Below are 144,179 nucleotides of genomic sequence, written 5' to 3' on the forward strand. Positions count from 1 at the left end.
TTTCATGAACAGGTGTGGGCAATCCCTTCATTATGTAATTCTCAAATAAGCAGATAAAAGGCCTGGAGTTGTTTTGAGGTGTGGTGCTTGCATTTGGAAGGTTTTACTGTTAAGTAAACATGCGGTCAAAGTAGCTCTCCATGCAGGTGAAACAAGCCATCCTTAAGCTGTGAAAACAGAAAAAACCTATCTGAGAAATTGCGGCCCTGCGCTTAGCAACCCGATGTTTACCCTGGTTACCCGGGGACCTCGGCATCGTTGGTCGCTGGAGAGCGGTCTGTGTGACAGCTCCCCAGCGATCAAACAGCGACGCTGCAGCGATCGGCATCGTTGTCGCTATCGCTGCAGCGTCGCTTCGTGTGAAGGTACCTTTAGTCTTAAACAAGATCAAAGGGGATACAAGTAGCGACTGACTCCACTGCCACCCCATAGCTTCTATCACTGTCCTCAAACAGGGGGCGGTGATAGAAGCAATGAGTGACATCACCAGTGCCACCCGATGACGATTTGTTTAAGGGCAGTGCTAGAAGCTGTGTGGTCCAGCGCTGGTGTCACTCACTGCTTTTATCTCCACTCCCATGCGACGTGTTGCTTCACAGTTAGACGAGACACCTCTCCCAAAGTGTCTTTCACCATGGATCCAGGACATTATTATTATCTTTAGAGGGCAGTGATGCATGAACCTGTAGTAAGTAACTGATACATCCACTTCCGGGGGGCGATAGACGCTGCAGGGAAGAGAGTGCAGCCCTAACCTCTTGCGACGTACTGTCTGATACTCCTCTCAAACCAAACTTCACAGGAAGTGCAGTAAAAAAGCACATTTCGGGATTAGATAAATAGGGAGAAGTGTAGGGTATTTTATAATAAAGCTAATTACAAATTGTTTAGGGTGTAAAAAGATATTTAAATAAGACATTTTAGGTACCAGACCACCTCTTTAATAACTATTCCAAAAGTCCTCGGCAATAACATTAGCACAAAAACTGTGCGCCAGGCGCTTCATGGCATGGGATTTCAAGGCTGTACATCCAAAGCACAATACTTGGTGGTATGGAGCGATGTATAGCACATGGACACTGGAGTATGGAGCAGTGTAAATGTGTTCTTTGAAGTGATGAATCACGTTTCCCTTTGTTGCAGTCTGCTGGACAAGCCTGGCTCTCATGAATGCCAGGAGAACATTACCTTTCTGACCACAATGTGCCAAGCTTGGTAAATGAAGGATAATGCCATGGGGTCTAGGGGTATATTTTTTAGGGGTTGTCCTACAGTATGCCTCTTAGTTACAGTGTAGGGAAATGGAGCACCCCCAAGGGCAGTGGGGTACTCGGTACCGGGTCCTTCTATGCGCAGGGGGATGTCACGGTGGCTGCCCCGGTCCGTGGCCCTAGAAACGTCCGTGTAGAAGGGAAAGGTCTTTAAAGGGAAAGTGTCCGTGACGCCACCTGTGGTATTCGGTCAGAGTGACTGACGCTGCTTTAAGGGGTCCGCTGGGGTGATGTTATGGCAGCTAGATGGTATACCTTTCCACAGGTGAAGTGTATCCCCAGGGCTTCCCAGTGTGTAGATGTTGGATGGTGAGAGGCGCAGTGAAGAACGAGGACACAAGGTTGCAGTCTCTTTACCTTTACTGGAGGCTTCAGCATCCACAGTCCAGAGCACCAGACCACAGGGCAGGCAGAGTCCAGCCAGTTTGGAAGCAAATCCAGAGTCCCCTTATCCAGGTGGAAATCAGTAGCCTTCCTCTAGCATCATGGTGTTGTAGTACCTTACTGCTAAGCGTCTCATAAGGTCCTAAAAGATGTTGTAGATGTTATGTCTCTCTCTCTGTCCCCCAGATGGATAGGACAAACCCGTATGACCGATGGCTTGAGGCGTTTTACAGGGACTCTATCATGCCCCAGCCTCTAGTGGGTGTCACCTTGCCTCCTGGGTATAGGGTGGGCAGGTAACGTGAAATTAGCTGTCCTGCCGGTCTTTGTAGCAAGGCATAAAGGACTGTTGCTCCCTCGGTGTTCCGGCTACCGGGATCCTGTGCCTCAGAAGGAGGCAGCGTGTGTAGGGCAGAACTCCTCCTGGTATCCACTCCTTTGCTATGACTTCTTCACCCTCTCTACAATACAATTTGCTTTAGTGTCTGTTCTTAGGAACTGCCGCACTTAGGGCAGGCGCAGTTCCATGTCCTTCTGTCTCGACCTCGGACAAGCTCCCACTCCTGTCAGGGACCAACTACCTGAGCAAAGCTCAGCCAGCAACTGCCTAACTTCCTCTCCAGGCCACCAGTTTTACCTAAGTGTGAAGAGTGCCCTAATAAATAGGAGCATAGCTCCCCCTGGTGGACTGGAGTATGAAATGTGTTGCATGTTTGTGAAACCTGGATTCTGTTGTCCTTCTTTGCCTCCAAACGTAACATCACTCCCCCCTAGAGGAGAATGATATTACTGCAACGACCAGGACCCTGGGGCGCTGCACTCCCCCCATCCCCCGTTAAATCCAGTACTCCGGGACTGAGAAAATAAAACAACAAGTTACAGGTTAGCAAAAAGACATAACAATTTTTGAATGCTATAAAACAAATTAATTTAACTGATGCTTCCCTTTATGGGAGGTGAGGTCACTTGAACATTGCAAACAAAACATATTTACATTGTATACATACTTTTGAAAATAGAACACTTTAGCAACAATATATTAATTATGAAATGCAAGTACCCTCTACGGGTATACTATCTCTTAAGTGCAAAGTTAAACATTCCTCTTTATTTAAGTGCAAATTGTCAACCAACCCCCACGGGTCTACTTTATTCAGCTGCAGAACAATCTATGAACCCCCACGGGCTCGCTGCATTTTTTTCTTCTTGTTTGTGAAACCTGGATTCTGTTGTCCTTCTTTGCCTCCAAACGTAACATCACTCCCCCCTAGAGGAGAATAATATTACTGCAACGACCAGGACCCTGCGGCGCTGCAGAAATATTAATGCTTTAGCATTCTATGTAATTAAAAGTATTTATTGTTCTTGTTTTTCATACTAGTTGGATCATATTTACAAGTAAAAGTGACAAGTAGGAAACTTGCAAACATAGTTCACAGCAATGTAACATTGGAGAAGATTTATTAGTTTTGTCTAATATTTACACAGCGTAACCAGCCAGTCTGCAGAAATGCTACATTTATAACATTTACTCACATTGTAGAATAAATTTTATGTAACTAGCTAAACATTTTTGTCTAACTTTACCCCACTTATTGTTTGACTTAGTTTGTGCCTATAGTTTACACAATTTGTTGTGTTTTAGGCCACAAGAGAGGAGCAAAAAATGTCTGAAACATAAGAGAAGTGCAGTTTAAGGAATGTATGCCATGTTTTGGGAGTACAAAATGAGACAGAATTTAGCCATATTTAGCTAGTACATTTTCCTCCAATTGCATGTCATTCTTCTATACTGAAATAACATACACATTCCCATCTGAGTTTATGTGTATGTCTCTTTACCAGCATTTAAAGGGATTTTGTCAGCAGGTTTTTTACTAGGTAACCCAAGAGCAGCATAATGTAGGGCAAGAGATTATGATTCCAACGATGTATCATTTACTAGACTGCTTGGTGTAGTTTTGATGAAATACCTTTTATTCCCGACCACACCTCTGACTGGCAGCATCTTGTGTACAGAGTACATTGTCAGCAAGCTGCTAATCACTGGTGGAGGCGGGGTTACACAGACTAGCCTGACTGCTGTGCATGTGAGACCTAGTCAGGCTGTGATAATCTCCTGCTGATAAATCACCGATTGTATTGAAAATACAGCACACTGCTTAATAATGGACACATCCTTGGAATCAGGCTCTCTTGTCCTATATTATGCTAATCTAAGATTAAATTGTCAAAACCTGCTGACAGATTCCCTTCATAGGAAATCTATGACCAGACTTTTGTTACCTATATGAGAGCAGCATGAAAAAGGGGCTGAGATCCTGATTTCAGTGATGTGTCATTTACTGGGCTGCTGATTACCACTGGTTAACAGCTTTTTGTGTATACTGTGCATAGGCAGAAAGCTGTCATTGGTTGTGGGGGTTATAAAGAGCTCAGAAATATGGAGGATTACATGGCGATAGGTTTACTAGTCCTCTACTGATAACCTTATGTTAATAAAATTGAGATTGTATCAAAAGGACAGCATGCAGCCAGTAAGAAACATAGCTGGGATCAGGATCTCGGTCTCTATATTTTTCTGCACATAAGGTGGCAAAATGTTAGCAATAAATTCTCTTTAAAGGTTTTAATGAGGTAGGATAAGGCACAAATGTCTAGTAATGCATTTAATAATATTGTCTCCCATTATGTTAATGAACTAAACACAGTAAACAGTTGAGTACATCAGTTCTGCATGTGTATTCCATATTTCATGTCTGCACTGATTAAAATTAATACCCAATGAAAATGGATGTAGTCTCTTGTTGACGACTGTACACAACTAAGTTCTGCAAATTAAATATAATCCTGTGACAGTGCAGTCTGATTGTAAAAGGAGGTAGTACTTGAATTGGTGACAATGGGGAAAACAATTGAATGATCAAGGCCGTCACATTAAAATAGAAGCAAGGAGTGCAGGTGCTTTATAGTAAGAGTCATTCTGGTGTGACTCACTTCCGCCTCAGGAGGTGAGTGGTGTCGATACTTTACAGATATCTGCGGGGTCAGATACATGTCTGAAGTATGCTACACCTGCCTTATAGTAATCACTAGAAAATGATAGGGGGCATGATACCTGCCAATATCAAATGGATCCCAGCACGTATCTGTAGATGTGATGTCTTCAGTGCTCTCATCTGTTGCACCAGAATTCCCCAGTAAGCAGCCTAGTATCTAGTGTTCTTGAATACATGTAATGTCTGATAAAGGCACAGGAATGTACAAGTCTATAATACTCAGTTCATTTTCAGTCTTCCGAATGAATGTAGTGCAGTTCCTTTTCAGAATGACGTGGAGCCAAAGGCATCTGATACCGGATATTTTTCCAGAACCTTGTGCTAGGTGAAAGAGCCGCTTCTGTTAGTCCTCCTTTCCATCGCACAACACCTTGCTTTTGCTTGATGTATTTTATAGATTCCGGCATGTTTGTGTAGTCTGTTATTTTCTCCATTTCAATCAATATTACTTTGACTTTATTCCGAATGAGAGCGTCATACATGGCTATTTTCTGTTCAAAGTCCTCACCATGCTTTTCACAGAACACGTTACCCAAGACAATAATTACTCTTCTGCTTTGTGAAATGGTCTCATCGACAAGGTCTGCCATAGCTGAAAGAACATTAAAATAGATTTACATTTTCAAAAGTAAAAATATATTCAAAGTTTGTTTTAGACATTTAGGTGGAAATTACACACACTTTTTACAACCTGCTGAACCTTTTTTTTTCCAAATTGCATTATGATTTTGTAATACATATACAGTAGAGACCAAACGTTTGGACACACCTTCTCATTTAAAGATTTTTCTGTATTTTCATGACTATGAAAATTGTACATTCACACTGAGGGCATCAAAACTATGAATTAACACATGTGGAAATATATACTTAACAAAAAAGTGTGAAACAAGTGAAAATATGTCTTATATTCTAGGTTCTTCAAAGTAGCCACCTTTTATTTGATGACTGCTTTGCACACTCTTGGCATTCTTTTGATCCCAACCCCATTTATAAGGCAAGAAATTCCACTTATTAAACCTGACAGGGCACACCTGTGAATTGAAAACCATTCCCGGTGACTACCTCTTGAAGCTCATCAAGAGAATGCCAAGAATGTAGATGGACTCTACAAGCCTGGTTCCCACTATGAAGCATGGAGGAGGAGGTGTGATAGTGTGGGGGTGCTTTGCTGGTGACACTGTTGGGGATTTATTCAAAACTGAAGGCATACTGAACCAGCATGGCTACCTGTCATGTCGGACGCTATTCACTCTAGGGCGTCCGACAGACAGCGGTAATTCCGCATTCGTCCACTATACGCTCAGTGGCGCCGGCTAGATGTTATCTGGGTTGTCCGGGGTTAATCTAGCTGGTACTCGGATTGGAGGCTGGGTCACGCCCACTGCCTTTAAATAGTTCTGCTGGACTTTGGGTGTCACCGATTATAGCTTGTGTCTTGTGCCTGGTGATCTCGGTCTGGAGTGGTGGTCTAGGAGAAGAAATATCGTATCTGGTGGTGTATTATCCTTTGTCATATTTCTCCTTCCTATATTTGTATTTGTTTTGCCCTGTGCACATTATAGTGTTTTTCTGTGTGTCTGCGGCGTGGTGCGTTTTCAGTTTTCCCTGTCTGTGCTTTCTGTGGGGGTTGGTGTGTGGTCTAATCACTGGGTGGCGGGTGAAGGTTTCAGCATAAGGCTGAAACAGGAGTCAGGGTCAGGCCTGGCGGCCCAGACAAGCACACCATCAGTGTAAATTCTGGGAGAGGGACAGACAGGGTTTTCCCTATTCTGAGGGATATCGCAGGGGCCCGGGTAATCAGCTGTAGTCTGTTATGAACTGGTGGCCTAGGAGCAGCATGGACGAGCTCTGGAGTAGGTGGCCTCTATACTGACCGCAGACCCTGAACTTAACACATCAACTAGAAGTAGCCGTGGGATGTTCCTGTCACTCCCTAGACACCTCGCCACGGCCGGAGGACTAATTACACCTAAAGAAAGAAACAGGAATCCTATCTTACCTCAGAGAAAATTCCCAAAGGAAAGGCAGTCCCCCACAAATATTGACTGTGAGAGGAGAGGGAAATTACAAACGCAGACTGAAAACAGAATTTAGCAAAGGAGGCCACGCTACCTAGAAAGAAAAGACAGGAAAGAGTACTCTGCGGTCAGTATAAAAAATACTACAAAATCCACCACAGAGAATACAAAATCTCCACACCTAACTAAAGGCATGGAGGGTAACTCTGTGACTCCAGAGCTTCCAACTTGGCTAAGTAAATCTTAACACAGACAAAGCTGGACAAGAAAAAACATAGCAATTCACAGAAATATTAAGTCCACCGCATGTGGACTGCAAAAACTGAGCCAGGACTTATCTTTGATGATTTGGACAATCCAGAAGGAGAAACCAAGCAGAGATGTGGATCCCTAGAAAACAATGGACAACTGGCACTCACTAAAGGAAGGAGCCAGACTAAATAGCCCCGTCCAAAGTGGAAGCAGCTGATGACTGTTGTGAAGGACAAACAGCAGCACTACCACTTATAACCACCGGAGGGAGCCCAAGAGCAGAACCCACAACAGAATTCACAACAGTAGTCTACCCAGTACCCCCGTGACAATATAATCGACCCCAAAATGTTGTATTCCATGGATCCCATGACTTCCATAACCAGCCAGTTGGAGGCGCTGTCCTTACAGGTCACTGAGTTGAAAGGGGCGGTTCATCAACAGGGTCTAGTAGTATCTAATGTGCAAGCTGAAACTGCAGGTAGAGTTGCAGAGCCAAAGATCTCTTTACGTGAGAGGTTTGCTGGGGAACGCAGCACATTTGTTGTCTTTCGTGAAGCTTGCCAATTATATTTTCGGATGCGCCCGATTTCCTCAGGTAATGAGGCTCAGCGTGTGGGCCAGGTATTGTCATTACTGAACGGAGACCCCCAAGCCTGGGCATTTTCTTTACCACCTGATTCAGCTGCATTTAACTCAGTGGAGAGTTTTTTTCTGCTCTTGGGCTTATTTATGATGATCCTGACAGATTGGCTCTAGCAGAATCTAAAATTCGCGCTCTCCGCCAGGGGGAGCGAATGGCGGAGGATTACTGTTCTGAATTTCGCCACTGGGCGGTGGACACGCAATGGAATGACCCGGCGCTGCGGAGTCAGTTTGTTCATGGGGTTTCGAGAAGGGTTAAACAAGCCCTCCTGATGTATGAGACTCCTGCTTCTCTAGAGTCTGCTATGAGTCTTGTTGTCCGCATTTATCGCCGTTTGCGTCAGGGGGTGCAAGAGACGCCGCCTATGGGGGAGGGCGTAGGTGCACGTGAGATTGCTGCAGGTGAGCCCACGGAGCCTATGCAAATCGCAGGGGTGTCACATCATCGAGCCCCCTCGCTCAGGAAGCAGGGAGCCTGTTTTTGCTGTGGTAAAAATGGGCATTATGTAAATGCTTGTCCTCTGTTACCTAAGAAGAGCGCAACGGCGGAAAACTACTAAGCTCAGAGGGTGTGGAAGAGGCTAATCTGTGCTTATGCATATCTTCCATTGTGGTCTCTCAATGTATGCTCCCTGCCAGAGTTATGGTCGCTGGCAGAGAGCTGCCAATCACTGTTTTTGTGGATAGTGGTTCGGCCACTAATCTCATTGATGAGGAGTTTGCGCGCACGGCCGGGTTTACGGTTGAAAAACTGCCTCATCCTATCCGGGTGGTCACCATCAATGCTGCTCCTCTCCCACAGGGGGAGATTACTGAGTTTGTGGCTGAGGTGAAACTCCACATTGGGGTCCTACATTTCGAGCAGGTTACATGTAGGGTACTCAGAAATCTTCCTGCACAAATGGTTTTGGGTTTTCCATGGTTATCTATGCACAACCCGGTGATTGACTGGAAAACTCAGGACATAATCCAGTGGAGCGGATTCTGCCAGGAGAATTGCCTGGCCACATGTGTGTCCGCTGTGACTCCTAGCATTCCTGAGTCACTGCTGGATTTCGCGGATGTGTTCTCTGAGAAGGGTTGCTCAGAATTGCCACCACATCGCCCCTATGACTGTACTATCAGGTTTAAACCAGGGGCCAAATTGCCGAAAGCAAGGATGTTTAACATATCTGGTCCTGAGAGGCAAGATTTAAAAGACTACATTGCTGAGAGTTTGAGAAAAGGGCACATCAGGCCTTCGTCCTCGCCTGTGGCAGCGGTGTTCTTCTTCGTTAAGAAGAAAGATGGCGGACTACGCCCGTGTCTGGATTTCAGGGAGTTAAACCAGATTACGGTTTGTGATCCATACCCTATGCCACTGATACCTGATTTGTTCAACCAGGTGGCTGGTGCTAAGTGGTTCTCCAAGCTTGACCTCAGGGGGGCGTACAACCTCATAAGAGTCCGTCAAGGTGATGAGTGGAAGACGGCTTTTAATACTCCTGAGGGTCATTTTGAAAATTTGGTGATGCCATTTGGGTTGACAAAAGCGCCTGCAGTATTTCAACATTTCATAAATGATGTGTTCTCGCATGTTCTGGGGAAATTCGTTATTCTGTACCTAGATGACATTCTCATTTATTCATGCGACTGTGATACTCATTTAGAGCATGTCAGGCAGGTGTTACAGCTTCTCAGAGAGAATAAGCTCTATGCAAAACTTGAGAAATGTGTATTTTCGGTTCAGAAGTTGCCTTTCTTGGGTTATATTGTGTCTGCTTCAGGGTTTAAAATGGACGCCGCTAAGGTGCAAGCGGTGCTGCGTTGGGAACAGCCTGATCACCTAAAAACCTAAAAGCGCTTCAGTGGTTCCTTGGGTTTTCTAACTATTATAGGAAGTTTATTAAGGATTTTTCTACCATTGCTAAACCGCTTACTGACATGACGAAAAAGGGTACCAATTTCTCCGCCTGGCCTGAGGCTGCTGTGCGCGCATTCGAATTTCTGAAGAACAGTTTTGCTTCGGCCCCCATTCTGGTGCAACCAGATGTATCAAAACCATTTACCGTGGAAGTCGATGCGTCTGAGGTTGGAGTGGGGGCGGTGCTGTCACAAGGCTCATCTTTGGGCGAGTTGTGTCCATGCGCCTACTTTTCCAAGAAGCTGTCGCCCGCCGAACGTAACTACGATATCGGCAACAGGGAACTGTTGGCTATCAAGTTGGCTTTTGAGGAATGGCGACACTTCTTGGAGGGGTCGGTCCACCAGGTTACAGTTATCACCGACCATAAAAATCTGCTTTATCTAGAGTCAGCCAAGCGTCTGTCCCCCAGGCAGGCTCGCTGGGCATTGTTTTTCATGCGGTTCAACTTTTTTGTTACTTACCGACCTGGGTCTATGAACACTAAGGCGGATGCTTTACCCAGGTGCTTTCCGGGGGGAGAACCTCGGGAAGATCCGGTACCCATCCTCCAAAAGGGTGTAGTGGTCTCGGCTTTCACGACCGAGGTTGAGGCTGAGATTGCCGAGGCTCAGGAGTAAGTACCACCAGAGCTTCCCATTAACAAATCGTTTGTACCGCTCCATCTTCGCCTAAAGGTGTTGGGTGAGCATCATGATGCTGTCCTGGCTGGCCATCCAGGGGTTAGGGGTACCTTGGAGTTGGTGTCGTGTCGGTTTTGGTGGCCGAAAATCCGACAGGACGTGGTCTCGTACGTGTCAGCATGTACCACGTGTGCTAGGGCTAAGACGCCCCGCTCCCGTACTGCTGGCACATTACATCCTCTAGGGGTACCCAGTAGGCCATGGACGGAGATCTCCATGGATTTTATTACAGATCTGCCCTCCTCAGCTGGGAACACGGTCATCTTGGTGGTTGTTGATCGGTTCTCAAAAATGTCACACTTTGTGTCCTTGCCTAATGCGAAGACTCTGGCTCAGGTATTTGTGCAAGAGGTGGTCAGACTTCACGGGGTTCCATCTGACATCGTGTCTGATAGGGGTACTCAGTTTGTGGCAAAATTTTGGAAAGCATTTTGCTCACGGCTGGGGATCAAGTTATCGCATTCTTTGGCGTTTCATCCTCAGTCAAATGGTCAGACCGAGGGTATGAACCAGAATTTGGAGCAGTATTTACGCTGCTTTGTCTCTGACTATCAGGAGGAGTGGTCAAAGTTCCTTCCTTTGGCGGAGTTTGCTATAAATAATCACCGCCAGGAATCGTCTGGGGCGTCCCCGTTCTTTTGTGTTTACGGGCATCATCCTCAATTTTGTACTCTGCGTCAGGGGGGCTCTGCTGGCGTCCCGGAGGAGGACCAGCTAGGAGCACAACTCTCATCTGTCTGGAGGAGAGTGAAACAGCGCTTGCTGAGTGTGGGTGCTAGGTACAAACGTGTGGCTGACAGTTGACGGGTGCCAGGTCCAGACCTGAGTGTGGGTGACTGGGTGTGGTTGTCCACAAAAAACATAAAAATCAAAATACCATCCCTGAAATTAGGTCCAAGGTTTATTGGTCCATTTAGGGTCGCCGCCATCATTAACCCAGTAGCCTACCGATTGGAGCTTCCTACGGTTTATAAGATACACCACGTGTTCCACAGATCATTATTAAAAAAGGTGGTGGGTTCTGTGGACGCCACGCCGACGCCTTCTCCAGTCTTGGTGGATGGCAGTTTGGAATTTGAAGTCTCCAAGGTGGTTGACTCTCGTGTAGTGCGCCGCACATTACAGTACCTGGTACACTGGCGTGGATATGGGCCGGAGGAGAGGTCTTGGGTACCAGCCTCGGACATTCATGCGGACCGGCTGGTCAGTATGTTTCACCGTCGCCATCCGGACAAGCCAAGTCCTATAAGTCGTGAGGGCCCTGGGGTCCCTCATAGAAGGCGGGGTACTGTCATGTCGGACGCTATTCACTCTAGGGCGTCCGACAGACAGCGGTAATTCCGCATTCGTCCACTATACGCTCAGTGGCGCCGGCTAGATGTTATCTAGGTTGTTCGGGGTTAATCTAGCTGGTACTCGGATTGGAGGCTGGGTCACGCCCACTGCCTTTAAATAGTTCTGCTGGACTTTGGGCGTCGCCGATTATAGCTTGTGTCTTGTGCCTGGTGATCTCGGTCTGGAGTGGTGGTCTAGGAGAAGAAATATCGTATCTGGTGGTGTATTATCCTTTGTCATATTTCTTCTTCCTATATTTGTATTTGTTTTGCCCTGTCCACATTATAGTGTTTTCCTGTGTGTCTGCGGCGTGGTGCGTTTTCAGTTTTCCCTGTCTGTGCTTTCTGTGGGGGTTGGTGTGTGGTCTAATCACTGGGTGGCGGGTGGAGGTTTCAGCATAGGGCTGAAACAGGAGTCAGGGTCAGGCTTGACGGCCCAGACAAGCACACCATCAGTGTAAATTCTGGGAGAGGGACAGACAGGGTTTTCCCTATTCTAAGGGATATCGCAGGGGCCCGGGTAATCAGCTGTAGTCTACCCAGTACCCCCGTGACACTACCATAGCATCTTGCAGCGGCATGCTATTCCATCCGGTTTGCGTTTAGTTGGACCATCATTTATTTTTCAACAGGACAATGACCCCAAACACACCTCCAGGCTGTGTAAGGGCTATTTGACCAAGAAGGGGAGTGATGGGGTGCTACGCCAGATGATCTGGCCTCCACAGTCGTCAGACCTGAACCCAATCCAGATGGTTTGGGGTGAGCTGGACCGCAGAGTGAAGGCAAAAGGGCCAAGAAGTGCTAAGCATCTCTGGGAACTCCTTCAAGATTGTTGGAAGACCATTTCCGGTGACTACCTCTTGAAGCTCATCAACAGAATGCCAAGAGTGTGCAAAGCAGTCATCAAAGCAAAAGGTGGCTACTTTGAAGAACCTAGAATATAAGACATATTTTCACTTGTTTCACACTTTTTTGTTAAGTATATAATTCCACATGTGTTAATTCATAGTTTTGATGCCTTCAGTGTGAATGTACAATTTTCATAGTCATGAAAATACAGAAAAATCTTTAAATGAGAAGGGGTGTCCAAACTTTTGGTCTCTACTGTAGATACTAGTTACTGTGCGATGTGCACAATGACAGTGCATTCTCTTGCCGGCGCTGATCATAAGTAGCGAGCCAGAAAGCACATTAAAATAGATTTACATTTTCAAAAGTAAAAATATATTAAAAGTTCATTTTAGACATTTACATTTCGGTGGAAATTACACCAAATTTTTACAACCTGCTTAACCTTTTTTTTTTTTTTTCAAATTTGCAATATGATTTTGTAATATATAGATTCTAGTTACTGTGCGATGTGCACAATGACAGTGCACTCTCTTGCTGGCGCTGATCATAAGTAACGAGCCAGAAACAAAGCGTACTGTCAGTGCTCATTGTAAGAGGATTACCAGGAGAGGAGAGACCAGCGCCGTCCCCGCAGGTGACAGAATTGCACAGTGATAAGGATCTACTGAACATCCATTGGAATTGAAAACCTACTAGACCAGCCCCTGAAACAGAGGTAACTGATGTTTTGTTTCAGGGAGGGGACACACATTAAGGCAGTGACCACAGCCCCTGCGCCTTAATGATGCTTTGTTTGAGTATCCCTGTGTCAGAAAACCAAAACCTCAAATGTTATAAAAATAAATTGATGGGTTTTATCCTAACATGACAAGATTACCGTATATGAAGAACATATGATGCATTGATTGTGTTTTATTTTTTTAAATAAACAGTTTTACTATTTAAGTCTGGCTTCCTATCCACAAGAGATTTACCCAGTGTATGTTAAAAGTTCCACATGATCTTTCATAATGATTAGTTTGAATCTTTATAGCCAATACTGCCAAATATCATATTGTCTTGTTCACTGTAGCATCAACAAACTTTGTAGAAATCATTGACACTGTAAAAGTGAAAATAAGAAACTTTCAAGTAGCTTCTTCACAGTGGAAGAGGACGTGAACTGCAGTGACACCTAGTGGCAGAGACAGTATAGACCCTTTATCGAGACTTTCCACGAGTTAAGGTAGAAAACCAAACCAGAACCTCCATTTGCAAATATGTGTATGTAGAAGGAGAAGAACTGATTGGCTTGGTGAGAGACACCTGACCGGGGATATAAGGGATAAAGTTCACCTTGTTGAAAGTACCAAGTTGGAACAATGAGACTTTGTAATATGTCTTATCAGAGAAATCTGCTTTATTCCCCCTACTTAATAATCACTTTGCCACTTTCCCCATGCCTCCTAAAAGTATTATTATTTATGAAAAACATATCAAATCCGTATTGGTCAAAGCAAGATGGACCGCCAGCTCTCTGAAAGTGGAGCAGCAGGGAGAGGTACTCATCAAGTTGAATCTTCTAGCAAATGATTTTCCTAATTTCTTTGCTGGATTCACAGCTACACTGCTGAGTGCTGCTATATAGTGTCTTCTACACTGATGTATAATGTCCTCCACAATTTGTTGCTTTTGTTGGTGTGCTACACATAGAAAGAGTAAACATGAATCCCTTATGTCTGTGTGTACAGTGTATGGTTGTGACATCATAGCAACTAGTCTCTATCCATTAGCACAGACGCAAAGAAAAATTAGAGAGAGACCATGTGGAGGGGGAAACTGTTGAAAAATGCATGATATAAACATATGATAGTGTTAATCCTCAAGTAGACACATGACAGCTTACTTGGAAAAGTTACCAGAGATAACAGGTACACTTTGAACATTAAATCAGAAATATGTATTTTTAAAGATGAATGTAGAATCACTGAATTATAGAATCATAGAATGGTAGAGTTGAAAGGGACCTCCTGGGTCATCTGGTCCAACTCCCTGCTCAATGCAGGAGTCACTAAACTATCTCAGATAGATGTCTGTCCAGCCTCTGTTTGAAGACTTCCATGGATGGAGAACTCACCACCTCTTGTGGCAGCCTGTTCCACTCATTGATCACCCTCACTGTCAAAAAGTTTTTTCTAATATCTAATCTGTGTCTCCTCCCATTCAGTTTCATCCCATTGCTTCTAGTCTTTCCTTGTGCAAATGAGAATAAAGATGATCCTTCTACAATGTGACAGCCCTTGAGATATTTGTGGACAGATATTAAGTCTCCTCTCGGTCTTCTTTTTTGCAAGCTAAGCATTCCCAAATCCTGTAACCGTTCCTCATAGTACATGGTTTGCAGACCGGTAACCATTCTGGTGAATATATTTATAGTCATACGTTTTTTCCCACTAAAGTTTTGACTACAATATTACTACATATTTTTCCTCTCGCGCAGGCTGCCACTTTTTCCTCCATAATTTTTTAAACTGATTTGATACCCATCAACCCATCTTCAGGGTTTATCTCCTATAGGATAGAGTACATGCACATAATTGTGACAGTTCTTATGCCTCTGTTTTTATCATGACTGCCCTTGTGTGACTTTCCAGAGAGAGACAGACAGACAGACAGACAGACAATCTGTGACGAGAAAGAGATTACAACTACTATATAATTGTCTAAGGGGTACTTCCGTCTTTCTGTCTGTCCTTCTGTCTGTCTGTCTGTCTTTCTGTCACAGATATTCATTGGTCGCGGCCTCTGTCTTTCATGGAATTTTTGCTTTTGTTGTACCTGTTCATGAGCATTATAGGCACATACGCTGTGGAAATACTTGCCTTGGCCTGGTAAATCATCCCGTCCAATTATGAACAAACGATAAGAACATTGTTTCTCCAGAACTTCCGGCAGCACTTTCAGTACAAATATGTCCATTTCACATGAGTTCGTTTTGGTGGAATTTTTGGGGTATATTATGTAAGCATCATACTGTTTCCCATCTGCATCTGTGTTAAGATTGATAGGAACAAAACTATTAGACTGGGATATAGGAGTCCTGTGCATTTCTGCAAGTCGAATATGACTGCAAAAACTGAGATAATTATCAATTGATTGTCTAAGCATCATAAATCTGAAACAGCTAAACAAAAAATATTAAGATGTATACATAATGTAGGGTCTACATAATTGCTAGACATTGCCATGCACCTTTGATTTGACTGCAAACATCTGACTGTAATTTCTAAGATATGTATTCCTTCGTTACAAAAATGATATTTGGCAATAAGACCTCAGCTAAAACACACCCAAGTCCAAAATGTCTCTTGACGCTGGGAACTTGAAAGGGTTTCAGTCACAAATATAATATAAAAAGGGTTTTTTATCAAGATTAATCTTCAGAAAAGCACCAATCCTGGCCCTGTGCCTCCTGCATTGCCGGTGGGCAGCGCACTCCTGTAGATTGACAATTCTGACCAGCAGCATTGTTGCACCACTGGTGCGAACTGCACACTCCCCCATGCTGCTAATAGAGGTCGCTTTGCCTTTGCAGCATGCAAGAAGCACAGTGGCATTGAAGCTGATCGGATCGAGCAATTAGGACATTTTCAGTGTGGCACGAGTAGGCACGCTTCTTGTCTAGGTAACCGGCCAGGCTGAGACTGCTGAGTGGCCGGTAACCTAGGCCTAGGTATCAAACCTTACACTACAAAATTAAAAATCGCTCCATTCTTGAGAACAGAGAACATTGTGAACCCTGCTGTTTTGTTCGCATTTACTATACACTTGTAGTGTTCCGGGTCACTATGACCCGGCTTATTAAACCTTGATTTTAGACACTCTAACTCCATTTTTTTATATACTTTTTGCTTACTAGACTGTTTGTGAACATGTTTGGTAGTAAAAAAAAAAAAAATGAACTAGAAATCTTTTTTTTTGTTTGTTTTTATTCTGAAAAAAACAGATCAATGAGCAAAACGGAAATAGAAAACTACACATATTTTATTACAAAAAAACAATGTCTTAGACAGCGCGTTCTGAGCAGTCCGTTCTGCGCATAATATACACGTGTAGTGCACACCTAGTGATCTCTCCGGATGCACTCTACATTTTAGAATAGACTGCGCACCAAAAATAATCAAAATAAAGCCATTTTTATGGTGCGCATATCTCAATGCATACCCCCGGTAGAGCGCGTGTACGACCCCATTGAAATAATTTAGGAAATAAATCAATTGATATACAATAGTAGATGCAATAAATAGACCCAACTGAGGTTATAACTCCTTTATTTCACTGAAAATATGGCCTCACAGCTGGAAAAAACGATGTCGGGTCACTATGACCCGAACACAACAAGTGTAACTTTTTGCGTGTAGCAAAAAGTAAACGAAAAAAAAAAAAAAAAAAATACTCATAGGTAGGTCCCCCCAAATGAGGAAAAGTCAAGGAGTCTCAAGTTTTATAGACTTACAGAAAAAAATCTACAGGGCCGCAAAAAGTCTGTTCGGGTCACTATGACCCGAACAGAACATTAGGGTTAATAAGAAGTAAATTGAAAAGTTTCTTGTTTTTACAAGCACTTTGCAAATTTACCTACAGTTGTGCTCAAAAGTTTTCATACCCCGGCAGAATTATTCCTTTCTTGGCCTTTTTCAGAGAATATGAATGATAACACCACAACTTTCTCTCCACTTCATGGTTAGTGGTTGGGTGAAGCCATTTATTGTCAAACTACTGTGTTTTCTCTTTTTAAATCATAATAACAACCCAAAACATCTAAATGACCCTGATCAGAAGTTCACATACCCCATTTCTTAATAACGTCTATTGCCCCCTCTAACATCAATGACAGCTTGAAGTCTTTTGTGGTAGTTGTGGATGAGGTTCTTTATTTTCTCAGATGGTAAAGCTGCCCACTGTTCTTGGCAAAAAGCCTCCAGTTCCTGTAAATTCATTGGCTGCCTAGCATGAACTGCGTGCTTGAGATCTCCCCAGAGTGGCTCAATGATATGGAGGTCAGGAGACTGAGATGGCCACTCCAGAACCTTCACTTTGTTCTGCTGTAGCCAATGACAGGTCGACTTGGCCTTGTGTTTTGGATCGTTGTCATTTTGGAATGTCCACATACGTCCCATATGCAGCTTCTGGGCTGATGAGTGCAAATTTGCCTCCAGTAAATACTGATAACGTACTGCATTCATCTTACCTTCAACTTTCAACAAGTTTCCTGTGCCTTTGTAGCTCACACATCCCAAAAACATCAGTGATCCACCACCATGCATTACAGTAGGAATGGTGTTACTTTCATCACAGGCCTTGTTGACCTCTCTCCAAATGTAACGTTTATGGTTGTGACCAAAAAGTTTAATTTTGGTCTCATCACTCCAAATTACCTTGTTCCAGAAGTTTTGAGGCTCGTCTCTGTGCTGTTTTGCGTATTGTAGGTGAGATACTTTGTGGCATTTGCGCAGTAATGTCTTCTTCTGGTGACTTGACCATGTAGCCCATTTTTCTTCAAGTGCATCCTTATTGTGCATCTTGAAACAGCCACACCTCTAGTTTTCAGAGAGTCCTGTATTTCAGCTGATGTTATTTGTGGGTTTTTCTTTGCATCCCGAACAATTTTCCTGGCAGTTATGGACAACATTTTTGTTGGTCTACCTGACCGTGGTTTTGGTTTTACAGAGCCCCTGATTTTCCATTTGTTAATCACAGTTTGAACGCTGCTGACTGGCATTATCAATTCCTTGGATATTTTTTTGCATCCCTTTCCTGTTTTATACAGTTCAACTACCTTTTCCCGTAGATTCGTTGACAATTCTTTCTGAAAAACGGTCAAGAAAGCAAAAATTCTGCCTGGGGACTGTAAACCTTTGAGCACAACTGTATAGATGAGCTTGATACAAATCCCTTCAAATACGTTGATATAACCTTTTGCTTGCTTTATAATCTGAATAGTCAGGAAGCAAAACAGTATCTTGTATAATGTTCTTTACATTGGCCTCAGATACCATAGCTACTGTATGTCCTTGAAGACAAAGCAAATACTAGATAATTGTAATATTAAATGTACTTGTGGCAAAGCTGATGAGTGGATGTTTGTACTTAAAGGGGTTTTCCTGGCTTTAACTATAATTTGTGTGTGTACCTAGGCTGCAGAATTCTGACCATTTTTAATATACTCTCTGTCAGCATTCTGGATGGTGTCCCAGGTACACACACAGTCATGTGAGCAGCTCTCTCATGATTCTAGAGGAGCTGCTCACTCACCAACTAGAGTTTTCCAGTCTGGCAGAGACTGGTCCTAACCACCTCCAGTCTGAGCCAGACCCTCCCCTTCCGGCTCCTGCCTCCCGCAGAGCACCCAGTGCAAGGAAGCAGGGGATTGTGTGCAGACAGAAGGGGAATGTGTGCAGGCAGCTGGGGATTGTGTGCAGGCAGCAGGGGAATGTGTACAGGCAGCTGGGGATTGTGTGCAGGCAGCTGGGGATTGTGTGCAGGCAGCAGGGGAATGTGTACAGGCAGCTGGGGATTGTGTGCAGGCAGCAGGGGAATGTGTGCAGGCAGCAGGGGAATGTGTGCAGGCAGCAGGGGAATGTGTGCAGGCAACAGAGGCTAATGTGTGCAGTCACAGCGTAATGTGTGCAGGCAGCAGGGGAATGTGTGCAGGCAGCAGGGGAATGTGTGCAGGCAGCAGGGGAATGTGTGAAGGCAGCAGGGAAATTTATGCAGGCAAGAGACGAATGTGTGCAGGCAGCAGGGGATTGTGTGCAGCCAGAATGAGAATTTTTGCAGGCAGCAGGGGATTGTGTGCAGCCAGAAGGAGAATGTGTGCAGGCAGCAGGGGAATGTGTGCAGACAGCAGGGGAATGTGTGCAGGCAGCAGGGGAATGTGTGCAGGCAGCAGAGGACTGTGTGCTGCCAAAAGCGGAATGTGTGCAGGCAGCAGGGGATTGTGTGCAGCCACGAGGGGAATGTGTGCAGGCAGCAGGGGATTGTGTGCAGCCACGAGGGGAATGTGTGCAGGCAGCAGGGGATTGTGTGTAGTCACAAGGGGAATGTGTGCAGCCAGAAGGGGAATGTGTGCAGGCAGCAGGGGATTGTGTGCAGCCACAAGGGGAATGTGTGCAGGCAGTAGGGGTTTGTGTGCACCCAGAAGGGGAATGTGTGCAGGCAGCAGGAGGTTGTTTGCAGCCACAAGGGGAATGTGTGCAGGCTGCAGGGGATTGTTTGCAGCCAGAAGGGGAATGTGTGCAGGCAGAAGGGGAATGTGGACAGGCAGCAGGGGAATGTGTGCAGGCAGCAGGGGAATGTGTGCAGCCAGCAGGGGATTGTTTGCAGCCAGAAGGGGAATGTGTGCAGGCAGAAGGGGAATGTGGACAGGCAGCAGGGGAATGTGTGCAGGCAGCAGGGGAATGTGTGCAGCCAGAAGGGGATTGTGTGCAGGCAGCAGGGGATTGTGTGCAGGCAGCACAGGAATGTGGGCAGGCAGCAGGGGATTGTGTGCAGGAAGTAGGGGAATGTGGACATGTTGAAGGGGAATGTGTGAAGGCAGCAGGGGAATGAGTGCAGCCAGAAGGGGAATGTGTGGAGGCAGCAGGGAAATGTGTGCAGCCAGAAGGGGAATATGGACAGGCAGAAGGGGAATGTGGACAGGCAGCAGGGGAATGTGGACAGGCAGCAGGGGAATGTGTGCAGGCAGCAGGGAAATGTATGAAGGCAGAAGGGGAATGTGTGCAGGCAGCAGGGGAATGTGTGCAGCCAGAAGGGGATTGTGTGCAGGCAGCAGGGGATTGTGGACAGGCAGAAGGGGAATGTGGACAGGCAGAAGAGGAATGTGTGCAGGCAGCACGGGAATGTTGTAGCTGTCCATGTGAGGGCTGTCCCACACGTCCAGATAATTCCGGTACCGGAATAAATCGGTACCGGAGTTATCCGTGTCCGTGTGCCTGGGAACTCACGGAGGCCATACCTGCGGCACACGTGTGCCGCCCGTATGGCGAGTGGGTACCACACGGAGCGTGTGGTACCCACTCTGCATGGTGCTGAAGCTGCGATTCATATCCTCTCTGCAGTAACGTTTGCTGCAGAGAAAATATGAAGAATAGTGTTAAAAATAAAGATTTAGGTGTCCGCCGCCCCCCCACCCCCTGTGCGCCCCCCCGCTGGTCAGAAAATACTTACCCGGGTCCCCCGTCGGCTGTCGCTCCTTCTTGGTCTTGCCGCGGCTTCTCCTTCATGCGGTCACGTGGGCCCGATCATTTACAGTCATGAATATGTGGCTCCACCTCCCATAGGGGCGGAGCCGACTATTCATGATTGTAATTGATCGGCCCCACGTGACCGCATACAGTAGGAGGCGCGGCCAGACCAGGAAGGAGCGACAGCCGACGGGGGACCCAGATAAGTATTTTCTGACCAGCGGGGGGGCGCACAAGGGGTGGGAGGGCGGCGGACACCTAAATCTTTATTTTTAACACTATTCTTCATATTTTCTCTATAGCAAACGCTGCTACAGGGAAGATATGAATACCGGCTTCAGCACCATGTGGGGGGGACAGCGCTTACTGTAGCGCTGTCTCCTGCACGCACACGGACCCCAGACGGAGAATGTCCGTGTGAGGTGCGTGTTTTACGCGGACCCATTGACTCTATTGGGTCCGTGTAAAACGTGCGCTCCCACGAACACTGACATGTCTCCGTGTTTGGCACACGGAGACACGGTCCGCAAAAAATCAATGACATCTGCACAGATGCATTGATTTTTATGGGTCTACGTGTGTCAGTGTCTCCGGTACGTGAGGAAACTGTCACCTCACGTACCGGAGCCACTGACGTGTGAAACCGGCCTAAGACACGCTGATCTCACCTTGTGTTCGACACTCTTGCATCCATATGCCCTAATGGGAAAATTAGACTGAGGACATTTTTAGAAGACAAAATCTGTTTCGTACGGATAAATAAAACATACCTTTTTGATCTGTTTTAGCAAAGCAGGAACCTCGATACCAAAGGACAATGTCAACCTTAAAGATTCTTATAGCAATAATAGCTATAACTATAACAAAGAACAGCGACACAAAAAATGCAATTAAGAATCCTTGGAAATTAGGATCTGCAATCAACAAAGAATACAGAAGGAAATTAGAAAAGTAAAAACATTTTGTTTGCATAAACATTATCAAACTAGCAATGGCTAAGTTATAGAGTGCATATATATATCTATATATATATATATATATATATATATATATATATATATATATATATATATATATATATATATATACACATATGCACGCTGTATATATTTCTATTTAATTAACCCATTATTGCCTAAGAACCTTCAGATTACATCCTAAACATGCACACTTTAAAGACCAATATCTTGGCTTTTAATATATATTGGTCTATTTATAAGCACTGTGCAATTATTATTATTATTATTATTATTATTATTAATCCTAACTACGTCAGAAAATCCTCTATACATATACAGTCCACCTTGGGAGTGGGTTTATGGAGAGAGATCAGAAGCTGAGCCTGCGCCATTCCTGGCAGATGATGGATGTATTATCTGCCTCTAATAGGTGGGGATAGTTTTTGATGCTGTATATTTTCAGTGTGCAAAACAAAAAAATGCAGAGTTTTAAAGTGAATGTGACTTTAGGAAATCTCAATGCCATAACATACTGCACTAAAAAGCGATCAAAGTGTTGGATCTATCCAAAAATGGTATCATTAATAACATATATAGCTCCATTGTTGTAAAAATGAATGTTATATTGAAAAATGGCAACAAAAAATATATATTTCCAACTTTTTTTCACCACTAAAATAAAAACAAAAAAATTAGAAATTTAGTATTGCCATAACCACACTGACCTGGAGAATTAGAATGTCAGGTACATTTTTATTATACAATGTATGTCGCTAAAAAAACAATGTCAAAATAGTAGGGGATGGAGGAGGATTTCACAGTTTTACCACACAAATAAGAAATGTTATGAAGAACAGTGTTAAACCACACCCCATCCTGCTAAGCCACATGTCATTTCAAAGCCATGACCCCTGTCAGTTATGGTGGAATGTGTGTAAACTACATAATAATATGGTGCAAGTCATGACCGTCCTGTTTTATATATTTTACTCACTTATATAGCGCCATCAATTCCACAGCGCTTTACATACATTATCATCACTGTCCCCATTGGGACTCACAATCTAGATTCCCTATCAGTAAGTCTTTGGAGTGTGGGAGGAAACCGGAGGAAACCCACGCAAACACAGGAAGCAAGTTTTAGTTATGTTTTTCAAAAATTTCCCCTTAAATTTATTTTTACAGAAACTTGGTACATCATCATCACATTTCCCTCACAACACTAGTATATTATAGTGGGGGACTTATCTTACTTTCTTTGATACAAGGATCATTTCCCCATTATAGTTGTCACGTGACTGCAGTTTCATATCCCATTGATAGGGGCTCCTTCCCTATCCATAAAGCTAGAGGAACCTAAGCTATCCCTGCTCCCCAAATTACTTCTAATGGTGAAGACACCGGGGCTGAAGGCCTGCTATGTGTAGCAGAAGCCATCAGAAGTTCACAGTTAAAAAGTCCATCTGAAATCACTTGTTAGCGGCTAGCCTGAAAAGAAAGAGCTGCCCTGGTGACGTGACGTCACTGGGAGCAGGGCAGTCCTGACCGGGAGAGATCGTCGCAGGTCAGAAGAGGCATAAAGTTAGCAACTATAATACCTGCCAGTAAGTTCTTAGCCCCGTATGAAAGAACAACAACCCAAAGTCCACGATAACCCCCTTAATAATGTAATATCATATTGTGAAATCTGGTGATTTCCAGCCCCTTATGCTGAGATTGCTTAACTCCTCCATATATTTTACTTGTGAAAAAAAAAGAGCTCAATGCATACCTGGTCTTTTGAACGTAACATAGAAAAAAATGTTGAGTTTTGAAGAAATGCCATGACAGTAAAATTGTCTGTTGTAGTCCTCTTCAACAACTTTTGTAAAGTTCATAGTTTTTATATATTGTGTCTCATTTTCTGTAGATATTTCACTAAAGGTAAAATAAAGTATTTTATCACTTTCTATACATGTGACAAACTGAAGATTCCAAACGTAAGAATAATTAAAGAATAAGATATCAAAGATGATAAAAGTTGTTGGCATGAAAGGAAACATGACGTGATAAGTAATCAATTATCCTTAAAATCCTGGCACAATACACAGTTGCCCTTGCTTAAAGGGTACCTGTCATCAGTAAAGTGCAGTCCAATCTGTAGGCATCATGTTATAGAGCAAGAGGAGTCGAGTAGATCGATAGTTAATTTTGCGACAAAAGATTCAGTATAACCTATGCATTAATCATTTAATCACCTTCTCTTTCTGGGATTTTTGGTTCAGTAGGCGGTCCTATCAGGTTTCTTGGTATAAGTGTGCATACAGAGATAGCTGTCAATCACTGATAGGACCGCCTACTGGACCGAAAAATAGAGGTATAACTGACTAAATCACAAATTATACTGAATCTTTACAAAACTATATATCAATCTACTCAACTACCTCTGCTCTGTAACATGGTGCCAGCAGATTGGACTGCGCTTTCATGTTGACAGGTTCTCCTTAAATAGGAGTCATCACCACAAAGCTTACTATTTTATAGTAGGGCGGTGGGAAATTTAACTGAAGATAGAATAAATTACACGTGGAATCACAATGACTATAAATGAAAAAAGTGTATTTCAATACTTTACAAAATAAGTCTCAATAACGATTACTAAAATACTATTTGCAGAATGGCAAGACATTTCCAGTGGCTGTTGGCAGCTGAGAGCTGTAGTTTAGTAATGGATGATGTTGCAAAAAAGCAGCACCCCTAGGTTCATCAGATTATTCCTGAAAACACCAATACGTTTTTATTAATTATTTTAATTTAAAGATTGTATTACTTTTTATTACCTTTCATTTTTACATTAATTTCAAGGCTACAATGCAAGGGAAAACATTTGGCAAGTTTTAGGAACTATAAGTGTACAAAACATATTTAAAATAACAAAAAAGTACTTACTCTGTTGTTCCTACTTTAACTCTGTCATTTTCAGCATAATAGTCCATAAAAGTCTCATTGAAAGCCCAGTACAGAAACAGGTTTTTATTATAGAGCACTTTACAGGTAAGTTCAATAGCAGCACCTGTTAAAATCTTATGTTAGAACATCTAGTAACAAGGACAAAATCCATTGAATATGGTCCTACAACAGTTAGGTATAGTTATAGACAATTCACAAATCTATGCACATGATGCAAAAACAACCCCCTCCACATGTATGTTATGGATTTTTCGTGGCAGAGACTTTTGTAACGCCTCTGCCACATATGAGCACAGCCCATAATAATGGTGGCAAATTAGATGTTGGAGGGCAAGAAATCCATATACAATACGTACACAGGGGCCACTAAAAGACATCTCTGGTATATAAATTATAAATGATATATTCAACTATGGCTCATATAAATATATACAGTACAGACCAAAAGTTTGGACACACCTTCTCATTTAAAGATTTTTCTGTATTTTCGTGACTATGAAAATTGTAAATTCACACTGAAGGCATCAAAACTATGAATTAACACATGTGGAATTATATACTTAACAAAAAAGTGTGAAACAACTGAAATTATGTCTTAGGGTATGTGTCCACGTTCAGGATTGCATCAGGATTTGGTCAGGATTTTTCATCAGTATTTGTAAGCCAAAACCAGGAGTGGAACAATTAGAGGAAAAGTATAATAAAAACATATGCACCACTTCTGCATTTATCACCCACTCCTGGTTTTGGCTTACAAATACTGATGGAAAATACTGACCAAATCCTGATGCAATCCTGAACGTGGACACATACCCTTATAGTCTAGGTTCCTCAAAGTAGCAACCTTTTGCTTTGATGACTGCTTTGCACAGTCTTGGCATTCTCTTGATGAGCTTCATGAGGTAGTCACCGAAAATGGTTTTCACTTCACAGGTGTGCCCTGTCAGGTTTAATAAGTGGGATTTCTTGCCTTATAAATGGGGCTGGGACCATCAATTGTGTTGAGCAGAAGTCTAGTGGATACACAGCTGATAGTCCTACTGAATAGACTGTTAGAATTTGTATTATGGCAAGAAAAACGCAGCTAAGTAAAGAAAAACGAGTGGCCATCATTACTTTAAGGGTACGTTCACACAGGACTTTTTTGCTGTGTATTTTTGCTGCGTTTTTTAATGCTAATTTTCAGCTGCTTTTTACAGTACCAGCAAAGCCTATGAGATTTCAGAAATCTCATGCACACACATTGGGTTTTTGTTTGATCAGTATTTTCTGCTTTGCTGCGTTTTTTGGACATAGGGCATAGGGCATGTCACTTCTTTCAGCGTTTTTGCAGCGTTTTTTCACCCATTGACTTGAATGGGTGATGCAAAAAAAACGCAGCAAAAACGCATGTAGCATTATTTGCTGTGTTTTTTGTGCAGAAAAATCATGGCCAGCAGGAAGTAAGGTAATCTCACAGCCAAGAGCTTAGGGGTGTGGTTAGTGAGGTGTGAAGAGCCATTGTGAGGTGTGAAGAGCCATTGTGAGGTGTCCTGTTTGTGATCTATTGTGAGGGAGTTCCTGGTAGTGAGGTGTGAAGAGCCATTGTGAGCCATTGTGAGGTGTGAAGAGCCATTGTGAGGTGTCCTGATTGTGATCTATTGTGAGGGAGTTCCTGGTAGTGAGGTGTGAAGAGCCATTGTGAGCCATTGTGAGGTGTGAAGAGCCATTGTGAGGTGTCCTGATTGTGATCTATTGTGAGGGAGTTTCTGGTAGTGAGGTGTTAGCCATGTCTTGGTATAGGAGGATGAGCATTAACCCCTTCCCGACCCATCACGCCACGTAGGCGTCATGAAAACCTGTGCCAATCCGACCCATGACGCCTATGTGGCGTCATGGAATGATCGCGTCCCTGCAGAGCGGGTGAAAGGGTTAACTCCAATTTCACCCGATCTGCAGGGACAGGGGGAGTGGTACTTCAGCCCAGGGGGGGTGGCTTCACCCCCCCATGGCTACGATCGCTCTGATTGGCTGTTGAAAGTGAAACTGCCAATCAGAGCGATTTGTAATATTTCACCTAAAAAACTGGTGAAATATTACAATCCAGCCATGGCCGATGCTGCAATATCATCGGCCATGGCTGGAAACACTGATGTGAAAAAATATGATAAAACCTATCACAGTGATCAAAATAAAAAAAATAGTAAATGACCCCCCCTTTATCACCCCCATAGGTAGGGACAATAATAAAAAAAAGAATTTTTTTTTTTTCTTTTTCCACTAGGGTTAGGGTTAGAACTAGGGTTAGAACTAGGGGTAGGGTTAGGGGTAGGGTTAGGGGTAGGGTTAGGGCATGTGCACACAGTGCGGATTTGGCTGCAGATCCGCAGCGGATTGGCCACGGATCCGCAGCGGATTGGCCACTGCAAATTCGTAGCAGTTTTCCATCAGGTTTACAGTACCATGTACACCTATGGAAAACCAAATCCGCTGTGCCCATGGTGCGGAAAATTCTGTGCGGAAACACTGCATTGTATTTTCCGCAGCATGTCAATTCTTTGTGCGGATTCCGCATCGTTTTACACCTGTTCCTCAATAGGAATCTGCAGGTGAAATCCGCACAAAAAAACACTGGAAATCCGCTGTAAATCTGCAGGTAAAACGCAGTGCCTTTTACCTGCAGATTTTTCAAAAATCGTGCGGAAAAATCTCACACGAATCCGCAACATGGGCACATAGCCTTAGGGTTAGGGTTGGAATTAGAGTTAGGGTTGGAATTAGGGCTAGGGTTGGAAATAGGGTTAAGATTAGGCTTGTGGTTAGGGTTACGGATAGGGTTAGGGGTGTGTTGGGGTTACAGTTGTGGTTAGGGTTGGGATTAGGGTTAGGGTTGGGATTAGGGTTAGGATTAGGGTTAGGGTTGGGATTAGGGTTACGGGTGTGTTGGGGTTAGGGTTGTGGTTAGGGGTGTGTTGGGGTTAGGGTTGTGATTAGGGTTAGGGCTACAGTTGGGATTAGGGTTAGGGGTGTGTTGGGGTTAGTGTTGAAGTTAGAATTGAGGGGTTTCCACTGTTTGGGCACACACCACCATTGATTCCAGCCAATCTTGCGTTCAAAAAGTCAAATGGTGCGCCCTCCCTTCCAAGCCCCGACGTGCGCCCAAACAGTGGTTTACCCCCACATATGGGGTACCAGCGTACTCCGGACAAACTGGGCAACAACTATTGGGGTCCAATTTCCCCTGTTACCCTAGCAAAAATAAAAAATTACTTGCTAAAACATAATTTATTAGGAAAGAACAATTATTTTTTATTTTCACGGCTCTGCGTTGTAAACTTCTGTGAAGCACTTGGGGGTTGAACGTGCTCACCACACATCTAGATAAGTTCCTTGGGGGGTCTAGTTTCCAAAATGGGGTCACTTGTGGGGTGTTTCTACTGTTTAGGCACATCAGGGGCTCTGCAAATGCAACGTGACGCCCGCAGACCATTCCATCAAAGTCTGCATTTCAAATGTCACTACTTCCCTTCCGAGCCCTGACGTGCGCCCAAACAGTGGTTTACCCCCACATATGGGGTATCAGCATACTCAGGAGAAACTGGTCAACAACTTTTGGGGTCAAATTTCTCCTGTTACCCTTGGGAAAATTAAAAAATTCTAGGCTAAAAAAATATTTTTGAGGAAAGGAAACACATTTATTATTTTCACGGCTCTGCGTTATAAACTTCTGTGAAGCACTTGGGGGTTCAAAGTGCTCACCACACATCTAGATAAGTTCCCTTGGGGGTCTAGTTTCCAAAATGGGGTCACTTGTGGGGAGTTCCTACTGTTTAGGCACATCAGGGGCTCTGCAAATGCAACCTGACGCCTGCAGAGCATTCCATCAAAGTCTGCATTTCAAAATGTCACTACTTCCCTTCCGAACCCCGAATTGTGCCAAAACAGTGGTTTACCCCCACATATGGGGTATCAGCGTACTCAGGAGAAACTGGACAACAACATTTGGGGTCCAATTTCTCCTGTTAGCCTTGGGAAAATAAAAAATTGTGGGCTAAAAAATCATTTTTGAGAAAAGAAAAATTATTTTTTATTTTCATGGCTCTGCGTTATAAACTTCTGTGAAGCACTTGGGGGTTCAAAGTGCTCACCACACATCTAGATTAGTTCCTTGGGAGGTCTCTGTTTCCAAAATGGGGTCACTTGTGGGGGAGCTCCAAAGTTTAGGCACACAGGGGCTCTCCAAACGCGACATGGTGTCCGCTAATGATTGGAGCTAATTTTCCATTCAAAAAGCCAAATGGCGTGCCTTCCCTTCCGAGCCCTGCCGTGCGCCCAAACAGTGGTTTACCCCCACATATGGGGTATCATCGTACTCAGGACAAACTGGACAACAACATTTGGGGTCCAATTTCTCCTATTACCCTTGGGAAAATAAAAAATTCCGGGCCAAAAATCATTTTTGAGGAAAGAAAAATTATTTTTTATTTTCACGGCTCTGCGTTGTAAACTTCTGTGAAGCACCTGGAGGTTTTAAGTGCTCACTATGCATCTAGATAAGTTCCTTGGGGGGTCTAGTTTCCAAAATGGGGTCACTTGTAGGGGAGCTCTAATGTTTAGGCACACAGGGGCTCTCCAAACGCGATATGGTGTCCGCTAACGATTGGAGCTAATTTTCCATTCAAAAAGTCAAATGGCGCGCCTCCCCTTCCGAGCCTCGCCGTGCACCCAAACAGTGGTTTACCCCCACATATGAGGTATCGGCGTACTCAGGAGAAATTGCCCAACAAATATTAGGATCCATTTTATCCTGTTGCCCATGTGAAAATGAAAAAATTGAGGCTAAAGGAAATTTTGTGTGAAAAAAAGTACTTTTTCATTTTTACGGATCAATTTGTGAAGCACCTGAGGGTTTAAAGTGCTCACTATGCTTCTAGATAAGTTCTTTGGGGGGTCTAGTTTCCAAACTGGGGTTACTTGTGGGGGAGCTCCAATGTTTAGGCACACAGGGGCTCTCCAAACGTGACATGGTGTCCGCTAGCGATGGAGATAATTTTTCATTCAAAAAGTCAAATGGCGCTCCTTCCCTTCCGAGCCTTACCATGTGCCCAAACAGTGGTTTGCCTCCACATATGAGGTATCGGCGTACTAAGGACAAATTGCACAACAACGTTCGTGGTCCAGTTTCTCCTTTTACCCTTGGGAAAATAAAAAAATTGTTGCTAAAAGATGATTTTTGTGACTAAAAAGTTAAATGTTTATTTTTTACTTCCATGTTGCTTCTGCTGCTGTGAAACACCTGAAGGGTTAATAAACTTCTTGAATGTGGTTTTGTGCACCTTGAGGGGTGCAGTTTTTAGAATGGTGTCACTTTTGGGTATTTTCAGCCATATAGAACCCTTAAAATGACTTCAAATGTGAGGTGGTCCCTAAAAAAAATGGTTTTGTAAATTTTGTTGTAAAAATGAGAAATCACTGGTCAAATTTTAACCCTTATAACTTCCTAGCAAAAAAAAAATTTGTTTCCAAAATTGTGCTGATGTAAAGTAGACATGTGGGAAATGTTATTTATTAACTATTTTGTGTCACATAACTCTCTGGTTTAACAGAATAAAAATTAAAAATGTGAAAATTGCGAAATTTTCAAAATTTTCGCCAAATTTCCGTTTTTTTCACAAATAAACTCAGAAATTATCGACCTAAATTTACCTCTAACATGAAGCCCAATATGTCACGAAAAAACATTCTCAGAATCGCTAAGATCCGTTGAAGCGTTCCTGAGTTATTACCTCATAAAGGGACACTGGTCAGAATTGCAAAAAACGGCCAGGTCATTAAGGCCAAAATAGGCTGGGTCATGAAGGGGTTAATGTTTCCCAACTAATCATGGAGGTAATATTTTTTTTAATTTGTGATATATCTATCTATCCGATTGTTTGCAATGGTACACTTTGCGATGCTCATGTGCTGTTATGTACATGTTCATGTGTTCTGCATGTGTATGTTTGTATCTTCCTTGTCATGAATGTTGGCTTCATTTCATCTTGCATTTGGTAATTACTTTTTCATTTATTTTTCCAAGGTGGAAGCAATGCCTGTAATTTGGGATGTAGCTTGCCCAAACTACAGTGATCGTCAAAAAAAGGCCGATGCATGGCATGTAATTCGCCGTAAATTGTTCCCCCGCTGGGATGAAGGCGATGCTAAGCTCCACTGGGGTCACTCAACTTTATTATCATGCACAAATAGACAAAAAAACGCACCAAAACCGCACAAAAAACGCATCTATAAGCAGCTGAAAATTGGCATAAAAAACGCAGCAAAAATACGCAGCAAAAATACGCAGCAAAAAAGTCCTGTGTGAACTTACCCAAAAAACGCACCAAATACGCACCAAAAAAAGCACCTAAATTAGCATAAAAAAACGGAGCAAAAATACACAGCAAAAAAGTCCTGTGTGAACTTACCCTAAGAAATGAAGGTCAGTCAGTCTGAAAAATTGGGAAAACTTTGAAAGTGTCCCCAAGTGCAGTGGCAAAAACCATCAGACGCTACAAAGAAACTGGCTCACATGAGGACCGCCCCAGGAAAGGAAGACCAAGAGTCACTTCTGCTTCTGAGGATAAGTTTATCCGAGTCACCAGCCTCAGAAATCGCAGGTTAACAGCAGCTCAGATTAGAGACCAGGTCATTGCCACACAGAGTTCTAGCAGCAGACACATCTCTACAGCAACTGCTAAGAGGAGGCTTTGTGCAGCAGGCCTTCATGGTAAAATAGCTGCTAGGAAACCCCTGCTAAGGACAGGCAACAAGCAGAAGAGACTTGTTTGGGCTAAAGAACACAAGGAATGGACATTAGACCAGTGGGGAGATATTTGATTCCAACCACCGTGTCTTTGTGCGGAGCAGAAAAGGTGACGGATGGACTTTACATGCCTGGTTCCCACCGTGAAGCATGGAGGAGGAGGTGTGATGGTGTAGGGGTGCTTTGCTGGTGACACTGTTGGGGATTTATTCAAAACTGAAGGCATACTGAACCAGGATGGCTACCACAGCATCTTGCAGCGACATGCTATTCCATCCGGTTTGCGTTTAGTTGGACCATCATTTATTTTTCAACAGGACAATGACCCCAAACACACCTCCAGGCTGTGTAAGGGCTATTTGACCAAGAAGGAGAGTGATGGGGTGCTACGCCAGATGACCTTGCCTCCACAGTCACCAGACCTGAACCCAATCGAGATGGTTTGGGGTGAGCTGGTCCGCAGAGTGAAGGCAAAAGGGCCAACAAGTGCTAAGCATCTCTGGGAACTCCTTCAAGATTGTTGGAAGACCATTTCCGGTGACTACCTCTTGAAGCTCATCAAGAGAATGCCAAAAGTGTGCAAAGTAGTCATGAAAGCAAAAGGTGGCTATTTTGAAGAACCTAGAATATAAGACATATTTTCAGTTGCTTCACACTTTTTTGTTAAGTATATAATTCCACATGTGTTAATTCATAGTTTTGATGCCTTCAGTGTGAATGTACAATTTTCATACTCATGAAAATACAGAAAAATCTTTAAATGAGAAGGTGTGTCCAAACTTGGTCTGTAATATATATATATATATATATATATATACACAGTATATATATATATATATATATACACATGGATCAAAATTGGAACAGCATCTTATATTACCAAATTGTAGTGCAGCGCCTTCCCAACCACTGTTGAATTGGTCTCCGGTAATAGATGAAAAAAAGGAAGACAGCACAAAAATATAGAAAAAAGGGGCTTTAATGCCTGAACGGCGTGGCGACGTTTCAAAAGAAAAAGGATAAAGATATCCGAAACGTCGCCACACCGTTCAGGCATTAAAGCCCCTTTTTTCTATATTTTTGTGCTGTCTTCCTTTTTTTCATCTATCTATATATATATATATATATATATATATATATATATATATATATATATATATATATATACACATACACATATATACAGTCATGGCCAAAAGTATTCACACCCCTGCAATTATGTCAGATAATACTCAGTTTCTTCCTGAAAATGATTGCAAACACAAATTCTTTGGTATTATTATCTTCATTTAATTTGTCTTAAATGAAAAAAAACACAAAAAGAATTGTCCTAAAGCCAAATTGGATATAATTCCACACCAAACATAAAAAAAGGGGGTGGACAAAAGTATTGGCACCGTTCAAAAAATCATGTGATGCTTCTCTAATTTGTGTAATTAACAGCACCTGTAACTTACCTGTGGCAGCTAACAGGTGTTGGCAATAACTAAATCACACTTGCAGCCAGTTAACATGGATTAAAGTTGATTCAACCTCTGTCCTGTGTCCTTGTGTGTACCACATTGAGCATGAAGAAAAGAAAGAAGACCAAAGAACTGTCTGAGGACTTGAGAAACCAAATTGTGAGGAAGCATGAGCAATCTCAAGGCTACAAGTCCATCTCCAAAGACCTGAATGTTCCCGTGTCTACCGTGCGCAGTGTCATCAAGAAGTTTAAAGCCCATGGCACTGTAGCTAACCTCCCTAGATGTGGACGGAAAAGAAAAATTGACAAGAGATTTCAATGCAAGATTGTGCGGATGTTGGATAAAGAACCTCGACTAACATCCAAACAAGTTCAAGCTGCCCTGCAGTCCGAGGGTACAACAGTGTCAACCCTTACTATCCGTCGGCGTCTGAATGAAAAGGGACTGTATGGTAGGAGACCCAGGAAGACCCCACTTCTTACCCCGAGACATAAAAAAGCCAGGCGGGAGTTTGCCAAAACTTACCGGAAAAAGCCTAAAACGTTTTGGAAGAATGTTCTCTGGTCAGATGAGACAAAAGTAGAGCTTTTTCGGCAAAGGCATCAACATAGAGGTTACAGGAGAAAAAAAAGAGGCATTCAAAGAAAAGAACACAGTCCCTACAGTCAAACATGGCGGAGGTTCCCTGATGTTTTGGGGTTGCTTTGCTGCCTCTGGCACTGGACTGCTTGACCGTGTGCATGGCATTATGAAGTCTGAAGACTACCAACAAATTTTGCAGCATAATGTAGGGCCCAGTGTGAGAAAGCTGGGTCTCCCTCACAGGTCATGGGTCTTCCAGCAGGACAATGACCCAAAACACACTTCAAAAAGCACTAGAAAATGGTTTGAGAGAAAGCACTGGAGACTTCTAAGGTGGCCAGCAATGAGTCCAGACCTGAATCCCATAGAACACCTGTGGAGAGATCTAAAAATGGCAGTTTGGAGAAGGCACCCTTCAAATATCAGGGACCTGGAGCAGTTTGCCAATGAATAATGGTCTAAAATTCCAGCAGAGCATTGTAAGAAACTCATTGATGGTTACCGGAAGCGGTTGGTAGCAGTTATTTTGGCTAAAGGTTGTGCAACCAAGTATTAGGCTGAGGGTGCCAATACTTTTGTCTGGCCCATTTTTTGGAGTTTTGTGCGAAATGATCAATGTTTTGCTTTTTGCTTCATTCTCTTTTGTGTTTTTTCATTTAAGACAAATTAAATGAAGATAATAATACCAAAGAATTTGTGTTTGCAATCATTTTCAGGAAGAAACTAAGTATTATCTGACAGAATTGCAGGGGTGTGAATACTTTTGGCCATGACTGTATATATATAATTTATTTATATAGCGCCATTAATTCCATAGTGCTGTACATGAGAGAGGGGTTACGTACAAAGTTATAGATATCGCTTACAGTAAACATATTTATAATAGACTGGTACAGAGGGGAGAGGACCCTGTCCTTTCGGACTTACATTATATATATATATATATATATATATATATATATATATATATACTGTATATATATAGACACATCTTCACACATATATATGGTCTGTACTGTACGTTATATTTTGCTTCCGCTTTTCTTTCTTCTTTTGCATTCAACATTTTCTGTTGCGCTTTTCGCACAATGGACTCAAAGCTCATTCATACTGAATATGATTAAAACAACCTTTCCATGATTTTATATGAACTAAGAGCTACATAAAAGCATAGAAGATGCCTCATGTACCTCAGAGGGAAACCTTTAAAGGGGTTCTCCAAGAATGTAATAAAATGGACTTATCAAGTATTTCAAACGGCAGCTCATTCAAGTCACACGTCAGGAGAAACTGCAGTCTACAGAAGCACAACTGAGAGAAGGTCAGTATCATAGGATCACATAGCTCCGAGAGCCAAGGAGAAGGGCTGCCACATCAAAATAAATAAATCTTCTCATCAGCTAGCTGTACATGGAGAAGTGGAACTAGAGGAAAAAATACACTTTGTGCTCAATCAGCTGAGGAGAAGATTTATTTCTTCTGATGTCACAGCCCTTCTCCTCTTACGATACAGCTCCCCTGACAGTTAACATGCAAGTCTTGAAAGCTGTGCTTCTTCAGACTGCAGGCCACACTGACATGTCATTAAGATGGGCTTCCAGTTTAATTACGTGACGGAGGCCACTTTATTACATTCTGGAACAACCTCTTTAATGGTTCCACACAATACATTGTTCATATAGCTATGAGGCAGATAATTCAATTTTATCTATAAAACTAGAGAATAACTCACCTAAATCCACATCAATGATGGTATTTGTCGGGAATAGCATGACAGGTTCTATTTCTTTTGGGGTATCTAAAGAATAAAATATGGAAAAATTATATCAGTGCTTGGCTTTCAACATAGCAGAGTCGTTTAAAATAAAAATAAAGGATAAATCTGTCGGGTTTCTATGAGCAACAAAGACTATTTTAGATTGTTTTGTTGTGCATATTTTTATTTTAACTACCGTACATAATCCCCTTGTATGGTTTCTTTTATTATATATACAATACAGAAGATTCTCATCTAGAATATTACATATATGGGTCTATGAAGAGATAAAAGAAATGAACTCTAATCAGATAAATAAATCCACAGCATAAATAATGCGTATAATACAATTTCCAATATTTATATTAGATATCCTAGCATTGACAACGTAAAAATTTAAAGAGGTTGTCTAAAAACAAAATATCACATATCCACAGGCGATCAGTGTGTGTCCCGCCCCTGAGATCTGCACCAAATTGAGAACTTTAATCTCTATTAAAAAATAGAATGGCAAACCGCCGCTCCATTGATTCTCTATGGGGATGCCACAGAAAGTCGAGTCAAACTTTAGTAACACTTACTCCTACTGTGCTGAGTGCTCGCACGCTTTGTGTTAGTCATGTTTTGTACTATACACCCTAAATAGAGTGACTGCAGACTTATAGTTTTAGACTAAACAACCCCTAGTAGGCACTGACCACCATTACATATAAGGGTTACCTAAATTTACATATTTCATGTGTCATTTTGTACTAGAGATACTGTAACACAGTAGTGCAGATTGCACAGTTTATTTGACATGTTGTCTATTTTTACTTGCATGCTAGACAGGTAGCCTGCCACTCACTGCAGCTCTGTGTGTGTATTAAGGTGGAGTCTAAGGGGTAACGTTTCTCCTTATGGAGAGTGACATACCATCTCTGGCTTGTCAAGGTAAGGAGGCTTATTCGCCGTGCAATGCTCCTCTGGGAATTTAAATATGCAAATTGCCTCTTCTGAGAAAAAGAGGACTTAACTCTATAGCGCCACCTGTTGGAAGTAGCGATCCTACAAGTCACAATCAACCCTTTAACGAGTCGTGCAATATGACTTAGGATTAAAGCCAAATCAGTATCTCAATTCGCAGACACGGTGTTTTGGGCTGTTGGCCCTCGTCAGTGCGAAGCATGAGAACTGATTTGGCTAGGTGAGAGGATCGCTACTTCCAACAGGTGGCGCTATAGAGTTAAGTCCTCTTTTTCTCAGAAGAGGCAATTTGCATATTAAGGTGGAAGCGCTGTATATTAAAAAATTACTAAGGAAAACCACTTGATAGTTTGGGTTGTGGTCATATTTACCTTCAATAGTGCAGGAAATGGCACGGGAGAGGTTATATGTTACACCTCTGTATGTAAATGGCACTTCACAAGTGTAATTCCCACTATCATGGACTGACAAATTTTCTATATTCAGGGTGTTTCCGAAAGCTGAGTAACGCTTACCATCCAGATGCAATGGCTGGCATTCCTGTAACCAAAGACACGACATTCATCAAAAATGGATGATCATTAATTGGATATCTTTCTGAATATTGTTCTCGGTAAATGGTAGCTGGAGGAAGGAAATATGTCCTAATACATGAACACTCAAGGTACAATGTCATTTGTTGTTCCCTGGTCACTTCCCCTGGGATGTGCAGGGAAGTCCTGAGAAAAATATTGCTTTAGTGTACAAAATAGCAGAACATAAAAAAAAACAAGTCTACCGACTAAAGCAGATCAACCTAAAGCTCCACATTTATTCTGTGCTCTACACAAAGTACTTGCACTAACTTGGAAAAGTATTCACACCTGGCTTTTTACCAATTTTGTTACATTACAACCTGTGTTTAAATATTTTTGTAATCCGATTTGTGAGTGATACATCAGCACTAAATAGTCATAAATTAAATTTATGGGATCAAATACGGTAACTAAAAATTAGTATGTGCATATTGTGAGGCAGTGAGAAGAATCGCATACGAAGGTCATTATGTGTCCCCCAGCATGTGCATAGAGGTATACTGAACCTGCTGGAGTGCATTGTAATCACAGAGATTGGACTAGGTCAAACTATTTGACTAAGTCACATTTAAGAAAACTTGACATGGGCTTTTATTTTTGGAGAGATCTGTAGGATTGGTAGCGGAATGGATCTCTGCCTCACATGTCCATGAAACCCATTTAAACTTTTAGCTGAGGTTTAGGTGTTTCAGTTCTTGGTTTTGCAAGTACATAACAGAAGCTCTGTGTATTATAGGTCTGTGTGAGTTTAAACACAGGCCAGAGCCAGAGAAGAAAAGCTACTGACGCACCAACAAAAGGAGGCTCTACAAAGTACTGACTTTAGGCGGTGAATATTTATGCACATAGAAGTTATTCTGTCCTATTTATTGTTTGCTTCACAAAAAAAAAAGAAAAACAAATATTCACAGTTGTAGGCTATTCTTTACATGAATTGATGCAAACTAACATAAAAAAGTGAAATTCCAGGTTGTGAGGTAGCAAAACACAAAAATGGCAAGGGGGTGAATACTTTTGCAACCACTGTACCTCAGGTTTCCATCTAAATGTAAAAAAATGATGCAATTCAGGAATCCCCCTCCAATGGAATCATTCACTATAATGACTGTCTAGCCTCTCATTCCCTGACAAAGGCTTGCACCGAAATGTGCTTAGAAGCTGAAGTTACTCGAGCTGAATGAGACAAATATGGGCAAACATTCCTATGATCCTTTATACAGAATATTCTTTATATACTCATCCAATTTCACAGTTTTGGGCAACTCCTGCTCCGATACTACGTAGATGCAACATATGTTGGTTGTTATCGATTGCTTGTTATTATGCTTATCATCTAATAACTTTGTTTTTGTGTATGTCATACTTTGCTTACATAGTGTTTATGCCATTTTTGTATCATACATAAATATGCTGTTATTTTGACTGGTATTATTGTACTCATACAATTTTACTTGGCTTATACTACATTGCATATATTTTAAGTCCTGTTTTTGTCTCCAGTTGCTGTGTTTGCTACCCATTTGTGTATGACTTACTGTTTTTTTTAATGATTTTTTGGTATATGTATTTGTCTATAAAAAAGTTATATTTTTATTGTTGGATATTATTTGCATGTGTCTTTTTGTCTAACTAGTTCAAGACAAGTCACTGGTGGCTTCACACTGCGGCAAACTCTTTGACAGATAGGTCTCTCCCTATAAACAGCCTATTCAGAGAGAAAAATGACAATAACTCTAGAGCCAATATCAAACCTTTTAGGGCCTTCACATATGACTTATGATAAGAAGCCAGACCAGAAACTCCATTTGCAGACGTGTTTTTCAAGGTTGCCCCTCATCAGTGTAAAGGAGGTAATCAAGTTGGCTGAAGTGAGAGGTCTCTGACAGCAGGTGTAAGGGATAAAGTTTCTTCTTTCAGATAGTACCAAGATGGCATAGTTAATAAGACCTGTTAGTCTAGGGTAGCAGGGCGGGGAAAAACCACTGCAAATCGGCCTCAAACTAATCATCCTTAACCCCTTCACAAGGTATTACTTATCAGTACGTCATAGGTCGTGTCTTGGCACTAGATGAGGGCTCCGGAGCTGAGATTGCACCTTTTACAGCACATGACACATGATTTGATCAGCTGTCATGTGCCCCAAACAGCCAAGGGTGGAATTGCGATCCTCCCACAGCTGTAAACTTGTTAAATTCCGCTGTTAATCCAAACAGTAAACAGCGAAACGAAAAAATATATAAAAACGTCAGAATTACGTTTTTTTTTGGTAGGCACAACATAATTGCAATAAAATGCAATAAGAAGCGATCAAAACATCTTATCTACCCCAAAATGGTATCAATAAAAACGTCAGCTCAGCATGCAAAAAATAAGCCCTCACACGGCCCCAGATGTAAAAAAATGGAGACGCTACGGGTTTCAGAAAATGGCACCATTTCGTTGTTAGAAACTTTGGATTTTTTTTCACCACTTAAACAAAAAAGAATCTGTTCATGTTTTGGTATCTGCAAACTGGTACTGACCTGGAGAATCATAATGGCCGGTCAGTTTTAGCATTCATTGAACAGGGCAAAAAAAGGCAAAAAAAATTGTGGAATTGCACATTTTTTGAAATTTCACCGCACTTGGAATTTTTTTCCTGTTTTTCAGTACACTACATGGTAAATCAATCAATGGTGTCGTTCATAAGTACAACGCGTCTCGAAAAAATAAGCCCTCATGTTGCCATATCAACGGAGGTAATGAAAAAGTTATGGCTCTGGGAAAAAGGGGAGCAAAAAACGAAAACGCAGGGGTTAACACATAGCACCTGGCCAGCTTTTCCAAGTAGGTTTTCTCTGCAAAACATATATTACTGCAATTACATGGCCAATCTTTTGTTCAAAGAAGAAAAGCAGCAGCAGCACTCCAAATATTGGTGAAAAAACAACCTTAGTCCTTTATCTAATATGTAAAGCTGAATGTGTGTATGTGTGTGTGTGTGTGTGTGTGTGTGTGTGTGTGTGTGTGTGTGTGTGTGTGTGTGTGTGTGTGTGTGTGTGTGTGTGTGTGTGTGTGTGTGTGTATGTCCGGGATTGGCATCTGAACCGTCGCAGCTACAGCCACAAAATTTTGCACAGTCACACGTCTGGACCCCGAGAGCGTCATAGGCTATGTTGTGAGGTGAAATTTTAACCCCGCGCTTTCCAATTCACCAAACAATTTTGCCCCTATCTACATAATGGGGAAAAAGTGAAAGGAAAAGTGTTGGAGGCGTCGCAGCTACAGGCACAAAATTTTGCACAGTCACACGTCTGGACCCCGAGAGCGTCATAGGCTATGTTGTGAGGTGAAATTTTAACCCCGTGCTTTCCAATTCACCAAACAATTTTGCCCCTATCTACATAATGGGGAAAAAGTGAAAGGAAAAGTGTTGGAGGTGTCGCAGCTACAGGCACAAAATTTTGCACAGTCACACGTCTGGACCCCGAGAGCGTCAAAGCTATGTTGTGAGGTGAAATTTTAACCCCGCGCTTTCCAATTCACCAAACAATTTTGCCCCTATCTGCATAATGGGGAAAAAATGAAAGGAAAAGTGTTGGAGGCAAATTAACAGCTGCCAGATGTGAACAAGGGGGACTTAAAGAGTGAGAGCGATGGCGCCAAAGAGTATATACTGTACAGTTGCTAAGGTGGGGCCCCGACATGGGATAATCACCACACCACCACGGGGATATGAACACACACACAAAATGCGCCACACACTACCACGTGCTCGAACACATATACCACCCTCAGCGCACATTTCACCACACATACACCAACCTCGCCACATAAAAGTCGAAACACAAAAGTCGCCGCTCAAAACTCGCCATGCGCAAAACTCTCCACATGCAAAACTCGCCACACGTGCAAAACTCACCTCATGGAAAACTCGCCACATGCAAAACTTGCACACGCGGAAAAATTGCCACATGCACAAAAGTTGCAACACATGCAAAAGTTGCCTCACACAAAACTTGCACATACTCAAAAGGCACCACACATAAAACTCGCCACGCGCAAAACTCGCCATGCGCAAAACTTGCTGCACACAACTTGCTACACTAACCTGTCACATGCAACTCGACACACAAAAAGTTGCTACACGCATGTCGCCACACAAAACTCATCTCACAAAAGTCGCTACATGCATGTCGCCACACGCAACTCAACACACACAACTTGACACACGAAACTCTCCCTAAAACACACACAAGTCTGGTATTATCCTTCAAAAATAAAAATCTGTTTAATAAGCAGACAAACTACAAGAGCAACAAATGTACCATATAGGAATCCGGCAGCTGTCAGTCACATGACCTGTCTATTATGTGTATGTGTGAGCTAATATATACTGCCAGGGGGTGGGCTTACTGTTGGCTGGGGATTTATCAGGCTGCCAATTTAGCTTACAAATACTGAGGTAAAAATACTGACCAAATAACGTGTGAACGAGGTCTAATACAGGAGGAGATGACATACAGATATATACTATATACAGGAGGAGATGACACACAGGTATATACTATTTACAGGGGAGATGACACACAGGTATATACTATATAGAGGAGGAGATGACATACAGGTACATACTACATACAGCAGGAGATGACATACAGGTATATACTATATACAGGAGGAGATGACACACAGGTATATACTATATACAGGAGCAGATTACCTACAGGTATATAGTATATACAGGAGGAGATGACATACAGGTATATGCTATGTATAGGAGGAGATGACATACAGGTATATACTATATACAGGAGGAGATGACACACAGATATATACTATATATAGGTGAGATGACACACAGGTATATACTATATACAGGAGGAGATTACATACAGGTATATACTATATATAGGAGATGACATACAGGTATATACTATATACAGGGGACATGACACACAGCAAGTATATACTATATACAGGGGAGATGACATACAGGTATATACTATATACAGAAGATGACATACAGGTGTATACTATATATAAGGGAGATGACAAACATGTATATACTGAGGTGAAAATGAGAGGTGTGAGGTGAAAATGAAAAGGTGTGAGTGCAACATGAGAGGAGTGAGGGAAAATAGTGGAGTGATCGGAAAATGACAGATGTGAGGTCGAAATGACAAGTGTTAGGGGGGAATGAGAGGAGTGAGGGGGAAAATAAGAGGAGTGAGGGGGAAAATGAGAGGTGTGAGGGAGAAAATGAGAGATGTGAGGGGGAAAATGAAAGATGTGATGGGGAAAATGAGAGGCGTGATGGGAAAATAAGAGAAGTGAGGTGCTATAACTAACCACAGATATTTACTATGCCCAGGCAACGCCGGGCTCTTCAGCTAATTGCATAATAAAAATCATGGACAAGGTATTGCGGGTAAACAAGTGCAGATTATGCAGGCAAATGAAACAGGACGACGGCCGTTTCGCACAATAAGCGCTTCCAAGGGTCCAGATTATTGCGCGAAACGGCCGTCGTCCTGTTTCATTTGCCTGCATAATCTGCACTTGTTTACCCGCAATACCTTGTCCATGATTTTTATTATGCAATAAAGGACTAAGGTTGTTTTTTCACCAATATTTGGAGTGCTGCTGCTGTTTTTCTTGCTTCTTTGAACAAAAGATTGGCCATGTAATTGCAGTAATATATGTTTTGCAATCTTTTGTTCAAAGAAGCAAGAAAAACAGCAGCAGCACTCCAAATATTGGTGAAAAAACAACCTTAGTCCTTTATTGCATAATAAAAATCATGGACAAGGTATTGCGGGTAAACAAGTGCAGATTATGCAGGCAAATGAAACAGGACGACGGCCGTTTCGCACAATAAGCGCTTCCACGGGTCCAGATTATTGCGCAAAACGGCCGTCGTCCTGTTTCATTTGCCTGCATAATCTGCACTTGTTTACCCGCAATACCTTGTCCATGATTTTTATTATGCAATAAAGGACTAAGGTAGTTTTTTCACCAATATTTGGAATGCTGCTGCTGTTTTTCTTGCTTCTTTGGACTTTTCATGCACTTTTTTTCACAGCAAGCACCTCCAGCAAGGTGAAGGTTTCTGGAAGGTGTCCGTGATTCAGAGTTTATTCATCCTTTAACAGTGAGTACTAAGAGTGGTTTTCTCAGTGCCATTCATATTTTTTCTTATTGACTTGTATGTGTTGGATTCTGCGAAATCTTTTGTTCATGCTGCCTGTGTTTTGGGGATGAATCCCTTTCATATGAATACAACTAAAACTATTACAGTACCTTAAACCATTTGACTTTTACGTTCTCGTAGTTGACATATATGTCTAGGTTAGGACATTCAATTGTATGTGATGGTGCTAAGATTATATCTTGTGGAAACATGACTGAATATTTATAGCAGAGACCATCATCATTGTTAAACACTTCTATTCTCCTTATCTTCTTCATGCAGTATGTTGAGTTCCTGTATGAAAAAGAAGAATTAAATCAGTACCAGCACAAAGTGAAGACAACAGATATGTAACCCTACTCACTCTAAAAATCATGTAGGTGATCATGATAAATGTATGTTAAAAAGAAACTCTTTGTGGGGGAGTTGCTGCCTGATCTATTCTGCTACTTTCCCACAGTAGAGTAAGTGAAGTGTTGCATCGTGCCATTCAAATAACTTTTCTCAGCTCTAGTTTAAAGGGAATCTGTCCATAGGATCAACCCTCTGAATCCGTCTACACAGGCATGTAGGTCACAGAAAATTGAATAACATGATGCCTAGATATTTGCGATATGATGTCTTATTCCAGAAAAGTCCACTTTACTCTTAATGTGTAAATGAGCTGTTAAGATTTCTGGGCCGGACATAGATCTCCCAGAGAATCTACTTCCAAATTTTATTTTAAATGAAAGCGGGAGATTTCAGTGTGAGACACATAATGACCAACAATCTGCTCTCCCGATCTCACTGCAGATCTGAGTGTGATTATTAGTAACACAGTACAGCAGTGGTGAATTTTGCCGCATTACAAACACATTTGTAGTTGTACTATAACTCTCTTCTCACAGTGCTGTCGGTTCAGCTATGCCTGGCTGATTACAACTAACACTTCTTCAGCTTCCATCTGACAGCCAGTCAGTGAGGATGGAGGAGCAATACAGCTCAGCTTCTAGCATTATGAGAGGAGAGCTACAACTGCAGATGTGTTTGTAATGAGACAAAGCTTAATTCTGCTGTAGTGTTGTGATCACTCACAGCTCTGCGGGGAAAATATAAAAGAAGGCTCAGTCACAATGTCTCACTTTTTTAAAGCTCATTTTCACTTAAGAAAATGAAAAAAAAAAGTTCTAATAATTAGTAGACATTAAAAGAAAACTGGAGACAAGAGGAGAAATGATCCAGCTGAAGGCGGAGGCTGTTCAAACCTTGTGAGACTTTATTGGACAACTAAAACAATATAGCATTCTTCAAAGAAATCTTTACATAGCAAACACCTAGGCACACCAGTACGGACGATCAACGCGTTTCAACTATAGAGTCTTATAGTCCAATAAAGTCTCACAAGGTTTGAACCGCCTCCGCCTTCAGCTGGATCATTTCTCCTCGTCTCCATTTGGTGTGGGTGCTCACCCCCCTCCGTGCTGGGCGTTGGCAGGTCTGGGGATTTCTCTGAAGACCGGTAAGCTGACTACATTCTTTTTTTCTATTAAAAGAAAACTCTCCATATTAATATTAGTTATGAGAACAAAATAAGAAAAAACGCTGCACTCACCGTTGTTAGTGGTCAAGTCTTCTTTATTGCGACATACAATTATGCATCTTCACGGCACGGGGGAGTTTAGTGAAAAAAGGACATGTGAGGCGGGACTTTTTTTCACTAAACTCCCCCGTGCCGTGAAGATGCATAATTGTATGTCGCAATAAAGAAGACTTGACCACTAACAACGGTGAGTGCAGCGTTTTTTCTTATTTTGTTCTCAGGACTTGAAACTATTTTCTTACGCTAGCACCGCCGTCTTGAATACGTTTATGGGTGTGTAATCTGCAAGAAACTCCGAAGCTGAGTTGTGCCACTTCACTTTTTTCTACTATTGTACTGAATTAATATTAGTTAGCTAGGACTAGTATACTTGCTAGCAGGGTTGTGGAGAGGGCTGCCTGACTCATGATATTCTGTATTAGCCTTACCATCTAAACATTCGTTTTTAACGCTTGATTGTTTGTGTGTAACAAACCATTGATATTTCTACATATTTCATAGAGTATAAATCTCCACCAATGTCTCAAGTTTTGAATAGGCAAGCGTTAACCCTTTATCACTTGGGAACACTCTCTCACCTGAAAATACATTGGTAGAAGCCATTATCCTGTAGATCCACGGGGATAAACTTTAGGTAATTGTCATCTTGGTGAACTCTTGCTTGTCTGTCTGTCGTGATTTCTGTTAGCGAGTCGTTTCTTATCCAGGTTACATTGAAGTTATTTTCTTCAAATAAGAAGTACAGTGGGCAGGCAGCATATAAAGGCTCACCGACACTTGCATATTCAATGTCAAACTCCACTCCATAATCGATACAGGACTCTGCAAAATAAATAAAGCAGGAATTTATCATTAAAAACACGAAAAGTCTGGTTTTAGTAAATGTAAAGCTTTGTTTTTAAACAACTTTTGCATAAATTTAAAATCACAAAAGTACCTGATATTCAGAAGTATGGCATTAACAACAAACAGAATAAGCTCAGTTACTTTCTGCCCACCATTCTCAGAAAACAAAGCTGTGAAGGCTATAAAATATAAAAGAATAAAAGTTTAACAGTAACTGGAGTTTACCGGGAGCTGCCGTTTTAATGCTGATGTCCAAGTGTCAGAGCATGCCAATTACACAGAGCAAATATGGCAGAAAAAGGCCATAGGGAGGTAGGGTCTTTCCCCTATGCTGTGGCTGTATGAGCTGTGAACTGTGTACGCTCCCTGTCATGCACAGTTCACAGCAGTGGGGGTACCCTGGTGCCATTTCATTGCATCCCAACACTATTTATTTTACTCTCTTTATACTGTGCCATTAATTTCCACAATGCTTTACAAAAATTATCATCCCCATTGGGGCTCACAATGTCTTTCGTAGTGTGGGAGGAAATCCAAAACACAGGTAAGGCCACATTCACACTATCAGTATTTGGTGAGTTTTTTACCTCAGTATTTTTAAGCCAAAACCAGGATTGGAACAATCAGAGGAAAAGTGTAATAGAAACACATCACCGCTTCTGTATTTATCACCAACTCTTGGTTTGGCTTAAAAATTCTGAGGTAAAAAAACTGACTAAATACTGAACATGTGCATGAGGCCTTACTGCTGAACTTTCAACTTTGCACCATTGTCTACGTGCACACGTTGAAAATTTAGTGATTTTTTTACCTCGGTATTTGTAAGCCAAAACCAGGAGTGCATGAAAAATTGTGGTGCTCGTGTTTCTATTTTACTTTTCCTCTGACTGTTCCCACTCCTGATTTGGGCTTGCAAATAATGAGGTAAAATACTGACCAAAAACTGAATGTGTGAACATGGCCAAACATAAATAAACTCCATGGGGAGATTGGAACCCAGGGACAAAGTGCTGCAAAGCAACAATGCTAACCACTGAGCCACCATACAATTTCCTTCTGTCACAGCTACTTACAGTATTCAGTGGTGAGTAATGACAGCACATCTGGGCACCAAAGCAGCGGTGGCAAGAATAGATCAGGCAACCTGGCACCATTGTACTTCTAATGCCAGACTACTGTAACCTGTACCCACTGCTGGAATAAGTCAATGCTGCAGCTCTGATACTCAACTTCGAAATCTTGTACTGGTGACAGGACCCACTGTCATTGCTGGCCGCTATAGTTTTCGGAGCAGCAATGAAATCATTACGACTGCTGTACTCTGCACACTGACCACTAGCTGAGCTCGGCTTTTCAGTGTAACTGAAGCAGACCTAGCCATTGTGTAGCAGCTGTTATGATTTGACTTCTGAAATCTGCATTAAAAAACTTAAGCAAAATAAAATAAATGTAAAGAATTTATATAAAAAACTAAAATTACAATCACCCCCTTTAAAAATACGGAAATTCCAAAAATAATTATAGCATCATTGCATATCATTAAACATATGAAAATATAAAAATAAATAAAATATTCATACTTAAAAAAAAAGTAAGACAATTTTAAAAATTGAATGATTAATTCCCAGGTCGTGCTTCAGGTGATCATGTTTTTGGTTATTGTGCACCAAACATGAAAAACTGACCAATATTAGCCTACGGCCATTTTACGACGAGGAAGTGCATGTAATGGCCGGCTGCTCCTGCACTCTAATGCCAAAAGGTGCACAGAGCTGCACACAGACCCAATCACTTCTGCAATGTGACTTGTCCGATAACTTCAATGTTCGTCCAACGTCGGCCTTTTTTGTTTTTTTCAAGTTAAGGTTAATCTGCAGGTAGATTGCATTTAAAACCTGTGTAGCTGGCTGACTGGAGGAGTGGTGAAATGGAGAAAATGATGCAGTGTCGGGAGCACATACAGTCACTATACTTAGAACAGCTATAATCACTTCCCGGCACTTTGATTGACAGCCTGCTCTACAGTGTGTGTGTGCACCATGTGTTTGCATAACAGGCTGTCAATCAAAGTGCTGGGGAGTGAGTATAGCCGTGCTAAATGTATAGTGACTGGTGACTGTAACCACTCCCTCACTTCCAGTCATCCAGGCAAAGTTTTGAGGGGCCAGTGATGAATTTTTAGTAATATAACACTGTATGTTATAAAATTATAAAAGTTATAATATACAGTTGAAATGAGAAGATTGACACACGGAGCGAGATTTGTTAATAGTGCTGAAGTGATCATGAGTGAAGGAGTTAGAGACAAATTTATCATGGCACATGTGGCATTTTGCAACAATTCTCTATATGCATGTTAGGCACATTCCTACTCTGTGGCTTCCCTTCTAATACTCTCGCACCCCTCAAATCTATCCTAAACTCTGCTGCCCAACTAATCCACCTATCCCCCCGCTATTCCCTGGCTTCTCCTCTTTGCCAATCCCTGCACTGGCTCCCCATTACCCAGAGACTCCAGTTCAAAACCCTAACCATGGCATACAAAGCCATCCACAACTTGTCTCCTCCATACATCTGTGACCTAGCCTCCCGGTACTTACCTGCACGCAACCTCCAATCCTCACAAGATCTCCTTCTCTACTCCCCTCTTATCTCCTCTTCCCACAATCGCATACAAGATTTCTCCCATGCATCCCCTCTGCTCTGGAACTCTCAACCCCAACATATCAGACTCTCGCCTACTATGGAAACCTTCAAAAGGAACCTGAAGAACCACCATTTCTGACAAGCCTATACCCTGAAGTAACCATCGTTCCACCATATCGCTGCACAACCAGCTCTGCCCTCACCTACTATATCCTCACCCATCCCTTGTAGATTGTGAGCCCTCACGGGCAGGGTCCTCTCTCCTCCTGTACCAGTTGGTGACTTATTTTGTTCAAAATTATTGTACTTGTTTTTATTATGCATGCCCCTTTCACATGTAAAGCACCATGGAATAAATGGCACTATAATAATGAATAATAATAATAATTCCTCCAAACAATATTTTTTTTACCTAAAGCATTAAAGTACTTCAGTCACAATATTGCCCTGTACTTTTTATGTGCATTGTTTGTGGTTTCACTTATGATGCAAATTGATTTTGCAAGTATTCCGAGGCGCTGACTGCTACTTTCACTCTCTTCACATCTAACTTTTATAATGGATGGATGACTTATTTCTCAAAAGTGTGACCTTTTGATATGACTCAATTTTTATATAAAATTTTTTATATAAAATTTCTTTTAAAAGTATAAACTTGAATCTTTGTAACAGATTTACATTTTTCTTTTTGGTATTTCAGGATTACTAAGTTGAGATAATAGTAGGACAAACAAATGAAAAGAAATGTGAGATGTTAAATCTGGCAAACTCAGCTATATGCAGCACCCTATGAACAAAGCCCTACTACCTCTACATGTCGGAAAACAAAATCCATTTCGGACTCTTATTCTGCATTACATTTCACTTACCAGTTTTACCAAATGGCAGATGTATCAAAGTCAGAATGCAAAGTGTGAACCCGATCAGGTATCCTGACATTTTATGGACCTGTACAAAATACAAAAGAATACAGTAGAAATAATAGTTTAATGTAAAGTACAAGAAATTACATCTATAACACTTTTTCTTTCAAATACTGTTCCAGCTTTAGAAAACATTATCCCATAAACTGAAAATGTATGAGTTCCTGTTCTTTTTGCCAGAAAATTAATTGTAAAAAAACTTGCTTTGTACAGTGGACAATAAAAGTTTTTCAATGTGGTGTTTATACATACAATGCAATGTCTACAGACAAAAAAGTCGTCTCCAGGATCTTTGCCTTCCAGTTTTACTTTGTGTAGCTCAAAAATCTATGCTTTAGAAACCACAGGGAAGAAAAAAATAACTACCTTATTTTTAGTTCCATCTCTTTTATAGAAAGTTCAAAAACGTTGTCAGTGCTCTGCATAGTAAGGCACGTTCACATGATGAGTATTTGGTGACTTTTTGATGTTGCAGATTTTCTGTGGCCATTAACTAAATTAGGTTACTTGTGTTTTTTTCATTGTGTTTTTTTTAATTCATTTCTATTACATGTATTTATCTCTTTTAAAAAGTCCTGTTTTAAAAATAAAGCTGCTTTGTTTTTTTATGCTTCCTTTGGCTTTGACAAAACTTTAATGAATCACTCTTGTTTTAAAAACATGCATTTTTAATGCGCTTCCAAACTGGAAACGCACATTTACTTTTTAACCTGTGGATTTTCCACATCCAGTGCAAGTGCAGCGCCCCAGAGTCCTGGTCGTTGCAGTACTGTGGCTCCGCCACTATGGGGAGCTACGGTGCGTCCGATGGCACTGAAGGAGTTCATCTGATCAGGTATCACAGACACCAATACATTTCACAGCTGGGCCTCCGGGGGGAGCTAAGGGTGCTATTCATTAGGCCACTCCCCACCATAGTGGGTAAACTGGGGGTCAGGCAGGAAGTTAGATCAGAAAGCTGACTGGATTGGACGAAGCAACACCTAGTGGCAGAGGGTGTTGTGGAGGAAGAGACAGTAGGGTCTCTGTCAGGGGTGGGATCCTGACAGAGGCTTGGCATTGGAAAGAACGTAACGGGTCCGCGCCAGCTCCGGGAAGCGGCGGGGCCCCAAGAAAGGACTAGAAGCGAGATAGATTGTGCTGAGTGAGAAACGAGATCAAGCGATAGGAGAATTCCAGTAGGGGTCGTGCTGTAAGACCGGAGCAACACCCTACTGAGGCGCACTACCGGTGGCCGGAACGCCGAGGGAGTATTATAACATTCAGCTTCAAGCAATACTCTAAACAGCGGCAGGACAGTCAGTTTAAGGCGGGCTGTCTAACACATATCACCTATGAAGTCTTGGGAGGCAATTGCGGGAGAGGGGCGTCTCTAGGGTCCCGGAAGAACTCCAGGCCTACCCGACAAACGGGTGCCGTTCTAACTGTAACATCAGGAAGGGACGGACGATTAGAAGAACATCATTTAATCGAGTTGTGAGGGAACTTAAGAAACAGACACAACAGTTGTGGGGTACTTTCCGTAAGCACAGCAGGGAAGGACTACAACACATAGCGCTAAGAAGGAAGGCACCGATTTCCACCTGTGAAGAGAACTCTGGAGGTGCCATTGGACCGGCCGGACTTGCGCAGCTTGGTGAACCGTATTCTGGACTGAGGACTCAGAGATCTCCAGTAAAGAGGTAAAGAGACTGCAACCTGGTGTCCTCGTTATTTACCGCGACCTGCACCCCACAACTGCACCGTTACAACACCACTTACTGCACCGGACGTCCCCCACTGACAGACAGGGCCACGGACCGGGTCTAGCCACCGTGACAACTCCAGGACTGAGACCCAGAGGCCCGGCTCCGGGTACCCCTAGGCCCTGCGGCGGTGTGGGGGCGCTCCAACTTGGCGTCATGAACAGGATCTACTTAAGCCTGAAGAATCAGGTCATGTGTGCCTTGGAACTGTGATTTGTTGTGCCTGGACTGTGCTTTGTTGCAAAGACTGTGCTGCGCCATTTACCGCCAAAAGTTCCCGCCAAAAACCGCCGCCATTGCTACGCCAGAGAAGCAGGAGGGCGTGCCATGGGAGGAGACTACCGAAGTGGCGCCAGAAACGGTGATCGCCCCCTGCGCCTCTTGTTGCAAAGCGATGACCTGCCTCAAAGCAGAGAACCGCCCCCTGACTTGCGATGGCGGGAACGCGGTGAAGGAGGAGCTCGACCTTGGAGAAATGGCAGAGTCAGATACATGCCTTGCCCTCGAATGCCGGACAGCGACGATGAACAGCGGGGGCCCGAACAACGGCGAGGTGAACCCGGCTTGTCCTCATCCATCAGAAGAGGACCCGCGTCCACCGCAGCGGGAGGACCTGAGTTCCTCGGAGCCGGTAGCGGAGCTGAGCCTACCTATCCCGATCTCGGAACTAGCCGAAGAAGAGCTATGGGGAGCGGAGCCGTATCCGGAGACTGCCGGGGAGGAGCCGCGGTCCGGGCTGCAGCCGACTCCAGCGTCCTCGTTAATGGAACGGACCGACATCGGTGGAATCACATCAGACGCAGGTATAGAAAGCGTCCCTGCTCCCCCGACCGATCCCGATCCTGCGATCGATCCCCGCCCCCACAATAACCGTTTCCTCTTGGCGGGGCTAGGGGTATTATCCCCCGGCGCAACGGGGAGGCTGATACCTCTGCCACCGACCCAGACGGGGGAGTTCGTAGATGTGAGCCCGGAGGGAGTTATCCTCCGGTGGGAGGCCCCCCGAATTGGGCTGGATGGAGTCCGGCGAGAAGGTCACACCATTGCCGTGCTGAATTGGGAACAATATAAGCGGTACTTGATCCTACAATGGAAAGACTGGAAAGAAAGGGAACAAACTACCGCTGCATCAGCCGTGGACCAAGGGCTGAAGCCTGCACGGTCGGGAGGTGTCCACCATCAGCTGATGTTTGGCAACCTACCAAGAGAATAAACCTCGATACCATGAATCTGTAAATAGTTACTGTTTTCCTGTGTTTTGCTAAACCCGTTCAGGGTAAACTCTTAAAGGGATCCCTTTGTTGACCCGGGATCCCTATTGTTTGTTTTTATTACCAAAAGTTTTGCACAAGTTTTGAAAACTGCTGAATCATGAACAGTGCATGATCCGAACTTTTTGTATATAGTTTGCACCTTATTAAAGGCGCTCCCTACTGGTTTTACTTAAAGAAAGACTCTTTGCGAAGATACCGCACTGGAACCTTTGTTGAGTATGGACTGGTAGCTTGAGAAGATACGCTACCTCATAGAGACTTGGTCCTCTCTTAAAGGGGATGTTCATTTGTCACGCTTCGATAGTAATATTGCTTAAGATGAGTAGCAATAATGTCTTGACCAAAGGAAATGATGATAATGTTTATATGAGAAAAGTTATATGTGTTTAACTGGTTAAATGTGAAGAAATATTGATAATGTGCTTTGAGAAGTAAAAGATAGAAGAAGGATGCAGTGGACCCGTAGAGATAGACGTGGTGTCCAGCATGCATAGTAGACAGAAAGATAATGAGAAGGCTAATGTTCGATAGAAAATGTTTTTGATAATGCTGATGGATAATTAATGGGGATAGAAGGTAAACCCTGAGTTCTCATAGGAGTCAAGAAGAGATGGCTCAGTGCTCTAAAACTGAAAGTAATGTTATGTTCTATACTGTGTATAGTAGTTGAAAAGGCAGTAGGCCCTGGCTGAACGGGGCGGTCCTGTAACTGAAAGGAGAGGCAGTAGGTCTGGTGCCGATAGGACAGGCGGTCCTGCAGATTTAAAGAAGGAGAATGAGAAAGTTAAAATGCCTTATAATGTGATTATAGGAAGGTCTTTAGTGGATTAAGAGTGTATGTCCTTAAAGGCAAAGTTAAATTATTGTTCAACAATCTTGCACTTAGTAGAATACCCGGTTGGGTAACGGGAGTTATTTATAACCTGTAATTTATAATGTTAACTATGTTTGTAACGTTCAAGTGTCCTCACCTCCCATAAAAGGAAGCTCTGTTCAAATATGCTTATTGTTATTGCACTCAACAAAATTGTATGTCTTTTTGCTAACTTGTATTGTTGTTTTCTTCCCAGTCCCGGAGTACTGTGTTTAATCAGGGGGGAGTGCAGCGCCCCAGAGTCCTGGTCGTTGCAGTACTGTGGCTCCGCCACTATGGGGAGCTACGGTGCGTCCGATGGCACTGAAGGAGTTCATCTGATCAGGTATCACAGACACCAATACATTTCACAGCTGGGCCTCCGGGGGGAGCTAAGGGTGCTATTCATTAGGCCACTCCCCACCATAGTGGGTAAACTGGGGGTCAGGCAGGAAGTTAGATCAGAAAGCTGACTGGATTGGACGAAGCAACACCTAGTGGCAGAGGGTGTTGTGGAGGAAGAGACAGTAGGGTCTCTGTCAGGGGTGGGATCCTGACAGAGGCTTGGCATTGGAAAGAACGTAACGGGTCCGCGCCAGCTCCGGGAAGCAGCGGGGCCCCAAGAAAGGACTAGAAGCGAGATAGATTGTGCTGAGTGAGAAACGAGATCAAGCGATAGGAGAATTCCAGTAGGGGTCGTGCTGTAAGACCGGAGCAACACCCTACTGAGGCGCACTACCGGTGGCCGGAACGCCGAGGGAGTATTATAACATTCAGCTTCAAGCAATACTCTAAACAGCGGCAGGACAGTCAGTTTAAGGCGGGCTGTCTAACACATATCACCTATGAAGTCTTGGGAGGCAATTGCGGGAGAGGGGCGTCTCTAGGGTCCCGGAAGAACTCCAGGCCTACCCGACAAACGGGTGCCGTTCTAACTGTAACATCAGGAAGGGACGGACGATTAGAAGAACATCATTTAATCGAGTTGTGAGGGAACTTAAGAAACAGACACAACAGTTGTGGGGTACTTTCCGTAAGCACAGCAGGGAAGGACTACAACACATAGCGCTAAGAAGGAAGGCACCGATTTCCACCTGTGAAGAGAACTCTGGAGGTGCCATTGGACTGGCCGGACTTGCGCAGCTTGGTGAACCGTATTCTGGACTGAGGACTCAGAGATCTCCAGTAAAGAGGTAAAGAGACTGCAACCTGGTGTCCTCGTTATTTACCGCGACCTGCACCCCACAACTGCACCGTTACAACACCACTTACTGCACCGGACGTCCCCCACTGACAGACAGGGCCACGGACCGGGTCTAGCCACCGTGACAACTCCAGGACTGAGACCCAGAGGCCCGGCTCCGGGTACCCCTAGGCCCTGCGGCGGTGTGGGGGCGCTCCACAACTATATGGGAAAATCCACATGTAAAAATCAGTGTATTCATAAGAGAAAAGTCTGGTCTTCAGTACTGGAGACATTGTGCAGCATCAGTCAATGCTACACAACAATATCTCTTGGTCAGTTCCTCCTTGGGGTAGGGGCCGGCATCTGTCTGTGCTGCATAGAAATGTTCAAAAATTAATTTTCAGCTTTCCTTCAAGTCTGGTCCTCCCCAGGATTGGAACTCACACTCTCCAGCATGGTAGGCAGCAGCCTAAAGGCCGGGGTCACACTTGCGAGTGCAATGCCAGAAACTCGCACGAGTCTCTCGCATCAATACTCAGCACCCCCGCCGGCACTCGGAACCGGAGTGTGTGGCTTAGGGTGCCAAGGAAATGCATGGTAAAAATTAAGTAGCAAGTTTTTGAAGGTCTTACCTCCTAATTTTGGTCCTTTTTGATCATAGATATTTTATAATTTTCTTTTTTTTAAGATTAGTTATCATTTACTGGTTGCTCAATGGCACATCATATTGCGGTTTTAAATGTTTATTTAGTATTTATCATCATGCATATCCCGCGTTATGTATGGTATGTTATGCTATTTACCGATCAGATTAATTATATTTACGCAAAAAACTGAACTGACTGCTACTAAGTACTGATACATGTACAATGTACATAATTGTGTAATGCATATTTTACTGTAATAGAATTCTTACTGCCATTCTATGTTTTTTGAATTATAAATAGTATATCCAGTTAAAGATATGATGACAAACTGAGCTATTGTGTGTCCAATATTGTGGAAAATGAGAAACATGGAATAATTCACATGCCTTGAGCAAGTGGTAAATCTAAATTTAATGTCAACATATTTTACATGGTGAATCCTTATGCCAAAAGGAACAAATTTAAGGGGTAAGACTTACCAATGTACAAAGTTCCTTTTTCCTTGGCACCCTAGTGTGGCTGCATGTATTTCTGTGCAGCTGAACGCTCCGGTCCCGAGTGCCGGCGGCAGTGCCAGGTATTGATGCGAGAGACTCATGCAAGTTTCTCGCATTGCACTCGCAAGTGTGACCCTGGACTAACTGTGAGCCACAGGCTGTATGTATTTATTACATAGTGGCGTACTGGTATATAGAGCTGTATCACTAAGTCCCAGTACAATTTGTTTACAAAGAAGAACAACATTTAGAGATGTAGCCACACAGAAAATGTTCATATTCTTGAGCAATACAGCCTTTGGCTCACATCTTAGCCTACATCTTCAAGCGATACATTATTTGTATATATAACTATTCTATATCATGGTTGCCATGGTTTGCATACTTGTGTTCACGTCCTGTCTAGACAAGTTTGGTTTCTCTCCAAAAAAGTTAATTTAGAGAAGCTGGATGGGTCTAGTTGGCATGTGACATATAAAATCACATATATGCCGTCATGTAGAACTGCCTACTCATATTGGCAATAGTGATGAGCGAGAATACTCGTTGCTCGAGATTTTCCAAGCACGCTCGGGTGTCCTCTGAGTATTTTTTAGTGCTCGGAGATTTATTTTTCTTCGCAGCAGCTGAATGATTTACATCTGTTAGCCAACATAAGTACATGTGGGGATTCCCTAGCAACCAGGCAACCCCCACATGTACTTATGCTGGCTAGTAGCTGTAAATCATTCAGCGATGAAAACTAAATCTCCGAGCACTAAGAAATACTCGGAGGACAACCGAGCGTGCTCGGGAAATCTCGAGCAATGAGTACACTCGCTCTTCACTAATTGGCAATACGGGGAATTGTGGCAGCATGCTCACTGCAGACGGCCACGATTCAGCAGTCTACAGTCACAGAGTGCCTACAGGCTTTTGTTCCAAGCATAGACAACCCCTTTAACCCATCACTTCCACATCCAATTTTCGTTTTTATGGTTTGCATTTTTCCATCCTCATAACTTTTTTTTTTTTTTAAATTGACATAGCAGTATTATGGCTTGTTTTTTTGCAAAATAAGTTGCATTTTTGAATGACATAATTCATTTTACTGTAGAGTGGAAGAAGTAGTGGAATTACAATTCGCCATTTTTTGTGTGTTTTATTTTTACGGTACTTCTTTTTACAGAATTTATTCAGGACTTTCTAACTTTAATTGTGTGGCCACTGTAGAATGAAACTGAAATTGGGTGAGGCAGGGGAGTGGTTAAAGGGAATCTGTCACCTACATTTTCGTATATAAGCTTCGGCTACCGCCATCAGGGCTTATCTACAGCATTCTGTAATGCTGTAGATAAACCCTCGATGTAACCTGAAAGATAAGAAAAACAAGTTATATTGTACACACCTGGGTGGGGCGGTCCGATGCGGTCAAGTCCGATGGTCATCACGGTCCGAGTCCGGCGCCTCCCATCTTCATGTGATGACGTCCTCTTCCTTGCATCCTGTCACGGCTCCTGCGCAGGAGTACTTTATCTGCTCTGTTGAGGGCAGAGCAAAGTACTGCAGTACGCAAGCGCCGGGAAAGGTCAGAGAAGCCCAGCGCCTGCGCACTTCAGTAATTTGCGCTGCCCTCAACAGAGCAGATAAAGTACGCCTGCGCAGGAGCGCGACAGGAAGCAAGGAAGAGGACGACATCATATGAAGATGGGAGGTGCTGGACCCGGACCACAACACCCATCAGACCGGACCGTACCCCTAGGTCAGTATAATCTAACTTGTTTTTCTTATCTTTCAGGTTACATCAGGGGCTTATCTACAGCATTACAGAATGCTGTAGATAAGCCCCTGATGGCGGTGGCCGAAGCTTATATATGAAAAAGTAGGTGACAGATTCCCTTTAAGAGCATGACCAAAATATGTGCCACAGTGTGCTGTGTGTTATGATCTGGTGGCCTAAGAGCAGCATGAGACGTACTCTGGAGAAGGTGGTACCTGTACTGACCGCAGACTCTGAACTTAACACCGCAACTAGAAGTAGCCGTGGAATGTACCTTTCACTCCCTAGACATCTCGACACAGCCGGAGGACTAATTACCCCTAGAGATAGAAAAGGGAAAACTATCTTGCCTCAGAGAAAATCCCCAAAGGATAGACAGCCCCCCACAAATATTGACTGTGAGAGGAGAGGGAAAAAACATACACAGACTGAAATCAGAATTTAGCAAAGGAGGCCACTTCTAGCTAAATAGAAAGGATAGGACAGAGTACTATGCGGTCAGTATTAAAACACTAGAAAATATCCACCACAGAAAATACAAAATCTCCTCATCTAACTAAAGATATGGAGGGTATATCTGCATCTCCAGAGATACCAGCTTGGCTAAACAAATCCTTATACAGACCAAGCTGGACAAGACAAAAACATGGAAAAGAACTGAACAATAAGGCCCACAGCATGTGGACTGCAAAAATCAAGGCCAGAACTTATCTTTGTTGAAATGAACAGCAAAGCAGGAGAGACCAGGCAGGGATGTGAATCCTCCAGGAACAATGGACAACTGGCACTGACTAAAGGGTCAAGCAAGACTAAATAGCCCAGTCAGATTTGCAAAAAGTGGACACACCTGATGAATGCTGCGATCCAGAGACAGCAGCGCTACCACTTATAACCACCGGAGGGAGCCCAAGAGCAGAATTCACAACAGCTGTGGGTGCTACATGATCTGCATCTATTTTACATCTTGAAAAGTTGTGAGATTTGATACTGCGAATTGTACAGTGTTATAAAAAAAAGGAAAGTGGGCATGAGATTTTTATAAATCCCATCTAGTTTTCTTTAGCTGTAAGTTTTTTATGAGCAGTGAAATTATGTAACATCAAAAAAATTAATACTCACTGTGGGAAACGCCTGACACGAAAAACATGAGGGATGAAAATCAATGTTTTGCTGAGCTTGTCTAGCTGTCTGGCTGCTTTCCAAATGAGGATAAATGGCCTACACTGTACATGGAGGTAAACACCTTGGTATTTATAACAAAATGTGAAACTACCAGCTTAGGAAGGGGATTCAAATTCCTTTGAAATTCTATACTGCCTACCAGAAATCAGGATTACATTAGTCTATGGTACAGAGTTTCCTAAAGTCTAGCATAACACTAAAAGCTGAAGCCAATCTACATCGTGCAGGGCAAATGCTATTTAAGCAATACAGTTAATAGATTTTTTATTGTTGAATTTTTAAAACTGTCACTGACGTTTCAACATACTTTGCAATGTTACAACAAACACAAGAAATGTTGTAATATAATTGTCACCAGACAGCTGTCGAGTGACTCGGGACCAAGGGCTTCTTCCCTGTCCCTAACACTAGGGGGCACCCTAGCTCTCCCAACTCCCCGGGATACTTCTGAAGGTGAAGATGCTGGGGCTTCCACCTTTGCCTTATCTCCTGAGTTAGCCCTCCATCTGTTCTCTTCCCCAAAACAAGGCAACACAAACAAGGATTAACAGAAAACTCCATGCATGCAAAATATTCACTCACATAGACCAAAATAGAGAAGGATAGGGAGTTACCACACATACAAACCAAACAATAGACACAGATAACTCCTCCAACTCTCCTGTTGTGAATTCCGTTCTCGGGCTCCCTCCTGTGGTCATGAGTGGTACTGTGTGAGTTTGTTCTTGGGCTCCCTCTGGTGGCCTTTAGCGATATGGCTGGTCTTGGCTGGGCTCAGCTGCTTCATTTCCTGCTATGCTGGGCCTATTTAATTCACCTGGACCTTCACTTGTCGCCTGCTGTCGGTGTATTCTGTCCTGATTCTGAGCTCTCCTGAATATTCCTTGTGACCAGTCTCCTGCTGGAGAAGCTAAGTTTGCTTGTTCATTTTGCTCATTATTTCCTTGTAAATGTTTCTCAGTATATGATGAGTTCAGTCCAGCTTGCTATTATGTGATTTTTCGTTTGCTGGTTAGTTCTGGGGTGCAGAGTGCGCCCCTCACATCGTGAGTCGGTGTGGGGGTTCTTGTATTCTCTGCGTGGTTTCTTTTTGATAGTTTTTGTACTGACCGCACAGACTCCTATCTATTTTCCACCTATCTAGTGTTAGCGGGCCTCATTTGCTAAACCTGTTTCATTTCTACGTTTGTATTTTCCCCTTAACTCACCGTTATTATTTGTGGGGGGCTATCTAAAACTTTGGGGATATTTCTCTGAGGCAAGTGAGGTCTTTGCTTTCTCTCTAGGGGAAGTCAGTTCTCAGGCTGTGAAGAGGCGTCTAGGTTTTTAGGTAACGCTCCACGGCTGCCTTTAGTGTGTGTGGATAGGATCAGGATTGCGGTCAGTATAGCTTCCACATCCCCAGAACTTGTCCTTATATTCAGGTTATATGTGTCAGGTCAGTTTTGAGATCCTACCACCGGATCATAACACTCTCCTTCTCATATGAACTCCTCTCCCTCCATTAGCCATGCAGCACATGCTTATTCTGACAAGGATCTGTAAAAGAGCCCAGATAATAAAGGGGAAAGGAGTGGCTGTTATGGTTCTCAATGGCAAGAGAACATAGCCCAGCAAACATAAGTACTAGCTCTTGGAAGGATGGAAACTAAACTGACCATGAACTAAACCTGCCGCACAACTAACAGTAGCCGGGTAGCGTTGCCTACGTTTTTTATCCCTAGACGCCCAGCGCCGGCCGGAGGACTAACTAATCCTGGCAGAGGAAAATATAGTCCTGGCTCACCTCTAGAGAAATTTCCCCGATAGGCAGACAGAGGCCCCCACATATATTGGCGGTGATTTTAGATGAAATGACAAACGTAGTATGAAAATAGGTTTAGCAAAATTGAGGTCCGCTTACTAGATAGCAGGAAGACAGAAAGGGCACTTTCATGGTCAGCTGAAAACCCTATCAAAATACCATCCTGAAATTACTTTAAGACTCTAGTATTAACTCATAACATCAGAGTGGCAATTTCAGATCACAAGAGCTTTCCAGACACAGAAACGAAACTACAGCTGTGAACTGGAACAAAATGCAAAAACAAACGAGGACTAAAGTCCAACTTAACTGGGAGTTGTCTAGCAGCAGGAACATGCACAGAAAGGCTTCTGATTACAATGTTGACCGGCATGGAAGTGACAGAGGAGCAAGGTTAAATAGCGACTCCCACATCCTGATGGAAACAGGTGAACAGAGGGGATGATGCACACCAGTTCAATTCCACCAGTGGCCACCGGGGGAGCCCAAAATCCAATTTCACAACAGTACCCCCCCCCTCAAGGAGGGGGCACCGAACCCTCACCAGAACCACCAGGGCGATCAGGATGAGCCCTATGAAAGGCACGGACCAGATCGGAGGCATGAACATCAGAGGCAGTCACCCAAGAATTATCCTCCTGACCGTATCCCTTCCATTTGACCAGATACTGGAGTTTCCGTCTGGAAACACGGGAGTCCAAGACTTTTTCCACAACGTACTCCAACTCGCCCTCAACCAACACCGGAGCAGGAGGCTCAACGGAAGGCACAACCGGTACCTCATACCTGCGCAACAATGACCGATGAAAAACATTATGAATAGAAAAAGATGCAGGGAGGTCCAAACGGAAGGACACAGGGTTAAGAATCTCCAATATCCTGTACGGGCCGATGAACCGAGGCTTAAACTTAGGAGAAGAAACCCTCATAGGGACAAAACGAGAAGACAACCACACCAAGTCCCCAACACAAAGCCGAGGACCAACCCGACGCCGGCGGTTGGCAAAAAGCTGAGCCCTCTCCTGGGACAACTTCAAACTGTCCACCACCTGCCCCCAAATCTGATGCAACCTCTCCACCACAGCATCCACTCCAGGACAATCCGAAGACTCCACCTGACCAGAAGAAAATCGAGGATGAAACCCCGAATTACAGAAAAAAGGAGACACCAAGGTGGCAGAGCTGGCCCGATTATTGAGGGCAAACTCCGCTAAAGGCAAAAAAGCAACCCAATCATCCTGATCTGCAGACACAAAACACCTCAAATATGTCTCCAAGGTCTGATTCGTCCGCTCGGTCTGGCCATTAGTCTGAGGATGGAAAGCAGACGAGAAAGACAAATCTATGCCCATCCTAGCACAGAATGCTCGCCAAAATCTAGACACGAATTGGGTTCCTCTGTCAGAAACGATATTCTCCGGAATACCATGCAAACGGACCACATTTTGAAAAAACAGAGGAACCAACTCGGAAGAAGAAGGCAACTTAGGCAGGGGAACCAAATGGACCATCTTAGAGAAACGGTCACACACCACCCAGATGACAGACATCTTCTGAGAAACAGGAAGATCCGAAATAAAATCCATCGAGATGTGCGTCCAGGGCCTCTTCGGGATAGGCAAGGGCAACAACAATCCACTAGCCCGAGAACAACAAGGCTTGGCCCGAGCACAAACGTCACAAGACTGCACAAAGCCTCGCACATCTCGAGACAGGGAAGGCCACCAGAAGGACCTTGCCACCAAATCCCTGGTACCAAAGATTCCAGGATGACCTGTCAACGCAGAAGAATGAACCTCAGAAATGACTTTACTGGTCCAATCATCAGGAACAAACAGTCTACCAGGTGGGCAACGATCAGGTCTATCCGCCTGAAACTCCTGCAAGGCCCGCCGCAGGTCTGGAGAAACGGCAGACAATATCACTCCATCCTTAAGGATACCTGTAGGTTCAGAGTTACCAGGGGAGTCAGGCTCAAAACTCCTAGAAAGGGCATCCGCCTTAACATTCTTAGAACCCGGCAGGTAGGACACCACAAAATTAAACCGAGAGAAAAACAACGACCAGCGCGCCTGTCTAGGATTCAGGCGTCTGGCGGACTCAAGATAAATTAGATTTTTGTGGTCAGTCAATACCACCACCTGATGTCTAGCCCCCTCAAGCCAATGACGCCACTCCTCAAAAGCCCACTTCATGGCCAAAAGCTCCCGATTCCCAACATCATAATTCCGCTCGGCGGGCGAAAATTTACGCGAGAAAAAGGCACAAGGTCTCATCACGGAACAATCGGAACTTCTCTGCGACAAAACTGCCCCAGCTCCGATTTCAGAAGCGTCGACCTCAACCTGAAAAGGAAGAGCAACATCAGGCTGACGCAACACAGGGGCGGAAGAAAAGCGGCGCTTAAGCTCCCGAAAGGCCTCCACAGCAGCAGGGGACCAATCAGCAACATCAGCACCCTTCTTAGTCAAATCAGTCAATGGTTTAACAACATCAGAAAAACCAGCAATAAATCGACGATAAAAGTTAGCAAAGCCCAAAAATTTCTGAAGACTCTTAAGAGAAGAGGGTTGCGTCCAATCACAAATAGCCTGAACCTTGACAGGATCCATCTCGATGGAAGAGGGGGAAAAAATATATCCCAAAAAGGAAATCTTTTGAACCCCAAAAACGCACTTAGAACCCTTCACACACAAGGAATTAGACCGCAAAACCTGAAAAACCCTCCTGACCTGCTGGACATGAGAGTCCCAGTCATCCGAAAAAATCAAAATATCATCCAGATACACAATCATAAATTTATCCAAATAATCACGGAAAATGTCATGCATAAAGGACTGAAAGACTGAAGGGGCATTTGAAAGACCAAAAGGCATCACCAAATACTCAAAGTGGCCCTCGGGCGTATTAAATGCGGTCTTCCACTCATCCCCCTGCTTAATTCGCACCAAATTATACGCCCCACGGAGATCTATCTTAGAGAACCACTTGGCCCCCTTTATGCGAGCAAACAAATCAGTCAGCAGTGGCAACGGATATTGATATTTAACCGTGATTTTATTCAAAAGCCGATAATCAATACACGGTCTCAAAGAGCCATCTTTCTTAGCCACAAAGAAAAAACCGGCTCCTAAGGGAGATGACGAAGGACGAATATGTCCCTTTTCCAAGGACTCCTTTATATATTCTCGCATAGCAGCATGTTCAGGCACAGACAGATTAAATAAACGACCCTTAGGGTATTTACTACCCGGAATCAAATCTATGGCACAATCGCACTCCCGGTGCGGAGGTAATGAACCAAGCTTAGGTTCTTCAAAAACGTCACGATATTCAGTCAAGAATTCAGGAATCTCAGAGGGAATAGATGATGAAATGGAAACCACAGGTACGTCCCCATGCGTCCCCTTACATCCCCAGCTTAACACAGACATAGCTTTCCAGTCAAGGACTGGGTTATGAGATTGCAGCCATGGCAATCCAAGCACCAACACATCATGTAGGTTATACAGCACAAGAAAGCGAATAATCTCCTGATGATCCGGATTAATCCGCATAGTTACTTGTGTCCAGTATTGTGGTTTATTACTAGCCAATGGGGTGGAGTCAATCCCCTTCAGGGGTATAGGAGTTTCAAGAGGCTCCAAATCATACCCACAGCGTTTGGCAAAGGACCAATCCATAAGACTCAAAGCGGCGCCAGAGTCGACATAGGCATCCGCGGTAATAGATGATAAAGAACAAATCAGGGTCACAGATAGAATAAACTTAGACTGTAAAGTGCCAATTGAAACAGACTTATCAAGCTTCTTAGTACGCTTAGAGCATGCTGATATAACATGAGTTGAATCACCGCAATAGAAGCACAACCCATTTTTTCGTCTTAAATTCTGCCGTTCACTTCTGGACAGAATTCTATCACATTGCATATTCTCTGGCGTCTTCTCAGTAGACACCGCCAAATGGTGCACAGGTTTGCGCTCCCGCAGACGCCTATCGATCTGGATAGCCATTGTCATGGACTCATTCAGACCCGCAGGCACAGGGAACCCCACCATAACATCCTTAATGGCATCAGAGAGACCCTCTCTGAAATTCGCCGCCAGGGCGCACTCATTCCACTGAGTAAGCACAGCCCATTTACGGAATTTCTGGCAGTACACTTCAGCTTCGTCTTGCCCCTGAGATAGGGACATCAAGGCCTTTTCCGCCTGAAGCTCTAACTGAGGTTCCTCATAAAGCAACCCCAAGGCCAAAAAAAACGCATCCACATTGAGCAACGCAGGATCCCCTGGAGCCAATGCAAAAGCCCAATCCTGAGGGTCGCCCCGGAGCAAGGAAATCACAATCCTGACCTGCTGAGCAGGATCTCCAGCAGAGCGAGATTTCAGGGACAAAAACAACTTGCAATTATTTTTGAAATTTTGAAAGCAAGATCTATTCCCCGAGAAAAATTCAGGCAAAGGAATTCTAGGTTCAGATATAGGAACATGAACAACAAAATCTTGTAAATTTTGAACTTTCGTGGTGAGATTATTCAAACCTGCAGCTAAACTCTGAATATCCATTTTAAACAGGTGAACACAGAGCCATTCCAGGATTAGAAGGAGAGAGAGAGAGAGAAAGGCTGCAATATAGGCAGACTTGTAAGAGATTCAATTACAAGCACACTCAGAACTGAAGGGAAGGGGAAAAAAAAAAAAAAAAATCTTCAGCAGACTTCTCTTTTCTCTCCTTTCTCTGTCAATTAATTTAACCCTTTTGTGGCCGGTCAAACTGTTATGGTTCTCAATGGCAAGAGAACATAGCCCAGCAAACATAAGTACTAGCTCTTGGAAGGATGGAAACTAAACTGACCATGAACTAAACCTGCCGCACAACTAACAGTAGCCGGGTAGCGTTGCCTACGTTTTTTATCCCTAGACGCCCAGCGCCGGCCGGAGGACTAACTAATCCTGGCAGAGGAAAATATAGTCCTGGCTCACCTCTAGAGAAATTTCCCCGATAGGCAGACAGAGGCCCCCACATATATTGGCGGTGATTTTAGATGAAATGACAAACGTAGTATGAAAATAGGTTTAGCAAAATTGAGGTCCGCTTACTAGATAGCAGGAAGACAGAAAGGGCACTTTCATGGTCAGCTGAAAACCCTATCAAAATACCATCCTGAAATTACTTTAAGACTCTAGTATTAACTCATAACATCAGAGTGGCAATTTCAGATCACAAGAGCTTTCCAGACACAGAAACGAAACTACAGCTGTGAACTGGAACAAAATGCAAAAACAAACGAGGACTAAAGTCCAACTTAACTGGAAGTTGTCTAGCAGCAGGAACATGCACAGAAAGGCTTCTGATTACAATGTTGACCGGCATGGAAGTGACAGAGGAGCAAGGTTAAATAGCGACTCCCACATCCTGATGGAAACAGGTGAACAGAGGGGATGATGCACACCAGTTCAATTCCACCAGTGGCCACCGGGGGAGCCCAAAATCCAATTTCACAACAAGTGGCTAACCGAATTCAGCTGTGAACACAGGGATTTCCAACATGGCCGATTAACCCCTGTTCTGCCAGAAGAAATAAACACAATTAAGGTGAAGGAGAAGTGATTTTTCTCAGTGCCGGAGTAAGAGCAATCAGACAATGCGGTCTTCTGGCTCCACACTGTTGCAGTAACCCCGTGACAATATCTTATGAAAAGAAAGCTGCGTCTTTCTCCACTTAGGAACCACTTCTCCTCTACTCACCTATGAACTCCTTACTCAAAACATGATAAAATCCAACATAAAGTGGCAACTCACTGAGGGATCACATTACAACTGCTTTAAGTCCATGGAGAGCGAAGGAGGGTATAGCACTGTAAGAGTTAAGTTATATGCTGCATCAATAGCAGAATTCCCATCTTAAGCATTTATGTCATACAGAATATGCCATAAATGCTTAATAGATGTGAGTTTTGGAATCCTCACCCATTCGAAAAATGTTGGTCTGGTGCAGGGCCGGTTTTAGACAAAGTAGGGCAACAGTTTAAAGTGAGAGCCCATGTGCTAACAAACAGTACCATGTATGTAGAGATGTGGTTTGAGCACCCATGGTCAAAATAAATTACTGTTATTGTGAACAGTTAGGCAAGCTTAAGATGAAATGATCTCTAAAAGGCCTAAAGTTAAAGATGACACGTTTCCTTTGTATCTTAGACAAAAAAAATATATTGTCTTTTTTTTTTTCATTTTAAAAATTACGAAAAGGAAAATGGTCCAATGCAAAAGTTTGAAGATTTGTGTTCTCAGATAACTTTGACCAACATTTCTGACTTTAAGTAGCCTGCACCCCGTTGTGTTACTCTTGTTCACTAACATCATTAAGCAAAGGTCAGGTGATAAAAATTTCCCAGCTGTACAAACACCCAGCCTCCTCTAACCTTGTGCAAAAAACAGCAGCCATGGGTTATTCTAAGCAGCTGCATAGCACTCTGAATGTGAAAATGGTGGAGGCCCACAAAGCAGTTGTGGTACATTGATCTACTGTTCAGAGACACCTGCATAAATATGGTCTTCATAAAAGAGTCATCAGAAGAAAACCTCTCCTGCATCCTCACCATAACATTCAGCACCAAAGGTATGCAAAAGAACATGTAAACATGATGCCTGATGCATTTTGGAAAAAAAGGCACAGAATTTCAGGAAAAGAACATCTCAACAACATTAAGCCTTGGTGTGGATCAATCATGCATTGGGGTTGTGTTGCAGCCAATGGCACGGGTAACATTTCACGGTTGAGGGAAGCATGGATTCAATGAAATCTCAACAAATTCTTGATGCAAACATAACACCATCTTACAAAAACCTGAAGTTGAAAAGAGGATGGCTTCTACAAATGGATAATAATAATTCTAAACACACGTCAAAATCCACAATAGACTACCTTAAAAGGCGCAAGCTGAGGGTTTTACAATGGCCCTCACAGTACACTAATCTGAATATCATTGAAAATCTGTGACTAGACCTCAAAATAGCAGTGTATGCAAGACAACCTAGCAATCTCACAGAACTGGAAGAATTTTAGAAAGAAGAATGGATGAATATTCCTCAAACAAGAATTGAAAGACTCTCGTCTGGCTACAAAAAGCATTTACAAGCTGTGATACTTTCAAAAGGGGGTGATACTAGTTACTAACCATGCACCAAACTTTTGCATCAGCCCATTTTCCTTTTTTAATTTTTAAAATGCAAAAGATGAAAATATGTATATATATTTTTTGCCTAAAATACAAAGCAAATATGTCATCTTTATATTTACGCCTTTTAGAAATTATTTCATTTTCAACTTGCTTAACTGTTCACAATAAGGTCCCCTTCATACATTTGTTTTTCATGTCCGTATACAGTCAGTTTTTAAAGGACCGCAAATACGAACATAAGCACACGCGCCTTGTATTCAATGGTGGTGTGCACATGACAAATTTTTCACACGGACCTTGCGTCTGTTTGAAAAACCCGCTGATATGTCCGTTTTTTATATCAGCAGCACAGGCTGCAAAACATCTTGCACACATGCACGCTGATGACATCCGTGTGTCATCATTGTAACACACACCAGCACCTGGGAAAAAGCAGTACAGTTTGCGCTGTTCCCAGGCACCAGGTGTTGAAGACATCTCTGATCATTGTCGCCTGCTCTCCCTGAGTTCAGCATGACCAGACGACAATGATGGGAGTTGTATTCAACATCTGCTGTGTATATCGTGTGTAAAATTAAGAATTAAGTAAAAAAAATTGGTGTGGGCTCCCGTGTAATTTTGATAACCATCAGAAGGAAAGCCCACATCTAGTGGCTGATGTTACTAATCTGGGAAAGGGGACAATATCCTAAAAGATTCCAAGGTTATTAACCCCTTTACCTCCAAGGGTGGTTTGCACGTTAATGACCAGGCCAATTTTTAGAATTCTGACCACTGTGCCTTTATGAGGTTATAACTCTGGAACGCTTCAACGGATCCCGATGATTCTGAAACTGTTTTCTCGTGATATATTGTACTTCATGATAGTGGTAAAATTTCTTTGATATTACCTGCGTTCATTAGTGAAAAAAATGGAAATTTGGCGAAAATTTAGAAAATTTCGCAATTTTCCAACTTTGAAATTTTATGCAATTAAATCACAGAGATATGTCACACAAAATACTTAATAAGTAACATTTCCCACATGTTTACTATATATAAGCACAATTTTGGAACCAACATTTTTTTTTGTTAGGGAGTTATAAGGGTTAAAAGTTGACCAGCAATTTCTCATTTTTACAACACCATTTTTTTTTAGGGACCACATCTCATTTGAAGTCATTTTGAGGGGTCTATATGATAGAAAATAACCAAGTGTGACACCATTCTAAAAACTGCACCCCTCAAGGTGCTCAAAACCATATTCAAGAAGTTTATTAACCCTTCAGGTGTTTCACAGGAATTTTTGGAATGTTTAAATAAAAATGAACATTTAACTTTTTTTTCACAAAAAATTTACTTCAGCTCCAATTTGTTTTATTTTACCAAGGGTAACAGGAGAAAATGGACCCCAAAAGTTGTTGTAAAATTTGTCCTGAGTATGTCGATACCCCATACGTGGGGGTAAACCACTGTTTGGGCGCAAGACAGAGCTCGGAAGGGAAGGAGCCATTTGACTTTTCAATGCAAAATTGACAGGAGTTGAGATGGGACGCCATGTTGCGTTTGGAGAGCCACTGATGTGCCTAAAAATTGAAACCCCCCACAAGTGACACCATTTGGAAAGTAGACCCCCTAAGGAACTTATCTAGATGTGTGGTGAGCACTTTGACCCATTAAATGATTCACAGAAGTTTATAATGCAGAGCCGTAAAAATATAAAATCATATTTTTTCACAAAAATTATCTTTTCGCCCCAATTGTTTATTTTCCCAAAGGTAAGAGAAGAAATTGGAACCCAAAAGTTGTTGTACAATTTGTCCTGAGGACGCTGATACCCCATATGTGGGGGTAAACCACTGTTTGGGCGCATGGGAGAGCTTGGAAGGGAAGGAGCGCCGTTTGACTTTTCAATGCAAAATTTACAGGAATTGAGATGGGACGCCATGTTGCGTTTGGAGAGCCACTGATGTGCCTAAACATTGAAACCCCCCACAAGTGACACCATTTTGGAAAGTAAACCCCCTAAGGAACTTATCTAGATGTGTGGTGAGCACTTTGACCCATTAAGTGATTCACAGAAATTTATAATGCAGAGCTGTAAAAATAAAAAATCATATCTTTTCACAAAAATGATGTTTTCGCCCCCAATTTTTTATTTTCCCAAGGGTAAGAGAAGAAATTGGACCCCAAAAGTTGTTGTACAATTTGTCCTGAGTACGCTGATACCCCATATGTGGGGGTAAACCACTGTTTGGGCGCATGGGAGAGCTCGGAAGGGAAGGAGCGCCATTTGACTTTTAAATGCAAAATTGACAGGAATTGAGATGGGATGCCATGTTGCGTTTGGAGAGCCACTGATGTGCCTAAACATTGAAACCCCCCACAAGTGACACCATTTTGGAAAGTAGACCCCCTAAGGAACTCATCTAGATGTGTTGTGAGAGCTTTGAACCCCCAAGTGTTTCACTACAGTCTATAACGCAGAGCCGTGAAAATAAAAATTCCTTTTTTTTCCACAAAAATTCTTTTTTAGCCCCCAGTTTTGTATTTTTCCAAGGGTAACAGTTGAAATTGGACCCCAAACGTTGTTGTCCAATTTGTCCTGAGTACGCTGATACCACATATGTGGGGGGGAACCACCGATTGAGCGCATGGCAGAGCTCGGAAGGGAAGGAGCGTCATTTGGAATGCAGACTTAGATGGATTTGTCTGCAGGCGTCACATTGCGTTTGCAGAGCCCCTAATGTACCTAAACAGTAGAAACCCCCCACAAGTGACCCCATATTGGAAACAAGACCCCCCAAGGAACTTATCTAGATGTATTGTGAGAACTTTGAACCCCCAAGTGTTTCACTACAGTTTATAACGCAAAGCCATGAAAATAAAAAATCCTTTTTTTTCCCACAAAATTATTTTTTAGCCCCCAGTTTTGTATTTTCCCAAGGGTAACAGGAGAAATTGGACCCCAAAAGTTGTTGTCCAATGTGTCCTGAGTACGCTGATACCCTATATGTTTGGGTAAACCCCTGTTTGGGCGCACGGGAGAGCTCAGAAGGGAAGGAGCACTGTTTTACTTTTTCAACGCAGAATTGGCTGGAATTGAGATTGGACGCCATGTCGCGTTTGGAGAGCCCCTGATGTGCCTAAACAGTGGAAACCCCCCAATTATAACTTAAACCCTAATCCAAACACATCCCTAACCCTAATCCCAACAGTAACCCTAACCACACCCCTAACCCTGACACACCCCTAACCCTAATCCCAACCCTATTCCCAACCGTAAATGAAATCCAAAACCTAACCCTAACTTTAGCCCCAACCCTAACTCTAACTTTAGCCCCAACCCTAACTGTAGCCTTAACTCTAACCCTTGCCCTAACCCTAAGGGGGTGATGAAGGGGGGTTTGATTTACTTTTATAGCGGGTTTTTTAGCAGATTTTTATGATTGGCAGCCATCACACACTGAAAGACGCTTTTTATTGCAAAAAATATTTTTTGCGTTACCACATTTTGAGAGCTATAATTTTTCCAGATTTTGGTCCACAGGGTCATGTGAGGTCTTGTTTTTTGCGGGACGAGTTGACGTTTTTATTTGTACCATTTTCGGGCACGTGGTGTTTTTTGATCGCTTTTTATTCTGATTTTTGTGAGGCAGAATGACCAAAAACCAGCTATTCATGAATTTCTTTTGGGGGAGGCGTTTATACCGTTCCACGTTTGGTAAAATGTATAAAGCAGTTTCATTCTTTGGGTCAGTACGATTACAGCGATACCTCATTTATATCATTTTTTTATGTTTTGGCGCTTTTATACGATAAAAACTATTTTATAGAAAAAATAATTATTTTTGCATCGCTTTATTCTGAGGACTATAACTTTTTTCTTTTTTCTTTGATGATGCTGTATAGCGGCTCATTTTTTGCGGGACAAGATGATGTTTTCAGCAGTAAAATGGTTATTTATATCCGTCTTTTTGATCGCGTGTTATTCCACTTTTTGTTTGGCGGTATGATAGTAAAGCGTTGTTTTTTGCCTCTTTTTTTTTTTTTTTTTTTTACGGTGTTCACTGAAGGGATTAACTAGTGGGACAGTTTTATAGGTCGGGTCGTTACGGACGCGGCGATACTAAATATGTGTACTTTTATTGTTTTTTTAATTTAGATGAAGAAATGTATTTATAGGGACAATATTTTATTTTTTTTTAATTTTGGGGGGGATTTTTTTGAAATTTTTTTTACACATGTGAATATATATATTTTTTTACACTATAACATTGCCCGGGGGGGGGGGGGGGGGGGGGGGGTCGGGGGGGGCGCATCATGTTATAGTGTAAGATCGCTGATCTGACAGTTTGCACAGCACTCTGTCAGATCGACGATCTGACGTGCACAGCTCCTCCAGGCTTCCCTGCGCCTGCTCTCAGCAGGCGCTGTGAATCCACCTTCCTGCAGGACCCGGATGCTGCGGCCATTTTGGATCCGGGCCTGCTGCAGGGAGGAGGAGGTAAGAGACCCTTGGAGCAACGTGATCACATCGTGTTGCTCCGGGGGTCTCAGGGAAGCACGCAGGGAGCCTCCTCCCTGCGCGATGCTTCCCTATACCACCGGAACACTGCGATCATGTTTGATCGCAGTGTGCCGGGGATTAATGTGCCGGGGGCGGTCCGTGACCACTTCTGGCACATAGTGCCGGATGTCAGCTGCGATAGTCAGCTGACACCCGGCCGCGATCGGCCGCGCCCGATCGCATATGATGTACTATCCCGTCAGTGGTCATATGGGCCCACCCCACCTCTATGGGATTGTACGTCTAATGTCAGAAAGGGGTTAATAACAGCTCACAGCGGTTTGCTTAACCTTTACTGGTTAGTTTACGAGGGAGCCCAGAAAAAAAAATAACGTAGGGTCCCACTATAAATTCTAACCAACAGAGGCTAAACAGACGGCTGTGGGCTGGTATTAATACCAAGGGAAGGTGCCATGGATATTGGCCCCCCTCCCAGGCTACCAACATCAGCCCTCAGCTGCCCCAGAAATGAGGCATCCATAAGATATGCTAAATCTGGTGATTAGACTCGCTCTTCCCACTTGTCCACGCCATTTTTAAAGTTGTTTTATTTATTTAAAAATAAAGAACAAGTATAGCAGAAAAATAACACACAAAGCAATGATTATATAGCACACTGACCTATATCTATCTATCTATCTATATATAAAAGTAAAAATGGAACAGCACACTATTTGGTCAGTGGGTGCCCAGGCCTCCCCAGCAAATCATCCAATGCTTGCCAAAACATAGAAGTGAAAAAGGAAAGCAGCACTCCAGTACCCATCAAAAAAGTGAGGTGGACTTTATTGGACCCACATGGCATAACAACGTGCAGGCTCACATGAGCCTTTCTCAAGGCTTCAGAAAGGCTCATTCGAGCCAGGACGTCACCACGCCATGTGGGTCCAATAAATTCCACGTCACTTTTTTTGATGGGTACTGGAGTGCTGCCTTCCTTTTTTACTTCACTCTATCGATCATGTTCCTCATCACTATCTCTATCTTTGTACATCTTTAATACATAACACTCTTTAATTTCTATGCATTTCATGCCATACATGTCACACTGACAGCACTTGGACACATGGACACGAACAGTACACGGACAAATGGACAGCATATGGATCATGGATGTCACAGACGTACAAACAGATGGCACACGGGAACGGATCTCTCCAGTACTAGTTTTTCCAGTACCAAAATAACCAGGATGTATGAAGGAGGCTTTAAAGTAATTTTGACTAGGGGTGCCCAAACATTTACATGCCATTGTATTGTACTGCAACAAACACATTTATGCTAGGATGTACATTTAGCTGAAGAGTATTGCAGCAGAGATCCATGGCTCCATATGTGGCAATACACACTGCTGGTCAATCAGAGGCCAGCAGCTGACGTCAGTGTGGCAGTGATGTCATGCGCTCCTGACACTTGCACACTGAAGTCAGCTGCCAGCTTCAGAAGAGGATGCCGTGCGGTGGGGGAGCAGATGGGAGGTGAGTATAATTGTTCTATGCATTAAAAAACAACAGCAGAACTGGTGACATATATACCAAGATGGGGGATATAGTATTATTTATTGTAAACCAGAATGAGGTCCAGGATAAGGGACATATATGCCAGTAATGGAGATATATATACCTGGATGGGGCACAGCATAAGGGAAACATATACATACCAGGATGATGAACATATACACCTGGATGGAGAACATACATATTTGTATATATAAACCATGATGGTTTGCGGGGCAGGTGTCTCGGTCCAAATCTTGCACCAGCGCCCATCATACTCTAGTTATGCTACTAGGCACATACATACATAGACATACATAGACATTTTTTTCAATAGGAAGAGGGTCATGTGCACATATCAAACATATTGACAATTTCACAAGAAAAACAATGGTGTGCTTGGTTTTAACAAATCTTTATTCTTTCATGAGTTATTTACAAGTTTATGACCACTTATAAAATGTGTTCAAAGTGCTGCCCATTGTGTTGGATTGTCAATGCAACCCTCTTCTCCCACTCTTGACACACTGATAGCAACACCGCAGAAGAAATGCTATCACAGGCTTCCAGTATCCGTTGTTTCAGATGCAGCACATCTCGTATCTTCACAGCATAGACAATTGCCTTCAGATGACCCCAAAGATAAAAGTCTAAGGTGATCAGATCGGGAGACCATGGTGGCCATTTAACTGGCCCACGATGACAAATCCACTTTCCAGGAAACTGTTCATGGAGGAATGCTTGGACCTGACACCCATAATGTGGTGGTGCACCATCTTGGGGTCCTGGGTTCACATCTACATTTTCTTCCTGTGTTTGTGTAGGTTTCCTGCAGGTACTCCTCTGTTTTTTCCACATTCTAAATACATGGAACTGACCGCATTGAGTAAAGGAAGATGAATGTCTAGATGACAGCCATTGATGACACCCCCGCACCCACCTATTCCACAACTATCCACATTACATGTTTCCAAGCTGCGCTTTGATTCTTTGTTACAACTTTCATTATCCACTGATATAACAAACTGAGGTTCTACCCCCCCTCCCTTGTGTCCAGTGACACCTCTTCGCGCCTATGCTACAGTCTGTGTTGGATTGGCTGCAGTCAATAACTGGGCTCAGCAGGTTGTGCCATCTATAATAGACAGTACGGCTGACCCCACCGATTGTCTAAAGTGGTTATGACATCATGGCTCCATCCTATCAACTATGACCTGAGAAGCGTTTGAAAGACAGAACTGGACCTGAACAGTGGCCAGAGCTTATAGGCAGAGGCTTCTCAGTCATTGTCAACAAGCGGGTAGAACCCGTCGTGGACCCACCTGTATGACTAGTCAATAGCGCAGCTTGGTCCTCGGCCGGCTATTAAAAGTATGTTTTTCCCTGAAATGCTGCAGTATTTCAGAGACAAACATACATGGTGGAGATCATACAGCCAATGCCTGACACATGCATCCCACGGTTTGAGCAGCATGTTTCAGATGACAGGTTTCCTTTAATTCCAATCCTATCAGTTACAGTAAGAACCTGGCTGTGGAATAAAGGTACAATCCTGACAAAATCTTGCAAGTACAGTGGACTGTAACCACAAGTTATTATGACATTCTCATGACAATATGCTGTATGTATCATCAATATTTAAGAGGTTAAAGCTAAGGCAACACGACAATGTATGCACGTGACAGCAATTCTCAGACAAGTTGGGCAACAAAACCATTTGTGGCTCCCGTCTGCAACTTGTTATTGAGTGACTATTTTAGAACTGTTGTATATAAAACCTGCCACTCAAAACGCTGCATTGATGTAATTTATAAGTGCAAACAATCCAAAACATAAATGTACATGTTTTTGGTCAACACATGACCTTCATCAGTTATCTGGATTACAGCAGCGAAAGATAAAGAGAGGATTGGCAGCACGTGCTGCAGCATATTCTTCTGAGTATAGTAAACTATTAAAAACATTTTTTTTCTATAAAAGAGAGAAAAATATGCCTATTGCAGGTTAGTCAGCCATTTATAAATGTCAAGACTGTTAGATTAATGGTAAGACCTCACTTCCTTACTGACTTAAATCCCACAATGTCTGTCTGCTATTTCATCCTTCTTTTCTGCTCATTTTCTAAAACTGAACATGGAGAAAACAGAATTCATCATCTTTCCCCCACCTCACTCTACCCCTCCACCCGACCTATCCATCAATGTCAATGGCTGCTCACTTTCCCCGATCCCGCACGCTCGGTGCCTCGGGGTGATCCTTGACTCTACCCTCTCTTTCAAGCCACATATCCAAGCCCTTGCCTCCTCTTGCCGATTCCAACTCAAAAACATTTCCCGGATCCGTGCATTCCTTGACCATGAAACCACAAAAACCCTAGTACATGCCCTTATCATCTCCCGTCTCGACTACTGCAACCTCCTACTCTCTGGCCTCCCTTCTAGCACTCTGGCACCACTCCAATCCATCCTAAACTGTGCTGCCCGACTAATCCACCAGTCTCCCCGTTACTCCCCAGCCTCTCCTCTCTGCCAGGCCCTTCACTGGCTTCATATTGCCCAGAGGCTACAGTTCAAAACACTAACTATGACATACAAAAGCCATTCACAATCTGACTCCTCCATACATCTGTGACATGGTCTCCCGTTACCTACCTGCACGCAACCTTCGATCATCTCATGATCTCCTTCTCTACTCCTCTCTCATCTCTTCCTCCCATAACCGCATCCAAGACTTCTCCCGTGCTTCGGCTATACTCTGGAACTCTCTACCCCAACACATCAGACTCTCACCTACCACAAAAACCTTCAAAAGGAACCTGAAGACTCACCTCTTCCGACAAGCCTACAATCTGCAGTGATCCCCAGTCTACTGAACCGCCACATGACCAGCTCTACCCTCACCTAGTGTATCCTCACCCATCCCCTGTAGACTGTGAGCCCTCGCGGGCAGGGTCCTCTCTCCTCCTGTAATTGTGTGTGCCTTGTTTTACTCATGTTTATTGTACTTGTCTATATTTGCCCCGTTCACATTTAAAGCGCCATGGAATAAATGGCGCTATAAAAATGAATAATAATAATAATAATAATAATAATAATAAAAAGACGCCTATGATGACAACTTCTCCTTTCCAAAAATGAGAAAGTCCAGGATCTGATTTTATAGCACATTTTTATAGAAATTTATAAGTGTCTGTAACACCTATTCATTCCATTGAAAAGGAACGCTTACGACCATTAACATATGTTTGACTAACGTGTTTTTAAAGGGAATATGTCACCAGGTTTTTGCCACCTAATCTCAGAGCAGCATAATGTATAAGCCAAGATGCTAATTCTATTGATGTATCACTTACTGGGCTGCTTAGTGTTGATTTTATTAAGTCACTGTTTTATCAGCAGCAGATTATCACTAGAGGACTAGTAAACCTGTTGCCAAGTAGTCCTTCATATTCATTAGCTCTATATAGCCCCGCCCCCACCATTGACAGCTTCCTGTGTACAAATAGCTGCCAATCAGTGTACACAGGTAGCTATCAATCAATGGTATGGGCAGGGTTATGTCATGCAAGCCTTAGGACAGCCAGTGCCAACAACACTAGAACAGCACCTGCAGCAAAGGCGAGTATAGCTGTTATCATTTCATAAGAAGGTAAAATAGTGATTGAAAAGTAGTTGTCCTAGTATTGTACAACTCCCTCAAATTTTCCTATCCTCAGATTAAGTGATATTTGTGTATTTTAACCAAGAATTGACCTTAGCCTGAACAGGTATAGGAGCCTCTCCACTTCTTTTCGTCTGTAGGACCCGTGGAAGCGCAGTAGCGCAAAACAGCCGTCGTCTGTCACAATTCACATTCTCCCCTGCTGAAGATTCTTCCATTTCAATAAAGGACTGATTTTTAGGACGGTAAGTGCTCTCAGTTTTCTTATTTCATTGGAATTTTTTTTATTCTTAGGAACGGAGGCAGACGCTTGCAGCGGTGACAGCCAGGGTTCGTCGGAGGGGTGAGTATATCCATATTTTTTATTTTTATTCTTTATTTTTTACATGAATATGGATCCCAGGGCCTGAAGGAGAGTTTCCTCTCCTCCAGACCCTGGGAACCACACGCCGTATAAGATGACTGGGCGTATAAGATGACCCCCGTCTTATACGGCGGGCATATCCCAAATTCCATATTTTATATGGAAAAGTTGGGGGTCGTCTTATACGCCCAGTCATCTTATACACCAGAAAATACGGTATATTTATGCACACACTGACCAAAGCTAATAGTGAATAGCAAGAAAACAGATTTCTAATAAGCTGGCTGTGGTAACACATTTTTAATTACAGCTTTTTGAAATCTCAGGGTATTCCGTAAAACCCTAAAGTACCCGCATTTTATGTGGACACTGAACCCAGTTACCAAGCGTTATGCAAATAAATGACCATCACTATCTTTCTGTTACTACAGGTAAACCAAAAGATAAATGTTACACAAATACTTTATGCCAATTTACAGATCCAACAAACCAACTATATGTGGGAGACAGTATAATTAGTATATAGACCCTTTAACTGAGGCACTGAAATAATGTATGATGCCCAGTGATCAGCCTTTGGTAATGTTATATATTGATACACAGGGGAGTCAAATGGTTCTATTTTGTTATAAAGAGGGTTAAATTGTGCCATAAAGTTTTGTATATTTTGAATTAAAGGGTTTATATGATGAAAATAAGTTATCACCATTTTGAAGAATAGGTGCTAACTTTCTAATCAGTGGAGGTCCGATTGCTGGGAACTGCACCGCTTGGCAGAACAGGGAACTTTTATCCCAGTTACAAAACAGAACAGCTGGTCAGATGCCCAACTGTTACTCCTTTCAATCCTTATTATATTATTATATGGGCTGTCAGGAAAACCTGAGCACATGCGCATTGCCACTCTATTCTAACTGGGATAAAAGTGGCAATTGGTAGGCATCCAAATCGTGGGACCCTTACCAATCAATAAGTTAGTCACTTATCCAATGGTTAGGGGACAACTTGTTTTCACTGATCAACCCCTGTAAGTCAAGAATACACCATTCTTATCCTATTCTAAACTGACAGTTCAGCTATTTTCCAGTTGCAACAATGCACAGTTTTTGTACTCACCCTGGGTGGGACGAAAATTTTCAGTAGCTCTTCATCTCCAGCTCTAAAGCACTGAGAAGCCCAGTCTGATACCTGTAATACAAATGCAAGTCATTTAGAATAGAAAGAAAGGGATTACCCTCAGCAATTACATGGTTTCCAATGAAAATGAGACTGAAACATCAGCAACCTTCTTAAGTGACCTATGACTAATATCTGAAATACATGAACTGTACTGTAAAAAAATACGTGGGAATAAAATAGATTGAAGAAAATAGTTTGAACAGTAATTGTCATTTTAATTTTTATTTAATAAATCAATAGCACATAAGATATATCACAAAGTTGCTTTATTTCATAACAGAGAAATCTGCTTTCCCTTGCTGGATTGTTATTTCACGCTCAGTAAAATCTCTAATATCTGTATTCCGTGAAGACATATTTTTACATTACTGACATAGGAGATGGCAGTTGGCGCTTTTGAAATTCTATGAGGCGGGAGTAGCTGGATGCAGACAGACATTTTAAGGTAAGATCTGCTGAAACACTAGCTATCGTTCTCCATAAAACTTTGGCACCAACTGCCATCTCCTCTTTCAGTGATGGGAAAATTCGGTCTTCACTGAAGACAGATTTTACCCGAGAATTGAGAATTTTGAAAATGAAAGAACAATCCAGGAGCAGAACGCAATTTTATATAATCTAATCTATTACAAAGTTTCTTATTTTCATAGTTCCAAAAATTAAAATGTGTTACTCTTTAAAGAGGCACTACCAGGAATTTTTTAAAACTAAATCTGTGTATATATGTGTATGTAGAAGGGTTGAGCGAAACAGATCGGCATTTTTCAAAAGTCGCCGACTATTAGCAAAGTCGGGTTTCGTGAAACCCAACCCGATCCCACTCTGGGATCGGGTCGGCGGTACACGATCTGTAATCCAAAGTCGGGTTTCGTTTTTTATATATATATATATATATATATATATATATATATATATATATATATATATATATATATATATATATATATCATAGAGACACATATATATATATATATATTTATATTTACTTCAGCGCGATAATGTTGAAAAGCCGGTAATTCAATTGCCGGCTTTTCATTTCTCCTGCCTAAACCCGACATGATATGAGACATGGTTTACATACAGTAAACCATGTCATATCCCCCTTTTTTTGCATATTCCACACTACTAATGTTAGTAGTGTGTATGTGCAAAATTTCGGCGCTGTAGCTATTAAATTTAAGGGTTAAATCGCGGAAAAATTTGGCGTGGGCTCCCGCGCAATTTTCTCCGCCAGAGTGGTAAAGCCAGTGACTGAGGGCAGATATTAATAGCCTAGAGAGGGACCATGGTTATTAGCCCCCCCTGGCTACAAACATCTGCCCCCAGCCACCCCAGAAAAGGCACATCTGGAAGATGCGCCTATTCTGGCACTTGGCCACTCTCTTCCCACTCCCGTGTAGCGGTGGGATATGGGGTAATGAAGGGTTAATGCCACCTTGCTATTGTAAGGTGACATTAAGCCAGATTAATAATGGAGAGGCGTCAATTATGACACCTATCCAATATTAATCCAATTGTATGAAAGGGTTAAAAAACACACACACACACATTATTAAAAAGTATTTTAATGAAATAAACACACAGGTTGTTGTAATATTTTATTGCTCTCTCAATCCACCTGAAGACCCTTGCTTGGAAAAATAATAAACCAACAATATACATACCCTCTGATGAACTGTCACGTCCCACGAGGTAAATCCATCTGAAGGGGTTAAAATAGTTTACAGGCAGGAGCTGTGCTAATGCAGCTGTGCGCATGCCTGTAAACCCCGGCGAATGAAGGAAATGTAGGTCAATGACCTATAGTTACCTTCAGTCGCGGTGATGCGCCCTCTGCTGGATGTCCTCATGAACTGCAGCCTGGGAACTTTTTCCCACGCTCCAGGTCTATTGAGAAAACTCGATCTCAAAAAATGAAAAGTCGCTCAACCCTAGTATGTAGTATAGTGTGTGCGTGTTTATATACTCACCTACCACCACCTTCTCGGGTATACAGCGCAGTTCTGCTCCTTTTCTCACTGACGTCACCAGTCTTCAGACTCTCAGGGTCACACTGCATGCTGCATGACCCAGAAGTGGTTTTTGCCATGTAAGCCTATGGAGCGTGAGAATGAGGTTCTATAGACTTAAGGCCCCGTCACACACAGCGACGCTGCAGCGATACAGACAACGATGCTGATCGCTGCAGCGTCGCTGTTTAGTCGCTGTGTGGTCGCTGGGGAGCTGTCACACAGACCGCTCTCCAGCGACCAACGATGCCGAGGTCCCCGGGTAGCCAGGGTAAACATCGGGTTGCTAAGCGCAGGGCCGCGCTTAGTAACCCGATGTTTACCCTGGTTACCAGTGTAAAATGTAAAAAAAACAAACAGTACATACTTACATTCGCGTCCCCCGGCGTCCGCTTCCTGCACTGACTGAGCGCCGGCCCTAACAGCAGAGCGGTGACATCACCGCTGTGCTGTGCTTTCACTTTACGGCCGGCAGTCAGTCAGTGTGGGAAGCAGACGGCAAGGGACCTGACGGACACCGGAATGTGAGTATGTACTGTTTGTTTTTTTTACATTTACGATGGTAACCAGGGTAAACATCGGGTTACTAAGTGCGGCCCTGCGCTTAGTAACCCGATGTTTACCCTGGTTACCAGTGAAGACATCGCTGAATCCGTGTCACACACACCGATTCAGCGATGTCAGCGGGACCTCAACGACCAAAAAAAGGTCCAGGCCATTCCGACATGACCAGCGATCTCACAGCAGGGGCCTGATCGCTGGTACGTGTCAAACATAGCGAGATCGCTACTGAGGTCGCTGTTGCGTCACAAAACTTGTGACTCAGCAGCGATCTCGCTAGCGATCTCGCTATGTGAGACGGGGCCTTTACATTGCAAAAGAGACTTCTCGCTCATGCATAGGACATAGTGTGAGCTGGCTGAAGTGCGATGATGCCACAGCTTGCATCCCGGAGAAGACGGTATTAGGTGAGTATATTAGCACAAATGCTACACTACATGTCCATATAAACAAATTAACAAACGAAAAATCGTCATGGGAGTGCTTCTTTAAAGGGAATCTGTCAACAGGATTGACCCTCCTAGGCTGTATACAAGTGCTTCTCACAAAATCAGAATGTCATCAAAAAGTTAATTTATTTCAGTTCATCAATACAAAAAGGGAAACTCATATATAGAGTCATTACAAACAGAGTGATCAATTTCAAGAGTTTATATTTATTAATATTGAGGATTATGGCTTACAGCCAATGAAAACCCAAAAGCCATTATCTCAGTAAATTAGAATAATTAACAAAAGACAACTCTAAAGGCTTCTTAAGGGTACCGTCACACAGTGCAATTTTGATCGCTATGACGGCACGATCCGTGACGTCGCAGCGATCGCATGATTATCGCTCCAGCGTCGTAGACTGCGGTCACACGTTGCAATCACGGCGCTGGAGCGATGCCGAAGTCCCCGGGTAACCAGGGTAAACATCGGGTAACTAAGCGCTGGGCCGCGCTTAGTAACCCGATGTTTACCGTGGTTACCAGCGTAAAAGTAAAAAAAAACAAACCGTACATGCTCACCATCTGATGTCCGTCCGGTCCCTTGCCGTCCGCTTCCTGCTCTGACAGATCCGGCCGTATAGTGAGAGCAGAGTGCAGCGGTGACGTCACCGCTGTGATCTGCTCTCACTTTCCGGCCGGCAGACAGTCAGAGCGGGAAGCGGACGGCAAGGGACCGGACGGACATCAGATGGTGAGCATGTACGTTTTTTTTTTTTTTACTTTTACGCTGGTAACCACGGGAAACATCGGGTTACTAAGCGCGGCTCTGCGCTTAGTTACCCGATGTTTACCCTGGTTACCAGCGAACGCATCGCTGGATCGCTGTCACACACAACGATCCAGCGATGTCAGCGGGTGATCAAGCGACGAAAGAAAGTTCCAAACGATCTGCTACGACGTACGATTCTCAGCAGGATCCCTGATCGCTGCTGCGTGTCAGACACTGCGATATCGTAACGATATCGCTAGAACGTCACGAATCGTACCGTCGTAGCGATCAAAATTGCACTGTGTGACGGTACCCTAAGAGTTTAAAAAGTTCCCTTAGTCTGTTTCAGTAGGCTCCACAATCATGGGGAAGACTGCTGATTTGACAGATGTCCAGAAGGCAGTCATTGACACACGCCACAAGGAGGGTAAGCCACAAAAGGTCATTGCTAAAGAAGTTGGCTGTTCACAGAGTGCTGTATCCAAGCATATTAATGGAAAGTTGAGTGGAAGCAAAAAGTGTGGTAGAAAAAGCTACACAAGCAACCGCGATAACCGCAGCCTTGAAAGGATTGTTAAGAAGGATCGCATTCCTTGTGTCAAGCCACTCATGACCAATAGACAATGCCAGATGCGTCTTACCTGGGCAAAGAAGAAAAAGAACTGGACTGTTGCTCAGTATTTTCAGATGAAAGTAAATTTTGCATTTCATTTGGAAATCAAGGTCCCAGAGTCTGGAGGAAGAGTGGAAAGGCACACAATCCAAGCTGCTTGAGGTCTAGTGTGAAGTTTCTACAATCAGTGATGGTTTGTGGAGCTATGTCATCTACTGGTGTAGGTCCACTACGTTTTATCAAGACAAAAGTCAGTTCAGCTGTCTACCAGGAAATTTTTAGAGCACTTCATGCTTCCCTCTGCCGGCAAGCGTTTTGGAGATGGAAATTTCATTCTCCGGCAGGACTTGGCATCTGTCCACACTGCCAAAAGTACCAATACCTTTAAAAACAACATTATCACTGTGCTTGATTGGCCAGCAAGCTCGCCTGACCTTAACCCTATAAAGAATCTATGGGGTATCATCAAGAGGGAAATGAGAGACACCAGACCCAACAATGCAGACGAGCTGAAGGCTGTATCAAAGCAACTTGGGCTTCTATAACACCTCAGCGGTGCCACAGGCTGATCGCCTCCATGACACGCTGCAATGATGCAGTAATTGATGCAAAAGGAGCCCCGACCAAGTACTGAGTGCGTTTACTGAACATACATTTCAGTAGGCCAACATTTTGGATTTTAAAATAATTTTTCAAGCTGGTGTTATAAAGTATTCTAATTTACTGAGATAATGACTTTTGGGTTTTCATTCGCTGTAAGCCATAATCATCAACATTAACATAAATAAACACTTGAAGTAAATCACACTGTTTGTAATGACTCTATATAATACATGAGATTCAATTTTTTATATTGAAGAAGTGAAATAAATTAACTTTTTGATCATATTCTAATTTAGTGAGAAGCACTTGTACATGGGCATACAAATCATAGAAAGTTGAATAAAATGATGCCTTGATATCTGCAATCCAATGTCTTATTCTAGAGAAACCCACGTTTTTCCTAATATGTAAATGAGGTGTCAAAGGGGTTGTCCGGTCTAAAATGAAAAGTCTGCAGTCACGCTGTGTGGCTGCAGAATTGTGAATCCCCCCAGTGCACTGTGCCCTGTGAGGAATCGCCATTGTCTGCACCGGGAACGGCAGTCAAGTATGGGATATGCATACTCCCGGGCGGAACCCGTCTAGTGGGCGCAGCCTCACTCAATACAAGTGGTCTGCGAGAATTCACAAGTCTGCAGCCACACAGTGACTGCAGACTTTTCAATTTAGACAGGACAACCTATTTAAGATCTATGGATCGGATACAGATCTTCCTTAGAATCTGCCTCCAGAGCTAATAGAGCTAACGTTATATGAAAGGAGAAATTCCCACTTGAGACGTGTAGAACAGGCTGTCAGTCATTACATATCACACTGGTATCGCCCCCTTTCATTTAAAATAAGCTCTGGAAGCAGATTTTCAGGGAGATCTATATTAATTTGTTCAGAGTGGCCTATATCACGTTCCCTAATCAAAGTCATTTTATGTGAAAGTTTGCGTGTGTATCTCCACCGATCCCCCACCCCCTGAAGATGGGTGGACCTTCACTGTAAAAACATCATTGTAAATACACATCTGTACTTTGTATCTCCCCCACCTCATTGTTGACTGTAAGCTCTCACGAGCAGGGTTGTTTTATTTTGCGTTAATCATCATATTATTGTTAACGCTGTTACTTATGACTGTTGTGTTTGAAACTGTTTAGCTGTAAAGTGCTGTGGAATATGTTGGCGCTATATAAATAAAGATTATTATTATTATTATCCAGCCCATAGATCTTAACCGCATATTTATATGCTAAAAAACATACTGACAGAATCTCTACAATGTGATTTCTAACTCATATTGATAAGTTTATACACATCTATGTATGTCTACAATCGGTATGAGGAACAATAAAATATACAGTGCAGCTGCAATTAGAATTAATCGTCTGGTTCTTATCGTATTTTCCAAAATTGTTGTTTTAGCAATGACCATGCCTGGTATAGTATACATTTTTATAAATCAGTAATCTGCACAGGATTTGAAATTATCTAAGAAAAAAAATTGTAGAGGGTCAGCTTGTTTGCATGTGGTGTGCAATATCCATTTACTCAGCAATTGTGGAGGAGATCCAGAAAATCTAATGCAAAGAAGAGGTAGAACAGTTGCTAATAGCTACCAATGACATAAGTGCATTTGTATTTAATACATCTTGGAAACATTAAAGCTGTAGTCTGATTAGTTTCCATATATTCTTGCAAAGGACCTACTAGTGATAACGTTTAGAGATGTGCGAACCCAAACAGTAAAGTTCGGCGTCCGTACCGAACACCTACTGTTCTTCACCAGGAAGTCCGTGTTACTGTTCCGGTTCGGCTGCCCGAACATTGGGTGTTTGTCGCGCTGTCATGTGCACGACAGCACGGCAAACACCGCTTCTGATCGGTGGTGAAATCATCCCCATCGGTCAGAGAGCCGCAGTTCCCATGCTTTCAAAAGACAGCGCGAGCACTTAGCTGTGATAGGAGGTATGGGCGCCACTGTTCATGGTTGTGGCATGACATTGTTTTGTCACGTATGTCAAGTACTGGCTAGAGTGAATCAGCTGCGGTCTTTTGTCAAATAGAAGTGGTTTGTTGTCTGCATCTGGCAAGTAACACAATGTCACACCAGCACCAGGAACAGCGGTTCTGTCATCGCTGTGTGTGGGGGGTAGGGTTGAGCGGGGCATTGATTGACAGTTTGGATCAGTGGTCCAAACTGTGCACTCCCAAAGTTGCTAATATGAGACAGCCTTGTCTCAACCTCAGCCAGCTTCAGTGTAATCTTTACAAGCTCGGCAGAAAAGAGCTTGTAGGCACTGCACATGTTCTAGCAGACTAACAGCGGTGGCCAGTCTGTTCTACAATGAGCTATAAACAACAAAGTAAAAAAATTAACTATATCTGCTGACCAGGGAGCCAAGTTATAATAAGTAGTAAATGGGAAAGTTGCTTGTTTTTACCAGTATTTTCCAATTACTCCCATCTTTAAAGATGGGAATAACCTTTTAATGACCAATCATTCGAAGATGGCAGTATAGACCCATAAATATAAATGGCAGTATAGACCCACAAAGTCACCCTTCTGTATGAAGCATCTAAGTATGCTCCCTTATTCTTCTAAATTGGCAGGGCCAATGTTTCTGTAACAGTCTCTAACTTGTTAATTCACTCATGTAGTAAATGTAGATTTTGCTTTATGTGATTTAGACCTTCCATGTGGGCACCATTGATTTTTGTGCTGTCTATACTCTATGGGTGCTTTCAATTTAACTTTAATTTCTCCGCGTTTGTAATGAAAAAAAACAATTCATGTCAACAGATACCAATCGATTCACTCACCAAGTGTTACAGATGTTGCAGAAACATTGCGTCTATTTGCTGCAATCGTGGTATAACGGCAATGCTTGTGCCACAATTTGGGGAACTAAAGGCAAAACCATGCCTTTTTGCCACCACTTTAAAAGAAAAAGTAACAATATTGATCAGAGCACATTTGGTAGAAATCTGCACGTGTATAATTACTTTGAGTCCATAAGCTCAATTTATTTATTGCATTTGCTTGTCAGGCCACGGTCGCACTTGAGAGTTTAATGCGAGAAACCTGCGCAAGTCTCTTGCATCAATACCCGGCACTGACGCCACCACTCGGGACCGGAGTGTGCGGCTGCATAGAAATACATGCATAGAAATACATGCAGCCGCACTCTCCAATCCCCAGTGCCGGCGGCCGTGCCGGGTATTGATGTAAGAGATTTGCGGGAGTTTCTTGCATTACATTCGCAAGTGTGACCCCGGCCTTATTATTGTGCTTGTTATGTGAACCCTTCCGTAGTGAATGGCGGTATAAAATGCATACGCAAATAATAATGTTCTGTGCATTTGGTATCAAATCTGACAGTTACACAATGCTTCACTGTCTTTAACAAAAGACGGGAAAGGATAATATAAAAAAAATGGAAACAAATTACAAAATAAATACCAAACTGTTAGGCTGTGTGCACATGTTGCTGATTTTGTGCGTTTTTTCCTTGTAGATTTTCTAGATAAACCTGAAGCAATCCTGATGTCAGCAAAGTGAATGAGAAGCCTCACGTGTCATGCAGATGTTGAGTATTTTTGACTTGCACGTTTGGTGAAAAAAACAATCTGCAGCATGTAAATTCTCTGTGCGCTTTTGCCGTGTTTTTCTCCATTGACTTCACTCAAATCAGTAAAAAACGCAGGGGAAAAAGCGCATCAAAAATGCTGAAAAAACGCTCGTTTTTTCAGCTGCATTTCTTGCCTAGAGATGCAGAAATTTTATGCAACGTGTGCACATAGCCTTAAAGCTCATGACATGACAAGTCCAAGAAAAAGAAAATGTCTTTCACCTGTTACATGAATGCCCCTTCCATTTAGGCCGGGATCACACATACGCGAGATAAAGCCGAGTCTTGCAGGTGAAAACCCAGCTCTGGCGCCGGCACTCCAGAGCGGAGCGTGCAGCTCCATGTATTGCTGTGCGGCTGCACGCTCTGCTCCGGAGTGCCGGCGCCAGAGCTGGGTTTTCACCTGCGAGACTCGGCCGTATCTCGCGTATGTGTGATCCCGGCCTCAAGGAGAGCTTTCCTCTCACTTAAACATCCAAATTATGGGTGATTAATCGTCCCATCTGCTAGGAAATACGAAAGCTGCAGCTTTTATTTCATCCATGACTCACCTCAAACCAGATCTGTGACGTTGCAGTGCACACACTTTGCTATTTTTGAAGATGAGACGGCACTTTTGGGGGGAGAGAGGCGGGGATGTTTCTGGGAATCAAAATATGCTCCAGGTTTTACAGTAATGATGTAGAAAAATGTATGTATGTACGTGGCATCCTAGGTCGTATCAATAGCGTCTTTATTACTCCCATGAATGTGTCTAACTAACCAATTGCTGATGTCTACCTCTGAGGGACAAACTACAACGTAGGCTCTGTTTACATCAGGTTTAGGCCTCCACTTGAAGGGAATCTGTCACCCGCTGGGACTTATATGACCTATTAATATGGGCATACAGGTAATAGAAATGTTACACTAGTCCTACCTGTATGTCTCATATTAATGGTCTTGTTGTTGAGAAATGTTATATTTTTTTCATATGCTAATGATTTCTTCCAGGCTCCAGGGCGTGCGGTGCCTGGAAGAAATCCCTGCCTCCTGTCCTCATTGTAAGGGCTCCTTCTCACTTGCGTAAAATACGTCCGAGTCTCGCAGGTTAAAACCCTGCTCTGGCGCCGGCACTCCAGAGCGCAGCGTGCAGCTCTATGTATTGCTGTGCGGCCGCACGCTCCGCTCTGGAGTGCCGGCGCCAGAGCAGGGTTTTATCCTGCGAGACTCGCACGTATTTCTTGCAAGTGAGAAGGAGCCCTAACACTCTCCCATGCACGTCAGTTATGGAGCCAGAATCCTGCGTCTGCTCCCCGCACTCCCTCAGATATGCATACCTGATCCTCTCTTATATGGGCACTGCATTCAGGGATCTTCTGTGCATGCGCTGGCCAGTCAATGTGACCTCCGATGTGCGATGCGCCTGTGCAGAAGATCCCTGAATGCGGTGCCCATATAAGGGAGGATCAGGTATGCATATCTGAGGGAGTGCAGGGCGCAGGATTCTGGCACCATAACTGACTTGCATGGGAGAGAGTCAGTGCTGTAATGAGGTCAGGGGGCAGGGATTTCTTCCAGGCACCGCACGCCCCGGAGCCTGGAAGAAATCATAAGGAAAGAATATAACATTTCTCAGCAACAAGACCATTAATATGAGGCATACAGGTAGGACTAGTGTAACATTTCTGTTACCTGTATGCCCATATTAATAGGTCATATACATCCCGGGGCGTGACAGATTCCCTTTAACACACATGTAAGGGTGCTTTCACAGTGCGCTTTGTCCTATGTTTGTTGGGTCTCGTTGGGGCTTACATCCAAACAACCTACATCTGAGTGTCTGCCTGCACTAGGCGTACACTCCCAAAAATGATGCAAGTCAGAGCACACGTAGATTCCATCGGCACTATTATAGTCAATTGCCCTATCCGCGTATATGCCTGAATCCTGTTTTGTGAGGGGTACGGATATAAGTTCACACAGGGCCGGCCTTTGCCCTGTGCGACCTGTGCGGCCGCACAGGGCGCCAAGGCTCGTTAGCATACAAGGGGCGCATTTGAGCTCAGCAGATTAATGTCACATTACATCACAATGTAGACGCTTAATGGCCTGAGGGCGCCCGCACCTCTTGTGGCGCCCCCCGCCGCGCCATTTGCGCTATCTGTATCTGCTGCTCGCCTGCTCCTGCCCAGTGCCGCCCGCCCGGCGCCCGCCCTGTCGCTCGGCTCTCTGCGTGTGACGTAATGTCACACGCGCAAGCCGTTCTCCCTGCTGGGCAGGGACAGCACGCAGAGGAACTTTAGTTCCGCCTTCTGCTGTCCCCGGCGGGAGAGAACGGCTGCACAGCGTGTGACATGATTACGCCACACGTCCCCGCTCGTGCCCCGCCGCTCTCTTCCCGGCACTGAAGAGCAGAGCAGAGGTGGACCTGAGGAGCCAACTGTTACTCAGCCAAGCAAAGCGTGAGTAATAACCACCTCACATGGCCTCCACTATGCTGGCGGTCGCCCCGGGGGGGTTGGGGTGCAGCTTGCTTTTTTGCAGTGTGCGTGTGGGGGGGGGGGGGGTTGGGGTGCAGCCTTATTTTTTGGTGTGTGTGGAGGGTGGGGTGGGGTTGGGGTGCAGCTTGCTTTATTTTTTGCAGAGTGTGTGGGGGGGTGGGGTTGGGGTGCAGCTTGCTTTATTTTTTGCAGTGTGTGTGTGTGGGGGGTGGGGTTGGGGTGCCGCTTGCTTTACTTTTTGCAGTGTGCGTGTGTGGGGGGGGGTGGGGTTGGGGTGCAGCTTTATTTTTTGGTGTGTGTGGGGGGGGGGGTTGGGGTGCAGCCTTATTTTTTGCAGTGTGTGTGTGTGGGGGGGGGGCGGGGGGGGGGGTTGGGGTGCTGCTTTATTTTGCAAACGTATTATGTGTGTGGGGGGGGGGCGGGGGGTTGGGGTGCAGCTTTATTTTGGAAACGTATTATGTGTGTGGGGGGGGGCGGGGTGGGGTTGGGGTGCAGCTTTATTTTGTATTATGTATTATGTGTTGCCGCAAGCAAGGGGCCCATCCGCAAGCATGGTCGCTGTGACTGGGTCCGGACACTGTGGCTGGGCACCATTGCTGTGACCCTTTTGCTGTGGGGCCCATTGTGTGGCTGGGCCCTGTTGCTGTGGCTGGGCACTGTGCTTGTGGTGGGGCCTAGCCACAGCAATGGGGCCCAGCAGCAAGCACGGGGCCCAACAGCAGCAATGGGGCCCAGCCACAAAAAAAGGGGACCAGCCGCAAGAAAAGGGCCCAGCGACAGCAATGGGGCCCAGCCACAAGCACGGTCACTGTGACTGGGTCCGGACACTGTGGCTGGGCACCATTGCTGTGACCCTTTTGCTGTGGGGCCCATTGTGTGGCTGGGCACTGTGCTTGTGGCAAAAATAAAAAAAAAGGACACACCATGGATGCGGGCGGGCGGCACTGGGCCCCCCCAAGCCACGGGCCTGGGTGCTTCCGCATCCGTCGCATCTATGGTGTGTACGCCACTGCATATGGCTCTAGGAACACAAAAGGGTGTTTAGCCTGATTTTCAGGCGTCCTATGGGTCTACCATGTAACATACTACTATGTCCAGGGCAGAAGGGGCTAAAATAGCCCTATGGTGCCTAACCTAACCATGGCAACCGGGGGGGCAATTGGGGGTTAGGTGCATTGCTCAGGAGCCACCCTACTCTCACTTCCTCCCGCTCCTCTCTGCTAAATGTATTCATCCATCCTTCTCCTTCTCCTTCTCCCCCTCCCACTCTTCCCAGACTTTGTGCAGTGTACAGTGGCTTACTTGTTTCTAGTTACTTATCACCTGCTCACCTCTGCCACCTTAGGTTTAAATGAGCAGATAGATGGTTATAGTAGCATGTGGACTGCACTAATAAGACTTTTGGTCCACACCTAACCTTTTCAGGGAAGAATAACATTTGTCAGGCAAGATGAGCCCTAAGAAAGCATCTGGTGCACAGAACAGAAAGCGAAAGGTCTTAGCAGAACAGGCAAATCAAAAGCAAGCAGGGTCTTTAAAAAGACTGTTCGAAAAATCTTCTGAACATGGTGGCACCAATGTACCGAGCACTGCTGAGGAATCAACATCAGATATTCCACAGCAAGAATGTGAAATAAGGAGTGGTATGGATACAATCCCATTGGAGCCAGGGGAACCATCAACGTCATTGAAAATTAGGATCAGCGAAGTTGACCAAGAGTCTACCATAGCAGACGTTTATGAGGTTGCAGTAGAACAAGATCAGTCTACCACACCAGCCCTCACATCAGAAGGGGATAACACATGCCAGCATGTGGAGGGCATTGATGAGGCTGAAAGCAGTGAAATTTCTGCAATCATTGACTCAGATCCTGCACTTTGGCCTACATTAAATTCTTCATCAATTGATCTAATCGTAGAAGCAGGCCCTGTGCAACTTAAAAATATAGAATTTAAGAGAGATGAGAGGAATCGACATTTTTCAGAGGACTAGACTCTAGAATTTTGGACAATGGCGTGAAACGAGCAAGAAAGTGGTTGGTGTACTCCAAAAGTTTGAACAAAGTATTTTGCTTTTGTTGCAAACTGTTTGATAGAAGATCCCGTACGGCACTTGCATTGGATGGATCACAGGATTGGAGCCATATGAGTCAGATGTTAAAGGCCCATGAAACTTCCATTAACCATTACTCAGCAGAAACAAAGTGGATAGAAGTTCAGCTTCGCATGAAAAACAAAAAAACAATTGACCATCAGTTACAGAGCAGAATACAGAAAGAGCAGCAGCACTGGAGAAACGTACTGGAAAGACTCATGCGTATTACTCAGTTGTTAGCTGAACGGAACTTGGCATTTCGAGGATCTTCTGATCGTCTATACACCGCAAATAATGGAAATTTTCTTGCTATAGTACAGTTATTAGGAAATTATGACTTTGTAATGGCAGAACATCTGCGACGAGTCAAGTCAAAGGAGACATCTGACCACTACTGTAGTAAAACTATTCAAAATGAAATAATTAATTTGATGGCCAAAAAGGTTATTAGTGAAATTCTTGAAAGACGCAAAAAGGCAAAGTATTATTCCTTAATTCTTGATTGTACAACTGATCTAGCCCATCAAGAGCAGATGTCTTTTACCATCCGTTTTATTGATGTTAAACTTGGGTTATGCCAGATCAGGGAACATTTTCTTGGATATGTTGCTGTAACAGACACAACTGGTAGAGGATTATCAGATATTATTCTTAATTTCCTAATTAGCAAAGAGCTAGATATTGATGACTGTCGTGGCCAGGGCTATGACAATGGTGCCAATATGGCAGGCAAAAATAATGATGTTCAAGCCAACATACTAAAAAAAAATCCAAGGGCGTTTTTTGTACCATGTGGATGCCACAGCCTCAATTTAGTGGTTGGAGATGCAGCAGAATCTAACATAGATTCTATAACCCTGTTTGGAATTATTCAGCGTGTATATACTATTTTTGCTGGGTCAGCCAAGAGATGGAAGGTTTTGACAGACCATGAATCAGGTCTTACTGTAAAACCTCTATGTACCACAAGATGGGAATGCCGGATAAACTGCCTCAAACCACTGATCCAAAATCTAGCAGGTATACAGGAGGCATTATTTGCCCTTTCTGAAGACAGCAGTACAGAGCCAAAAACAAAACATGATGCTCTAGAGTTGTCCCAACATATCCTTAATTTTAAATTCATGGTGTCCTTAATTGTGTGGTATGACATATTATTTCAAATCAATATTGTGAGCAAAGCTTTGCAAAACCAGACCGCCAACCTCATCACAGCAGCAGACATGATTGAAAAAACCCATGATTTTCTTAAGAAATTCAGGGAGAATGGTTTTGAAGGCTCTTTCCAAAGAGCAAAGAATATAGCAGAGGAAAATGGTGTGGACCCCATATTTAAGAGTACCTCACGTGTTAGAATTAAAAAACCCACTTTTAGCTATGAAGGACGGGATGAACCAATTGTGGATGCAAAGCAGAAATTTAAGGTTGAGTTCTTCAATGTGTTGGTGGATACTGCTTTAAATTCAATGGAGGAGCGTTTCCAGCAACTCAGTATTCATAATAAAAAATGGGGCTTTTTGTACGATATAAAGAGCCATGAATCACAGGAAGACTTGTTGGCACATAGTGTAGAACTGCAGAAGTCTCTGACTTATGGCAATAAGTCTGACATAAATGGTGCTGAACTTTCTGATGAACTCTGGCACATTCGGAATGTGCTCCCTGATGATGTTGAGACTCCGCTGCAGATACTTGGTTTCCTCACCAAAAATGAGTTTACAGAGCACTTTCCACAAACCTGGACTGCACTTCAGATTCTGTGCACCATCCCGATTTCTGTGGCCTCAGGAGAGCGCAGTTTTTCAAAACTTAAGCTCATTAAGACATATTTAAGGTCCACTATGACAGAGAGCAGGTTATCCTCACTTGCAGTCTTGTCAATTGAAAATGATGTGTTGGCATCTCTAGACTTAAATGAAACTATTGATGAGTTTGCCAAAGTAAAAGCACGGAAAGTTGCTTTTTAAATCAGTTTATGTAGCACGTTATTATGTTCTTGTTGTTGCTGGATTACAGTATAGTGCACTTTATTTTTATTTTTTTGTCTTGAAGGTTGAAAATTGTGCACATATTTAATGACAGTTTTTCTCATGTATGTTGCATATTTATTATATTATTTATATTTGATATTTTAAGATATTTTATTTAGTATTAAGGTGGATCAAAAGTCATAGAATGACTCTTGGTCCGCACGGCACCCGACCTGCTGCCACCCGTCCGGAACTCTTCTCCATGCTGGCCATCATCTCTGCACTCCGATTGGCTGTCAGCGTTGGGCTGACAGCCAATCAGAGTGCAGGGCGGTGTTTGGCCTTGCAGGCCGCCGCTCTGCACTCTGATTGGCTGTCAGCCCATATGGCTTTGGACCAAGCGTCATTTTTTCCTTTTGGTCCGCTTTAAAGCACTTTATAATTCCCGTTATTGCAATATTAGTGTTTCTTCAAGTGTTTTGCAGGGAAACACAAGTTTTCTAAGTAAACGTGTTGTTGTGAATATTAAAGAGTTATTGTTTTCTTTCAAAGTTTGGAGGGGGGGGGGCGCCGTCCTGCAGTCTCGCACAGGGTGCCTTTTGGGCTAAGTCCGGCCCTGAGTCCACACAGGACCAACGAATGTGACAAAAACGCAGTGTGAAAGGACCCTAAGACATGTCCTGGGACCATCTGGAGCAAGTTGCTACGTTTTTGCACAATTATGTCAAATGAAAAAACATTCCAAATTTTGTTTCCTGTTTTGACTTTTATGTGTTTTTATTGTCCATTCTATTTTTTCGGGGCCTGGGCTAGTCCCTGCTCTATTGAGCATGCGCCGTTGTCAATGCTGACGTATGCACAGTAGGATATTGTCACTGTGCAATATTCTTTTTAAGGACGTAATACACAGCCGACTGCTTTGCGATGTCTTATCACATAGCATTCGAGTGTTATTCTTTGGCCCAGCTCAGATCCGCAATTTTTTTCTCATGCCGATTCAGCATGAGTAATCAATTCTGCAAGTTGCTCTGAGACTCGGCTGACATGCACCCATACAAGTCTGTGGGTGTGTGTGAAACAGACTGCACTGAGATGAACATTATTATTTACTTATGCATTTTATACCACCATTCACTACAGAGAAAAGATATTAGATTATTACCGTACTTTAAATAGACAGAAATTCTGGATTAAAATAAATGGTAGTTTCGGACTAACCCTTTAAGCAAACTTTTACCCGGTACAAAATACTGTACATTCATACTGTATACATGTATTTTTTACCAACTTTAATGAGTAAAAGTAGCTTGGACTTTTTATTTATTTATTTTGATATATGAGAAAGTAACTAATTGTAAAAACACAAGAAATAAATAGAGGTGTGAATAAGCTATCTGTTTCATAGTTCAGAGCTGCAGTTGCATTATTAATTTAGATTGTCTCTTCAGAAGAGACAATTTGCATATTTCCCAGAGGAGCATTTTAAAGTCTCTTCACCTTGGCATGTCAGGCTTGACATGTCACTCTCCGTGAGGAGAACTGTTACCCCTTGGATCCTAGTCAGATGTTTCTCACGCACCAAACCAGATCTCACACTTTGCACTGATGAGGGGCAGTATCCCGAAACACAGTGTCTGCAAATTGAGATTTTGGTTTTGACTTTTATCCTAAGTTATGTAGCAAGGCTCATTAGTGGGTCAATACTGACTTTTAGGATTGATACTTTCAATAGGTGGCGCTAGAGTTCTAGTCCTCTTCTCCTCTGAAGAGACAATTAGCACATTTCATTTCTCAGAGGAGCATTGAAAGGTTTAAAAGTCTCCTCATCTTCTTGGCATGCCAACCTTGACATGTCACTCTCCCTTGGATCCCAGTTTTACTTTAGTCACTGGAACTCAGAAAGCCTGTAGACAGTCACCCAGCAGTTTTGCAAATCTATAGAGTCAGATAGTGTTCCGTACATCAAATGACTGTGTAGTATATGGTGTATTATAAGGGTTTGTACATTATAGCATATAAATCAACAAAGAAAGCTCGGTGCAGATGCTGAATATACTGAGAAATTTAGGGAACTTGGAACACTGCTGAAAAAGCTCTCAATGCATGTTAAAATAATGAACATGTGCACAGCAATGTCAAAATGACAATTTTATATACAGTTTAAATTTTAAAAAATGCAGCAAAGACAATAAAAATAACAACAAGAAGATGCTTAAAAAATAACAAACATCACCGGCATTTTTCTAAAGACGAGTCACTTCAAAAATTCTGCAGTTATGTCGGTGTCTTAAAGGTGTCTTGTGCACATACCCTTAATAAGATATGTTCCCTAGTGCCGTAAATATCTCTGTGGATTTCAATTTGCAAAGGTGTGAATTTTACACATATTTTACTTTTGCAATAGAAATATGCCAAGACATCCACAGTATTCCACAGTGTTGGGTATTTCAGTTTTGGAAAACTCCCACATCCAACGCTGAGTCTCCATCGCTGCTCCTAGTGTCTGTTATTTTTTGCAGCACTGACATCATGTTGATAGAGCTACAGCCAATGACTGAGCTCAGCGGCGCTGCACAAGTTGATGGCGAAAGCTGCTAAGCTCAGCAATTGCTGCAGCTCTAAGGAAGTGATGTCAGCATTGCAAACAGACTTAGCACTGGACCCGGGGAGAGTGAGTAAAGCAAGTTTGTTTTTTTAGATAAACTGTAGCTGGGGATAAAAAGGTTTTATAAAATCGAAAAACCTCTGTAAGGCCACGTGCACACGTTCAGTATTTGCTGAGTTTTTTACCTCAGTATTTTTAAACCAAAACCAGGAGAGGAACAATCAGAGGGAAAGTATAATAGAAACACGTCACCACTTCTGTATTTATCACCCACTCCTGGTTTTGGCTTACAAATACTGAGGTAAAATGCTGACCAAATACTGAGCGTGTGAACATGGCCTAAATGACATGCTGTGAATTTCACATCCACAGCCCTGGTTGATGTATGCCACAGATTTTGGCCCCAATTCAAAGAATTTTTCATCACAATTCTGGTATAAATCTGATAGGAATTTTTGTACAACTCATAACTGCACACACATTTCGTAACTTTTGACGTTTTTCTTTTTTGTTTGTCTGGTTTTTTTTAAAACAGCAAGCTTTACCAGAAGGAAGTGTGGTCACTCGTATTAATCAGCATGTACGCCATAAAAAATGGCATACATTATGACATAAATTTACTGATTTCTTATTCTGGAGCTGAAAGATGCACCAAAGTCATTAAGAGATTCACCTCTTAAAGGGAACCTGTCAGTTTTCCCAAACCCCACAAGGGTCCACAATGTCTTTCTTGAACCTTTTATGCACTTCTAAACAAGCAACTTTTGTAGCTTATACATATTATTTTTAAATATTCAAAAAACCAAAACTATTTTATACCTGGGCTCAAAATGTGATCATTTGTGGGTGATTAGCCCGAGGGCTGTTGTTTTCCCTAGACTAATCTGTCCACCAATGGCTCTTTGCAAATCTCTGCCTCCTTATTTATGCACAGTAGGCCAAGTGTAAGTTCCTCAGCTTCACCGCTGCATTGCACATGGAGGCGGCAGGCATACAGGATTTAGTCAGCCACTACCATTGGCTCTTCATATCTCGCGACTGGCTGCACATTACCGCTGCCATTCTAGGCATGTGCATAGGCAGCATGAATAGTAAAAAGTTGGTCACACAGGGTTAATAGAAGCGGTAACGGAGTGCATTACACCGCGGCATAACGCGGTCCGTTACCGCTGCCATTAACCCTGTGTGGGCGCTGACTGGAGGGGAGTACGGAGCGGGCACTGACTGCGGGGAGGAAGGAGCGGCCATTTTTCCGCCTGACTGTACCCGTCGCTGATTGGTCGTGGCTGTTTTGCCACGACCAATCAGCGACTTGGATTACATGACAGACAGAGGCCGCGACCAATGAATATCCGTGAGAGACAGACAGACAGAAGGACGGAAGTGACCCTTAGACAATTATAGGTTTCCTCCCACATTCCAAATACATACTGATAGGGAATTTAGATTGTGAGCTCCATCGGGGACAGCGATGATAATGTGTACAAACTGGAAAGCGCTGCGTAATATGTTAGCGCTATATAAAAATAAAGATTATTATTATTATATAGTAGATGATACCCGTAGCCTGCTGGGGTAAGTAACGGAGTCAGAGACTTCGTGCTTCGTCACAACTTTTAACAGTATGAGTATTTTGAGAACACCGATTCTGTTAACAACGTAGCAGACAAGGCGGCCCGCGAGCAGACAGGCCCTTCTGGCATTTGCCATAATTGCCAAATGGCCAGTCCGGCCCTGTCTATAAGCCATAACAAAGTGCACAGAGTGTTTAATAAAGACACACTGGTGGTTTGGGGTGACTGGAAAGGCTGAAAGGGTCCCTTTAATGTGTTTGACACATCTCACTCCAGCCTCCAGCCCATTGCTCAACAAAAGTAGAGTGCAAAATACCAGATTGATGAATATATGCCTTTCTCCTTACTAAGCAGCAGATATTCCGCAAGCAAATCTGCAGGGCAAGAATCCACTGTGTATTTGCAATGTGGGAATATACAGTATCCTAAAACTATAAAGCCAGAAAATTGTGACTGGCAGGAATAATATAAATATCACTTACATCTTTTCCGGCACATGACAGCTGATTTAATCAGCCGATATGTGCCCCTAACAGCCGCGGATGGAATCGTTATCCACCCACAGCTGCTAACATGTTAAATGCCGATGTCAATCTCAGACAGCGGCATTTAACATGATTGTGTCGGAAGCCCGTCATAAGTTCTGCCCATCAGCACCCCTGTCCCATGACTGCGGGGTGCCGATAGGTTGGCATGACAATCCAGGGTCTGCAGGAGACCCTTGTGGTTGTCATTGCCAATCTGCTGAAGCCCTGCTCTGTGGAGCACAAGCAGTTAGAAGATGGCAGCTTCAAGTCTCCCAAGGAGACTATTGAAGCAAGTATAAAGTAGAAAAAAAGTTTTAAAAAAATATTTAAAAAATTAAATATAAAAGTTCTGATCATCCCCCTTTTGCCCCATTCAAAATAAAATAAAAAATACACAAATTTGGTATTGCCGAGTTCGGGAACTCTCGATCTATAAAATATAAAAAAAATAATCCTATCAGCAAACGGCGTAATGAGAAAAAAATTCAGAATTACATAGTTACATAGTTACATAGTTATTGAGGTTGAAGGAAGACTTTAAGTCCATCTAGTTCAACCCATAGCCTAACCTAACATGCCCTAACATGTTGATCCAGAGGAAGGCAAAAAAAACCCATGTGGCAAAGAGTAACTCCACCATGGGGAAAAAAATTCCTTCCCGACTCCACATACGGCAATCAGACTAGTTCCCTGGATCAACGCCTTATCAAGGAATCTAGTGTATATACCCTGTAATATTATACTTTTCCAGAAAGGTATCCAGTCCCCTCTTAAATTTAATTAATGAATCACTCATTACAACATCATACGGCAGAGAGTTCCATAGTCTCACTGCTCTTACAGTAAAGAATCCGCGTCTGTTATTATGCTTAAACCTTCTTTCCTCCAGACGTAGAGGATGCCCCCTTGTCCCTGTCTCAGGTCTATGATTAAAAAGATCATCAGAAAGGTCTTTGTACTGTCCCCTCATATATTTATACATTAAAATAAGATCACCCCTTAGTCTTCGTTTTTCCAAACTAAATAGCCCCAAGTGTAATAACCTATCTTGGTATTGCAGACCCCCAAGTCCTCTAATAACCTTGGTCGCTCTTCTCTGCACCCGCTCTAGTTCAGCTATGTCTTTCTTATACACCGGAGACCAGAACTGTGCACAGTATTCTAAGTGTGGTCGAACTAGTGACTTGTATAGAGGTAAAATTATGTTCTCCTCATGAGCATCAATGCCTCTTTTAATACATCCCATTATTTTATTTGCCTTTGTAGCAGCTGCCTGACACTGGCCACTGAATATGAGTCTGTCATCCACCCATACACCCAGGTCTTTTTCATTGATGGTTTTGCCCAGAGTTTTAGAATTAAGCACATAGTTATACATCTTATTACTTCTACCCAAGTGCATGACCTTACATTTATCCCCATTAAAGCTCATTTGCCATTTATCAGCCCAAGCTTCTAGTTTACATAAATCATCCTGTAATATAAAATTGTCCTCCCCTGTATTGATTACCCTACAGAGTTTAGTGTCATCTGCAAATATTGAAATTCTACTCTGAATGCCCCCTACAAGGTCATTAATAAATATGTTAAAAAGAAGAGGGCCCAATACTGACCCCTGTGGTACCCCACTGCTAACCGCGACCCAGTCCGAGTGTGCTCCATTAATAACCACCCTTTGTTTCCTATCCCTGAGCCAGCTCTCAACCCACTTACACATATTTTCCCCTATCCCCATTACTCTCATTTTATGTATCAACCTTTTGTGTGGCACCGTATCAAAAGCTTTGGAAAAGTCCATATACACTACGTCCACTGGGTTCCCTTGGTCCAGTCCGGAACTTACCTCTTCATAGAAGCTGATCAAATTAGTCTGACATGAGCGGTCCCTAGTAAACCCGTGCTGATACTGGGTCATGAGGTTATTCCTCTTCAGATACTCCAGTATATCATCCCTTAGAATGCCCTCCAGGATTTTACCCACAGTAGAGGTTAAACTTACTGGCCTATAATTACCGAGTTCAGTTTTTGCTCCTTTTTTGAATATTGGCACCACATTTGCTATACGCCAGTCCTGTGGTACAGACCCTGTTATTATGGACTCTTTAAAGATTAAAAATAATGGTCTATCAATGACTGTACTTAGTTCCTGCAGCACTCGGGGGTGTATCCCATCCGGGCCCGGAGATTTGTCAATTTTAGTGATTTTTAGACGCCGCTGTACTTCCTGCTGGGTTAAGCAGGTGACATTTAATGGGGAATTTTTATCACTAGTCATATTGGCTGCCATGGGATTTTCTTTTGTAAATACTGATGAAAAAAAGTCATTTAGCAGATTGGCTTTTTCCTCATCCTCATCCACCATTTCACCCAGACTATTTTTAAGGGGGCCAACACTGTCATTTTTTAGTTTCTTACTATTTATGTAGTTAAAGAATATTTTGGGGTTATTTTTGCTCTCTCTAGCAATGAGTCTCTCTGTCTCAATCTTTGCTGCCTTGATTTGCTTTTTACAGAATTTATTTAATTTTCTGTATTTATTTAATGCCTCATCACTACCTACTTCCTTTAATTCTCTAAATGCTTTCTTTTTGTTCCTTATTGCGCCCCTAACAGCTCTATTTAGCCATATTGGTTTCCTCCTATTTCTAGTATGTTTATTCCCATACGGTATATACTGTGCACAGGTCCTATCCAGGATGCTAATAAACGTCTCCCATTTTCTTTGTGTATTTTTGTGTCTCAGGATATCGTCCCAGTTAATTGCACCAAGATCCTCTCTCATCCGTTGGAAATTTGCCCTCCTGAAGTTTAGTGTCCTTGTCACCCCCCTACTACCCATCTTATTAAAGGTTACATGAAAACTTATTATTTTATGATCACTATTCCCCAAGTGACCCCCAACCCTTATATTTGATATGCGGTCTGGCCTGTTGGTTAATATTAGATCTAGCAGTGCCCCCCTCCTTGTTGGGTCCTGAACCAGCTGTGAAAGGTAATTGTCTCTCATAGTTGTCAAAAACCGATTACCTTTGCTGGAATTAGGTTTTTTTAGTCATCGCAACATTACAATAAAACGCAATAACAGGCCATCCAGACATCTTAACTAACGCTGTCATGTTGGACGCTATTCACACGAGGGCGTCCGACAGACAGCGGTAATTCCCACATTCGTCCACTATACTTTCTGTGGCGCCGGCTAGACTTTATCCAGGTTGTCCGGGGTTAATCTAGCTGGTAATCGGGTTGGAGGCTGGGTCACGCCGTGGCCTTTAAATAGTCATTCTGGACTTTGGGCATCGCCGATTATAGCTTGTGTCTTGTGCCTGGTGATCTCGGTCTGGAGTGGTGGTCTAGGAGAAGAAATATTGTATCTGGTGGTCTATTATCCTTTGTCATATTTCTCCTTCCTAAATTTGTATTTGTTTTGCCCTGTGCACATTTTAGTGTTTTCCTGTGTGTCTGCGGCGTGGTGCGTTTTTAGTTTTCCCTGTCTGTGCTTTCTGTAGGGGTTGGTGTGTGGTCTAATCACTGGGTGGCGGGTGGAGGTTTCAGCATAGGACTGAAACAGGAGTCAGGGTCAGGCCTGGCGGCCCAGACAAGCACGCCATCAGTGTAAATTCTGGGAGAGGGACAGACAGGGTTTTCCCTAGTCTGAGGGATATCGCAGGGGTCCGGGTAATCAGCTGTAATCTACCCAGTACCCGCATCACAAACGCAAAATGGTATCGTTAAAAATGTCAGCTCGGTGCACAAAAAATAAGCCTTCACCCAGCTCCAGATCCCGAAAAATACAGACGCTACGGGCCTCGGAAAATGGCATCTTTTTTTTATCAAGCTTTGGAATTTTGTTTTCACCACTTACCGTAAATAAAAAACCTACACTTGTTTGGTATCTTCAAACTGACCTGGAGAATCATAATGGCAGGTCAGTTATAGCATTTACTGAACATGGTTAAAAAAAAACTATTGTGGAATTAATTTCACCACACTAGGATTTTTTTTCTGGTTTTCCAGTACATTATATGTTAAAATTAATGATGTCGTTTAAAAGTACAACTCCTCTCGCAAGCAACAAGCCCTCACATGGTCAAATTGACGGACAAATAAAAAAAATTATGGCTCTGGGAAGAAGGGGAGCGAAAAACGAAAATGAAAAAATGGAAAATGGCCCAGGAGTAAAGGGGCTAAAAATTACAAAAATAAAAATAGGCTGATGCAACAGTTTGGGCACCCTGCATGGTTAGTACATAGTAGCACCTTTTGAAAGTATTACAACTTGTAAACAAGTGTCTTTCAATTCTTGTTTGAGGGATTTTCATCCATTCTTTCTTGGAAAATTCCAGTTCTGTGAGATTACTGTGTCGTCTTGCATGCACTGCTATTTGAAGTCTATCCACATATTTTCAATGATGTTCAGATCAGGGGACTGTGAGGGCCATGGTAAAACCTTCAGCTTGTGTCTTTTGAGGTAGTCTATTGTGGATTTTGATGTGTGTTTATTATCATTATCCATTTGTAGAATCCATCTTCTTTTCAACTTCAGTTTTTTACAGATGGTGTTATATTTGCATCAAGAATTTGCTGAATTTTCATTGAATCCATTCTTCCCTCTACCCGTGAAATGTTCCTGTGCCATTGTTTGCAATACAACCCCAAAGCATGATTGATCCACCCCATGCTTAATGATTGGCAAGATGTTCTTTTCAAAGAGTTCTATTTCATCAGTCCACAGAACTTGTTTCTAAAATGCATCAGGCTTGTTCAGATGTTCTTTTGAATACTTCTGATGCTGAATTTTATGGTGAGTGGGCAAGGGAGGTTTTCTTCTAATGACTTTTTCATGAAGACCATATTTGTGCAGGTGTCTCTGAACAGTAGAACAATCTACCATAACTCCCGAGTCTGCTAAATCTTTCTGAAGGACTTTTGCCGTCAAGCGGGGGTTCTGATTTGCTTCTGTAACAAGCCTTACGAGCAGCTCTCACTGAAATTTTGCTTGGTCTTCTAGACCTTATCTTGACCTCCACTGTTCCTGTTAACTGCCATTTCTTAATTACATTTTGAACTGAGGAAAGGGCAACTTGAAAATGAAAACGCTTTGCTACCTTCTCCTGCTTTGTGGGCCTCCACCATTTTCATTTTCAGAGTGCTAGGCAGCTGCTTAGAAGATCCCATGACTAGTGTTTTTAGGCACAAGGTTAGAGGAGGCTGGGTTTTATAAACATGGGAAATTTGCATTACCTGGCCTTTACTAACGATGATAGTCAACAAGTATAACACAACGGAGGGCAGGCTACTTAAAGCGAACCTGTCACCCCCAAAATCGATGGTGAGGGAAGCTCACCGGCATCAGGGGCTTATCTACAGCATTCTGTAATGCTGTAGATAAGCCGCTGATGTTACCTGAAAGAGGAGAAAAAGACGTTAGATTATACTCACCCAGGGGCGCTTCCGCTCCGATGGGCGTCTCAGGTCCGGTACAGCGCCTCCCATCTTCATTCCATGACGCCCTCTTCTGGTCTTCACGCCGCTGCTTCGGCGCAAGCGTACATTGTCTGCCCTGTTGAGGGCAGAGCAAAGTACTGCAGTGCGCAGGCGCCAGTTAGGTCAGAGAGGCCCAGTGCCTGCGCACTGCAGTACTTTGCTCTGCCCTCAACAGGGCAGACAAAGTACGCCTGCGCCGAAGTCGCGGCGTGGAGACCAGAAGAGGATGTCATGGAATGAAGATAGGAGGCGCCGGAGCAGACCTGAGACACCCATTTGACCACGGACCGCAGCGGGACCGCCCAGGTGAGTATATTATAACCTCTTTTTCTCCTCTTTCAGGTAACATCGGCGGCTTATCTACAGCATTACAGAATGCTGTAGATAAGCCCCTGATGACGGTGAGCTTACCTCACCATCGATTTTGGGGGTGACAGGTTCCCTTTAAGTTCTGAAACCTTGGTCAAAATAATCTGAGCACACAAATCTCCAAGTGTGCCCAAACTTTTGCATTGTCCCATTTTCCTTTTTGCAACCTTTAAAATGAAAAAATGTCAATATATATGTTTTTGCCTAAAATACAAATGGGACATATATAACTTATTATATATTATACATACAGTTTGTGTGTGTTATGTATATGTATATGTATATATATATATATATATATATATATATATATATATATATATATATATATATATATATACACACACTATACAGACACACACAGTGGCAAGGAAAAGTTTGGGTACCCCTGGACAAGATTACTGTTATTGTGAACAATTAACCCCTTTATGACCTCGAACGGGATGGTAAATCCAAGGTCAGAACCCCCGCTTTGATGCGGGCTCCGGCGGTGAGCCCGCATCAAAGCCGGGACATGTCAGCTGTTTTGTACAGCTGACATGTGCCCGCAATAGCGACGGGTGGAATCGCGATCGACCCGCCGCTATTAACTAGTTAAATGCCGCTGTCAAACGCTGACGGCTTTTAACCGGTGCTTCCGGGCATCGGGGCCGGAAATCAGCGCATCGCCGACCCCTGTCACATGATCGGGGGTCAGCGATGCTTCTGCACAGTAACCATAGAGGTCCTTGAGACCTCTATGGTTACTGATGCCTGATTGCTATGAGCGCCACCCTGTGGTCGGCGCTCATAGCAATGCAGGAATTCAGCTACATAGGAGCAATCTGATGATCGCTCCCATGTGGCTGGGCTGATCGAGTTGTGCCAGCTTCTAGCCCCCCATGGAGGCTATTGAAGCATGGCAAAAGTAAAAAAAAAAAAGTTAAAAAAGATGTGAAAAAAATTAAAAAAATATAAAAGTTTAAATCACCCCCCTTTCGCCCCATTCAAAATAAATCAATTAAAAAAAAAAATCAAACCTACACATATTTAGTATCGCCGAGTTTAGAATCGCCTGATCTATCAAAAAAAAGGATTAACCTGATCGCTAAATGGCGTAGAGAGAAAAAAAATTCAAAATGCCAGAATAACGGGTTTTTTTGGTCACCGCAACATTGCAATAAAATGCAATAACGGGAGATCAAAAGAACGTATCTGCACAATAGTGGTATCAATGAAAAAGTCAGCTCGACACACAAAAAATAGCCCTCAACCGACCCCAGATCACGAAAAATTGAGACGCTACGGGTATCAGAAAATGGCACAATTTTTTTTGGGCAAAGTTTGGAATGTTTTTTCACCACTTAGTTAAAAGAGAACCTAGACATGTTTGGTGTCTATAAACTTGTAATGACCTGGAGAATCATAATGGCAGGTCAGTTTTAGCATTTCCTGAACCTAGTGAAAAAGCCAAACAAAAAACTAGTGTGGGATTGCACTTTTTTGCAATTTCACCACACTTGGAATTTTTTTCCCGTTTTCTAGTACACGACATGGTAAAACCAATGATGTCGTTCAAAAGTACAACTCGTTTTGCAAAAAATAAGCCCTCACATGGCCATATTGACGGAAAAATAAAAAAGTTATGGCTCTGGGAAGGAGGGGAGCGAAAAACGAACACAGAAAAATGGAAAATCACAAGGTCGTGAAGGGGTTAAGGGGAATCTGTCACCCCCTGCGATGCTTTTCAGCTATTAAAAGGTGACAGAATTGTTAAACTAGTCTTACCTGTATGCCTGGTAGCTGCTGTCTTGTTGCTGAGAAATAGACTTTTAATCTTTTATGTTAATTAGTTCTTCCAGGCATACAGGTAAGACTAGTTTAACAATAATAACAGTAACATTGACAAGGGGTGCCCAAAAGTTTACATGCCACTGTGTATACATACATACATACACAAACTGTATATATTTTGCATTAACTATACATATACACACACACACGTATAGCTCTGCATCTAGAGTACTGAATGTGGACACAAAACTATGGGCCAAACTCATTAATTCATTTGCACTTTTTTTTTCTCTAGTTTTTGGTATTTTTAACCTGTGTTTCATTTGCACCTAATTCCTTTCATTTGTATCTTTTTAAAATATATCTTATATATATTTGCCTGTATTTTTTTAAATGTTTACCACTGCGGGAAGGGTTAGGATATCCAGATGTTTTCATCTGATTCATCAATTATGATGACTTTTTCATAAGTTGCTAAATTCTGTACACATATACCCCACTTTCCACACCAACATTCCCCCTTCAACTCCCGGAATGATTTTATGCACGGTTGGAAATTTTGCCCAATTTTTGTAAAATTTTTTGTGGAAATTGCAACTTTTTTCTTTACATAGCCGCGATAATGCATGTTAGTCAAAAATAACAAGAATGCTTGATTTAGCACAAAATTCATAAAACACGTGCTCTATTTAAAACTTGACACACACAAAAAATCTACGAATATCACAGGTAAAAAAAAGTGATTTTGCCCAATGTGCATACTCCTCACTGTTGTAATTTGCACAGTACACCCACCTGCATATTGAGCTCACCATGTTTTAGTGGAAATACTCAAATTTGCCAAATTTATGAAGATCCGTTTTATTTTGATCTGTCCATGTATGGGATAATCATAAAGCATATATCAAGAAGAACTACAGTCGACGCTCAATCACATTAGCTAAGCGCTTTCTATAGACAGAAGAATAAAGCGCAAAGCTGTAAACAGTATATATTGTCATGTAGATATAACTGTGTCATATATTACATGGCTCCAACACTTGACGGTCGCTGTTCCATGGGTGTCACATCCTATAGTTGCCAGCTGGGATGATCCCACAGTGCCCAGTGTGCCAGGCATACCCTACACCATGACCTCCATAGGAAAGACTGGAAAAGTGACTTCTGATCCCAGACTGAGCCTGTGTCCTGCTCACAGCGAGAGGCAGCATTGCACAACCATTGACAGACACTGGTGTTTTATGACAGCTATGGAAAGAAGAAGAAAGGTACCTGCTGTATATGTGGGTGATGTGTGCCCTGTGTGGGCAGCAGCCAGCCCTGGCACTGCTAGAAGTCCCAGCCAGGGTGTCTCAATGCCCCTTCCCATCTAGCACGTTGTCTGTACGGTGGGCAGAGATCCTTTCCTTCCTGCAGGGGAGGAGGAGACATTGCAGATTTCGACATCCCAGAACAAGTTTGTACAGTTTATTTCCCAGCAGTTCAGCTCTTGAAGTCTGTGCAGCTGCCAATAGTTTCCCTGAGTTCTTTAACTCTTTCCTTTCCTTTAAATTCCACAGTTCATATCCTGACGAATGAAAATTAACTACAAGAATTATAGCAGAATCTGAAGGAAATTGCAGAAATTGTATATATATATATATTTAGTTATTTATTTTTATTTTTTTTTAAATATATATACTTTATCACAGCATGCCAATGTTTGCACTATACATTACAGTTAGGCAAAGTTCACACTAGGCGTTTTTGCTGCGTTTTTTTAATGATTTTTTTCATGCTAATTTTTAGCTGCAGTTTACAGTACCAGCTATGTGTGAGATTTCAGAAATCTCATGCACACAGCTTTTTTTTTTTTTAGTCATCAGTATTTTGTGCTTTGCATGGTTTTTTGACATCGAGCATGTCACTTCTTTCAGCATTTTTTCTGAGTTTATTTAGCGTTTTTCACCCATTGACTTGAATGGGTGGTGAAAAAACCCACCAAAAAAGCAGGTATCATTTTTTGTAGCGTGCCAAAACCTCATTCTTTGGAATAAGACTTTTTTTTTTCAATACTGAACTTTATCAGCATGCACAAGAGGCAAATCTAGCATGCCAAAACCACCGCACAAAATGCATCGAAAACGCAATGAAAAGCACAAGAAAAAACAACGAAAACATGCAATATTTCTGCAGCTTCTTTCCTGCTAAGAGATCAGGTTTTGCTGCAGAAAAAAACCCAGTGTGACCTTAGCCTAATATAGTAACTACACCATGTGGGCAAACGTATTGGGACGCCCTTTTTTTAAGGTGCTTCTTTCAAGATTTTATGTAGTTAAAATTGCAAGTGTTTGTAAAAGCAATCGACTTAGCAATTTACTTCTTATTGAAAAATGTTTCAGTTTTAGGCCGGCGTCACACTGGCGAGTTTTACGGACGTATGAGCACAGAAAATACACCCGTAAAATACGCATAACACACGGCCCAATGATTCTCTATGGCCCAGCTCCTATCAGCCGTATTTTACTGATCCGTATTATACGGTCTTCTACGGCCGTACAAAATCGCAGCATGCTGCGTTTGTCACCGTAATGCGCAAAAAAATCGCCAATGAAAGTCTATGGGGGCGAGAAAAATATGGATTACACACGGACCAGCAGTGTGACTTGCGAGAAATACGCAGCGGTGTTCTATAGAAAAGCCGGCAATTCAATTGCCAGCTTTTCATTTCTCCTTCACAAACCCGACATTATATGAGACATGGTTTACATACAGTAAACCATCTCATATCCCTTTTTTTTTGCATATTCCACACTACTAATGTTAGTAGTGTGTATGTGCAAAATTTGGGCGCTGTAGCTTGTAAAATAAAGGGTTAAATGGCGGAAAAAATTGGCGTGGGCTCCCGCGCAATTTTCTCCGCCAGAGTGGTAAAGCCAGTGACTGAGGGCAGATATTAATAGCCTAGAGAGGGTCCATGGTTATTGGCCCCCCCCTGGCTAAAAATATCTTCCCCCAGCCACCCCAGAAAGGCACATCTGGAAGATGCACCTATTCTGGCACTTGGCCTCTCTCTTCCCACTCCCGTGTAGTGGTGGGATATGGGGTAATGAAGGGTTAATGTCACCTTGCTATTGTAAGGTGACATTAAGCCAGATTAATAATGGAGAGGCGTCAATTATGACACCTATCCATTATTAATCAAATAGTACGAAATAGTTAATAAAACACACACACATAATTACAAAGTCCTTTAATGAAATAAAGACACATGTTGTTGTAATATTTTATTAGACTCTTAATCCACCTGAAGACCCTTGTCACCTGAAACAAAGTTTCAAAAAAACAAACAACAATATTCCATACCTTCCGTCGTTCTGTCCCACGTTGTAAATCCATCTGAAAGGGTTAACTAATTTTACAAGCAGAAGCCTGTTAATGCAGCCGCTTCTGCCTGTAAAAACCCGGGGAATGAATGGGAAGCAGGGTAACCTGTAGTTACCTTGAGTTGCGGTGATGCGCCCTCTGCTGGATGTCCTCATGAACTGGAGCCTTGGAATTTTTCCCACGCTCGAGTTCCGCCGTTCTTCGAGAGAAGGAAAAAAACCAGACCAATGACTAGCAAGTCCAGTGGGGGGGAGATTGTTACACTTTACTGCAGAGTGGTTGGAAATTACAAATAGTGTTTGCATACAAAACACTATAACCCAGGTACTTAAACTCGAGTTTATTCATACCCCACGGGATAAATTTAAGCTAACCCCCTTACGGTCTTCTCCCTCTGAACAATCTGCTTTAGAAGACGAAGTGACGACTCTTTGTTCTAAAAATGTTCTGATAGAGGTCCCACACTCTGAAAGAGGAAAGGGGTTTTACTCTCCCCTATTCTTGATTCAAAAACCTGACAAAACTTATAGGACTATTATAAATCTTAGAGGTCTTAATAGATTTTTGGTCAAGCATACTTTCAAAATGGAGTCCATCAACTCAACAATAAAAATGCTTTTTCACAACTGTTTCATGGTAGTAGTGGACTTAAAAGATGCCTATTATCATGTACCCATTCATGCGGATTTCCAACAATACCTAAGGGTAGCGGTATTAATGGGGGGAACGATTAGACATTTTCAGTACAGAGTACTTCCCTTTGGCATAACTTCGGCCCCTAGAGTATTTACAAAAATAATTGCTGAAGTCATGACACATTTAAGGGAATCAAATATCCTTATAATTCCCTATTGTATATACTCGAGTATAAGCCGACCCGAGTATAAGCCGACCCCCCTAATTTTGCCTAAAAAAACTGGGAAAACTTATTGACTCGAGTATAAGCCTAGGATGGAAAATGCAGCAGCTACCGGTGAATTTCAAAAATAAAAATAAATGCACCATACCGTTCATTATGGCCCCATAGCTGTGCCATATAGTGCTCTGCACGGTTCATTATTGCCCCATAGCTGTACCATATAGTGCTCTGCACCGTTCATTATTGCCCCATAGCTGTACAATAGAAAGCTGTGCCATATAGTGCTCTGCACCGTTCATTATTGCCCCATAGCTGTGCCATATAGTGCTCTGCACCGTTCATTATTGCCCCATAGCTGTGCCATATAGTGCTCTGCACCGTTCATAATTGCCCCATAGCTGTGCCATATAGTGCTCTGCACCATTCATTATTGCCCCATAGCTGTACAATAGAAAGCTGTGCCATATAGTGCTCTGCACCGTTCATTATTGCCCCATAGCTGTGCCATATAGTGCTCTGCACCGTTCATAATTGCCCCATAGCTGTACCATATAGTGCTCTGCACCGTTCATAATTGCCCCATAGCTGTGCCATATAGTGCTCTGCACCTTTCATTATTGCCCCATAGCTGTACAATAGAAAGCTGTGCCATATAGTGCTCTGCACCGTTCATTATTGCCCCATAGCTGTGCCATATAGTGCTCTGCACCGTTCATAATTGCCCCATAGCTGTGCCATATAGTGCTCTGCACCGTTCATAATTGCCCCATAGCTGTGCCATATAGTGCTCTGCAGCATTCATTATTGCCCCATAGCTGTGCCATAGAGTGCTCTGCACCGTTTATTATTGCCCCATAGCTGTGCCATATAGAGCTCTGCACCGTTCATTATTGCCCCATAGCTGTGCCATATAGTACTCTGCACCGTTCATAATTGCCCCATAGCTGTGCCATATAGTGCTCTACACCATTCATTATTGCCCCATAGCTGTCCCATATAGTGCTCTGCACCGTTCATAATTGCCCCATAGCTGTGCCATATAGTGCTCTACACCATTCATTATTGCCCCATAGCTGTCCCATATAGTGCTCTGCACCGTTCATTATTGCCCCATAGCTGTGCCATATAGTGCTCTGCACCGTTCATTATTGCCCCAAAGCTGTCCCATATAGTGCTCTGCACCGTTCATTATTGCCCCATAGCTGTGCCATATAGTGCTCTGCACCGTTCCTAATTGCCCCATAGCTGTGCCATATAGTGCTCTGCACCGTTCATAATTGCCCCATAGCTGTGCCATATAGTGCTCTACACCATTCATTATTGCCCCATAGCTGTACAATAGAAAGCTGTGCCATATAGTGCTCTGCACCATTCATTATTGCCCCATAGCTAGTGTTGAGCGATACCGTCCGATACTTGAAAGTATCGGTATCGGAAAGTATCGGCCGATACCGGCAAAGTATCGGATCTAATCCGATACCGATACCCGATACCAATACAAGTCAATGGGACTCAAGTATCGGACGGTATCCCTCATGGTTCCCAGGGTCTGAAGGAGAGGAAACTCTCCTTCAGGCCCTGGGATCCATATTAATGTGTAAAAGAAAGAATTAAAATAAAAAATATTGCTATACTCACCTCTCCGACGCAGCCTGGACCTCACCGAGGGAACCGGCAGCGTTGTTTGCTTAAAATGCGCGCTTTTCCTTCCTCCCGTGACGTCACGGCTTGTGATTGGTCGCGTGCCGCCCATGTGGCCGCGACGCGACCAATCACAGCAAGCCGTGACGTAATTTTCAGGTCCTGAATGCCGAATTCTAGGCATTCGAGATTTTAAAATTACGTTCCGGCTTGTGATTGGTCGCGTCGCGGTCACATGGGCGACGCGACCAATCACAAGCCGTGACGTCACGGGAGGCAGGAAACGCGCGCATTTTAAAATTACGGCCCGGCTTGTGATTGGTCGCGTGCCGCCCATGTGGCCGCGATGCGACCAATCACAGCAAGCCGTGACGTAATTTCATGTCCTGAATGCAGAATTCTGCATTCAGGACCTGAAATTACGTCACGGCTTGCTGTGATTGGTCGCGTCGCGGTCACATGGGCGGCACGCGACCAATCACAAGCCGGGCCGTAATTTTAAAATGCGCGCGTTTCCTGCCTCCCGTGACGTCACGGCTTGTGATTGGTCGCGTCGCCCATGTGACCGCGACGCGACCAATCACAAGCCGGAACGTAATTTTAAAATCCTGAATGCCTAGAATTCGGCATTCAGGACCTGAAAATTACATCACGGCTTGCTGTGATTGGTCGCGTCGCGGCCACATGGGCGGCACGCGACCAATCACAAGCCGTGACGTCACGGGAGGAAGGAAAAGCGCGCATTTTAAGCAAACAACGCTGCCGGTTCCCTCGGTGAGGTCCAGGCTGCGTCGGAGAGGTGAGTATAGCAATATTTTTTATTTTAATTCTTTCTTTTACACATTAATGTTGTTTCGATACCGACACCCGATACCACAAAAGTATCGGATCTCGGTATCGGAATTCCGATACCCGCAAGTATCGGCCGATACCCGATACTTGCGGTATCGGAATGCTCAACACTACCCATAGCTGTACAATAGAAAGCTGTGCCATATAGTGCTCTGCACCGTTCATAATTGCCCCATAGCTGTGCCATATAGTGCTCTGCACCGTTCATAATTGCCCCATAGCTGTGCCATATAGTACTCTGCACCGCTCCTTATTGCCCCATAGCTGTGCCATATAGTGCTCTGCACCGCTCCTTATTGCCCCATAGCTGTGCCATATAGTGCTCTGCACCGCTCCTTATTGCCCCATAGCTGTGCCATATAGTGCTCTGCACCGTTCATTACTGCCCCATAGATGCTCCATAGAAAGCTGTGCTGCTGCAATAAAAATAATAAAACACATACTCACCTCTCTTGCTTGCAGCTCCTCAGCGTCCCGTCCCGGCGTCTCTCTGCACTGACTGATCAGGCAGAGGGCGGCGCTCACACTATATGCGTCATCGCGCCCTCTGACCTGCACAGTCAGTGCGGAGAGAGAGACGCTGGGAACACAGAGCGGCGCCCGGCTATGGAACGCGGACAGGTAAATATGACATACTTACCTGCTCCCGGCGTCCCGCTCCTTCCCCCGGACAGCTGGTCTTCGGTGCCGCAGCCTCTTCCTCTGTCAGCGGTCACCAGCACCGCTGATTAGAGAAATGAATAGGCGGCTCCACCCCTATGGGAGGTGGAGCAGCCTATTCATTTCTCTAATGAGCGGTCCCACGTGACCGCTGAACAGGGGAAGAGCTGCGGCACCCGGAGACCGTGGGACGGGCAGGGACAGCGCCAGGAGCCCCGGAAGCAGGTAAGCATGCCTCAGCGCCCTCTCCCCCTCACCCGCCGACCGTGACTCGAGTATAAGCCGAGAGGGGCACGATCAGCCCAAAAATTTGGGCTGAAAATCTCGGCTTATACTCAAGTATATACGGTAGATGATTTCCTCGTTGTTGGAAATTCAGTACATCACTGCCTGTCACAATTGGAAATTATTAAGACTAAATTGGAACGCCTAGGATGGGTCATAAACTACGAAAAATCTACGTTACAGCCCCTAAACATTCAAAAATTTGGGGGGTTAATATTGAATTCAAAAACACAACAGTGTCTTCTCCCTATAGAGAAATTAGAACAAATTCAAAGTCATGTCTTAAAAGCAATTAATACACCCTCTATGACGCTTCGCCAAGCCATGTCCCTACCCGGGTCCCTTACGTCATGCATTCCAGCAGTTAGATAAGCTCAGTTTCATACTAGATCCCTGCAAAAAGAAGTCTTGTTCCATGACAGAGTTTTGGGGGGCGCGTTAAATAAAAAACTAACGTTGAGATCAATAACACTAGAGTCCCTTAGATGGTGGCTAAATAAAGAAAATTTATCAGCGGGGGTTCCCTGGATAGCAGATATTACTCGGGTAATAACCACAGATGCTAGCTCTTCAGGGTGTGGAGCCTACATGGAGGACATGGTGGTCCAGGGGCAATGGGAACGCTTCACAACATCCTCATCCAATCAAAGGGAATTATTGGCAGTTGAATTAGCTGTTAAAAAATTCCTCATATATCTGCAGGGCCAGCACATCAGAATCCTATCGGACAACCGAGTTGCAGTCACTTATATAAACCGTCAAGGGGGAACACGTTCCGAGGCCCTAATGTAGATCACGGATCGCCTGTTTCAGACGACAGAGGCAAATTTTCGATCTTTGACGGCTCTTCACATCAAAGGGAAAGAAAATGTAACAGCAGATTTCCTCAGCCGCAATACACTAAAACAAGGAGAATGGTCTCTCAACAAGGACGTTTTTAATCGTATCGTCCGCAGATGGGGTCAGCCAGTGATGGATCTGTTTGCCACCAGAGGCAACAAAAAAGTGGAAAGTTTCTGCTCACTGAACCCCAGAGAGAATCCCCTGGCGGTGGACGCATTTCTAATAAAGTGGGATTTTCCGCTGGCCTATGCTTTCCCACCATTGAACCTGTTACCTCTAGTAGTGAGGAAAATCAGGGAAGACCGAGCAAAAGTCATTCTTATCGCCCCTTTCTGGCCCAGAAGAACCTGGTTCGCCTGGATCAGGACATTGTCGGTGTCGGCTCCCTGGGTATTATCGGAGATTCCGGACTTGCTTTCTCAAGGACCGATCTGCCATCCACAAGTGGCAGCACTCCATTTAACGGCTTGGAGTTTGAGCGGTCATTATTAGAAGATAGAGGCTTCTCTCCAAAACTGGTAGATACGCTTCTAAAGAGTAGGAAGCAGATAACAGTGAGAATTTACTCCAGAACCTGGAGGAAGTTCTTGTCCGGTTCAGATTTTGATATCCAAGAAGGGGTGCCGATTAGTGTTAAGCATTCCGATACCGCAAGTATCGGGTATCGGCCGATCCTTGCGGTATCGGAATCCCGATACCGAGATCCGATATTTTTGTGGTATCGGGTATCGGGTATCGGAATCGGAAGTCCCCACAGTGCTAAAATCACTATAATGTAAAGTGGGCGGTGCGTGGGCGGAGACTGCGTGTCTCTGTGCGGGCGGGGTCTGTGCGGGCCTGCCAGGGATCTCATTCTATGCGGCCGGCGCTGTATGCCCAGGCTTGATGCGGCGTGGGAGGGCTCTGCGGCGTGCTGGGGGGGTCTATGCGGCGTGAGGGGGGGGTCTATGCGGCGTGAGGGGCTCTCTGCGGCGTCTATGCGGCGTGCTGGGGGATCTATGCGGCGTGAGGGGCTCTCTGCGGCGTTCTGGGGCGTCTATGCGGCGTGCTGGGGGGTCTATGCGGCGTGCTGGGGGGTCTATGCGGCGTGCTGGGGGGTCTATGCGGCGTGCTGGGGGGTCTATGCGGCGTGCGGGGGTCTCAGCGGCGTGCGGGGGTCTCTGCGGCGTGCTGGGGGGTCTCTGCGGCGTGGGGGGGGGTCTCTGCGGCGTGGGGGGGGGTCTCTGTGGCGTGGGGGGGGTCTCTGCGGCATGCGGGGGTCTCAGTGCGGGCATCGTCCGATGGGACTACAAGTCCCATCGGGCTATGCCTGCTACACTGACAGTGATTGACACATTAGCCAATGATGGGACAGTAGTAGTCCCATCATCCGGCTAATGTGTTGAATGAAAAAAAAAAAAATACTCCATACATACATTCTACATACATAAATACATATAGACATACAGTACATTCATACATTACATACATGACATACATTACATTAAACATAGATTACATACTCACCATTACTTGTCATTTTGATCCCCGAAGCCAGTGTCATCTATAAAAAATGTGAAAAAAACAAACAACCAATATACTCCCTGTCCGCAGAAATCCACGAGTGTCCCACGACGATCTCCCGTGGAGAGCAGCAGCATCAAATAATGCGACCGCTCTCTAGGGGCTCAGAAACACAATGATGGGAGGAAGGTATCCTTCCGCCACTGTATTCCTCCGCCGCTGTAAAAAAAAAAGTCCCTAGTCTCACTTTATGGCATTGCTGTATGAGACATTTTCCCATGCAGCAATTATATAAAGTGACACTTTGAACTCAGGTAACCTCAGTGATGCACTGCAGGAGCCATTGTCTCCTGTCAGTGTGTCACTGAGGGTCCTATAGAGCAGTGACGTCACCCGATGTCACTGTTCTATAGGGGAGATCGTCGTGGGACACTCGTTATTAATTGGACTATGGCGGACAGGTAGTATGCGGTTTATTATTTTACGTTTTTTGCAGGCGCTGAAGTATGGTAAGTATGGTGAAATGAAGAATATTAAAATACTTTTTCCTAATGTGTGCGTGTTTTATTAACCCTTTTCTTACTATTGGATTAATAACGGATAGGCGTCTTATTGACGCCTCTCCGTTATTAACCCGGCTTAATGTCACCTTACGATAGCAAGGTGACATTAACCCCTTATTACCCCATATCCCACCGCTACACGGGAGTGGGAAGAGAGGGGCTAAGTGCCGGAATTGGCGCATCTTACGGATGCGCCATTTTCGGGGTGGCTGCGGACTGGTATTTGTAGCCGGGGGGGGGGGCCAATATCCATGGCCCCTCTCTAGGCTATGAATATCAGCCCGCAGCTGTCTGCGTAGCCTTTCTGGCTATAAAATATAGGGGGACCCCACGTCATTTTTTTGGGGGGTCCCCCTATTTTAATAGCCAGTAAAGGCTACGCAGACAGCTGCGAGCTGATATTCATAGCAGGCTACAAATATTGGCCCCCGGCCGTCGGCTTTCCCACTCTGGCGCAGAAAATTGCGCGGGAGCCCACGCCGTTTTTTTCCATTTTTTTTTTTTTTAAATTCAACGCTCATAAAGGCCTCTTTCACCCTTGCGTCAGTACGGGTCCGTCGCTATGCGTCGAGCCGACGTACCGACGCACGTTGTGAAATTTGTACACGACGTGGGCAGCGGATGCAGTTTTTCAACGCATCCACTGCCCATTCTGAAGTGCGGGGAGGAGGGGGCAGAGTTTCTGCTGCGCATGCGCAGTAGAAAATGGCAGACGCGACGGACAAAAAAACGTTCACTTGAACGTTTTTTCGTGCCGACGGTCCGCCAAAACTCGACGGATCCGTTGCAGAACGGACACGACGTGTGGCCATTCGTCGCGATCCGTCGCTAATACAAGTCTATGGGGAAAAAAAATGCATCCTGCGAGCACATTTGCAGGATCCGTTTTTTTCCGCCAGATCCGTTTTTTCAGTCGGATCCGTTGTTTTCCGCCAGATCGGTTTTCTTCCACCGGATCCGTTTTTTTCCGCTAGATCCGTTTTTTTCCGCCGGATCCGTTTTTTCCTGCCGGATCCATTTTTTTCCGCCAGATCCGTTTTTTCTCATAGAGTTGTAATAGCGCCGGATTGCGCCTGATGGCCACACATTTCATCCGTTTTTTGCAGGATTCGTAAAAAAAAACTTTCCGCCGGACGGAAAACTCATAGGAACGTTTTTTGTCCGTTATTTTTCATGCATGTTTCCATTCAAATCATGCACATTTTCCGTTTATTTATTTTCCAAAAACCTCATCAAAACCTGCATCAAAACTAAACTGCATGAAAAACCGCACCAAAAACCTGCATCAAAAACAGCATCAAAAACCGCACCAAAAACCTGCAGCAAAAAAAGCACCAAAAACTGCATCAAAAACTGAACCAAAAACTACATCAAAAACAGCACCAAAAACATGCAGCAAAAAAGCACCAAAAACTGCATCAAAAACCGCATCAAAAACCGCACCAAAAACCGCACCAAAAACCTGCAGCAAAAAGCACCAAAAACTGCATCAAAAACCGCATCAAAAACTGCACCAAAAACTGCATCAAAAACCGCACCAAAAACCTGCATCAAAAAAAGCACCAAAAACTGCATCAAAAACTGAACCAAAAACTACATCAAAAACCGCACCAAAAACATGCGGTTTTTGATGCAGTTTTTGGTGCTTTTTTGCTGCATGTTTTTGGTGCGGTTTTTGATGTAGTTTTTGGTTCAGTTTTTGATGCAGTTTTTGGTGCAGTTTTTGATGCAGTTTTTGGTGCTTTTTGCTGCAGGTTTTTGGTGCGGTTTTTGATGTAGTTTTTGGTTCAGTTTTTGATGCAGTTTTTGGTGCTTTTTTTGCTGCAGGTTTTTGGTGCGGTTTTTGATGCAGTTTTTGGTGCAGTTTTTGATGCGTTTTTTGATGCAGTTTTTGGTGCTTTTTGCTGCAGGTTTTTGGTGCGGTTTTTGATGCAGTTTTTGGTGCAGTTTTTGATGCGGTTTTTGATGCAGTTTTTGGTGCTTTTTTGCTGCACCAAAAACCGCGCCAAAAACCTGCAGCAAAAAACACCAAAAACTGCATCAAATACTGCACCAAAAACTGCATCAAAAACCTGCAGCAAAAAAGCACCAAAAACTGCATCAAAAACGGCATCAAAAACCTGCAGCAAAAAAAGCACCAAAAACCTGCAGCAAAAAAAGCACCAAAAACTGCATCAAAAAGCTACATCAAAAACAGCACCAAAAACTGCATCAAAAACCGCATCAAAAACTGCACCAAAAGCCTGCAGCAAAAAAGCACCAAAAACTGCATCAAAAACGGCATCAAAAACCTGCAGCAAAAAAGCACCAAAAACTGCATCAAAAACCTCAACAAAAAGCTACATAAAAAAACAGCACCAAAAACTGCATCAAAAACCGCACCAAAAACCTGCAGCAAAAAAAGCACCAAAAACTGCATCAAAAACTGAACCAAAAACTACATCAAAAACCGCACCAAAAACATGCAGCAAAAAAGCACCAAAAACTGCATCAAAAAACGCATCAAAAACTACACCAAAAACTGCATCAAAAACCGCACCAAAAACCTGCAGCAAAAAGCACCAAAAACTGCATCAAAAACCGCATCAAAAATTGCACCAAAAACTGCATCAAAAACCGCACCAAAAACCTGCAGCAAAAAAGCACCAAAAACTGCATCAAAAACTGCATCAAAAACAGCACCAAAAACCTGCAGCAAAAAAAGCACCAAAAACTGCATCAAAAACCGCATCAAAAAGCTACATCAAAAACAGCACCAAAACCTGCATAAAAAACCGCATCAAAAACTGCACCAAAAACTGCATCAAAACCTGCATAAAAAACTGGTGCAGTTTTGATGCGGTTTTTTATGCAGTTTTTGCTGCAGGTTTTTGGTGCGGTTTTTGATGCAGTTTTTGGTGCAGTATTTGATGCAGTTTTTGGTGCTTTTTTTGCTCCAGCTTTTTGATGCGGTTTTTGATGCAGTTTTTGGTGCAGTTTTTGATGCGGTTTTTGATGCAGTTTTTGGTGCTTTTTTGCTGCAGGTTTTTGGTGCGGTTTTTGATGCAGTTTTTGGTGCTGTTTTTGATGTAGCTTTTTGATGCGGTTTTTGATGCAGTTTTTGGTGCTTTTTTTGCTGCAGTTTTTTGGTGCTGTTTTTGATGCAGTTTTTGGTGCAGTTTTTGGTGCTGTTTTTGATGTAGCTTTTTGATGCGGTTTTTGATGCAGTTTTTGGTGCTTTTTTTGCTGCAGTTTTTTGCTGCAGTTTTTTGGTGCGGTTTTTGATGCAGTTTTTGATGCAGTTTTTGGTGCTTTTTTGCTGCAGGTTTTTGGTGCGGTTTTTGATGCAGTTTTTGGTGCGGTTTTTGATGCAGTTTTTGGTGCGGTTTTTGATGCAGGTTTTTGGTGCGGTTTTTGATGCTGTTTTTGATGCAGGTTTTTGGTGCGGTTTTTCATGCAGTTTTGATGCAGGTTTTGATGAGGTTTTTGGAAAATAAATAAACGGAAAATGTGCATGATTTGAATGGAAACATGCATGAAAAATAACGGACAAAAAACGTTCCTATGAGTTTTCCGTCCGGCGGAAACAGTTTTTTTTAACGAATCCTGCAAAAAACGGATGAAATGTGTGGCCATCAGGCGCAATCCGGCGCTATTACAACTCTATGAGAAAAAACGGATCTGGCGGAAAAAAATGGATCCGGCAGGAAAAAACGGATCTGGCGGAAAAAAAACGGATCTGGTGGAAAAAAAACGGATCCGGTGGAAAAAAACAGATCTGGCAGAAAAAAACGGATCCAATGTAAAAAAAACTGATCTGGCGGAAAAAAACGGATCCGGTGGAAAAAAAACGATCTGGCGGAAAACAACGGATCCGACTGAAAAAACGGATCTGGCGGAAAAAAACGGATCCTGCAAATGTGCTCGCAGGATGCATTTTTTTTCCCCATAGACTTGTATTAGCGACGGATCGCGACGAATGGCCACACGTCGCGTCCGTTCTGCAACGCATCCGTCGAGTTTTGGCGGACCGCCGGCACGAAAAAACGTTCAAGTGAACGTTTTTTTGTCCGTCGCGTCTGCCATTTTCTACTGCGCATGCGCAGCAGAAACTCTGCCCCCTCCTCCCCGCACTTCAGAATGGGCAGTGGATGCGTTGAAAAACTGCATCCGCTGCCCATGTCGTGTACAAATTTCACAACGTGCGTCGGTACGTCGGCTCGACGCATAGCGACGGACCCGTACTGACGCAAGGGTGAAAGAGGCCTTTATGAGCGTTGAATTTAAAAAAAAAAATGGAAAAAAACGGCGTGGGCTCCCGCGCAATTTTCTGCGCCAGAGGGGGAAAGCCGACGGCCGGGGGCCAATATTTGTAGCCTGCTATGAATATCAGCTCGCAGCTGTCTGCGTAGCCTTTACTGGCTATTAAAATAGGGGGACCCCCCAAAAAAATGACGTGGGGTCCCCCTATATTTTATAGCCAGAAAGGCTACGCAGACAGCTGCGGGCTGATATTCATAGCCTAGAGAGGGGCCATGGATATTGCCCCCCCCCCCCCCGGCTACAAATACCAGTCCGCAGCCGCCCCGAAAATGGCGCATCCGTAAGATGCGCCAATTCCGGCACTTAGCCCCTCTCTTCCCACTCCCGTGTAGCGGTGGGATATGGGGTAATAAGGGGTTAATGTCACCTTGCTATCGTAAGGTGACATTAAGCCGGGTTAATAACGGAGAGGCGTCAATAAGACGCCTATCCGTTATTAATCCAATAGTAAGAAAAGGGTTAATAAAACACGCACACATTAGGAAAAAGTATTTTAATATTCTTCATTTCACCATACTTACCATACTTCAGCGCCTGCAAAAAACGTAAAATAATAAACCGCATACTACCTGTCCGCCGTAGTCCAATTAATAACGAGTGTCCCACGACGATCTCCCCTATAGAACAGTGACATCGGGTGACGTCACTGCTCTATAGGACCCTCAGTGACACACTGACAGGAGACAATGGCTCCTGCAGTGCATCACTGAGGTTACCTGAGTTCAAAGTGTCACTTTATATAATTGCTGCATGGGAAAATGTCTCATACAGCAATGCCATAAAGTGAGACTAGGGACTTTTTTTTTTACAGCGGCGGAGGAATACAGTGGCGGAAGGATACCTGTTATGGTTCTCAATGGCAAGAGAACATAGCCCAGCAAACATAAGAACTAGCTCTTGGAAGGATGGAAACTAAACTGACCATGAACTAAACCTGCCGCACAACTAACAGTAGCCGGGTAGCGTAGCCTGCGTTTTATCCCTAGACGCCCAGCGCCGGCCGGAGGACTAACTAATCCTGGCAGAGGAAAATATAGTCCTGGCTCACCTCTAGAGAAATTTCCCCGAAAGGCAGACAGAGGCCCCCACAAATATTGGCGGTGATTTTAGATGAAATGACAAACGTAGTATGAAAATAGGTTTAGCAAAATTGAGGTCCGCTTACTAGATAGCAGGAAGACAGAAAGGGCACTTTCATGGTCAGCTGAAAACCCTATCAAAATACCATCCTGAAATTACTTTAAGACTCTAGTATTAACTCATAACATCAGAGTGGCAATTTCAGATCACAAGAGCTTTCCAGACACAGAAACGAAACTACAGCTGTGAACTGGAACAAAATGCAAAAACAAACAAGGACTAAGTCCAACTTAGCTGGGAGTTGTCTAGCAGCAGGAACATGCACAGAAAGGCTTCTGATTACAATGTTGACCGGCATGGAAGTGACAGAGGAGCAAGGCTAAATAGCGACTCCCACATCCTAATGGAAACAGGTGAACAGAGAGGATGATGCACACCAGTTCAATTCCACCAGTGGCCACCGGGGGAGCCCAAAATCCAATTTCACAACAGATACATTCCTCCCGTCATTGTGTTTCTGAGCCCCTAGAGAGCGGTCGCATTATTTGATGCTGCTGCTCTCCACGGGAGATCGTCGTGGGACACTCGTGGATTTCTGCGGACAGGGAGTATATTGGTTGTTTGTTTTTTTCACATTTTTTATAGATGACACTGGCTTCGGGGATCAAAATGACAAGTAATGGTGAGTATGTAATCTATGTTTAATGTAATGTATGTCATGTATGTAATGTATGAATGTACTGTATGTCTATATGTATGTATGTATGTAGAATGTATGTATGGAGTATTTTTATTTTTTTTCATTCAACACATTAGCCGGATGATGGGACTACTACTGTCCCATCATTGGCTAATGTGTCAATCACTGTCAGTGTAGCAGGCATAGCCCGATGGGACTTGTAGTCCCATCGGACGATGCCCGCACTGAGACCCCCGCACGCCGCAGAGACCCCCCCCACGCCGCAGAGACCCACGCCGCAGAGACCCCCCCCCACGCCGCAGAGACCCCCCAGCACGCCGCAGAGACCCCCGCACGCCGCTGAGACCCCCGCACGCCGCATAGACCCCCCAGCACGCTGCATAGACCCCCCAGCACGCCGCATAGACCCCCCAGCACGCCGCATAGACGCCCCAGAACGCCGCAGAGAGCCCCTCACGCCGCATAGACCCCCCAGCACGCCGCATAGACGCCCCAGAACGCCGCAGAGAGCCCCTCACGCCGCATAGACCCCCCAGCACGCCGCTAAGACCCCCTCACGCCGCATAGACCCCCCCAGCACGCCGCAGAGCCCTCCCACGCCGCATCAAGCCCCGGCACGCCGCATAGACACCGCAGAGAGTCCCTCACGCCGCATAGACCCCCCCTCACGCCGCATAGACCCCCCCTCACGCTGCATAGACCCTCCCACGCCGCATCAAGCCTGGGCATACAGCGCCGGCCGCATAGAATGAGATCTGTTGTGAATTTGGATTCTGGGCTCCCCCGGTGGCTACTGGTGGAATTGAACTGGTGTCTTCATCTTCTCTGTTTCACCTGTTCCCATCAAGAGGTGGGAGTCGCTATATAACCTTGCTTCTCTGTTAGTTGCTTGCCGGTCAACAATGTTATCAGAAGCCTCTCTGTGCTTGTTCCTGCTCCTAGACAACTACTAGATAAGTTGGACTTTTGTCCATGTTTGTTTGTGCATTTTTGTTCCAGTTCACAGCTGTAGTTTTGTTACTGTGTCTGGAAAGCTCTTGTGAACAGTAATTGCCACTCTGGTGTTATGAGTTAATGCCAGAGTCTTAAAGTAATTTCTGGATGGTGTTTTGATAGGGTTTTCAGCTGACCATGAAAGTGTCCTTTCTGTCTTCTGCTATCTAGTAAGTGGACCTCAAATTTGCTAAACCTACTTTCATACTACGTTTGTTATTTCATCTTAATTCACCGCCAATACATGTGGGGGGCCTCTGTCTCCTTTCTGGGTATTTCTCTAGAGGTGAGCTAGGACTAATTTTCCCTCTGCTAGCATTATTTAGTCCTCCGGCTGGCGCTGGGCATCTAGGGATAAAACGTAGGAATGCTACCCGGCCACTGCTAGTTGTGCGGTAGGTTTAGTTCATGGTCAGCTCAGTTCCCATCTTCCAAGAGCTAGTTTCTATATATGCTGATGCTATGTTCTCTTGCCATTGAGATCATGACAGTTTGACCGGCCCACTAAAGGGTTAAAATCCTTGGCTGAGAAAGGAGAGAAATAAGAAGTCTGCTGAGATTTTTTTTTTTTTTTTTTTTTTTTTTTTCCTCTTGAGTGTGCTCTTAATTGGACCTCTTGCCAGTCTGTTTATGCTGCAGCCTTTTTTTTTTTTTTTTTTTCTCTCTCTCTCCTTCTAATCTTTGAATGGCTCTGTGTCCACCTGTTTGTAATGGATCTTCAGAGTGTAACTGCAGGTTTGAATAATCTCGCCACGAAGGTACAACATTTGCAAGATTTTGTTTGTCATGCACCCGTATCTGAGCCGAGAATTCCTTTGCCGGAATTATTCTCGGGGAATAGATCTGGGTTTCAGAATTTTCGAAATAATTGCAAATTATTTTTGTCCCTGAAATCTCGCTCTGCCGGAGACCCTGCACAGCAGGTCAGGATTGTGATTTCCTTGCTCCGGGGCGACCCTCAAGACTGGGCTTTTTCATTGACACCAGGGGATCCTGCGTTGCTCAATGTGGATGCGTTTTTTCTGGCCTTGGGGTTGCTTTATGACGAACCTCATTTGGAGCTTCAGGCAGAAAAAACTTTGATGTCCCTTTCTCAGGGGCAAGAGGAAGCTGAAATTTACTGCCAAAGATTCCGTAAATGGTCTGTGCTTACTCAGTGGAATGAGTGCGCCCTGGCGGCGACTTTCAGAGAGGGTCTCTCTGATGCCATTAAGGATGTTATGGTGGGGTTCCCTGTGCCTGCGGGTCTGAATGAGTCCATGACAATGGCTATTCAGATCGATAGGCGTTTGCGGGAGCGCAAACCAGTGCACCATCTGGCGGTGTCCACTGAGAAGACGCCAGAGAGTATGCAGTGTGATAGAATTCTGTCCAGAAGCGAGCGGCAGAATTTTAGACGGAAAAACGGGTTGTGTTTCTATTGTGGTGATTCTACTCATGTTATATCAGCATGCTCTAAGCGCACTAAAAAGCTTGATAAATCTGTTTCCGTTTGCACTTTACAGTCTAAGTTTATTCTATCTGTGACCCTGATTTGCTCTTTGTCATCTATTACCACGGACGCCTATGTCGACTCTGGCGCCGCTTTGAGTCTTATGGATTGGTCCTTTGCCAAACGTTGTGGGTATGATTTAGAGCCTTTGGAGACTCCTATTCCTCTGAAGGGGATTGACTCCACCCCATTGGCTAATAATAAACCACAATACTGGACACAAGTAACTATGCGTATTAATCCAGATCACCAGGAGATTGTTCGCTTTCTGGTGCTGTATAATCTGCATGATGATTTGGTGCTAGGATTGCCATGGCTGCAATCTCACAACCCAGTCCTTGACTGGAGAGCTATGTCTGTGTTGAGCTGGGGATGTAAGGGGGTTCATGGGGATGTACCTTTGGTTTCCATTTCATCATCTATTCCCTCTGAAATTCCTGAGTTCCTGTCTGACTATCGTGACGTCTTTGAAGAACCCAAGCTTGGTTCGTTACCTCCGCACCGAGAGTGCGATTGTGCCATAGATTTAATCCCGGGTAGTAAATACCCAAAGGGTCGTTTATTTAATCTGTCTGTGCCTGAACATGCTGCTATGCGAGAATATATAAAGGAGTCCTTGGAAAAGGGACATATTCGTCCATCGTCATCTCCCTTAGGAGCCGGTTTTTTCTTTGTGTCAAAAAAAGACGGCTCTTTGAGACCATGTATTGATTATCGACTTTTGAATAAAATCACTGTTAAATATCAATACCCATTGCCGTTGCTGACTGATTTGTTTGCTCGCATAAAGGGGGCCAAGTGGTTCTCTAAGATTGACCTTCGTGGGGCGTATAATTTGGTGCGAATCAGGCAGGGGGATGAGTGGAAAACCGCATTTAATACGCCCGAGGGCCACTTTGAGTATTTGGTGATGCCTTTTGGTCTTTCAAATGCTCCGTCAGTTTTCCAGTCCTTTATGCATGATATTTTTCGCGATTATTTGGATAAATTTATGATTGTGTATCTGGATGATATTCTGATTTTTTCGGATGACTGGGACTCTCATGTCCAGCAAGTCAGGAGGGTTTTTCAGGTTTTGCGGTCTAATTCTTTGTGTGTGAAGGGTTCTAAGTGTGTTTTTGGGGTACAGAGGATTTCCTTTTTGGGATATATTTTTTCTCCCTCTTCCATTGAAATGGATCCTGTCAAGGTTCAAGCTATTTGTGATTGGACGCAGCCCTCTTCTCTTAAGAGTCTTCAGAAATTTTTGGGCTTTGCTAACTTTTATCGTCGATTTATTGCTGGTTTTTCGGATATTGTTAAGCCATTGACCGATTTGACTAAGAAGGGTGCTGATGTTGCTGATTGGTCCCCTGATGCTGTGGAGGCCTTTCGGGAGCTTAAGCGCCGTTTTTCCTCTGCCCCTGTGTTGCGTCAGCCTGATGTTGCTCTTCCTTTTCAGGTTGAGGTCGACGCTTCTGAGATCGGAGCTGGGGCAGTGTTGTCGCAGAAAAGTTCCGACTGCTCCGTGATGAGGCCTTGTGCCTTCTTTTCCCGTAAATTTTCGCCCGCTGAGCGGAATTATGATGTTGGGAATCGGGAGCTTTTGGCCATGAAGTGGGCTTTTGAGGAGTGGCGCCATTGGCTTGAGGGGGCCAGACATCAGGTGGTGGTATTGACTGACCACAAAAATTTGATTTATCTTGAGACCGCCAGGCGCCTGAATCCTAGACAGGCGCGCTGGTCATTATTTTTCTCTCGGTTTAATTTTGTGGTGTCATACCTACCGGGTTCTAAGAATGTTAAGGCGGATGCCCTTTCTAGGAGTTTTGAACCTGACTCGCCTGGTAACTCTGAGCCCACAGGTATCCTTAAGGATGGAGTGATATTGTCAACCGTTTCTCCAGACCTGCGGCGGGCCTTGCAGGAGTTTCAGGCGGATAGACCGGATCGTTGCCCACCTGATAAACTGTTTGTTCCTGATGATTGGACCAGTAGAGTCATCTCTGAGGTTCATTCTTCTGCGTTGGCAGGTCATCCTGGAATTTTTGGTACCAGGGATTTGGTGGCAAGGTCCTTCTGGTGGCCTTCCCTGTCACGAGATGTGCGAGGCTTTGTGCAGTCTTGTGACGTTTGTGCTCGGGCCAAGCCTTGTTGTTCTCGGGCTAGTGGATTATTGTTGCCCTTGCCTATTCCTAAGAGGCCTTGGACGCACATCTCGATGGATTTTATTTCAGATCTGCCTGTTTCTCAGAAGATGTCTGTCATCTGGGTGGTGTGTGACCGTTTCTCTAAGATGGTCCATTTGGTTCCCCTGCCCAAGTTGCCTTCTTCTTCCGAGTTGGTTCCTCTGTTTTTTCAAAATGTTGTTCGTTTGCATGGTATTCCTGAGAATATCGTTTCTGACAGAGGAACCCAATTTGTGTCTAGATTTTGGCGGGCATTCTGTGCTAGGATGGGCATAGATTTGTCTTTTTCGTCCGCTTTCCATCCTCAGACTAATGGCCAGACCGAACGGACTAATCAGACCCTGGAGACATATCTGAGGTGTTTTGTGTCTGCTGACCAGGATGATTGGGTTGCTTTTTTGCCATTGGCGGAGTTCGCTCTCAATAATCGGGCCAGCTCTGCCACTTTGGTGTCCCCGTTTTTCTGTAATTCGGGGTTTCATCCTCGATTTTCCTCTGGTCAGGTGGAATCTTCGGATTGTCCTGGAGTGGATGCTGTGGTGGAGAGATTGCATCAGATCTGGGGGCAGGTGGTGGACAATTTGAAGTTGTCCCAGGAGAAGACTCAGCTTTTTGCCAACCGCCACCGTCGTGTTGGTCCTCGGCTTTGTGTTGGGGATTTGGTGTGGTTGTCTTCTCGTTTTGTCCCTATGAGGGTCTCTTCTCCTAAGTTTAAGCCTCGGTTCATCGGCCCGTATAAGATATTGGAGATTCTTAACCCTGTTTCCTTCCGTTTGGACCTCCCTGCATCCTTTTCTATTCATAACGTTTTTCATCGGTCATTATTGCGCAGGTATGAGGTACCGGTTGTGCCTTCCGTTGAGCCTCCTGCTCCGGTGTTGGTTGAGGGTGAGTTGGAGTACGTTGTGGAGAAAATCTTAGACTCCCGTGTTTCCAGACGGAGACTCCAGTATCTGGTCAAGTGGAAGGGATACGGCCAGGAGGATAATTCTTGGGTGAATGCATCTGATGTTCATGCCTCTGATCTGGTTCGTGCCTTTCATAGGGCCCGTCCTGATCGCCCTGGTGGTTCTGGTGAGGGTTCGGTGCCCCCTCCTTGAGGGGGGGGTACTGTTGTGAATTTGGATTCTGGGCTCCCCCGGTGGCTACTGGTGGAATTGAACTGGTGTCTTCATCTTCTCTGTTTCACCTGTTCCCATCAAGAGGTGGGAGTCGCTATATAACCTTGCTTCTCTGTTAGTTGCTTGCCGGTCAACAATGTTATCAGAAGCCTCTCTGTGCTTGTTCCTGCTCCTAGACAACTACTAGATAAGTTGGACTTTTGTCCATGTTTGTTTGTGCATTTTTGTTCCAGTTCACAGCTGTAGTTTTGTTACTGTGTCTGGAAAGCTCTTGTGAACAGTAATTGCCACTCTGGTGTTATGAGTTAATGCCAGAGTCTTAAAGTAATTTCTGGATGGTGTTTTGATAGGGTTTTCAGCTGACCATGAAAGTGTCCTTTCTGTCTTCTGCTATCTAGTAAGTGGACCTCAAATTTGCTAAACCTACTTTCATACTACGTTTGTTATTTCATCTTAATTCACCGCCAATACATGTGGGGGGCCTCTGTCTCCTTTCTGGGTATTTCTCTAGAGGTGAGCTAGGACTAATTTTCCCTCTGCTAGCATTATTTAGTCCTCCGGCTGGCGCTGGGCATCTAGGGATAAAACGTAGGAATGCTACCCGGCCACTGCTAGTTGTGCGGTAGGTTTAGTTCATGGTCAGCTCAGTTCCCATCTTCCAAGAGCTAGTTTCTATATATGCTGATGCTATGTTCTCTTGCCATTGAGATCATGACAGAGATCCCTGGCAGGCCCGCACAGACCCCGCCCGCACAGAGACACGCAGTCTCCGCCCACGCACCGCCCACACTCTCCCCCCCCTCCAGAACCCCATATAGAAGGACAGAAAGGGCTGATTTACCGTCCGATACTTGAGTCCCATTCACTTGTATTGGTATCGGGTATCGGTATCGGATTAGATCCGATACTTTGCCGGTATCGGCCGATACTTTCCGATACCGATACTTTCAAGTATCGGACGGTATCGCTCAACCCTAGTGCCGATACATCAAATCTTAGAGTTTCTGCAGAGAGGGCTAGAATTAAATCTCTCTACCAGTACCTTAAGAGTGCAGATTTCAGCCCTGGGTGCCCTGTTTTCCTGCAATATTGCTAACAACTATTGGGTATCAAGATTCATTAAGGCAGTCCATAGAACTAGACCATTACATAGAGACAGGACGGTTCCGTGGGATCTAAATTTAGTTCTTTCGTCTCTAGCGAAACGCCCTTTGAACCTCTACAAGAAGCCTCAATCAAAATGTTGTCCCTCAAGACAGCTTTCCTGGTGGCTATAACATCAGCTCGCAGAATAGGAGACATCCAAGCGCTTTCCAGACTGCCCCCATACACGGAATTCTTATCAGACAGAGTAGTCCTTAGGCCAGACCCTGCATACTTGCCAAAGGTAGTGACACGATTTCATAGATCGCAAGAGATAGTTCTACCATCATTTATACCTAATCCTTCTAATCCTAAAGAGGAAGAACTTCATACGCTAGATGTTAGAAGATGTCTTCTACAGTATATCTCAGTCACCAATGGTTGGAAAAGAGATAATGCACTATTTCTTTCCTACCAAGGTTCTAGTAAAGGGGGTAGAGCATCGAAGTATACACTAGCTAAATGGATTAGGGAGGCTATCTCTCTTGCTTACACAGCAGGTGGGGGTCCAGCTCCGCAGAATCTGAAGGCACATTCCACCCGGGCCATGGCGTCATCTTGGGCTGAAAGGTTTGGAGCGTCAGTAGATCAAATATGTAAGGCGGCCACATGGTCATCCCCGTCCACCTTTTTTAAACATCGGTTGAACTTGGGGTTCTCTTCTGATCTCACCTTTGGGCTAAGGGTGCTACAGGCTATAGTCCCTCCCTAAGATGGTTTACGTCTCTGTAAATCTCTTGTGGTACCGTCATGGGAGTCCGAATTAAAGGGCACCTGTCACCCCCAAAATGGCTGGTGAGGTAAGCTCACCGGCATCAGGGGCTTATCTACAGCATTCTGTAATGCTGTAGATAAGCCGCCGATGTTACCTGAAAGAGGAGAAAAAGACGTTAGATTATACTCACCCAGGGGCGGTCCCGCTCTGGTCCGCGTCTGATGGGTGTCTCCGGTCCGCTCCGGCGCCTCCCATCTTCGTTCCATGACGTCCTCTTCGGGTCTTCGCGGCTCCGGCGCAGGCGTACTTTGTCTGCCCTATTGAGGGCAGAGCAAAGTACTGCAGTGCGCAGGCGCCGGAAAGGTCAGAGAAGCCCGGCGCCTGCGCAATGCAGTACTTTGCTCTGCCCTCAATAGGGCAGACAAAGTACGCCTGCGCCGGAGCCGCGGCGCGAAGACCCGAAGAGGACGTCATGGAACGAAGATGGGAGGCGCCGGAGCGGACCGGAGACACCCGTCGGACGCGGACCAGAGCGGGACCGCCCCTGGGTGAGTATAATCTAACGTCTTTTTCTCCTCTTTCAGGTAACATCGGCGGCTTATCTACAGCATTACAGAATGCTGTAGATAAGCCCCTGATGCCGGTGAGCTTACCTCACCAGCCATTTTGGGGGTGACAGGTTCCCTTTAAGCATTAAGCTACTTACTGGTAGCGGCGTTTTTCGGAGGCCCATGACGGCACCCTTAGTTCCCTCCCTTTTCACGTGGGGGTTGCACGTCTTTAAGTTAAAAAAAAAAAAAAAAGAAAAAAAAGGTTTTCTTTTCCACGGGTGATATTTGGATTGTTACTTTATTAAAAATATCATATTGTATATTATGCTTGTCATTAACCGCGGTAGTCCTCTCCGGCTCTGTAAAACAACTGATATGTGGGAGAGGTGCCGCCCTTTTGTATCTGTAGGTTTCCTGTTCCTAATGGGCGGATCCCCTCTCTAGTGGGGCCGTCATGGGTCTCTGAAAAACGCCGCTACCAGTAAGTAGCTTAATGCTTTTTGCCTTTTCTGGTAGTACACCTGATGTACCTCAACTGGCATGACAAACATGATACAGTAAATTACATATTTGGAATCACAGTTTATAAAGGAAGTAATATTGTAATGAATAGTGGGGGACATTATAAAGGAGCCTGTTTTATCTAGTACAAAGGCACATAAGTTATACCCACTACTGCACACCTGTGAAAACCCTTTACAATTAGCCAAGTAGATGTTGGGATGGGTTGTCTCAATAAACTAGGGGACAGCATGGTGCCAAGTGTAAATCCTCTTTTAGCAACGCACCTCCAGCCATCATCAATAATTTTGTGTAGAATGTTATCCTAATTCATCGCAGGTAGGTATTTAATTGTGATGTAATACATATTAAAGAGCAAAAATAATAAAACATTACACATTTCGTGAGTAAGCACTGTACCTATCCAGGTGATATTGAATGGCAGTGACATCTAATGAATGTGGTGGAACGGTAGAGTTGAGTACAAACTGACAACATCACATTTTATAAAGCAAAACCCATCACACCATTTAAATTTGTCATATAATTTTAGAACTGTGGTGGTAGCCTTTAAATATCCTGGAGTTCTAACAACAAGAAGCTGGAGGTGTTCATCCACCCATTGACTTAGGTTCTCATTGAGGAAATCAATGCCAGAAATAATGGGGCGTAGGGGACGTGGAAAGACCCCTTTATGTATTTTGGGTATTCTGTGGAAGAAAGGTAGTATCAGATGATCAGGTAACAACCATCTTTGAAGTTTATTGTTGATAGTACCTAATGTAATGCCCTCTTCTAGACACTTAGTGCGTATTTAAAAGTAGAAGCACGGTCAGACAACAATAATCTATATGTGGATGTATCACAGAGAATCTCATTGACCAATTTAATGTAAATCAAGGTGTCAAGAACAGTAACACAGCCTCCTTGATGAGATAGGCATATTGTCAAGTTAAGGTTGGCTTGTAGAACACTAATGGCTCTGAATTCAGTAGTCTTTACATTTCTATTGTAAGGAGACATTTTGGTCTGTTCATGTAGTAAATGAAGTCCCGTTCTACCAAAGTCTGGAATAAATCCAGTGATGGGACTCTGGATTGTAATGGATAATACGTAGAATTCTTGGGCACAATATTGATATCCTCATCTTTAATTGAATGTGTAAAATTGACCTCATCCATACATCAATTATATTAATTGGTTTGCAAAATACGCAGATAATATCCTCATCGTTTGACAAAGTGACATTTCCTTGATTGAGGGATTTGCCAAGTATCTGAATTCTAATGAGCTCAATCTAACATTTGCAGTTGGCAGCCCTGCCATTAAATTCTATTTTTTGGAAGTTAATTTATCAGGTGATTTCCTAAGGCAAAAAGTGGTAACATCACTTTTCAGGAAAGATATTTCTGTGAATACAGTTTTGCTCTCATCTAGCTCTCATCCCCACCATACAATCCATGCCATCAAGGACGGACTGGCACTGAAATTCAGCCCTGGCATTTGGAATCACACAGGCCCATACTGTCCCCTTCCCCAAGCATCAGACGGGGATGTATTACTAATATTACCCTGCCTGGAGGCAATCAGAGTTTACTGCAAGGCCAATATTTCTAATAATACCAATAATATTGCTATATAAGATTAACCCCTTCATGACCCAGCCTATTTTGACCTTAATGACCTGGCCATTTTTTGCAATTCTGACCAGTGTCCCTTTATGAGGTAATAACTCAGGAACGCTTCAATGGATCGTAGCGATTCTGAGAATGTTTTTTCGTGACATATTGGGCTTAATTTTAGTGGTAAATTTATTGTCGATAATTTTTGCATTTATTTGTGAAAAAAAACGAAATTTGGCGAAAAGTTTGAAAATTTCACAATTTTCAAATTTTGAATTTTTATTCTGTTAAACCAGAGAGTTATGTGACACAAAAGAGTTAATAAATAACATTACCCACATGTCTACTTTACATCAGCACAATTTTGGAAATAACATTTTTTTTGCTAGGAAGTTATAAGGGTTAAAATTTGACCAGCGATTTCTCATTTTTACAGCAAAATTTACAAAACCATTTTTTTTAGGGAACACCTCACATTTGAAGTCAGTTTGAGGGGTCTATATGGCTGAAAATACCCAAAACTGACACCATTCTAAAAACTGCACCCCTCAAGGTGCCCAAAACCACATTCAAGAAGTTTACTAACCCTTCAGGTGTTACATAGCAGCGGAAGCAACATGGAAGGAAAAAATGAACATTTAACTTTTTAATCACAAAAATGATCTTTTAGCAACAATTTTTTATTTTACCAAGGGTAAAAGGAGAAACTGGACCTTAAAAGTTGTGGTCCAATTTGTCCTGAGTACACCAATACCTCACAACCACTGTTTGGGCATACGGCAAGGCTCGGAAGGAAAGGAGCGCCATTTGACTTTTTGAATGAAAAATTAGCTATAATCGTTAGCGGACACCATGTCGCGTTTGGAGAGGCCGTATGTGCCTAAACATTGGAGCTCCCCCCACAAGTGACCCCATTTTGGAAACTAGACCCCCAAGGAACTTATCTAGATGCATAGTGAGTACTTTATACCCCCAGGTGCTTCACAAATTGATCTGTAAAAATGAAAAAGTACTTTTTTTCACAAAAATGTTCTTTTAGCCTCAATTTTTTCATTTTCACATGGGCAACAGGATAAAATGGATCCTAAAATTTGTTGGGCAATTTCTCCTGAATACACCGATACCTCATATGTGGGGGTAAACCACTGGGCTCACGGCAGGGCTCGGAAGGGAAGGAGCGCCATTTGACTAAACCCCCCAAGGAACTTATCTAGATGTGTGGTGAGCACTTTGAACCCCCAAGTGCTTCACAAAAGTTTATAACACAGAGCCGTGAAAATAAAAAATCATATGTGGGGGTAAACCACTATTTGGGCACACATCGGGGCTCGGAAGGGAAGTAGTGACGTTTTGAAATGCAGACTTTGATGGAATGGTCTGCGGGCGTCACGTTGCGTTTGAAGAGCCCCTGAGGTGCCTAAACAGTAGAAACCCCCCCACAAGTGACCCCATTTTGGAAACTAGACCCCCCAAGGAACTTACCTAGATGTGTGATGAACACTTTCAACCCCCAAGTGCTTCACAGAAGTTTATAACGCAGAGCGGTGAAAATAAAAAATCATTTATCTTTCCTCAAAAATGATTTTTTTAGCCCAAAATTTATTATTTTCACAAGGGTGACAGGAAAAATTGGACCCCAAAAGTTGTTGTCCAGTTTGTCCTGGGTATGCTGGTACCCCATATGTGGGGGTAAACCACTGTTTGGGCACACATCGGGGTTCGGAAGGGAGGGAGCGCCAGTTGACTTTTTGAACCCAAGATAGGTTGGAATGAATAGTGGCGCCATGTCACGTTTGGAGACCCCCTGATGTGCCTAAATAGTGGAAACCCCTCAATTCTAACTCCAACCCCAACACATCCCTAACTCTAATCCCAACTCTAACCATGACCCTAATCACAACCCTTACCCCAACACACCCCTAATCCCAACCATAACCCTAACCCCAACACACCCCTAACCCTAATCTTAACCCTAATTTCAACCCTAACCCTAATTCCAGCCCTAACTCTAATTCCAACCCTAAGGCTATGTGCCCACATTGCGGATTTGTGTGCGGATTTTTCCGCACCGTTTTTGAAAAATCCACACGTAAAAAGCACTGCGTTTTACCTGCAGATTTACCGCAGATTTCCAGTGTTTTTTGTGCGGATTTCACCAGCGGATTCCTATACAGGAACAGGTGTAAAACGCTGTGGAATCCGCACAAAGAATTCATATGCTGCAGAAAATACAACGCAGCGTTTCCGCGCGGTATTTTCCGCACAATGGGCACAGCAGATTTGGTTTTCCATAGGGGTGATAAAGGGGGGGTTTATTTACTATTTTTTTTTATTTTGATCACTGTGATATGACTTTGCAAGAATCCAACCAAAGAATTAGTCAGGCCGCACCCAATACTAACGTTGTCTCCATGGACATCAGAGCGCACGTCCACACCAGGGGGTCCTCCCGGTAATAATCCACGATAAAAAGCAAAGCAGAGGACAGCGCCACACCAGGAAGTGTTTAGGCAATAACACACTTTATTCTGCCTCCTGTGGCAACGTTTCGGTCCGAGGACCTTTATCAAGCACAGTACAGTCACATTCTAACCACCATTATATACCCTTAATACCACCCACATAATTAACAAGTAACCAATGGGAGTGTCAGAATCCATTAGAAAAAAGCGCCAATACATCAAACATCACAAAGATAGATAAAAACATTATCAAATATCACAAAATCCATATATCACCTCCCCCCAAATAAAACAACATCACTTGATCGTTCCCCGCATGTTATATCAGCCACCAAATACAATATAGAGAATCCCGGTTACCCAGATGTAAACACAGCGTGTCATCCTATCAGGACTAGGCTTCGGCCGTTGCCATAGTTCAGTGGGCGTGTGTAGGACAGGCGAGGCCCAATCAGACCACAGCGCCGGTCCCATGTGACCGCACTGAGTCATACAGGCAGCGCCCACCATCACACACATCTCCACAAAGGATACCAACGCCGCGCATGTCCGGATGCACGATCCTCCCACTCACATCCTAAGACATCGTCATGGAGACGAATCTAACAAGCGACACACCGCAGTGCGCCGGACCGGATACAGTTCATCATTACCATAGAAACCTTTTGTTTACACGCGCGATCTACCACATTACACCTTCAATGTGCATGTTCAATTGCAGTTCATATAAACATGGAGAGTCCACACATCTCCAGCCGAAGTCGTTATCTTGGTGCATATATCCGTATCTTGGTGCAAACATCCGTAAAGTCCTTCTCCCATAAAGGTCAGCATACGTCATGACTTCGATTCTCCACAGAACCCCGATATATGTCACATTGCGTCCATTGTCATATCACTTCCATTCCGCAAGTCCATATAAGGGGAGGGGACCATATATATAGACATACTCCCGGATCCATCATATGGTATGTCAAACATTCAGCTTAAGAAACATTATAAAGGCACCCACTTTTCCTTTAAATCTTAGTTCACCCTGTAAGGATATACAAAAAACAAAAAAGGGGAAGGGCTACTCCAATCATCCTACTCGGGTGGATGAGAGATTGAACGAAATGTGTCAAAAGTTTTTGGCTAGAGGGTACCCCAGAACGGATCTTCAAAAGTTTAAAACTAGAGCTCTATCCAAAGAGCGGGGTGAACTCTTGAAACCTAAGGCAGAGGCTATGACCAATAAGAGAATCCCATTTGTCACGACGTTTAATGGCCTGAGTAATCAGATATCTGATGTCATACGGAGACATTGGCCATTGCTCAATAGAGGACATACTAATGTTCAAGAATTCCAGTTGCCCCCTTTATTCTCCTATAGGAGAAATAAAAATCTTAAGGACAAGCTGGTATTATCTGATATTGGTAGTTCTAAGAAAGATCTACAGACTACCCTGAGTCGCCCGAGTTTGGGAAATTTTCCATGCCTTAATTGTGCATGTTGTAATAACATGGTGAAGGGAGCGCTGTTTCATCACCTCCATACGGGCAGAGAATATGAGATACGGAGACGGTATACATGTAAAAGCAGTTTTGTGATCTATGTCCTTAGCTGTCCGTGTGGTCTCTACTATGTTGGGGAGACCACAATGGAGGTTAGGGCCAGGATCAGCAAACATAAGAGTACCATCAGGACTAAACATGTGGAACTTCCGGTACCCAAACACTTCCATGAAATGAGGCACTCAGTGAATCAACTTAGGTATAGGGTTATTGATGATGTCCCTGCACCTAGACGTGGTGGGGATCGGGTCTCTATTTTGAGAAAAAAGGAACTTCAATGGATATTTGAGTTGGATACGCTCTTTCCAAGAGGTATGAATATGGAGTATCAGCAGAGTTGTCTTCTATAGCGTCCATGTGGTTTGGATGCGGTTCCTCATAGGTGTATTGCTTTTAACCATGTTTTGTATTTTTATAATAAATGTTGTTGATATTACATCCCTTTTTGATCGTATATCCTTAACTACCCCCAATTTTTTACACTATATGGGAAATTTCGATATATGTATATACTCCCTGGTGAGGAGGGTTATAGCAATAAGGATATGAGGGATAAACATTTTGAATGGTGTCCTTTATTTGGATATATAGTTTTGTTATGCTATGTTCACCCTCTATAATAGCAACTGTTTGTAAACAAAACGATATATGAATATTTCTGTTGGGAGCTGTTATACAGAAGAAAAAATCCTCCCATCTGTTATGCTAAATTTGATAAATGTATATTTATTCTGTGCGATCGGAGTAGCCCTTCCCCTTTTTTGTTTTTTGTATATCCTTACAGGGTGAACTAAGATTTAAAGGAAAAATGGGGGTCTTTATAATGTTTTTCAAGCCGAATGTTTGACATAACATATGATGGATCTGGGAGTATGTCTATATATATGGTCCCCTCCCCTTATATGGACTTGCGGAATGGAAGTGATATGACAATGGACGCAATGTGACATATATCGGGGTTCTGTGGAGAATCGAAGTCATGACGTATGCTGACCTTTATGGGAGAAGGACTTTACGGATGTTTGCACCAAGATACTATGGATATATGCACCAAGATAACGACTTCGGCTGGAGATGTGTGGACTCTCCATGTTTATATGAACTGCAATTGAACATGCACATTGAAGGTGTAATGTGGTAGATCGCGCGTGTAAACAAAAGGTTTCTATGGTAATGATGAACTGTATCCGGTCCGGCGCACTGCGGTGTGTCGCTTGTTAGATTCGTCTCCATGACGATGTCTTAGGATGTGAGTGGGAGGATCGTGCATCCGGACATGCGCGGCGTTGGTATCCTTTGTGGAGATGTGTGTGATGGTGGGCGCTGCCTGTATGACTCAGTGCGGTCACATGGGACCGGCGCTGTGGTCTGATTGGGCCTCGCCTGTCCTACACACGCCCACTGAACTATGGCAACGGCCGAAGCCTAGTCCTGATAGGATGACACGCTGTGTTTACATCTGGGTAACCGGGATTCTCTATATTGTATTTGGTGGCTGATATAACATGCGGGGAACGATCAAGTGATGTTGTTTTATTTGGGGGGAGGTGATATATGGATTTTGTGATATTTGATAATGTTTTTATCTATCTTTGTGATGTTTGATGTATTGGCGCTTTTTTCTAATGGATTCTGACACTCCCATTGGTTACTTGTTAATTATGTGGGTGGTATTAAGGGTATATAATGGTGGTTAGTATGTGACTGTACTGTGCTTGATAAAGGTCCCCGGACCGAAACGTTGCCACAGGAGGCAGAATAAAGTGTGTTATTGCCTAAACACTTCCTGGTGTGGCGCTGTCCTCTGCTTTGCTTTTTATCGTGGATTATTACCGGGAGGACCCCCTGGTGTGGACGTGCGCTCTGATGTCCATGGAGACAACGTTAGTATTGGGTGCGGCCTGACTAATTCTTTGGTTGGATTCTTGCATTGTGTGGGTCTTGTCTGGCCTGCATCCTTCCTGACTATAATATGGATATATATGCTGGTACTAGTGGGAGTGAGCCAGCTTCTGCCTGTTTTTACTACACCGATGAGGATGCTGCAAGGATCATATTGGACGCTGAGACTGACAACTCTTATTTAAGTCGGCCATCAAACGATATGTTGAGATTAAAATGGGAGACAGAGAGGAGAAAACTGGTCTCGTTGGAGTTACATTCCGTGACTTTGGTGGAATACTTTAAGGCCAAGAGAATCCCAAGGGGGTTGAGGCCTAGTTTACGACCTACCCTAATGCCTAATAATGTGCAATTTTGTTCTAAATTTGAGGCTATTAGTAATAAATATGCCTTTGACATTATGTTACTCAATATAGAATTTCTGAAGAAGGAGATTGAATCATTGAAACAGAAAATTGATGAAACCAAAAATACACTTTTGTCTGCTACCTCAACTGATGAACTTGGTAATATCAACACCATAATTGAGGGTAATCTTCAGAAATTCAAGTCCGGTTTGGAGGATACCAAAAGATCGAAATGGTTTAGGGACCTGGATGATTATAGCAATGGCAGAGTGTATGGATGGCAATTCAGAAATGATATGCCGAATCGGGCTACACCAGGCCGAGGGCGATCGAGAGGTGCCCCTAAGAGAATGAGGAAACCTCAGAGACAGATGGCTGCCTCGACTTCATTTGGCTTCACAGGTGGAGAATCTGATTCCACGGATGATGGTGGAGTATTGAATACAGAGACCTCTCGTTTTTTAGGCAAGACAACAGATGGAGCCCCTCAAGGAGACGGAAGGGCCACAGGGGTGGCAAGAAACATCGAAAAGGAGAATCACAGTCTGGTGACCAGGTCCAAGGTGAAGAAGAAGTGAATGAGGCATCATCGCTAGTGGTAAATATCTCTTCACTTACTCTCTCTGATTTACAAACTAGGGTACTCTCTAAGGGTCTATCATTCTGCCCTACAGGTGGTGTTAACTGGTTTAATGTGGATAATGATTTGTTTTTCTTCTTCCGGCGCTTAAAACTAGCTTTGTTTTTTTCTGATAAAGAGAGGGCTGTGGCTTCTGTCTCACCGACATGTCTTTCCCTGGAAACATTTGGGTTATACAATAAGAGTGATTTTGTTCCTCCGGTACAGGATCCTGTTATTGATACCTTTTGCAAATTTGTTAAGAATGATATAGCCAGATTGAAAAAAGTAAGGAATAAACCTCGATCTAATTTATCCTATGTGGAATGTAGAGAAATCGGGGTACTAAGGAGGAACAAATCCATCACCATCAAGCCAGCCGATAAAGGCGGGGCTTTGGTGGTGATGGATACGGTACAATATGTTGGTGAGATCAGGTCACAGCTTTCAGATGCTGCGGTCTATGAGAAACTCCAAGTGAACCCTACCCACATGTACAAAATGGAATTGGACAATCTGATCGATGAGGCCTTGTACAGTGGCCTCATTGACACTAAACTGTCTACATATCTCAAGGTAGACCACCCGGTGGTCCCTGTCCTGTACACCCTCCCGAAAATTCATAAGGATCTACAGAGGCCCCCTGGTCGCCCGATTGTATCGGGTAGGGGGTCTCTGTGTAACAAAGTGGCGATCTTTTTAGATCAATTGTTGAGAAAATTTGCTACTTCGGCACCCTCATATGTGAGGGATACCAGCGATTTCATAAGATCCTTGGAGGGTGTACAGGTCAGTGATTCCACTTGGCTGGTCTCCTTTGATGTTACCTCTCTATATACATCTATCGAACATGCCAGGGGTCTGGCTGCTGTCGATGTGGCGCTTGCCGGGTCCGACATGGCTCCGGACTGTGCACGGTTCGCCCTAGCGCTGCTGGAATTCATCCTCATGAGGAATTTTTTTCTCTTTGGGGATGAGTTCTATTTGCAGCGCCGCGGGACAGCCATGGGGTCCAACGTGGCCCCCACGTATGCTAACATCTACATGGCTGTCCTGGAGGGTGAACACGTGTATACATCGCGGTTCTGGAGCTGTGTTAGGGGCTGGCGGCGCTACATCGACGACATTTTTTTGTTATGGGATGGAGATCGTAATGAACTTGAACAGTTTTTTCTGTATCTGAACAGTGTGCATTCCGGTTTGGGGTTCACTATGGAGTGCTCTCAGTCTAGAATGCAATTCCTGGACACTTGTGTATACAAATCGGATGGACTGCTCTATACTGACCTGTTTGTGAAACATACAGACCGGAATAATTTGTTGCATTTTTCTAGTGAGCATCCACGACGTATGGTAGAGTCTCTGCCATGGAGCCAATTGCTCCGGATTAGGAGGATTGTCTCCAGTGATACTCGGGTGGATGAGAGATTGAACGAAATGTGTCAAAAGTTTTTGGCTAGAGGGTTCCCCAGAACGGATCTTCAAAAGTTTAAAACTAGAGCTCTATCCAAAGAGCGGGGTGAACTCTTGAAACCTAAGGCAGAGGCTATGACCAATAAGAGAATAACATTTGTCACGACGTTTAATGCCCTGAGTAATCAGATATCTGATGTCATATGGAGACATTGGCCATTGCTCAATAGAGGACATACTAATGTTCAAGAATTCCAGTTGCCCCCTTTATTCTCCTATAGGAGAAATAAAAATCTTAAAGGGAACCTGTCACCACGTTTTTGGAAGATGGGATAAAAATAGCGTTAAATAGGGGCAGAGGTGGGTGTTACATTAGTGTGTTTGTTATGCGTTTATTACCCACCTAAGTTGCCGAAATACCTTTGCAAAGTCTCCGTTTTCGCCTGTCAATCAGGCTGGTCTGGTCAGATGGGCGTTGTCTTCCCCCAGATTTTGCGTAGTTTTCCGTTGGTGGCGTAGTGGTGTGCGCATGCCCAAGGTCCCGAATCCTCTGCCAGGGGATTTCAAAGAGCGCGGTGTCCGTTATTGCATTGGTGATCGGTGGGCGCGGCCATCTTCCTTTGGCCGCGCGTGCGCAGAAGCGGCGCTCTGCTTGCCGCGGCGCTCTGCTGGCCGCGGCTTCAGGAAAATGGCCGCCGCGATATCCATCTGCGCACGCGCGGCATCCCGCGGCCATTTTCCTGATGCCGCGGCCAGCAGAGCGCCGCTTCTGCGCACGCGCGGCCTAAGGAAGATGGCCGCGCCCACCGATCACCAATGCAATAACGGACACCGCGCTCTTTGAAATCCCCTGGCAGAGGATTCGGGACCTTGGGCATGCGCACACCACTACGCCACCAACGGAAAACTACGCAAAATCTGGGGGAAGACAACGCCCATCTGACCAGACCAGCCTGATTGACAGGCGAAAACGGAGACTTTGCAAAGGTATTTCGGCAACTTAGGTGGGTAATAAACGCATAACAAACACACTAATGTAACGCCCACCTCTGCCCCTATTTAACGCTATTTTTATCCCATCTTCCAAAAACGTGGTGACAGGTTCCCTTTAAGGACAAGCTGGTATTATCTGATATTGGTAGTTCTAAGAAAGATCTACAGACTACCCTGAGTCGCCCGAGTTTGGGAAATTTTCCATGCCTTAATTGTGCATGTTGTAATAACATGGTGAAGGGAGCGCTGTTTCATCACCCCCATACGGGCAGAGAATATGAGATACGGAGACGGTATACGTGTAAAAGCAGTTTTGTGATCTATGTCCTTAGCTGTCCGTGTGGTCTTTACTATGTTGGGGAGACCACAATGGAGGTTAGGGCCAGGATCAGCAAACATAAGAGTACCATCAGGACTAAACATGTGGAACTTCCGGTACCCAAACACTTCCATGAAATGAGGCACTCAGTGAATCAACTTAGGTATAGGGTTATTGATGATGTCTGTCATGTTTCTCAATGGCGAGAGAACATAGCCCAGCAAATATGAGAACTAGCTCTTGGAAGATGGAAACTATACTGACCATGAACTAAACCTGCCGCACAACTAGAAGTGGCCGGGTAGCATGCCTACGTTTTTTTATCCCTAGATGCCCAGCGCCAGCCTGAGAACTACCTAATCCTAGCAGAGGAAAAGACAGTCCTGGCTCACCTCTAGAGAAATTTTCCCAAAAGGCAGACAGAGGCCCCCACATATATTGGCGGTGATTTTAGATGAAATGACAAACGTAGTATGAAAATAGGTTTAGCAAAATCGAGGTCCGCTTACTAGATAGCATGAAGACAGAAAGGGCACTTTCATGGTCAGCAGAAAACCCTATCAAAACACCATCCAGAAATTACTTTAAGACTCTAGCATTAACTCATAACACCAGAGTGGCAATTTCCGCTCACAAGAGCTTTCCAGACACAGTAACGAAACAGCAGCTGTGAACAGGAACAAAATGCAAAAACACACAAGGACAAAAGTCCAACTTAGCTGGGAGTTGTCTAGTAGCAGGAACATGCACAGAAAGGCTACTGATTACATTGTTGACCGGCATGAAACTGACAGAGGAGCAAGGTTATATAGCGACTCCCACATCCTGATAGGAGCAGGTGAACAGAGGGGATGATGCACACAAGTTAAATTCCACAAGTGGCCACCGGGGGAGCCCAGAATCCAATTCCACAACAGTACCCCCCCCCCTCAAGGAGGGGGCACCGAACCCTCACCAGAACCACCAGGGCGATCAGGATGAGCCCTATGAAAGGCACGGACAAGATCGGAGGCATGAACATCAGAGGCAGTGACCCAAGAATTATCCTCCTGACCGTATCCCTTCCATTTGACCAGATACTGGAGTTTCCGTCTGGAAACACGAGAGTCCAAGATCTTTTCCACAACGTACTCCAACTCACCCTCAACCAACACCGGAGCAGGAGGCTCAACGGAAGGCACAGCTGGTACCTCATACCTGCGCAACAATGACCGATGAAAAACATTATGAATCGAAAAGGATGCAGGGAGGTCCAAACGGAAGGACACAGGGTTAAGAATCTCCAATATCTTGTACGGGCCGATGAACCGAGGCTTAAACTTAGGAGAAGAAACCCTCATAGGGACAAAACGAGAAGACAACCACACCAAGTCCCCAACACAAAGCCGAGGACCAACACGACGACGGCGGTTGGCAAAAAGCTGAGTCTTCTCCTGGGACAACTTCAAATTGTCCACCACCTGCCCCCAAATCTGATGCAACCTCTCCACCACAGCATCCACTCCAGGACAATCCGAAGATTCCACTTGACCGGAGGAAAATCGAGGATGAAACCCCGAATTACAGAAAAACGGGGACACCAAGGTGGCAGAGCTGGCCCGATTATTGAGGGCGTACTCCGCCAAAGGCAAAAAAGCAACCCAATCATCCTGATCCGCAGACACAAAACACCTCAAATATGTCTCCAAGGTCTGATTAGTCCGCTCGGTCTGGCCATTAGTCTGAGGATGGAAAGCAGACGAAAAAGACAAATCTATGCCCATCCTAGCACAGAATGCCCGCCAAAATCTAGACACGAACTGGGTCCCTCTGTCAGAAACGATATTCTCCGGAATACCATGCAAACGAACAACATTTTGAAAAAACAGAGGAACCAACTCGGAAGAAGAAGGCAACTTAGGCAAGGGAACCAG

General features: G+C 43.7%; 1 protein-coding gene across 3 annotated transcripts; it reads right to left on the reverse strand.

Moving 5' to 3' along the window:
* Window positions 1–3,099: 3,099 nt before the first annotated feature.
* LOC143816366 (interleukin-1 receptor type 1-like) lies at window positions 3,100–107,106 on the reverse strand. 3 transcript variants are annotated; one of them, XM_077296622.1, is made up of 13 exons: window positions 106,970–107,106; window positions 86,009–86,124; window positions 78,152–78,223; window positions 48,782–48,860; window positions 44,999–45,242; window positions 42,949–43,132; window positions 36,463–36,631; window positions 35,102–35,167; window positions 24,520–24,643; window positions 23,363–23,508; window positions 21,403–21,546; window positions 15,269–15,436; window positions 3,100–5,306 (listed from the first exon to the last, which is right to left on the reverse strand). In XM_077296622.1, the coding sequence occupies exons 4-13, from the start codon at window positions 48,849–48,851 to the stop codon at window positions 4,945–4,947; spliced, it is 1,677 nt and encodes a 558-aa protein (XP_077152737.1). In that variant the 5' UTR covers window positions 48,852–48,860; window positions 78,152–78,223; window positions 86,009–86,124; window positions 106,970–107,106; the 3' UTR covers window positions 3,100–4,944. The 3 variants fall into 3 exon arrangements, with proteins under 3 accessions (XP_077152737.1, XP_077152736.1, XP_077152738.1); XM_077296621.1 differs by lacking the exon at window positions 86,009–86,124; XM_077296623.1 differs by lacking the exon at window positions 86,009–86,124 and having other exon boundaries at window positions 4,801–5,306; window positions 36,607–36,631.
* Window positions 107,107–144,179: the final 37,073 nt, after the last annotated feature.

The sequence above is a fragment of the Ranitomeya variabilis genome, chromosome 3, assembly GCF_051348905.1.
Source record: "Ranitomeya variabilis isolate aRanVar5 chromosome 3, aRanVar5.hap1, whole genome shotgun sequence".
Lineage (NCBI taxonomy): Eukaryota > Metazoa > Chordata > Amphibia > Anura > Dendrobatidae > Ranitomeya > Ranitomeya variabilis.

Bases quoted from the DNA above. Each gene is read 5' to 3' on its own strand.
- LOC143816366 (XM_077296621.1), bottom strand. From the start codon at position 48,851: ATGTCAGGATACCTGATCGGGTTCACACTTTGCATTCTGACTTTGATA. The intron at 36,632-42,948 runs GTACTGTAATAG...CTTTGGTTACAG, and splicing joins TAAAAGTCAAATGGTTTAAG to GAATGCCAGCCATTGCATCT. The intron at 15,437-21,402 runs GTATGTTTTATT...ATCTTAACACAG, and splicing joins TGCTAAAACAGATCAAAAAG to ATGCAGATGGGAAACAGTAT.